Source organism: Lampetra fluviatilis, chromosome 61, assembly GCF_964198595.1.
Source record: "Lampetra fluviatilis chromosome 61, kcLamFluv1.1, whole genome shotgun sequence".
In the NCBI taxonomy this organism is placed as follows: Eukaryota; Metazoa; Chordata; class Hyperoartia; order Petromyzontiformes; family Petromyzontidae; genus Lampetra; species Lampetra fluviatilis.
The window spans coordinates 1926579-2070757 of record NC_136335.1 but is presented as its reverse complement, the minus strand read 5'-3'; the positions used below and the strand labels follow the sequence as shown (position 1 = coordinate 2070757).

Below are 144179 nucleotides of genomic sequence, written 5' to 3'. Positions count from 1 at the left end.
TGTGAGTCCATGGGTCTCTGTGTGAGTCTATGGGTCTCTATGTGAGTCTATGGGTCTCTGCATGAGTCTGTGTGTCTCTGCGTGAGTCTCTATGTGAGTCTATGGGTCTCTATGTGAGGCTATGGGTCTCTATGTGAATCTATGCTTCTCAATGTGAGTCCATGGGTCTCTGCGGTCTAATCGCCGTGCTTGGGGCTTAAACCCGGAGTTGAATTCAGGAATCTCAGCGGCGCTGGCTCACCAGAGACTCGTGACCTCTGAGCCAAAGCAGCTACCTAATTTGTTTTTTAGTAATTATTATTACTATTGCTCTGGGGATATAATAGCTATATATTTTTTTTATTTACCCGTTCATTAAATCTTGTGTGGGCGCTGGTAATGAGTTTTCTTTTTCACCGCCCGCGAGTGGATTAGGTCGGTGATGTGTGCAGGGGGTCACGTTCATAATCACCCCCACCACCACCCCCCCCCCCCCCCCCATAACCACCCCCCCCACGACCACCCACCACCACCACCCACCACTACCCCCCCCCCCACCACCACCCCCACCCCCCCATAACCACCCACTACCACCCCCCCACCTCCACCACCCCCCCCCATTACCACCCACCACCACCTCCACCACCATCCACCACCCCCCACCACACACCACCACCACCCCCCCCCCACCACCACCCACCACCACCCACCACCACCCACCAGCACCCACCACCACCACCCCCCCCCACTACCACCCCACCACCCACCACCACCTCCCCCACCACCACCACCACCACGACTACCCACCCACCACCACCACCCACCACCACCCACCACCACCACCCCCCCCCCCCCACTACCACCCACTACCACCCACCACCACCACCCACCACCACCCACCATCACCCCCCCCCCCACCACCACCCCCCACCACACACCACCACAACCCACCAGCACCCACCACCACCACCCCCCCCACTACCACCCACCACCACCCCACCACCACCACCACCCACGACTACCCGCCACCACCACCCCACCAGCACCCACCACCACCACCCCCCCCACTACCACCCACCACCACCTCCCCCACCACTACCACCAACCCACGACTACCCACCACCACCCACCACCACCCACCATCACCCGCCCCCCCCCACCACCACCCCCCACCACACACCACCTCCCCCCCCACCACCACCACCCCCCACCACCACCCACCATCACCCCCCCCCCCACCACCACCCCCCCCACCACACACCATCTCCCCCCCCCCCCACCACCACCCCCCCCCCACTACCACCCACTACCACCCCACCACCACCACCCACCACCACCCACCATCACCACCCACCACCCACCATCACCCCTCCCCCACCACCACCCCCCACCACACACCACCACACAACCCCCCCACCTCCCACTTCGCACGCGCCCAGAAAAACAGAATTTGTAACTCCACACAAAAATCTTAAATATTTTTAATTAAACGACCTCCCATTCTCCGGGGGGGGGGGGGAGGGGGGTGCGAGGGGCAGGGTAACAAATCACTAATTAATTTATTAAAATATATCGCGTTAGTGACCAATGCAATTTTATAACAAATATTACGCTGATGGATGGATATGGAATTATTTTATTTTTAGGTCAGAGGAGCCATTCGGAGTCGCGATTTCTACCTCCGCCCACTCTGATCGATCCCGGGACTTACATAGAGACCCATAGACTCACACGGAGACCCATAGACTCACACAGAGCCCTATAGACTCACAAGAGACCCATACACACACAGAGACCCATAGACTCAACACAGAGACCCATAGACTCACAAAGAGACCCATAGACTCACGCAGAGACCCATAGACTCACACAGAGACCCATAGACTCACGCAGAGACCCATAGACTCGCGCAGATACCCATAGACTCACGCAGAGACCCATAGACTCACACAGAGACCCATAGACACACACAGAGACCCATAGACTCACACAGAGACCCATAGACTCACACAGAGACCCATAGACACACACAGAGACCCATAGACTCACACTGAGACCCATAGACTCACACAGAGACCCATAGACTCACACATGGACCCATAGACTCACACAGAGACCCATAGACTCACACAGAGACCCATAGACTCACACAGAGACCCATAGACTCACGCAGAGACCCATAGACTCACACAGAGACCCATAGACTTACACATGGACCCATAGACTCACACAGAGACCCATAGACTCACACAGAGACCCATAGACTCACACAGAGACCCATAGACTCACGCAGAGACCCATAGACTCACACAGAGACCCATAGACTCACACATGGACCCATAGACTCACACATAAACCCATAGACTCACACAAAGACCCATAGACTCACACAGAGACCCATAGACTCACGCAGAGACCCATAGACTCACACAGAGAACCTTAGACTCACACAGAGACCCATAGACTCACATCAGAGATCCATAGACTCACACAGAGACCAATAGACTCATACAGAGACCCATAGACACACAAAGAGACCCATAGACCCACACAGAGTACCCATAGACTCACACAGATACCCATAGACTCACACGGAGACACATAGACTCATACAGAGACCCATAGACTCACACGGAAACCCATAGACTCACACATAGACCCATAGACTCACACAGAGACCCATAAACTCACACGGAGACCAATAGACTCATACAGAGACCCATAGACTCACACGGAGACCCATAGACTCACACGGAGACCCACAGACTCGCATAGAGACCCATCGACTCACATAGAAGTCAATAAACTCACAATTGGTGAGGTCGTGTTGAGGACTACCGGTCCATCTCATCCACCACTGTGGTAAACCACCACTCACCCACACACCCATCCACTCACCACACTGCAGGTCACAACAACAATCTCACCCACTCGCCCACTGACTCACTTACTCACTCACCCATCCACCCACCCATCCATCAACAACACTGATCAACAACAAGACTCAACAACAAAACACTCAAGAACAACATTCTTAATCAACAACACCATAAACAACATTCAACAACAACACTCAACAACAGAGAACGACACACAGAGACAGAGACACAGAGATAGAGACACAGACACATAGACGTAGAGAGACAGAGACACAGAGTTAAAGAGAGACACACACACATACAGAGACACAGATTGAGAGAGAGCCAGACACACATAGAGAGACACAGAGACGTAGACTTTTGACTTTTAAACAACTTTTATTGCCGCCAGCAGCAAAAGCACTGGAGGAAATTAGGATATGAAATACACAAAGTCACCAGCAAACAAATGAAAATAATCGCTACAAATCCACGTGCTGTGGCAATAAATGCGCCGCGCACAACACGAAATAAAAGCCACGTGGTGGTGGTGGTTGTGGTGGTGGTGGTGATTGTGGTGGTGGTTGTGGTGGTGCTAGTGGTGCTAGTGGTGGTTGTGGTGGTGGTGGTTGTGGTGGTGGTTGTGGTGGTGCTAGTGGTGCTAGTGGTGGTTGTGGTGGTGGTGGTGGTGATCATCGCGCACGCCACGGTGACGAGCGAGCGCTTCAGAAGGTGAACACCACGAGGGTGCCGTCCACGCTGCTACAGAGAGGGGCTTGTCCGGCTCCCCAGCGTTGGAGGAAGACGTGCACATCACCGACACGTGTGTGGTACATGGCGTGCTCCAGCCGGAGCCGCGCCTTGAGCAGGCCCCTGAACCAGAGGTCGCAATCGGGTACCCGTACCCTACCCGATACCCGGCTACCCATACCCGGCCGGGTACGGGTACCCGTTTGCGAGCCTGGTGTGGCCGGGTACGGGTAGACCGTGAGTCACTGGTGAGTCACCGTTTGTCACTCATTTCCCAACGTCTTGTCTCTTCTCACAATTCAAGTTCCTAGAATCAACCCACCCGCGCCTGCAACATGGCTTCATCCCAGAGGTCGCAATCGGGTACCCGCACCTGTACCCTACCCGTACCCAGCCGGGTACGGGTAGCCGGGTATCGGGTAGGGTACGGGTACCCGTTTGCGACCCTGGTGCGGCCGGGTACGGGTACGGGTAAGGAATCAAAACCCGTTTGCGACCTCTGCCCTGAACACTGGAAGCTCCATAGAGCAGCCGTCAGTGTCACCTTGCAGCATCTTCTTCCTTGTTCTGTACACCACCATCTTCGCCTGAACACAGGCGAAGTTGGCGAGGTCATGGCGCTTGTTAGCCAGGTAAGGCGCCACCCCATATACGAGATTGTGGGGGGGGCGGGGGGATTGGGGGGGGGGGGGGAATTGGGGGGGAGATTGGGGGGGAGATTGGGGGGGGGAATTGGGGGGAGGGAGATTGGGGGGGAGATTGGGGAGATTGGGGGGGGGGCCAGGGAGATATTTAATTCATTTTTTCGCTCCTGCAGGACTCAGGGAGGCGATCGGCTGCACACGGTAACAAATGGGCCCCCCCCCCCCTGGGCCCCCCCCCCCTGGGCCCCCCCCCCCTCCCCTGGGTCGTGTGAGAGGCGGTGCCTGCGAGAGGGGAGAGGGGGGTGACGAGTGGGAGGGAGAGATAAGGAGGAGAGAGGGGCAGAGGGATGGAGAGAGGGGGAGATGGAGAGAGAGGCATAACTCAGAGGGGTTACACGCCTCACATCCCAGCGGTGTCTCTCCTGCTGTGTCTCTCTGTCTCTCTCTCTGTCTCTCTCTCTGCTGTGTCTCTGTGTCTCTCTCTCTGCTGTGTCTCTGTGTCTCTCTCTGTGTCTCTCTCTCCTGTATCTCTTTGTCTCTCTCTGTCTGTGTGTCTTTGTGTCTCTCTCTCTGTGTCTCTCTGTGTCTCTCTCTCCTGTGTCTCTGTGTCTCTTTGTCTCTCTTTGTCTCTCTCTCTGTCTCTGTGTCTCTCTCTGTCTCTGTGTCCGGCTTGCGAGCACGCCTTCTGAGCCTTTGGCTTCGAAGAATCCAGCATGGCCAAGTCAAAGAACCACACCAACCACAACCAGTCGCGCAAGTGGCACCGTAATGGCATCAAGAAACCAAAGACAAACCGTTTCGAGTCATTCAAGGGGGTGGACCCCAAATTCATGCGCAACCTGCGCTCCGCAAAGAAACACAACATCAAGGGCAGGAAAAAGATGCTGATCAACAACCAGAAGCACGCAGCAGCAAGGGTGGCGGCGGCTGCCCCAGTTCCCGCACCCGCCAATAAGTGAACGGGGGACGCGCACATTGTGGGACGGGCAGGCGGTGCGGCGTGGATGCTGCGTTGCTCTTGCCTGCGTTCTTGCAATTAAACATGGACTCGATTGCACCGCGCTGTCGTGGATTCCAACGCAAGGGACGGGTTTGTGTCTTGGATGGTGTGCGTCAATAAACATCTGTCTCTGTGTCTCTCTGCCTCTCTCTGTCTCTGTGTGTCTCTGTGTCTCTCTCTCTCTGTGTCTCTCTCTGTGTCTCTCTCTCTGTGTGTCTCTGTGTGTCTCTCTCTGCTGTGTCTCTGTGTCTCTCTCTGTCTCTCTGTCTCTGTGTCTCTCTCTGTCTCTGTGTCTCTCTCTCTGTCTCTGTGTCTCTCTCTCTGTCTCTGTGTCTCTCTCTGTCTCTGTGTCTCTCTCTGTGTCTCTCTCTGTCTCTGTGTCTCTCTCTGTCTATCTCTGTCTCTCGCTCCGTGTCTCTCTGTGTGTGTGTCTCTCTCTCTCTCTCTGTCTCTCTCTGCAGAGGCGTAGCTAGAGGGGGGCAGGGGGGTACACGTGTCCCCGGGCGCCAAGGTAAAGGGGCGCCAAAATGAGGCTTGCAACGTCACATTATAACTAACTTATTGCGGCGGGCGCGGCAGCCTGAAACTACTGCACAAATCTACACCTCAACCTAAAAGTTTATATATGCCGCTACACACAGCCTACATTTCATGTAATTACATTTTGGTACGCGCGCCTATTAAGAACTTACATGGAAGAACGTCCCAAACAACAGACAGGCGCAGTCTTTCAGCCTTAGTCACTGGCCTGTTTTTTGGTGGCAGAAACTACGACGGCCTATTTTTAGTTCTTATTAGTGACACCACCACGCTCCAGGCGGCTGCAGCAGCCGGAGCAGCCCACGCACGTTCAATTACATCAGCATGGTTTAAACGCCGACTAGCGAACGGAGAGGAAGTGAATCGTTCGTGGCTATTATATTCACCAATCAATAAAGCTGCTTACTGTTTTTGTTGTCTATTATTTACATAATCGAGTTCAAACTCAGGAGCTTCGTTTGAGTTAACAAACGGTTTCAACAAGTGGAGAAAGCCAGAAAAACTAAATTCTCATGAAAACAATCCTAGCCACCGCACAGCTTTTACTGCATGGAAGAAAGCCGAACGAAGGATAATTGATGGTACTGGAATTGACGCAGTGGTTCAAGCTCAGATTCATTTGGAAAAACAACGTTGGCGAGATATATTGCAAAGAATACTCATCCGTATTAAGTTTCTGGTTTCACAAAATTAGGCACTACGTGGCCATGAGGAACATTTGAATGCGGATGAGGATAAAAATGTTGGAAAAATTATCGCGCTGATCAAACTCGTTGCGCAGTATGACCCATTGTTAGCAAAACACGTACAGCACGCAGGAGATAATCCGGGATCAGTTTCTTATTTGTCACCGGAAATCCAGAATGAATGTATCCACATGCTTGCGTCGACTGTAAAGAACCAATTGTTGAGTGATATCAGGAAAAACAAGTACTACGGTATCTTACTTGACTCAACTCCTCATCTAGGACATCGGGAACAGCTTTCTCAGGTCATAAGATTTGTGGATGTGGATTTTCAAACTAAAAAAGTAACTATCAAATAATTTTTTTTAGGTTATATCGAGATACATGCAAAAGATGCAGCAAGCCTAGATAGAGTCATCGTCGAAAGACTGACATCTGACAACATACCTCTAGCCGACTGTCGGGCACGATGTAATGACAATGCTGCTGTGATGACTGGGCATATATCCGGCCTTCAACAACGAGCATGTGACAAAAATCACAGAGCATTGTTTGTCAACTGTGACAACCACAGCTTAAACTTAGCAGGAGTACACTCAGCTAAACACGATCCACATTTCGTCACATTTTTTGGAACAGTTGAAAGTATATATTTGTTTTTCTCTCGTTCAGCAATTCGTTGGGAAGAGTTAAAAAAAGCTGTGCCCATCACAGTAAAGCGGGAGTCTGAAACATGCTGGAGTGCACGATCAGAAGCTGTTAAAGCTATCTATGAAGGACTGGATGAACTAGTAGGGCTGCTGGACAAATTATCGGAGGACGTAACTAGACGCCTGAAACCAGAAGCGATGCAAAACAGTTACAGGCATGCGTATTAAATTTTAACTTCATAGTTTAATTACATTTCTAGAATGTCATTCTTGGAAAAATGTATCGTGTTCAGAAGCGCTTACAGGAATTTTTGGAAAACGGGGCATAGATACAACAGGATCCTACTATGAACTTCAAGGAAGCAGCAACTGATCTTGAATCTTTGGAGCATGAATTTGTCAAGCTTCGTGATGATTTGAGCCAAGTTGCTGTAGAAAACGCCAAAACAAGATGCACAGCCTGGGGGATAGATGTGGACAGAAGAAGATGCCATGAAAACTGGCAAGAGATGCAGGACTTTCAGCAGAAGAAGAAATTGTGCGCGTTATGAAGAGCGTACTTTATCGACTTCAACAGGAGATGTCAACACGGTTTTTACGACTAAAAGACCTGAACACAAAATATGGATTTCTGCTGGACGTCAAAACTCTTCTATCCGACACAGATGTCGATGCAATTCGCCGAAATTGCAGATTTTGGAAATTTCTATGACACCGACATCAATGGCCACGAACTTTTCACAGAAATTGGAGATTGCAAAATGCTGCTCAGTAACCGGAATGAAGTTCTACCAGAAACTTCTTTGTATCTTCTTAGTTTTATTGTGTTTTATGGAGACGACATTTCCAAATTTGCGAATTTCACTGCAAATTTTATTAACAATAGCAGTTTCAATTGCAAGCTGTGAGCGGTCGTTCAGCAAATTGAAACTTATTTTGTCGTATTTGCGGCTTCAATGGGACAAGATCGTCTCAGCGATCTTACTCTTCTTAGCGTTGAAAGAGAAACATTGGAAAAAACAGATTTTGATTACGTGATTGACCAGTTTGCGACAATGAAATCAAGAAAAAATAATCTTTTGTAGACCATGTCAACCAGTCTACGACAGTGACTGAGTGAGCCATGTCATATAATTTCTATAAATTTGCTTCTTTAAATACAATGTTTCATAAAAATTTAAATTGTTATTCCTTATTCGATGTAATAGGAAAATGTGATTAAACGGGGGGGGGGGGCGCCAATTTTATAGTTCGTCCCCGGGCGCAAAATATCCTAGCTACGCCTCTGTCTCTCTGTGTCTCTCTCTGTGTCTCTCTCTGTGCCATCGGCCGTGTGGCTCAGCCGAATCTCGCCAGGGGTAACAGACTTGTGCATTTCCTGCGGTGCCAGGGAGGATCTGCCCCACCGGTACTTATGCTGCCAGCGGCTCAAACCCAATGTTCCGCCTTATGGGGGACATCTTCAGGAAACTGGGGGTGCCCTTCTACAACAGCAGCTTCGTATATGGGGTGGTGCCTTACCTGGCTAACAAGCGCCATGACCTCGCCAACTTCGCCTGTGCTCAGGCGAAGATGGCGGTGTACAGAACGAGGAAGAAGATGCTGCAAGGTGACACTGACGGCTGCTCTGTGATAATTGGTTTTTTACCCTTCTATCTGGCAACAAAACTGACACCTTTTTTTACAAGGAGTCATGTTTGCATAGACCACAATACCTGCAGTCATAACGCAAACAAAAAACACACAACTCTGATAATGTGCACTGTCCTTGAAGTTGATTGGTCCACAACCGAGACAGCTTTCCTTAGAGCCTAGTCTCACGTGGTGTTGGACCAGATGACGCCAAAAGGTCCAACACCACGTGAGACTAGGCTCTAAGGAAAGCTGTCTCGGGTGCATACATTATCAGAGTTGTGTTTTTTTGTTTGCACTACGACTGCAGGTATTGTGGTCAATGCAAACATGACTCCTTGTAAAAAAAAAGGTGTCAGTTTTGTTGCCAGATAGAAGGGTAAAAAAACAATTATCATATTTTTTACTGGCAAATGAGGTTCCAATGGCTGCTCTGAGCTTCCAGTGTTCAGGGGCCTGCTCAAGTCGCGGCTACGGCTGGAGCACGCCATGTACCACACACGTGTCGGTGATGTGCAGCGCGTCTTCTTCGAACGCTGGGGAGCCGGACAAGCCCCTCTCTGTAGCAGCGTGGACGGCACCCTCGTGGTGTTCACCTTCTGAAGCGCTCGCTCGTCACCGTGGCGTGCGCGATGACCACCACCACCACCACAACCACCACCACCACCACCACGTGGCTTTTATTTCGTGTTGTGCGCGGCGCATTTATTGCCACAGCACGTGGATGTTCAGCGTTTGTTTATTTGTGTTGCTGGTGACTTTGTGTGTTTCATTTTGAAATCGCCTCCAGTGCTTTTGCTGCTGGCGGCAATAAAAGTTGTTTAAAAGTCAAGTCTCTGTCTGTCTCTGTGTGTCTCTCCCCCCGCTGTCTCTGCCGAAGCCATCTCGTCGTCGTGGCGAGCAGCTTTGCACCTGCAGCAGGAGCAGCACCTGCAGCAGTCGCAGCAGCAGCAACAGCAGCAGCAGCAGCAACAGCAGTAGCAGCAGTAGCAGCAACAGCAGCAGCAACAGCAGTAGCAGCAGTAGCAGCAACAGCAGCAGCAGCAGCAACAGCAGCAACAGCAGTAGCAGCAGCAGTAGTAGCAGCAGTAGCAGCAACAGCAGCAGCAGCAACAGCAGCAGCAACAGCAGTAGCAGCAGCAGTAATAGCAGCAGCAGTAGTAGCAGCAGCAACAGCAGTAGCAGCAGTAGCAGCAACAGCAGCAGCAACAGCAGTAGCAGCAACAGCAGTAGCAACAGCAGTAGCAGCAGCAGTAGCAGCAGCAGTAGTAGCAGTAGCAGCAGCAGCAACAGCAGTAGCAGCAGCAGTAGTGGCAGCAGCAGCAACAGCAGTAGCAGCAGCAGCAGTAGTTCCTGTCGTGTTCGTCACCGTTCTCAGCGCATTACTCTCGGCACCCCCCCCCCCCCCCCGATATGAATTCGATATTTCAACTCTCACATCGCCTCCCTCTCTCCTCCCCTTCCTCCTTCCATCAAACCTCCTCCTCCCCCTGCTCCCTCCCCTCCCCTCCTCCCCCTCCCCTCCTCCCCCTCCCCCTCCCCTCCCCTCCTCCCCTCCCTCCCCTCTCCTCCCCTACCCTGCTCCCTCCTCCCCTCCCCCTGCTCCCTCCCCTCTCCTCCTACTCCTCCTTCCCCCCTCCCCTCCCCCCCTCCCCTCCCCTCCCCCTCCTCCCTCCCCTCCCCCTCCCCTCCCTCCCCACCCTCCCCTCCCTCCCCTCCCCCTCCCCTCCCTCCCCACCCTCCCCTCCCCTCCTCCCCCTCCTCCCCTCCCCCTGCTCCCTCCTCCCCTCCCCTCCTCCCCTGCTCCCTCCCCTCCCCCTCCCCTCCCCTCCCTCCCCTCCCCCTCCTCCCCTCCGCCTCCCCCTCCCCCCCCTCCCCCTCCCCTCCCCTCCCCCCCTCCCCTCCCTCCCCTCCCTCCCCTCCCCTCCCTCCCCTCCGCCTCCCCCTCCCCCCCTCCCCCTCCCTCACCTCCCCTCCCTCCCCTCCGCCTCCCCCTCCCCCCCCTCCCCCTCCCCTCCCCTCCCCCCCTCCCTCCCTCCCCTCCGCCTAAACAAACGCTGCACGCTGCCCCCCCCCAGCAGACGCGGCGCGTGTTTTATGGACCAATAACGGAATATCATTCAGGCGCGCGAACGTGCGTTGGTGTAGTGCGTGTGTCTGTGTGTGTGTCTGTGTGTATGTGTGTGTGTGCGTGTCTGTGTGGATGTGTGTCTGTGTGTGTGTGTGTCTGTGTGTATGGGTGTGTGTCTGCGTGTGTGTGCGTATGTGTGTGTGTGCGTGTCTGTGTGTGTCGGTGTGTGTGTGTCTGTGTGTGCGTATGTGTATGTGTGTGCGTATGTGTATGTGTGTGTGCGTGTCTGTGTGTATATGTGTGTGTGTGTGTCTGTGTGTGTGTGTGTCTGTGTGTGTCTGTGTGTGTCTGTGTCTGTGTGTATGTGTGTGTCTGTGTGTGTGTGTGTGCCTGTGTATATATGTGTGTGTGTCTGTGTGTCTGTGCGTGTCTGTGTGTGTGTGTATGTGCTGTGTGTCTGTGTGTGTCTGTGTGTTTGTGTGTGTGTATGTGTGTGTGTGCGTGTCTGTGTGTGTGTGTCTGTGTGTCTGTGCGTGTCTGTGTGTGTCTGTGTGTGTGTCTGTGTGCGTGTCTGTGTGCGTGTGTGTGTGTGTGCGTGTGTCTGTGTGTGTGTCTGTGTGTGCGCGTGTGTCTGTCTGTGTGTGTGTCTGTGTGTGTGTCTGTGTGCGTATGTGTGTGTGTGTGTGTCTGTGTGTGTGTGTGTGTGCGTGTGTGTGTGTGTGCGTGTGTCTGTGTGTGTGTCTGTGTGTGCGCGTGTGTCTGTCTGTGTATGTGTCTGTGTGTGTGTCTGTGTGCGTATGTGTGTGTGCGTGTCTGTGTGTGTGCGTGTCTGTGTGTCTGTGCGTGTCTGTGTGTGTCTGTGTGTGTGTCTGTGTGTGTGTCTGTGCGTGTGTCTGTGTGTGTGTGTATGTGTCTGTGTGTGTGTCGGTGTGTGTCTGTGTGTATGTGTGTGTCTGTGTGTGTGTGTATGTGTCTGTGTGTGTGTCGGTGTGTGTGTGTGTCTGTGCATGTGTCTGTGTATCTGTGTATGTGTGTATGTGTCTGTGTGTGTGTCGGTGTGTGTGTGTCTGTGTGTATGTGTGGTGTGTGTGTGTCTGTGTGTGTGTCTGTGTGTGTGCGTGTGTCTGTGCGTGTGTCTGTGTGCGTGTGTCTGTGTGTGCGTGTGTCTGTGTGTGCGTATGTCTGTGTGTGCGTGTGCCTGTATGTGTCCGTGTCTCTGTGTGTGCGCTGTATGGGGAGCGGTGGTGCAGCAGTTAGCGCTACGCTGCGCTACTTAACCCGGTCGACCCGAGTTCGATTCCCGCTCACCGCCAACACCAGCGGTGACGATCACCTGAACCGGTCCTGGGCCTCCCCTAGGTCGACTCAGCCTCAGCATGAGTTCCTGGTGCAGTGGTGTGTAGTAAAAATCGCCACTGGGGATACAAAGGCGGTCGGGCGTGGTGTTGGCTACCCACTCCCTCGTGTGCCACAGTGCCGGCCTTCATAGCTGCTGCTTACTCGTGAACAGCACTTGCCCCAACAGCCTGTTAATGCTACACGGGGGATCTTTGTCTTTGTGTTGCCTTAAATCAAGGAATTGCAATTGGTAAACTGGACTTCCATGGTGAACTGGACTTCCATGGTAAACTGGACTCCCATGCCAATCTGGACTTCCATGGTGAACTGGACTTCCATGCTAAACTGGACTTCCATGGGGAACTGGATGTCCATGCTAAACTGGACTTCCATGGTGAACTGGATTTCCATGGTAAACTGGACTCCCATGCTAATCTGGACTTCCATGGTGAACTGGACTTCCATGGTGAACTGGACTTCCATGGTGAACTGGACTTCCATGGTGAACTGGTCTTCCATGGTGAACTGGATTTCCATGGTGAACTGGACTTCCATGGTGAACTGGATTTCCATACTAAACTGGACTTCCATGGTGAACTGGACTCCCATGGTGAACTGGACTCCCATGGTGAACTGGACGTCTTAATAATAAATAAAGCTATTCTTGTATTCACCATACAGTGCATGGAGCGGCTCTTGAAATGTTACTGAAATGGTTTTTGTTTCACCCAATTCAAAATCAAATTCGATCTTCTTGTTGTTGACGACCCCCTGCCTTAAACGGGAAACAACACATTGTCCTGCGGAGGGAGCTGGTAGGAACGTTGGGTTGCTCGGTCAATGGCCTGCAGGGTCAACGGCGGCGTGGTGTATTCCGCACATATGCCCGACTGTGAGGGCGGGCACAAGCCGGCGTGAGTAGGTTAAACGTTGAGTTTTATAAGGGCACCACGGGGATCCAACCTCGGCTTTCGTAGCAGCGCTGCAGCAGAAGCAGCAGCAGGGCTGACCACCACCATCACCACCACCACCACCACGTCCGCTCAATTACGGATCTCATTAGCGCAGCTGTAAATGATGGAAATTAACACTTGGCAATTAATCCGATTCATTATGCTAACGAGGCCGGCTAATGGGTAAGTGGGCCAACTTTAAACGCGCTCTGATTTACGTGGCGTTCTGTGAGCCCTGAGCCGACCACAACTCCCCCCCCCCCCACCACTGCCCCCCCCCCCCACCACTGCCCCCCCCCCCCCACTGCCCCCCACTCCACCCCCCCCACTCCCCCCCCCCCACTCCCCCCCACTCTCCCCAACCCCGTCTCGAGCGCGTGGATAAACACGCAGAGCCCTGGGGCTGATGCAGCACAATCACCATCATCACCATCATCACCCCTGCCATCATCACTATCACTACCATCACCATCATCACCATCACCACCAGCATCATCATCACCACTACCATCATCACCACTACCACCATCACCACTACCACAATCACCACTACCATCACCACCAGCACCATCATCACCATCATCATCACCACCACCACCATCATCACTACCATCATCACCACCACCATCATCATCACCACCACCACCATCATCACTACCATCATCACCATCACCACCAGCAGCATCATCACCCCTGTCATCATCACCATCACCACCAGCACCATCACCACCACTACCATCATCACCATCACTACCATCACCACCACTACCATCACCACTACCATCACCAACATCACCCCTGCCATCATCACCATCACCACCAGCACCATCATCACTACCATCACTACCATCATCACCACTACCATCATCACCACTACCATCACCACTACCATCACCACCACAACCATCAACACTACCATCACCACCACCATCACCACTACCATCACCACTACCACCATCATCACCATCACCACCATCATCATCACCACTACCACCATCACTACCATCACCACCACTACAATCACCACCACCACTACAATCGCCACCACCACCACCACTATCACCACTACCATCATCACCACTATCATCACAACCACTACCATCACCACCATCACCACTACCATCACCACCACCATCAACACCACTACCATCACCACCACCATCACCACTATCATCACCACCACGATCACCACTATCATCACCACTACCATCACCAATACCATCACCACTATCATCACCATTACCACTACCACCACCATCACCACCACCAGCACCACTACCACCACCACCACTACCGTCACCATCACTACTACCATCACCACCAGCACCACTACCATCACAACCACCATCACCACCACCACTACCATCACCATTACCATTACCATCACCACCACTACCACCACCACTATCACGACTACCATTACCACTATCATCACCACTACCACCACCATCACCACCATCACCACTACCATCACCACTACCATCACCATTACCACTACCACCAGCATCACCACTACCATCACCACTACCATCACCACCACTATCATTATCACCACCACCATCATCACCACCACTATCACCACCACTACCACCACCATCACCACCACTACCATCACCACCATCAACACCACCACTATCATCACCATCACCACCTCTTAGTGCCACGCTCCAGGTTCACCAATAGGGAGCCATCCCTCGACCGCACCCGGGCATCAATCAGCCTCCCCTTGTTTCTGTACCAGATGGAAATTCCTCCGGTACAGCCATGGGAAACTTCACGAACTACGTGGTCAAAGATGATGTTAAATAATGTGGGAACCAGAGGACATCCCTATCGCCCCTCAAGGTGAACAGGCAATGGCTCCGATTCCCGGCCACGCAGATTTACCCGGGCCTGCTCATCATGAAGGTCCTTAATGATCGTGAGCAGAGCGTCAGGGACTCCAAAAGCACGAAGAACAACCCAGAGCCTAGGCCTACTGATGGTATCATAGGCCTTGACCAGGTCAATGAAGCAGAGATGTAGATCTTGTTGGAATTCCCTACACCTCTGCTGTAGCAGACGGACAAAGAATATGGCATCCGTGCAGGACCGCCCTGATCTGAAACCACTATGGGGCTCCGCAAGCCTCTCCTCAGCGTGCCTGGCAAGGTGATGTTGGATAATCCTTGCCGCGACCTTTCCCGGCACACTGAGCAGAGACATGCCCCTATAGGGTGTTACAATCTGACCACCAGGGCATCCTTCAAATCCTGCGGAAGCCGTCCTATGGTCCAGACAGTTGTGACGTTGTCCTGTAGGGAAGTCTGCACACAAGATGCCACCCTCCCTTCAGCATTTCGCTTGGTAAATCGTCTCTGCCCACACTTCTTCCACAGATGGCACCTCAAGCCGACCATTCACAAGGGGGGTGGCTACTTCTGCCCAATATTTGAGGCACGGCAAACTTGCCCCATGATGCTGTCTGGGTTGATGGAATTCCTCTTCCCCCCATGGCCTCAGAAAAATGCTCTGCAAACCTGCAGATCTGTTCCTGGGGGTCGGAGATCGGATTATGGGTTCTTGCCCTTAAGGATGGTGATAGGTGAGGCGCTGCAAGTTTTGATGGAATTAAATAATGATTTGTGATTGCGGGCTATTGAGGCAGAATCCATCTCCTCAGCAACACCATCATCACCACCACCACCACCATCATCACTACCACCACCATCACCACCATCCCCACAATCATCACCACCACCATCATCACCACCATCATCTCCACCATCATCTCCACTATCATCACCACCATCATTACCATCACCATCATCACCACCATTACCACCATCATCACCACTACCACCATCATCACCACCATCACCACCACCACCACCATCATTTATCATGCACTCACTCAATCGTTCACTCACACTTTCACCCTCTCATTCATTCACTCACTCATTCACTCATTCCCTCACCCGCTCATTTACACACTCGTCCACTCACTCAATCACTCATTCACTCGATCATTCACTCACACTTTCACCCTCTCATTCATTCACTCACTCGTTCACTCGTTCACTCACCTGCTCATTTACACACTCGTCCACTCATTCAATTACTCATTCACTCATTCAATCGTTCCTTCACCCGTTCATTTACACGCTCGTCCACTCATTCCATTGCCCTTCCAACACAAAACTCCAAAAAATATTTCTAGCGGTTAAGAAGCAAATTCCCACCACGTGCGTCGCCACTTCGGCTATACATATTATTTTTTATTATTTTTAAAACCCAGAGGTCGTTTTTTTCTAATTAAACATACAGTATATATATGTGTGTGTGGAAGGGGGAGGTGTGGATGTGACGGGATGGGAATTTCATTTTTATTTCTTTTTTTTTTGTTCTATCTCGTGTAGGATAAAAAATATATCAGTCGAGGATTGTAATGAGAGCGGGGGGGTAAGGTCGTGTCAATGCTGCCGTGGCCGTACGCTCCACTGCTCCCTTGCTGGGAGATGCGAATGTCGCCTGGTTTATGAGGCCTGAAGATTAAAGGAGAGAGCGAATTTGGGGGGTTGCGGTGGGTGTGTGGGTGAGTGGGTGGGTGGGTTTGTGGGTGGGTGTGTGGGTGGGTGGGTGTGTGGGTGGGTGTGTGGGTGGGTGTGTGGGTGTATGGGTGAGTGGGTGTGTGGGTGAGTGGGTGGGTGGGTGTGTGGGTGGGTGTGTGAGTGGCTGGATGGGTGAGTGGGTGTGTGGGTGAGTGGGTGTGTGGGTGGCTGTGTGGGTGGGTGTGTGGGTGGGTGGGTGTGTGGGTGGGTGTGTGGGTGAGTGGGTGGGTGGGTGTGTGGGTGGGTGTGTGGGTGGGTGAGTGGGTGGGTGGGTGTGTGAGTGGGTGGGTGGGTGTGTGGGTGTGTGGGTGAGTGGGTGAGTGGGTGGGTGTGTGAATGGGTGTGTGGATGAGTGGGTGGGTGGGTGTGTGAGTGGGTGTGTGGGTGAGTGGATGAGTGGGTGGGTGGGTGGATGGGTGGATGGGTGAGTGGGTGGGTGAATGGGTGGGTGAGTGGGTGGGTGTGTGGGTGGGTGTGTGGGTGAGTGGGTGAGTGGCTGGATGGGTGAGTGGGTGTGTGGGTGAGTGGGTGAGTGAGTGTGTGGGTGGAAGGGTGGGTGGCTGTGTGGGTGGGTGTGTGGGTGAGTGGGTGGGTGAGTGGGTGGGTGGGTGTGTGAGTGGCTGGATGGGTGAGTGGGTGTGTGGGTGAGTGGGTTTGTAGGTGAGTGTGTGGGTGTGTGGATGGGTGGGTGGGTGTGTGGGTGTGTGGGTGAGTGGGTGGGTGGGTGTGTGGGTGGGTGGGTGTGTGGGTGAGTGGGTGGTTGGGTGTGTGGGTGGGTGTGTGGGTGAGTGGGTGTGTGGGTGAGTGGGTGGGTGAGTGGGTGGGTGTGTGGGTGGGTGTGTGGGTGGCTGTGTGGGTGGGTGTGTGGGTGAGTGGGTGAGTGGGTGTGTGGGTGTGTGGGTGGGTGTGTGGGTCGGTGTGTGGGTGGGTGTGTGGGTGGGTGTGTGGGTGGGTGGGTGAGTGGGTGGATGTGTAGGTGAGTGGGTGGGTGGGTGGGTGTGTGAGTGGCTGGATGGGTGAGTGGGTGTGTGGGTGAGTGGGTGTGTGGATGAGTGGGTGTGTGGGTGTGTGGGTGAGTGGGTGGGTGGGTGGGTGTGTGAGTGGGTGGGTGTGTGGGTGAGTGGGTGGGTGTGTAGGTGAGTGGGTGGGTGGGTGTGTGAGTGGCTGGATGGGTGAGTGGGTGTGTGGGTGAGTGGGTGTGTGGGTGAGTGGGTGGGTGAGTGGGTGGGTGTGTGGGTGAGTGGGTGGGTGTGTAGGTGAGTGGGTGGGTGGGTGAGTGGCTGGATGGGTGAGTGGTTGTGTGGGTTAGTGGGTGTGTGGATGAGTGGGTGGGTGTGTGAGTGGCTGGATGGGTGAGTGGGTGGGTGAATGGGTGGCTGTGTGGATGCGTGGTTGGGTGTGTGGGGGAGTGGGTGTGTCAATGAGTGGCTGGATGGGTGAGTGTGTGGGTGTGTGCGTGAGTTGGTGGGTGGATGAGTGGATGGGTGTGTGAGTGGCTGGATGGGTAAGTGGGTGTGTGGGTAGGTGAATGGGTGGCTGGATGGGTGAGTGTGTGGGTGTGTGGGTGAGTGGGTGGGTGGGTGTGTGGGTGTGTGGGTGGGTGTGTGGTTAGGTCGATGTGTCTGTGGGTAGATGCGTGGTTGGGTAGGCGAGTGAGTGAGTGTGTGGGTGGATGGCTTTATGGGTAAGTGGGTGTGTGGGTGGATGGCTGTGTGGGTAGGTGCCTGGTTGGGTGGGTGGAGGAGTGGATGCGTGAGTGGTTGGCTGTGTGGGTGAGTGGGTGGGTGGGTGAGTGTGTGAGTGAGTGCTTTATGGGTGAGTGGGTGTGTGGGTGGGTGAGTGGGTGGCTGTGTGGCTATATGCGTGGTTGGGTGGGTGGGGGAGTGGATGTGTGAGTAGTTGGCTTTGTGGGTGAGTGATTAGCTGTGCGGGTGAGTGGGTGGGTGGGTGAGTGAGTGTTTGAGTGAGTGGCTAGATGGGTGATGGGTGAGTGGGTGGTGAGTGGGTGGCTGTGTGGGTAGGTGCGTGGTTGGGTGGGCCGGGGAGTGGGTGTGAGTGGCTGGATTAGTGGCTGGGTGAGTTGGTGCCCTGGTGAGTGGCTGGGTTAGTGGGTAGCTGGCTGGGTGGCTGGGTGGCTGGGTGGGTGGGTGAGTGGCTGTGTGAGTGGCTGGGTGAGTGGCTGAGTGAGTGGCTGGGTGAGTGGCTGGGTGGGTGGGTGAGTGGCTGGGTGGCTGGGTGAGTGGCTGGGTGAGTTGCTGGGTGAGTGGCTGGGTGGGTGGCTGGGTGGGTGGGTGACTGGGTGAGTGGCTGGGTGAGTGGCTGGGTGAGTTGCTGGGTGAGTGGGTGGGTGGGTGGCTGGGTGAGTGGCTGGGTGAGTGGCTGTGTGAGTGGCTGTGTGAGTGGCTGGGTGAGTGGCTGGTTGAGTGGCTGGGTGGGTGGGTGAGTGGCTGTGTGAGTGGGTGAGTGGCTGTGTGAGTGGCTGGGTGAGTGGCTGGGTGAGTTGCTGGGTGAGTGGGGTCTCTTGTGCTCGGGTTTCGACCACGGTGTGTGGGTAGGTGAGATGCACACTACCAAAATTTCGCAACTATTCGCTCAGTCGTGAGACACCCCCCCCCCCACGACCCACGGGTTGCACGCAACCGCGAGTTGCACGCGACTCGTCGACTGACGCGGGCTTCAGGCAAGGAGCCCCCCACGATCGGCGCGATTTGTCACGTTCTGGAGGCATCGGGGGGTCCCAGGTAAGGGGGGGGGGGGTGGGGGGCAGAACGCAGAACGCAGCGGTCAGAGACGCCGATGGCTTTCCGGCAGAAATCTTGTCCCAGAATTGTCACGGAGGACGGGGAGGAGATGGCCTTCTCACGCACGCACGACAAAGACAAAGATCCCCCGTGTAGCCTGCAACAGGCCGTTAGGGCAAGTGGCTGTTAGCGAGTAGCAGCGCCGATGAAAGCTTCCGCGCGCTGTGGCGCACGAGGGGGTGGGTGGCCAGCGCAAACCACGCCCGGCCGCCTTTGTCTCCCCCATGGTGGCGATCTTTACCGCACATCGCACCGGGTACTCGTTTGGAGGCTGAGTCGACCTAGATGAGGCCCAGACGATCGTCGCCGGCGTTGGTGGCCGTGAGCGGGAATCGAACTCGGGTTGCCGGTTTTGAGTCTATGGGCAGTGTTGAGTCTATGGGCAGTGTTGAGTCTATGGGCAGTGTTGAGTCTATGGGCAGTGTTGAGTCTATGGGCAGTGTTGAGTCTATGGGCAGTGTTGAGTCTGTGGGCAGTGTTGAGTCTATGGGCAGTGTTGAGTCTATGGGCAGTGTTGAGTCTATGGGCAGTGATGAGTCTATGGGCAGTGTTGAGTCTATGGGCAGTGTTGAGTCTATGGGCAGTGATGAGTCTATGGGCAGTGATGAGTCTGTGGGCAGTGTTGAGTCTATGGGCAGTGATGAGTCTGTGGGCAGTGTTGAGTCTATGGGCAGCGTTGATTAGTAATCAGTTAATTAGTATGTTTCCCCTGTAAGGAATTGTAATTGTAGGATGTATTATTTAATACGCTTCCAGGCTGCACTAAGCCTCGAGCTGTCAGAGCGATTAAAGTTTTTGGTATTTCTCTCAATTTCAATGGATTCTCCAATTAGTCTTGGTCTGTAATAACTCGTTTTGCACAACACTTCAACTTTATGAAAATAAATCGGGTGTCCTTGTTGGCGAGCGATGTTCCACCACTGCCCACAGTTGTGTTTGAGAGTATTTAATATTTCTCTGGTGTTCTTTTAGTCTCACGCTAATGATACATCCCGTCTGTCCAATATAGCATCTGCCACATAAGCAATTAATCCGATACACACCTTCTGTTGGCAACTTAGGCAATTTATCTTGAGTACAAGATGCTCGTTTTTGAATTATGTGCACCGTGCCCAATGTTGCTTTGATGTTTTGCTTTTGCAAAACTTGCGGGGCCGTCCATAAATGACGTCACGCACCTAGAGGGTGACGGGGGGTCAGACATTTGTGAAGATGTGTGACGAGGGGGGGGGGTTTGAGAAATGTGACGTCACATCAAAATGCGCAACTTTAAATAAATATAGAATTGTTATAACAACACTAATTATTAGAACAACACTCCTACAACATCAGAGTGCATCGCCACATTAAATACGCACTACAATGACAATAGTTGAAAGCGATTTGAAGCATGTTTTATTTTCAAAATAGAAATATGGTTTATGGTTTTGGGTGGGGGGGGGTAGCAGGAGACTCAACACTGCCCATAGACTCAACACTGCCCATAGACTCAACACTGCCCATAGACTCAACACTGCCCATAGACTCAACACTGCCCATAGACTCAACACTGCCCATAGACTCAACATTGCCCATAGACTCAACACTGCCCATAGACTCAACACTGCCCATAGACTCAACACTACCCATAGACTCAACACTGCCCATAGACTCAACACTACCCATAGACTCAACACTACCCATAGACTCAACACTACCCATAGACTCAACACTACCCATAGACTCAACACTACCCATAGACTCAACACTGCCCATAGACTCAATACTACCCATAGACTCAACACTTCCCATAGACTCAACACTACCCATAGACTCAACACTACCCATAGACTCAACACTACCCATAGACTCAACACTTCTCATAGACTCAACACTACCCATAGACTCAACATTGCCCATAGACTCAACACTGCCCATAGACTCAACACTACCCATAGACTCAACACTGCCCATAGACTCAACACTGCCCATAGACTCAACACTGCCCATAGACTCAACACTGCCCATAGACTCAACACTGCCCATAGACTCAACACTTCCCATAGACTCAACACTACCCATAGACTCAACACTACCCATAGACTCAACACTGCCCATAGACTCAACACTGCCCATAGACTCAACACAGCCCATAGACTCAACACTACCCATAGACTCAACACTACCCATAGACTCAACACTACCCATAGACTCAACACTGCCCATAGACTCAACACTGCCCATAGACTCAACACTACCCATAGACTCAACACTACCCATAGACTCAACACTACCCATAGACTCAACAATGCCCATAGACTCAACACTACCCATAGACTCAACACTGCCCATAGACTCAACACTGGCCATAGACTCAACACTGCCCATAGACTCAACACTACCCATAGACTCAACAATGCCCATAGACTCAACACTACCCATAGACTCAACACTGCCCATAGACTCAACACTGCCCATAGACTCAACACTACCCATAGACTCAACACTGCCCATAGACTCAACACTGCCCATAGACTCAACACTGCACATAAACTCAACACTGCCCATAGACTCAACACTGCCCATAGACTCAATACTACCCATAGACTCAACACTGCCCATAGCCTCAACACTACCCATAGACTCAACACTACCCATAGACTCAACACTACCCATAGACTCAACACTGCCCATAGACTCAACACTGCCCATAGACTCAACACTACCCATAGACTCAACACTGCCCATAGACTCAACACTGCCCATAGACTCAACACTGCACATAGACTCAACACTGCCCATAGACTCAACACTGCCCATAGACTCAATACTACCCATAGACTCAACACTGCCCATAGCCTCAACACTACCCATAGACTCAACACTACCCATAGACTCAACACTACCCATAGACTCAACACTGCCCATAGACTCAACACTACCCATAGACTCAACACTACCCATAGACTCAACACTACCCATAGACTCAACACTGCCCATAGACTCAACACTACCCATAGACTCAACACTACCCATAGACTCAACACTACCCATAGACTCAACACTACCCACACACTCAACGCCGCACCTCCGATTGTCACGCTTGGCTACGTACGGTGCGAAAGAAGTGCAACAACAACCACCACCATCATACGCAACAGACACGTGAACGTCCGTCAACATCCCCCACGCCCCGCCCCCCTTCCCAGGCGCGTGGCAACTTCCACCGCGGGGCGCAGCGATGCTGCCCTCTAGCGGCGGCCCTCACGCCGAGTGCGAAATCCGTGACCGCGAGACTGAGCGTGGCACCGCCCCTTTGGCGGACACCAAGTCGTGAAATCACGGGGGGAGGGGTGGGGGGTGGGAGAGAGGGGTGGGGTGGTGGGAGGGAGGGGTGGGGGGTGGGGGGGTGGGAGGGGTGGGAGGGGTGGGGGAAAGGGAGGGGTGGGGGGTGTGGGGGGGTGGGAGGGGTGGGGGGGTGGGAGGGGTGGGGGGGGGAGGGGTGGGGGGTGGGAGGGGTGGGGGGGTGTTGGGGGTGGAAGGGGTGGGGGGGTGGGAGGGGTGGGGGGGTGTTGGGGGTGGGAGGGGTGTTGGGGGTGGAAGGGGTGGGGGAAAGGGAGGGGTGCGGGGGTGGGAGGGGTGGGGGGGTGGGAGGGGTGGGGGGTGGTTCTGCACAACGGAACAACGACGTTGGGTGCTTGTCGCGAGACAAAAACCCGCCACGATCATCTCCTGAAATGCCACGAATCATTATCTGCTGAAATGTCAAGAATCATCTCCTGAGATTCCACGATCCTCTCCTGAACTGCCATGGATCATCTCCTGAGATGGAACGGATCGTCTCCTGAAATGCCACGATAATCTCCTGAGATGACACGAATCATCTCCTGAGATGCCCTGCAGCTCCACAAACTTGCACCGCTCCTCAATGTTATAGCCATGCCAACGCCGGAATGTTGGGAAGAGGCCATATGGGTTTGGGTAGGAGACACGAATAAGAAGAAGAAAAAGCATCCAAGACTTGGAAAATTCAAAACACTTTAACACTTAGACTTAGTGTCGCTTGGAAGCGAATCGTTAAAACAATATTACATTATAGATTTGAAGCTTTCGTGACTGCAAGGATTCATATTCTTAGGTTTTTTTCAGTAAAGTCACGTAGGCAGCGATTTCAGCCGCATCATCTCTACACAACAAAAAGGCTCATTCCCTTTTACACGCACCTTTACATCATCCGCACCCAGTTTACACAACAAAGGCTCATTCCTAGCAGCGTGCTTCAGCCGCATCGAACCTCACAAAAATAATATTCAGGGCCTACCTTGGCTCCTCCCACCCTCAACCAGTATATATGCAAATACTGTGTTCTTGGAATTTCTCTCACTTGATACAGCTATCGTGCTGTGACGGTTCCACCTGAAGACGGAAGCTTGTGTTGCCTCCGAAACGTCGTGATTTTTATTTTATTTTTTATTTTACTTTTATTAATTTTACCTACGTGACTTTACCGAAAAAACCTAAGAATAACAATAATACATTGTTTAAATGCATGCCTATACAGGTCACCATGCTTCAATAGGCATTACAGTCGGTACGGCTATTATTGTTGAACACTTAGGAGGCTTTCACGAGCAATATCACCTATGACACAGGTTTTTTGGTGGAGGTTAGATCGCGTAAATATATAAATGTGTCATTAAACCCGCCACCACCCGACACAGCCAACTCGTAAGGTCGTGTCACGTCAACAGAACGTCTCCTGACCACCGTGATGATGATGATGAGAGAGAGACACGCAAACTCCAAATATACAGCAGCAAACGTCAAAGTCGAGATCAAACCCACGACCTCCTGTGTACCAGGCGAGGTAGTTAACATCTCCTAGCCACCGTGATGATGATGATGAGAGAGAAACACGCAAACTCAAAATATACAGCAGCAGGCGTCAAAGTCGAGATCGAACCCACGACCTCCTCCATACCGGGCGAGGTAGTTAACATCTCCTAGCCACCGTGATGATGATGATGAGAGAGAGAGACACGCAAACTCCAAATATACAGCAGCAGGCGTCAGTGTCGGGATCGAACCCACGACCTCCTGTACACCAGGCGAGGTATTTCACATCTCCTAGCCACCGTGATGATGATGGGAGAGAGAGACACGCAAACTCCAAATATACAGCAGCAGGCGTCAAAGTCGAGATCGAACCCACGCCCTCCTGTACACCAGGCGATGGAGAAAACATCTCCTAGCCACCACGGCGCCTTCAAGGTTGCCAACCCTTGCCTGGGACTCAACCTCACAACCTTTCCACTTGCCGAAGCCCTGCCGCTCACCCACCAAATCAGTACACGCTTTAGCCACCACCGAGAAGATGATGATTGTGCGCGTGGACACTCACACGCGCGTTAAAAGCGTCGTAGTGACGTCACCGCCACTTAGTGGCGAATGGCGGTTGTTCCATTAGAACCTCATTTGCCAGTAAAAATATGATAATTGGTTTTTTACCCTTCTATCTGGCAACAAAACTGACACCTTTTTTACAAGGAGTCATGTTTGCATAGACCACAATACATGCAGTCATAATGCAAACATAAAACATAACTCTGATAATGTATGCACTGTCCTTGAAGTTGATTGGTCCACACCCGAGACAGCTTTCCTTAGAGCCTAGTCTCACATGGTGTTGGACCAGATGACGCCAAAAGGCGCACAACTCAAAGACAATGCACCATCAGAGTATGAGAGCTCGGGGTAAGCATTTACACCATTGGAACCTCATTTGAGGTTCCAATTTTGTTTGCATTACGACTGCAGGTATTGTGGTCTATGTAAACATGACTCCTTGTAAAAAAAGGTGTCAGTTTTGTTGCCAAGTAGAAGGGTAAAATACCAATTATCAATGGCGGATGTTGTTTAATCCGATAGTGTAGCGGTTAGCGCACTGCGCTATGAACCCGACGACCCGAGTTCGATTACCGCTCACGGCCAACAGCGGTGACGATTATCTGAACCGGTCCTGGGCCTCCCCCCGGTCGACTCAGCCTCAAATGAGTACCTGGTGCGGTGTGTAAACATCGCCACCGGGGAGACAAAGGCGGTCGGGCGTGGTGCTGGCCACCCACCCCCTTGTGTATCGTTCCGGCCCTCATAGGTGCTCGCTCGCAGCACTTGCCCCTACAGTTTTTTTCACAGGCTATACGGGAAGTCTTTGTTATCTTTACTCTTAGTTTTTTCGGTAAAGTCACGTAGGTAAAAAAATGAAATTAAAATTAATAAAAATAAAATAATAAAATAATAAACATCACGACGTTTCGGAGGCAACACAAGTCTCCGTCATCAGGTGGGACCGTCACAGCCAGATTTGCTGTATCACTTGATACAGCAAATCTGGCTGTGACGGAAACGTCGTAATTTTTAAATCCTTTATATTAAGTTCACTTGCTTGCTTGCTTGCGTGCTTACGACCGTGCAAATCTTTCGGTCGTGTTTTAACCCACTTCCCGTGATCCAATCGAGCTGACATTTTGGCACACAGACTCGTTGTGCGTGACAATTTATTTTCGTGAAATTTTTTTTTCCAAAATTTTACACTTTTTAGGAAAAAAATATATATATTAATTACCAATTGCTTAATGGTGGCAGGCAATCATCTGACCCATAGGTGGCAGCCATCTCAAGCCAGAGGACGAGAGGACTCTAGCCGCCACGCATATAAAGGATTTATAGTGAAAAACTTTGTTTTTACGGGTTAATTTTTATTATTTTATTTTTATAAATTTTTATTTAATTTTTTACCTACGTGACTTTACCGAAAGAACTAAGTGTATGAATCATTGCAGTCACGAAAGCTTCAAATCTAGAACCTATTAGTATATTTTGGTACTGGCAAAGGAGGTCCCCTGATGACCCTGTATATTGTAGTGTATATTGTAATGCATACCTGTCAGCCCATACAATTTATCCGCATTCTTGTACAGGGACATTGAATTTTCAGCTCCATACGGAGTTTCAATGCTTTCCCACCTGATGATGGACGCTTGTGTTGTGCCCGAAACGTCGTGATTTATTTTATTTTATACCTACGTGACTTTACCGAAAAATCCTAAGAATATGAATCCTTGCAGTCACGAAAGCTTCAAATCTAGAAGTATGGAGTACAGCCGTTTCAATACGGGCAAATAAAGTTTTTATTTACGTGTTTCTCTCCCTTGTGATGGACACTTTGTAGGATAAACGTTGAGATTTACAAAGGGCACGGGGTGACCAATACGGTCTTAATTGTTCTGTGATAAAGTAGGGCACTGATAAGGGGTTGACAGGCATGTTAATATTCTTGGTTCTTTCGGTAAAGTCACGTAGAAGGGAAACAATAAAATAATAAAAATAAAACAATAAAATTTTCACGACGTTTCGATTGCAACACAAGCAATCATCATCATGTGTGAAAACCACAGAAAGAAAATTTGGTAAACCGCCACTTTTTAAAATTTTATTTTAATGATTGTTATTAAACATTTTGATTCTAATGATTCTACCAGGGCTTTTCATTCTGTGGAATTAATATATAGTTGTTGTAATTGTACTCTCCATTTTGCTTCGCTCTACTACAAAGTTTCAAGTATTTTTTTTATAGTTATGATGACTTTTAATATTTTATAATTATTATATAATTGCAATAGAATATTCTGAACAGCTGCAGTTTTAGTTAGACGTTTGAATATTTTCAAGTGAATTTGATGCTAAATTTCAGCTTTCCAATGCCTCCTTTTTAATAAATGTTTTCTCCTACAACATCAGAGTGCAGCGCCACATTAAATAGGCACTACTATGACAATAGTTGAAAGCGATTTGAAGCATGTTTTATTTTCAAAATGTAATATGGTTTGGGGGGGGGCAGAGCTTTGTGACGTCATATTTTAGGGGGGTCTGACTGTTTGTGACGAGGGGGGGAGGGGGGGGTCAAAAATCGGCCAAAATTGCGTGACGTCATTTATGGACGGCCCTTTTACCGAAAGAGCCAACAATATGAATATTACTGGTAGGAACCTCCTGGTTACACCAGCCCACAGGGGATTATTGTGTCCGTCCGTCGTGCAGAGAGGGGCTGGGTGGGGAGGGAGGGGCTGGGTGGGGAGGGGAGGGTGGGGAGGGGCTGGGTGGGGAGGGTGGGGGCTGGGTGGGGAGGGGAGGGTGGGGCTGGGTGGGGAGAATGGGGAGGGGCTGGGTGGGGGAGGGTGGGGAGGGGCTGGGTGGAGAGGGTGGGGAGGGGCTGGGGTGGGAGGGGTGGGGCTGGGTGGGGAGGGGTGGGGAGGGGCTGGGGTGGGGGGTGGGAGGGGTGGGGCTGGGTGGGGAGGGGCTGGTCACCCCGTGGTGCCCTTATAAAACTCAACGTTTAACCTACTCACGCCGGCTTGTGCCCGCCCTCACAGTCGGGCATATTTGCGGAATACACCACGCCGCCGTTGACCCTGCAGGCCATTGACCGAGCAACCCAACGTTCCTACCAGCTCCCTCCGCAGGACAATGTGTTCATAGCGCAGAGAGAGAGGGCGGGGCGGGGAGGGGGTTGGATTAAAAAAGTACAAAGTAAGTAAATAAATAATATGCTAATCGCCTCGTGAATTGTGGGGGGAGGGGGTGGAGCCCTTTAAACTCACAGCTGCTACTGCTGAGTCTCGCCCGGCACATAACCACACAACTCTTGCACGATTTTTACCCCGCTAAAGCGGCGGTTGTTAGTGGTATCGATAACCATTAGTTTGTTATCGTCGTCGTTGTGTTTGTTTGGTGGCGGTTGTTTTAATTTGTTTTAGTTTGCACGATACTGATTAGACTTAGCGGACACAATCGTCGTAAACGAAACGGATTAAGCGCGTTATCTGAGATCTCCACGCGGGGATTTTGTTTAAAAATATATATTTTTTTATCAATTCGCCCACGATATCGCCTCAGAAAAAGTCACGAGGAGGAAGCTGATTAAGGTAACGCGACGTTTTTATAAATATCTTTTAAACAATTAAATGTTTTTTTTTGTTGCTGTGTTGTTAGTCGCGCCGAAACGCTCCAACATTACACACACCAGTTCGACACCCGAACCTCGGCTGTTTAAAGTTAAATCTAAGCCGGGTTTGCGATGATAAAACATCGTCGGTTGTACGCGGTAACATTGTTAAACTGAATCAAAAGAAACATTGTCGTAGAGTTTCTCTTCAAAGATCGACCCCGCCTCGAACTAACGGTTTGGCCACGAACTCCCGCAGCGGCCTAGTCAATCCACGGTGTTGCCTAGAAAGCCCTGCCGAAGATGAAGCGCTTCGCCCGGCCGGTATTTTCCTTGTGCTCCCTGTAAGTGTGGTATTTATTGTTATATTTATTGTAATTTTTTAAAATGTTACATTTATTGCCGTGGTCATGTGTACTTTCATGCCTTTCGTACGTTGCGTACTGTTGTTTTAACGTGCGGATTTAGTGTTTTAAATCGCTTTTGGCAACGTGTTACTTAACAATAGTGACACGATTTAAAGCTTTCGTGACTGCAGGGATTCATCTTCTTGGTTCTTTCGGTAAAGTCACGTAGAATGGAAATAATAAAGTAATAAAAATAAAACATTATTTTCTTATGTTTTATTTTTATTATTTTATTATTTCCATTCTACAATTATGTTTTATTTTTATAATTTTATTATTTCCATTGTACATTCTTTTATTATGTTTTATTTTTATTATTTTATAATTTACATTCCACGTGACTTTACCGAAAGAACCAAGAAGATGAATAGTGACACAGTCGTGGTGAAGTATGGTCAAACGAAGCAATTAACTCATCCAGCAGTGGATTTACAAAGGGACCGTAGGTTACACTAATTAAAGTACTGTACTCGAGCGCGGCAAAGTGTTAAGAGGATCAAAATCCATTGTTGGACTGTACGTGCTATGTTCCCCACGTCTATGCGCCCAGCCTTTAACAAATCCGCACTGAGGAAGCTCTCATCCAGCAGTGGATTGACAAAATGTCTCTCGCCCTCTCTTTCTCTCTTCACGCGTACTGCAATGCATCGTATTTTTGTTTAAAAACTGTTATTTTTGCCTTATTACATTAGCCTGACTCCGGCCATAGGACTGTGGAATTTCCACTCCCAATCGCCCCATGCTTTTTAGCTGATTGTGGCCGATAAAATAGGTACACATTTGATAATAGTTTTTTTACCCATTTATCTGGCAACAAAACTGACACCTTTTCTACAAGGAGTCATGTTTGCATTGACCATAATACCTAACTGTGCACTAACTGTGCTTATATAACCAGATTGCTATCGGTAAGACCGGCGAGGTAGTTAACATCTCCTAGCCACCATGGCACCCTCTTGATTGTTTCACAGATTGCCCACTGGACCAGTATGGACTGTGTCCAAACGCACGTGACGTGTCGATATGTCCTCTGTAAATAGGAATTTAACGACTCGCTCGACTGCAAATGCAGTGAGGTGGTCTGATGCAACACACGTGGTCTGTATGTATGTGCGTTCAACTTCTGGCGCACCGTACAGAGCCAACCTTGCTCATCGAAGGTGCGGAAAAGACAACAAAATAAACACAAAATGCAGTTTTAGTAGTAGGGTTTTACCCTTTAAACTGGTACAAAAACTGACACCTTTATACAAGGCATCATGTTTGCAATAACCACAACACAAGCAGTCAAATGCAAACAAAAAGAAACAACTCTGATAATGATAAAATGCAGTTGTAAAGAAATGAGTTTGTCAATGTAAGTGATGATTTACAAGTGCATAGCTCCATTGTCTTCCTAATATGAACAGGAAGAGCGTTCCAGACGGCCGCAGAAGTGCATCTAAAATCGCGCCATGCGGTGACCACCGTTGTCTTTGTTCGATGGTTATCCAAGCGCCGCCCGCTGCTGCCATGACGATGACCGGAGTTTGCGTGATGATGCTTTATGCTCCTTGACGAAATCAGCGAGGTCATTGTGTGGTTCATTTGTGACGAGCGCTTTGTGTGAAATGAGTGCGACCTTTATCACGTATTCGTTTGGCAGTCGGAATCTAATGCAGCTCAGCGAGCCCTGGACGGGACAAGGCCGGATCTTGCAGTGCCCCATCATGACACGTGCCAAGGAATTTTAATCCGGTGGAATAAGCGAAACGCCACTCGGCTACCACCCCCGATGCTGCCATGGAATGGCTTTTACAAAGTAAAAAAATTTACCCGTAAAAGCAAAGTTTTTCACTATAAATCCTTTATATGCGTGGCGGCTAGAGTCCTCTCGTCCTCTGGCTTGAGATGGGTGCCACCTATAGGTCAGATGATTGCCTGTCACCAATAAGCAATTGGTAATTAAATATAATTTATTTTTTCCTAAAAAGTGTAACATTTTGGAAAAAGTTTTTCACGAAAATAAATTGTCACGCACAACGAGTCTGTGTGCAAAATGTCAGCTCGATTGGATCACGGGAAGTGGGTTAAAAAACGACCGAAAGATTTGCACGGTCGTAAGCAAGCAAGCGAACTTAATATAAAGGATTTTAAAAAATCCATTTGTAGTCTGCCGGTGCTGCTTATTCCAAACGCCTTACGAAAGAAGCAGAGTAAAACATAAATATGGAAAGGGGGGGGGTAGAGAAAGCACGTGTTAAGAAAATGTGGCAGCGAAATTGAAATTCGATTAAGTCTCACAATATAGATGAGTTGAATCGCACACAATGAGGTATGCACTCAGCAAGGCTATTGGCGGAAACGTCATGAGATATTTTCCAAAACATGATATCGGGCAAAGAGTCGCCAACAAATGGAGGAAACACTAACAGTCTCAGATTTGTGGACAACGTTTGGAATAACAACTGATGTATGCACATACATGTTGAGCATGTGGGTAGTTTTGAGTCCGTGGGCAGTGTTGAGTCCGTGGGCAGTGTTGAGTCCGTGGGCAGTGTTGAGTCTGTGGGCAGTGTTGAGTCTTTGGGTAGTGTTGAGTCTGTGGGCAGTTTTGAGTCTATGGGCAGTATGTATATTGAACCTCTTTCGCCACCGTACACAGCCAAGCGTGCTAATCGGAGGTGATTGAAATGGTGGACTGTGCAGTACTGTACAGGGAACGATTGAAGCTCTGAACGCAGGAAGTCTGCTAAGTGGGGCTCCAAATAGAATTGGGCAGAAGCAACGTCATGGACGACAAGGTCACCAAGGGGATCTGCTTTTTTTGGGATGTTGATCCTTTGGGGGGCGGAGGGTGGAGTTCCTTTGTAATTTGTCAACGTACAATCAAAACTATTTTTAAATCCTTTATATTAAGTTCGCTTGCTTGCTTGCTTGCGCGCTTACGACCGTGCAAATCTTTCGGTCGTTTTTTAACCCACTTCCCGTGATCCAATCGAGCTGACATTTTGCACACAGACTCGTTGTGTGTGACAATTTATTTTCGTGAATTTTTTTTTCCAAAATTTTACACTTTAGGACAAAAATATTATATTTAATTACCAATTGCTTAATGGTGGCAGGCAATCATCTGACCCATAGGTGGCAGCCATCTCAAGCCAGAGGACGAGAGGATTCTAACCGCCACGCATATAAAGGATTTATAGTGAAAAACTTTTTTTTACGGCTTAATTTTTATCACCGCAGTTATCGACTCATCACAGAGTTCGTTTGTGCGTTCGTTTCTCAGTCCGCTTGTCCTGGTGAGGGTCGTGGCGGCAGCGTGTTGAGTGGTGGCGTCCAGACCTCACTTTCCCTGGCGACAGACTCCAGCACTACTACACTACTTTACACTACACTATACACTACTACACTATACACTACTACACTATACACCACTATACACTACACTATACACTACTATACACTACTATACACTACTATACACTACTATACACTACTACACTAGACACTACTATACACTATACACTACACTATACACTACACTATACACTACACTATACACTACACTATACACTAATACACTACTACACTATACACTACACACTACACTATACACTGCTATACACTGCTATACATTATACACTACTACACTATACACTACTACTATACATTACTATACACTGCTACACTATACACTACTACACTATACACTGCTACACTATACACTGCTACACTATACACTACTACACTATACACCTACACACCACTATACTCAGACTCTCGTTCTTCCGAGGGAATTCCCAGGCCAGCCGGGCGACAGTCTCGCCAGCATGTCCTGGGCTGGCCCCAGAGTCTTGGCCGAGTGTATTAATAGATTGTATTCAAACATATTCCTCCAGCGGAGGGAGCTGGTAGGAACGTTGGGTTGCTCGGTCAATGGCCAGGGTCAACGGCGGCGTGGTGTATTCCGCAAATATGCCCGACTGTGAGGGCGGGCACAAGCCAGCGTGAGTAGGTTAAACGTTGAGTTTTATAAGGGCACCACGGGGTGACCAGCCCCTCCCCACCCAGCCCCACCCTCCCCACCCAGCCCCTCCCCACCCTCCCCTCCCCACCCAGCCCCTCCCCACCCTCCCCTCTCCACCCAGCCCTACCCCTCCCATTTTTGGATACATGACGGACGGACGGACACAATAATCCCCTGTGGGCTGGTGGAACCAGGTGGTTCCTACCAGTTTAATTGACGGTCTTACCGATAGCAATCTGGTTATATAGCGGAGGCGCAGTGATTATTATTATATTTTTGAAGCACAGTTAGTTGAATTGAGCAAAGGTCTAAGCGCTTGGGAAAAGAGATGATGGGAGGGAATTCCAAAGTTAGCAGCACATTGCGTTATGAACAGACTCGGTGACTTTCATTCGATTTTAAGGGACGCTGCGGTGGCTAGGAGATGTTAACTCCCTCGCCCGATATGCAGGAGGTCGTGGGTTCAATCACGACCCTGACGTCTACTGTGTATTTGGAGTCTGCGTGTGTTTCTCTCCGTGGTCGCGAGGATTTTTCTCCGGGTCCTCCGGTTTCTCCCAAATGCTCTGAACATAAATATGCGTTTTAAAACTAAACTATGTTTTATTTTTTCAGGCAAGGCCGACTGAGCTATGTAGCTCTTTTTCAGAAGCTACCTGGACACAGATGATCGCTCAACAAAGTGGCTTATGATCATGTGGAAATGTATAGCAAGCGAATTCGAAGGGCCGAATGGAACTTGTGAAATAAACACATGGATTCTAAATGTGGAGGGAAAACCGGAGGAACCGGGGAAAAATCCACCCAAACAAACTCCAAATATACAGCAGGTGTGTCAGGGTCGGGTTGGAACCGACGACCTCCTGTATACCAGGCGAGGTAGTTAACATTTCCTAGCCACCGTGATGATGATGAGAGAGAGACACACACGCAAACTCCAAATATACAGCAGCAGGCGTCAGGGTTGAGATCGAACCCATGACCTCCTGTACACCAGGCGAGGTAGTCAACATCTCCTTGCCACCGTGATGATGATGAGAGAGAGACACACACAAACTCCAAATATACAGCAGCAGCGTCAGGGTTGAGATCGAACCCACGACCTCCTGTACACCAGGCGAGGTAGTTAACATATCCTAGCCACCGTGATGATGATGAGAGAGAGAGAGACTCAAACTCGAAACATACAGCAGACGTCAGGGTCGTGATCGAACCCACGACCTCCTGTACACCAGGCGAGGTCGTTAACATCTCCTAGCCACCGTGATGATGATGAGAGAGAGATACGCAAACTCCAAATATACAGCAGCAAGCGTCAGGGTTGAGATCGAACCCACGACCTCCTGTACACCAGGCGAGGTCGTTAACATCTCCTAGCCACCGTGATGATGATGAGAGAGAGAGAGAGACTCAAACTCGAAACATACAGCAGACGTCAGGGTCGTGATCGAACCCACGACCTCCTGCATACCAGGCGAGGTAGTTAACATCTCCTAGCCACTGTGATGATGATGAGACAGAGAGACACGCACCCTCTTAGAAGGGGCTGTCTCGGGCTCACTCTGGTGTACGCCTATCTGGCAGCAGTGACGCTACGAAACAATTGCAGGGTTGCACCTTGCACCTGTAAGCGGCAGCGTTGATGATTCACGAGGTGGGTGGTGTTTTATTTATAGAATTCATACCCACAAGGAGCGAAACGGCAGTCTCCCCCCCACCTCCTCCCCTTTCAAAGAAATTAAAGTTTACACCATTGGAACCTCATTTGCCAGTAACAAAATATGATAATTGTTTTTTTACCCTTTTATCTGGCAAAAAAACTGACACCTTTTTTTTGATGATTGGTCCAAGACCATCTGAGACTAGGCTCTAAAGAAAGCTGTCTCGGGTGTGGACCAATCAACTTCAAGGACAGTGCATACATTATCAGAGTTGTGTTTTTTGTTTGCATTCCGACTGCAGGTATTGTGGTCAATGCAAACATGACTCCTTGTAAAAAAGGTGTCAGTTTTGTTGCCAGATAGAAGGGTAAAAAAACAATTATCGAAATAAAAGTTGTTGGCTAATTTTGTTTACGTTATGCTTCGTTAGCTTATCTCCAAAAGCACGAATGTTTAGTCAAGATTTTCATCGCTTTATTTCCCTTCCGCTCCGTAACTCTGAGTAACACTTTCCGCAATATAAAAAAAATTATCCTCGCGCGAGATAAGAAGGCCCGTGACGAACGTGTCCCCTTTGCCAAGTGCAGAATTGAACTTGTGAAAAAAACTATTTTGAAATACTCTTGCTTCTTTCGGTAAAGTCACGTAGAAGGGAAACAATAAAATAATAAAAATATAAAACAATAAAATTCTCACGACGTTTCGACTGCAACACAAGCAATCATCATCAGATGAAATTATAAAAATAATAAAAATATAAAACAATTAAATTCTCACGACATTTCGACTGCAACTCAAGCAATCATCATTAGATGAAATAATAAAAATATAAAACAATTAAATTCTCACGACGTTTCGACTGCAACACAAGCAATCATCAGATGAAATAATAAAAATAATAAAAAATATAAAAAATTTAATTCTCACGACGTTTCGACTGCAACACAAGCAATCGTCATCAGGTGTGAAAAACACCTTTTTTCAAATTTTCTTGCCACGACTCACATCAGTGGTGACTGATACCTGCACCGATCCTAAGGCCAATCCACACTGACCAGTGTGGTGATGCACGTTTCAAATAATATAACCCGTAAAAACAAAGTTTTTCACTATAAATCCTTTATATGCGTGGCGGCTAGAGTCCTCTCGTCCTCTGGCTTGAGATGGCTGCCACCTATGGGTCAGATGATTGCATTGCACCATTAAGTAATTGTTAATTAAATATAATATTTTTGTCCTAAAAAGTGTAAAATTTTGGAAATTTGTTTTCACGAACATTAATTGTCACGCACAACGAGTCTGTGTGCAAAATGTCAGCTCGATTGGATCACGGGAAGTGGGTTAAAAAACGACCGAAAGATTTGCACGGTCGTAAGCAAGCAAGCGAACTTAATATAAAGGATTTAAAAATCCCCCGCGGTTGACAAGTCATGGACAGGCCCATCATCCAGCAGTGGATTGACAAAGGGCATGTGAATGACCATATTTCAATAGGTTTCAAAAGTGCACGTGTTCTTACATAAGTTAAACGTTAAGCGCAGTTGCTGCAATAATTGACCATTGTGGAGATAATTATATTAATCCACGTTCATTCATCCGTGCAGAAAATTCTTGAGCCTCTGACAAGGAGGAGCTTTTTGTGTTCAGGTTGTCTCCCCCCCACCCCGCACCTGATTAGCACGATTGGCTACTGTACAGTGCGAAAGAAGTTCAACCTACATACAGAATTGTGATTCTGGTAGGAACCTCCTGGTTACACCAGCCCACAGGGGATTATTGTGTCCGTCCATCGTGCAGGGAGGGGCTGGGTGGGAAGGGTGGGGCTGGGTGGGGAGAGGCTGGGTTGGGAGGGTGGGGCTGGGTGGGGAGGGAGGGGCTGGGTGGGGAGGGTGAGGAGGGGCTGGGTGGGGAGGGGCTGGTCACCCCGTGGTGCCCTTATAAAACTCAACGTTTAACCTACTCACGCCGGCTTGTGCCCGCCCTCACAGTCGGGCATATTTGCGGAATACACCACGCCGCCGTTGACCCTGGCCATTGACCGAGCAACCCAACGTTCCTACCAGCTCCCTCCGCAGGACAATGTGTAAAATTTGGCTGGCGATTAATTTCCACATGATGATAGGCCTCTTTGTTGAGCTGTCATTTGTGGCCCACGTCACTTCTGAAAGAGAGCAAAAAGGCTCGGTGGGCTTTCGGGGCCGTCCATAAATGACGTCACGCAATTTTGGACGATTTTTGACCCCCACCCCCTAGTCACACGACGTCACAAAAAGTCAGATCCCCCCCCTCAAATATTTTGAACTTGCTTCAAATCGCTTTAAACTATTGTCATTGTAGTGCGTATTTAATGTGGCGCTGCACTCTGATGTTGTAGGAGAAAACATTAAAAAGTCTATTTAATTAAGTAGAACGTGTTGTCTATATTTATTTAAAGTTGCGCATTTTGATATGACGTCACATTTCTCAAACACCCCGCCCCCCTCGTCACACATCGTCACAAATGTCTGACCCCCCCCCCCCCCCAGGTGCGTGACGTCATTTATGGACGGCCCCTTACCTGGTATACTGGAAATAGTTAATGGTAAAAATAGTATCTCAATGTAAGTCTATGAGTCTCTGAGTATACGACTCTCTACTTAAATCTCTGTCTGTATGTCTGTCGTTTAAGCTTAAACTATTTTAATTTTACACCATTGGAACCTCATTTGCCAGTAAAAAAATATGATAATTGTTTTTTTACCCTTTTATCTGGCAACAAAACTGACACCTTTTTTACAAGGAGTCATGTTTGCATAGACCACAATACCTGCAGTCATAATGCAAACAAAAAACATAACTCTGATAATGTGCACTGTCCTTGAAGTTGATTGGTCCACACCCGAGACAGCTTTCTTTAGAGCCTAGTCTCACATGGTGTACACCATGTTTTTGTTTGCATTCCGACTGCAGGTATTGTGGTCAATGCAAACATGACTCCTTGTAAAAAAGGTGTCAGTTTTGTTGCCAGATAAAAGGGTAAAAAAACAATTATCATATTTTGATTTTAGCAGGTGTAAGGCCCACTGAGCAATGTAGCTCTTTTTCAGAAGCGACCTGGTCACAAATGATAACTCAACGAAGTTGCTTTTCATCATCGTCGCGTGGAAATGCATCGCAGCAGCCAAATAATCTCCAACGCATGTTTCTAAAATCCACGCGACCACGGTTAGAGAGAGGGATACGCAAACTCCAAATATACAGCAGCAGGCATCAGGGTCGGGATCGAATCCACGACCTCCTGCACACCAGGCTAGGTAGTTAACATCTCCTAGCCACCGTGATGACGATGAGAGAGAGAGAGAGAGACGCAAACTCCAAATATACAGCAGCAGGCGTCAGGGTCGGGATCGAACCCACGACCTCCTGCACACCAGGCGAGGTAGTTAACATCTCCTAGCCACCGTGAACATGGGCCCTTAGTGCAGTTGCATCGCCGACACACTCCGATAGCCACGCCACCGCTCATAATGCGTGCCGCTTGTTGCTATGTCGGCTGTGCGAGAATGATTTCTCTTGTGTTGCCGTGTAGAGCCGGCGGCGTGTACAATGAGTGCATTGTTAATGCAAGGGCTTCCTGGTGCATCTCTAAGTCTATTGATTCAGGACGGATCGAAATGCATTACGTCAGCGATCGTGAAGTTTCCAGTGAGAGTAACATTTTAGTTAATGGGAAAAAATGTGCAAGGGATGGCACGATTTGTATCATGATTATCAGACTGGACTTTCAAATCCAGAGGTTAATGGTTGAAATCCACGTTTCAATGCTCATTAACCCCTCTCCCGTTCCGGGACGTCTGCAAGCTGTGGGTGACCCCTTCACCGCCGAACCACGTGAACACGGCAATCGGTTCGGTGTTAATTTTATTTCGAGAGAGGCGTAGTAGCAGCAGAGGCACCGTTGTTCTTTTAAAGACGTCGTTACTCACCACGGAGAACTGTAGCGACACGACCCCGGGTGCCAAAACTGTGCCTTGTGGGCGCCTTGGTACCACGTCTTCCGAACCTGAAGACGTACCGACAAAGTTACTTAATCTTCTTGGTTCTTCTTCTTGGTTCTTTCGGTAAAGTCACGTAGAAGGGAAATAATAAAATAAAGCATAATAAAATAATTCTCACGACGTTTCGGCCACAACGCAAGCAGCCGTCATCAGGTGACGCTGTCTCCCCGACAGACCTGTTCTTCACCTGAGGACGACTGCTTGCGTTGTGGCCGAAACGTCTTGAGAATTATTTGAATTATGTTTTATTTTTATTATTTTATTATTTTCCTTCTACGTGACTTTACCGAAAGAACCAAGAAGATAAACATTATTTTATTTTTTATCTCACAGAGGGTTGCAATCGAAACAACCTTGCAAGTCTCTTGACTCCCCAACTAACTGCCCCTTTTCCAGCCAGCCAGCCTGCAACTAACTAACGGGTTCAACCACAGTTAGTCGATTGGCAGGCCCATGGACGTGGTAGGGTAAAGTGTGGGTAACTTCCATCTCTTCCAAGACGTACGGGGGAGCGTGGAAAAGTAGGCCAAGAACACACCTCTGGAGCAGTGGCTTTCATTCTCTTGGCCACTGTACCCCCCCCCTCCCTGTTGGATGTTGTGTTCTAGAGAGTACTAAACCCCCGTGCATGACCCAACATGGTTCTGAGAAATAAATGTATGGATAAAAAACTTCTGAATTCTAATCAAATGTCCATTTTGTGAGGTATCCTAGCTAGCGAGTAACTGCGTAAAGAAAATTAAACATATCACAAGGAAGCCACGCACTTTCATTGAGCCCATCAAATTTGATGAATTCTAAGGTCAAAATAATGTATTTTATACTTTTGGGTGCAAATGAAAGTGTGCGCATTAAAAAATATAGTTTTTTTATTACCTAACTAGCTGTACTACTCCGGCTTCGCCCGGGACTTGTCACCACGCCCGGCCGCCTTTGTCTCCCCAGTGGCGATGTTCACACACCGCATCAGTTACTCGTTTGAGGCTGAGTCAACCTAGGGGAGGCCCAGGAGCGGTTAAAATAATCGTCACCGGTGGTGGCCGTGAACGGGAATCGAACTCGGGTCGCCGGGTTCGTAGCGCAGCGCGCTACCCACTACACTACACGTGACAGATGTGACGTCTCTCTGCACGTGCCTGGAGCTTTTTCAGGCTTCATAACTCGGCTCCACCGTGGCGCATAAAACGTCGGACATCGTGCCGAACAATACGTAGCGGAACGAGGCGCCACACGGCAAAGAGAGAGTGAGCAAAATGACCGTTTGTATAACCCGTGATAATTTCAACTCCACTGGGTTTCCACGCTGGATTACGATGGGACGTTGCGTAGGCATTGGCTTTAATGTTGCCACAGGGCTTAAGGCAAGGCCCAGCTTGAATGACAGATGCAGCAGGAATGTTGCGAGCATATTTTGGGCCGTTAAGTCCCTTGTACTCGCATATTTGCCGGTTTGCCAGAGACACACTGCTCTCTCCGTCATCAGAAGTAGATATGTGACTGTCGGATGTGCGACGTTGTCCTGTGCTCCGCAAAATCCGTTGTCTTTCCCATCGCGATGCGAAGAGATCGGGTTGATTGGTGATCCAGCGCTCGCTGATTAACTCCATGGCACTCGTTTACTGATTCACTCGAAGTCACTCGCTCACTGCCACCCACTCACCGCACTGCAGGTCACAACAACACACTCACCCACTCACCGCACTGCAGGTCACAACAACACACTCACCCACTCACCGCACTGCAGGTCACTACAACAACTCACTCACTCACCACACTGCAGGTCACAACACACTCACCCACTCACCACACTGCAGGTCACAACACACTCACCCACTCACCACACTGCAGGTCACAACAACACACTCACCCACTCACCACACTGCAGGTCACAACAACACACTCACCCACTCACCGCACTGCAGGTCACAACAACAACTCACCCACTCACCGCACTGCAGGTCACATTAACACACTCACTCACCGCACTGCAGATCACAACAACACACTCACACACTCACCCACTCACCACACTGCAGGTTACAACAACACTCACTCACCGCACTGCAGGTCACATCAACACTCACCCACTCACCACACTGCAGGTCACAACAACACTCACTCACCGCACTGCAGGTCACAACAACACCCACTCACCACACTGCAGGTCACAACAACAAACTCACCCACTCACCACACTGCAGGTCACATCAACACTCACCCACTCACCACACTGCAGGTCACATCAACACTCACTCACCGCACTGCAGGTCACAACAACAAACTCACCCACTCACCACACTGCAGGTCACATCAACACTCACCCACTCACCACACTGCAGGTCACAACAACACTCACTCACCGCACTGCAGGTCACATCAACACTCACTCACCGCACTGCAGGTCACAACAACAAACTCACCCACTCACCACACTGCAGGTCACATCAACAACTCACTCACTCACCACACTGCAGGTCACAACAACAACTCACCCACTCACCGCACTGCAGGTCACATTAACACACTCACTCACCGCACTGCAGATCACAACAACACACTCACACACTCACCCACTCACCACACTGCAGGTTACAACAACACTCACTCACCGCACTGCAGGTCACATCAACACTCACCCACTCACCACACTGCAGGTCACAACAACACTCACTCACCGCACTGCAGGTCACAACAACACCCACTCACCACACTGCAGGTCACAACAACAAACTCACCCACTCACCACACTGCAGGTCACATCAACACTCACCCACTCACCACACTGCAGGTCACATCAACACTCACTCACCGCACTGCAGGTCACAACAACAAACTCACCCACTCACCACACTGCAGGTCACATCAACACTCACCCACTCACCACACTGCAGGTCACAACAACACTCACTCACCGCACTGCAGGTCACATCAACACTCACTCACCGCACTGCAGGTCACAACAACAAACTCACCCACTCACCACACTGCAGGTCACATCAACACTCACCCACTCACCACACTGCAGGTCACATCAACACTCACTCACCGCACTGCAGGTCACAACAACACACTCACCCACTCACCACACTGCAGGTCACAACAACAAACTCACCCACTCACCACACTGCAGGTCACTGTGGTTTTTAAAAGAAAACCACTTGCCACTGATGTGCGTACCTGTCGACCCGTGATCAGTGCCCGACCTTATTACAGACCAATTCCGACCTTATTGGTCACCCCGTGCACCTTATAAATCTCAACGTTCATCCTACAACGTCCCATCACAAGGGAGGAACACAAATAGCCAAGCAAATAATTAATTTCTCCGTATTGAAACGGCTGTACGCCGTATGGACCGTATGGGTTGACGAGTATTTGATAGCCGTGACTAAGTTGTTGACAATACTGTGCTCAAGTCAGGTCGCTTCACGATTACCCTAAACATTATTCACAGCTTCAAAATACTGCCCCATCGGAGAGCACTACTTTTCAGTGTTTATCTTAAAGATAGACTCAACTGGCTCGGGGCAATGAACAGGAGGTGAACCCACCGCCTCAATGCCCCTTTGTGCAGGAAATCCCTTTCAGGTGAGCACTCGAGATGCCGGGATAAGTCTCGCGGGGGAAAAAAGTGTGGTCAACAATGAAGCAAATAGATATGGGCGGAAAATCAATAAAATAAAAAATCAGAGACGGACAGATATACATCGGAGCGGTGACAACCAGATCGACGTCGGAGCAGAGACAACCAGATAAAGATCAGATCAGAGACAGACAGATAGAGACCAGAGACATCCAGATAGACAGATAGAGATCAGAGCAGAGACATCCAGATAGAGATCAGAGCAGAGACAGACAGACAGAGATCAGAGACAGACAGACAGAGATCTGAGTAGACACAGACAGATAGAGATCAGAGACAGAGACAGACAGATAGAGATCAGAGCAGAGACAGACAGATAGAAATCAGAGACAGAGACAACCAGATAGAGATCAGAGCAGAGACATCCAGATAGAGATCAGACACAGAGACACAGACAGATAGAGATCAGAGCAGATACAGACAGATAGAGATCAGAGACAGACAGATAGAGATCAGAGACAGAGACAGACAGACAGAGATCAGAGCAGGGACAGACAGATAGACATCATACCAGATACACCCAGATAGAGATCAGAGCGGAGACAGACAGACAGAGATCAGAGCGGAGACGACCACATTACAGAAGAAACCGATAACAGCGCGCGAATATGAACAATTATTCAATGAGATGTCTTTCCTGTAACGAGTGTCCTCAGCCGCCGTGCATCCCGCAAACCTATCACGTGGAAGGGCCCAATCGGAACACGGCTTGGAGCGAGGGGGGGGGAGAGGGGGGAAGTTGATAAACCAAATTCTTGGCTTTCTCTCATCGGTCGAGGTCTCAGAAAATGTTTGGGGCCCCCCCCCCCGTTTCTCGCAGCAGCCTGTGTCGAGTAAGAGGAACAATCATTTCCATTGTACGGTTGTTGAGAATGGAGTCCCGTGGGGAGCCCCCGCCCTCCGCCTCTCTGGTTTTGCCGTAGAGCCGTCCCTGAGGGTACGGCGAAGCGGGTAGACTGCCCCGTTCCCCGCGCTGTGGGGGTGGGTGGGGGGGCCACATTGCGTACGGAATAATCACACGGAGCGTCGTCACGCGCGACAATCGACACAGCATTGTCATTCTAGATTTGAAGCTTTCGTGACTGCAAGGATTTATATTCTTAGGTTTTTTTTCGGTAAAGTCACGTAGGTAAAAAAAAAAAAATTAGGTAAAAAATTTAAATTCATAAAAGTTAAATAAAAATAAAATAAAAATCACGTCGTTTCAGAAGCTTGTGTTGCCTCCGAAACGTCGTGATTTTTATTTTACTTTTATTAATTTAAATGTTTTAACCTACGTGACTTTACCGTAAAAACCTAAGAATACAGCATTGCCAGCCACGTCGGCCGTCCTGGTTAACACTGCTTTGTGTACGAACCGCAAGTGCTACGTGCCGTCTGCTTAGCTCACAGTGGACAGTAAAGATCCTGCGACTATGACATCAGATTCAGTAATGTATTTATACTCCTGAAGTAATCCGATTAACTATGAAGCTCTTTTCACAGATGTCCAGTAGGGGCTGGTTAGAAACTTACAACGACAAACAGTACAAAAACATGATGGTTAATCTAGGATTAAAGCTTTCGTAAAGCCACATACGTGATCTTCTTGGTTCTTTCGGTAAAGTCACGTAGAATGGAAATAATAAAATAATAAAGCTGGTAGGAACGTTGGGTTGCTCGGTCAATGGCCAGGGTCAATGGCGGCGTGGTGTATTCTGCAAATATGCCCGACTGTGAGGGCGGGCACAAGCCGGCGTGAGTAGGTTAAACGTTCAGTTTTATAAGGGCACCACGGGGTGACCAGCCCCTCCCCTCCCCACCCAGCCCCACCCCTCCCACCCCCCACCCAGCCCCTTCCTCCCCACCCTCCCCACCCAGCCCCTCCCTGCACAACGGACGGACACAATAATCCCCTGTGGGCTGGTGTAACCAGGAGGTTCCTACCAGTATAATATAATCTTTTTCACCCACTCACCCACCTACTCGCCAATTCCTCTTTGACAATGTCCTGATGGAAACAAGCACTGGCCACGGCTGGGGAAGTGTGTTTGGGTGTGTGTGTGTGCTTGTGTGCGTGTGTGTGCGCGTGTGTGTGTGCGCGTGTGTGTGTGTGTGCGTGTGTGTGCGCTTGCGTGCTTGTGTGCGTGTGTGTGTGTGCGCGTGCGTGTGTGTGTGTGCGTGTGTGTGCGCGTGTGTGTGTGCTTGTGTGTGTGTGTGTGCGCGTGTGTGTGTGTGCGCGTGTGTGTGTGTGCGCGTGTGGAGCGGTAGTGTCGCGGTTAGCGCGCTGCGCTACGAACCTGGGGGACACCCGCGTTCGATTCCCGCTCACGGCCAACACCGGTGACGATTATCTAAACCGGTCTTGGGCCTCCCCTAAGTCGACTCGGCCTCAAATGAGTAGCTGGTGTGGTCAACATCGCCACTGGGGAGACAAAGGCGGTCGGGCGTGGTGCTAGCCACCCACCCCCTCGTGCTCACGAACAGCACATGCCCCAACAGTCTGTTAAGGCTATACGGGGGATCTTTGTCTTTGTGCGTATGTGGAGCGGAGAGTGCCCGATGCACTTTCGAATTCGATTCCCGCTCACGGCCACCAACGGCAGTGGCGATTATTATTTGGAACCGTGCCTGGGCCTCCTCCTCCTCCTCCCCTAGGTTGACTCGGCCTCAAATGGGAACCTGGTGTGCAGTGTGTGAAACATCAGCACTGGGGAGACAAAGGCGGCCGGGCGTGGTGCTGGCCACCCACCCCCTCGTGTTCACGAACAGCACTTGCCCCTTCAGTCTGTTAAGGCAATGCGGGGGATCTTTGTCTTTGTGCTGACGTAGGCAGTACGTACTGTGACAAGCTGCTCAGCACTGGGGAGACAAAGGCGGCCGGGCGTGGTGCTGACCACCCTCGGTGTGCCGTGTTGGCTTTTGTAGTTTCTTACACTTGCCCCACGCACACGGAGTGGGGGGGTCTTTGTTGTATTGTGCGAGTGTGATTTTTTTTATATTGCAGTTGCTAAGCGAAGAATCCCTCCCGCCCCTCTGTCTCCGTCCCTTGAGTCGTGGTGTTGGCCGGCTAAGGAATCGGAGTGGAGAAAGGATAGGAAGTGACGAGGGATGTTGCTTTGACGACGATGATGATGATAACAACGGTGATGATTACTTTTGTTGAAGTGACGGTGGTAAGGATGATGATGATGGTGGTGGTGGTGGCAGTGATGATGTTTGATAGTTATAATGATGCTCGTTTGTTTTTCGGTAAAGTCACGTAGGTAAAAATTATAAAATAAAATAAATGAAAACAACTAAATTAACTCACGTCGTTTCGGGCGCAACACAAGCGTCCTTCTTCGGGTGGGCACAACTTAGCGAAAGCACAGCGCTAAAGTGTGTCGTGATTTAATTTAGTTGTTTTCATTTATTTGAATGTGTCCTTGCAGTCACGAAAGCTTCAAATCCAGAGTTATAATGATTATCGTGATGACAGGAGGGATGATTATGATCGTGGTGATTTTGATGGTGATTATGACAGTCATGATGAGGGTATGATGATTGATGATGATCTAGGCAATGGGTGAGAATGAAAACGATAATCGTGATGGTGGGTTACTATGATTTTCATGATTACTATGATGATTACCATGATGAATTTGATGGTTACTGTGATGGTTTTGATGGTTACGATGATGATGATGATAGTGACGGTGATCATGTTTGATAGTTATGATGATAACCGTGATGACGGAGCGATGATTATATTAGGGATGATTTTGACAATGATTATGAAAGTGATGATGATGATGGCGAGTATGATGACTGATGATATCTGCAATGGGTGAGCATAAAAATGCTAATCATGGTGATAGTTCCCTATGATTTTGATCATTATCACTGTGATGATTGTGATAAAGATGACTGAAACTAAACCATAAACAATTTTTAATTTAGCAGGTAAGGCCCACTGAGTGTATACACATATTTTTCAGGCCACAAATGATAGCGAATCTAAGTGGCTTACCATCGTGTGGAAATGTATAGCAACCAAATACTCTAAACGCGTGATGTTGATTATAAATCTGGAGGGAAAACCCGGAGGACCCGTAGAAAAATCCACGCCACCACGGAGAGAGACACGCAAACTCCAAATATACAGCAGCAGGCGTCAGGGTTGGGATCGAACCCACGACCTCCTGTACACCAGGCGAGGTAGTTAACATCTCCTAGCCACCGTGATGATGATGATGATGAGAGAGAGACACACACAAACTCCAAATATACAGCAGCAGGTGTCAGGGTTGGGATCGAACCCACGACCTCCTGTACACCAGGCGAGGTAGTTAACATCTCCTAGCCACCGTGATGATGATGATGAGAGAGAGAGAGACACGCACACTCCAAATATACAGCAGCAGGCGTCAGGGTTGGGATCGAACCCACGACCTCCTGTACACCAGGCGAGGTAGTTAACAGTTAACATCTCCTAGCCACCGTGATGATGATGATGAGAGAGAGAGAGACACGCACACTCCAAATATACAGCAGCAGGCATCAGGGTCGGGATCGAACTCACGACCTCCTGTACACCAGGCGAGGTAGTTAACATCTCCTAGCCATCGTGTCGCCTCTCTAGCGAGGTAGGAACCACTTGCACCTTACCCCACCCACACGTCCTAAGAGGAGGGATTCAAGAATTTCAGCATTGCAATCCCACCACACATTGAATTGTTGTTGTGTTTTCTCAAGCCAGGGAATTTAAAATGACTGGGCCCAGTGTACAGCAGCTATGGATAGGAAAAAAACCAGCAAGCGCTTTTTATAGGTTGCCTGCGCGCCTACTACTGTATGTCTTGTTGGAATGTTGCGCTGAGTTGGGGGGGCTAGGGGTTGTCGGAGGCACAGCCGAGGTCCCGTGTTCCAAGTCGGGTTTGAACCACACTCTGTGATTAAACCCGGGTTCTGCAGTGCAGTGCCAGCTCACACGGTGACTCGCTTAGAGACCCACGGACTCGCATAGACCCACAGACTCACAGAGACCCACAGACTTGCACAGAGACCCATAGACTTGCATAGAGACCCATAGACTCGCACAGAGACCCACAGACTCGCACAGAGACCCACAGACTCGCACAGACACCCACAGACTCACACAGAGACCTACAGACTGGCAGAGAGACCCACAGACTTGCACAGAGACCCACACTCACACAGACCCACAGACTCGCATAGAGGCCCACAGACTCGCATAGAGACCCACGGACTCGCACAGAGACCCACAGACTAACACAGAGACCCACAGACTGGCAGAGAGACCCACAGACTGGCAGAGAGACCCACAGACTGGCAGAGAGACCCACAGACTGGCAGAGAGACCCACAGACTGGCAGAGAGACCCACAGACTGGCAGAGAGACCCACAGACTTGCACAGAGACCCACACTCACACAGAGACCCACAGACTCGCATAGAGACCCACGGACTCAGAGACCCACAGACTCGCATAGACCGAGGCTGTGATGCTCAGGTGTGGTGAGTTGATGGTATCAGCCTGGTCACCAGTGACTCGCATAGAGATCTACTAGATGACATAGCGACCCACAGACTCACATAAGAGACCCACAGACTCGCACAGACCCACAGACTAACACAGAGACCCACAGACTGGCAGAGAGACCCACAGACTTGCACAGAGACTCACACAGAGACCCACAGACTCACACAGAGACCCACAGACTCGCACAGAGACCCACAGACCCACAGACTAACACAGAGACCCACAGACTCGCACAGAGACCCACAGACGCACGTAGACGAGACTCCGCCTATTTGTCGCGAATAATTGACAACGTCTCTCCCATCACTTCTCGGTAAAGGAACAACGGCAGGGAGTGGATGGGGGGGGGCGTGTTTACGTTTAGAACTTCGTCGTAAGCTCGGCAATCCCCTACGGTGACCTTCGTTGAAAAATGAGGGGGGGGAGACCCCATAACAAAAACTCCGGGGGTATTGGTTTGGTGTAGAGGTCGCAACCGGGTACCCGATACCCGTACCCTACCCGATACCCGGCCGGGTACGGGTACCCATTTGCGACCCTGGTGCGGCCGGGTACGGGTACGGGTAGGCCGTGAGTCACTGGTGAGTCACCGTTTGTCACTCATTTCCCAACGTCTTGTCTCTTCTCACAATTCAAGTTCCTAGAATCAACCCACCCGCGCCTGCAACATGGCTTCATCCCAGAGGTCGCAATCAGGTACCCGATACCCGTACCCTACCCGATACCCGTACGGGTAGGGTACGGGTAGGAGTTACGGCCGGGTACGAGTACCCGTTTGCGACCCTGGTGCGGCCGGGTACGGGTAAGGAATCAAAACCCGTTTGCGAACTCTGGTTTGGTGGGGGTGGGTGGGTGGGGGAAGTGGGGTGGGTGTGGGGGCGTATGACACGGTCAATGCGAAATGAGATATTGAGCACGAATGATTAAAAAAAATCCTGCAGTATTGATGGTATCGGTCATGAAAGCCGCCGTGTGAAACTGAGGAACGTGTACTGTACGTTGAACTTCGTTTGCACCGTACGTAGGCCAACTGTGCTAATCGGAGATGTGGGTGGGAGGGCGGGGGGGGATCTTGCGAAATAAGAATTGGCTGCTTTACCCCCCCCCCCCCCTTTCGGGAAATAATACAAGAGGTGTGTTAAGATTGATTTTCGATTTAAAGCTTTCGTGACTGCATGGATTCATATTCTTGGTTCTTTCAATAAAGTCACGTAGAAGGGAAATAATTAAAAATAAAACATAATAAAATACAATTCTCACGACGTTTCGGCCACAACGCAAGCAGCCGTCCTCGGGTGAAGAACAGGGCTGTCGGAAAGACAGCGTCCCATTATGTTTTATTTTTATTATTTTATTATTTCCCTTCTACGTGACTTTACCGAAAGAACCTAAGAGTATGGGTGTTAAGATACACACACACACAACTATCGTCAACAAGGGCATCGAGTTGGAATTATAACCGCACACCATTTGCTTGTGGCCAAACATGCGGACAAGCGTGCTTTGACAATAACGTGGGCGCCTTTGGGGCCGTCCATAAATGACGTCACGCGATTTTGGACGATTTTTGACCCCCCTCCCCCTTGTCACACGGCGTCACAAAAAGTCAGGACCCCCCCCCCCCTTCAAATATGACGTCACAAAACTCTGCCCCCCCCCCCCCCCCAATTTTTTTTAACATGTTTCAAATTGCTTTAAACCATTGTTGTGCGTATTTAATGTGGCGCTGCACTCGGATGTTGTAGGAGAAAACATTTATTACAAAGTCTATATAATTAAGTAGAACGTGTTGTCTATATTTATTTAAAGTTGCGCATTTTGATGATTGGTCCACACCAGTTTCAAAGACAATTGCGTTGTGGCCGAAACGTCGTGAGAATTATTTTATTATGTTTTATTTGTATTATTTTATTACTTCCCTTCTACGTGACTTTACCGAAAGAACCAAGAAGATGAATCCCTGCAGTCACGAAAGCTTTAAATCGAAATTTAATGCATAAACTATCAGAGTATTGTTTTTTGTTTGCATTTGACTGCAAGTATTGTGGTTAATGTAAGCATGAGACCTTGCAAAAGGTGTCAGTTTTGTTGCCAGAAAAAAGGGGAAAACCCCTATTAGTATATTTTGGTTCTGGCAAAGGAGGTCCCATGATGTAACAAAAACGTGGTTCCGATAGAAATGTAAAGACGCAGTCACAGCCGTGAAACGAAATAAAAATCCTGGATTCGTTAGACGACCAAGAAAAAAAAACGCGTTTTAATTACGGCGGAAATTGATCGCTGCGCACGAATGATGAATAATCGGTGATCGTTACAGGGAGGGGGGAGGGCCTTTCCACCCGTGTTAGTCATTAGCTTGAAAACTTGTTTCTTCCGCCCCCGCACCTCCCAATGATCACGGTTGGCTACGTACGGACTACCCATAGACTCAACACTACCCATAGACTCAACACTGCCCATAGACTAACACTGCCCATAGACTCAACACTGCCCATAGACTCAACACTGCCCATAGACTAACACTGCCCATAGACTCAACACTGCCCATAGACTCAACACTGCCCATAGACTCAACACTGCCCATAGACTCAACACTGCCCATAGACTAACACTGCCCATAGACTCAACACTGCCCATAGACTCAACACTGCCCATAGACTCAACACTGCCCATAGACTCAACACTGCCCATAGACTCAACACTGCCCATAGACTCAACACTGCCCATAGACTCAACACTGCCCATAGACTCAACACTGCCCATAGACTCAACACTGCCCATAGACTAACACTGCCCATAGATTCAACACTGCCCATAGACTCAACACTGTCCATAGACTCAACACTGCCCATAGACTGAACACTACCCATAGACTCAACACTGCCCATAGACTCAACACTGCCCATAGACTCAACACTGCCCATAGACTAACACTGCCCATAGACTCAACACTGCCCATAGACTCAACACTGTCCATAGACTCAACACTGCCCATAGACTGAACACTACCCATAGACTCAACACTGCCCATAGACTCAACACTGCCCATAGACTCAACACTGCCCATAGACTAACACTGCCCATAGACTCAACACTGCCCATAGACTCAACACTGTCCATAGACTCAACACTGCCCATAGACTGAACACTACCCATAGACTCAACACTGCCCATAGACTAAACACTGTCCATAGACTCAACACTGCCCATAGACTAACACCGCCCATAGACTCAACACTGCCCATAGACTAACACTGCCCATAGACTCAACACTGCCCATAGACTCAACACTACCCATCGACTCAACACTGCCCATAGACTAAACGCTGCCCATAGACTCAACACTGCCCATAGACCCAACACTGCACCTCCCGGTTATCGCGGTGCAAAATAAGTTCAACGTACATACGTACGACAACACGTTTCGACCCGCCCCTGAAAGGATTTCGGCGCTACGCTCTGAAGTTTGGTGAAGTCTACAAATTTCCGCTCTCTCCCCGTCATCCACCTCCAGCCAGCCACTCCATCTCTCCACCCCCTTGACCTCACCGTTTCACCGAGCCCTCTAACTTCTGCGTAAAACAAAACAAAAACTCGCCCTCCCAGTTCTACCTGAGCCGCCAGCCACACTTGGCACGACGTAACAGTCACAGCTCAGCGTCTCCTCCTCCTCCTTCACCTACTCTGCCACCTCCCTGTCTGTCACCGCCTTGCGACCTCCCATACCACCACCCCCACCACTCCTCGCTTCGGATCGCTCTTTTAAGCCGAGTGGGCGACCGACGGGCGACTTGGACGCATTTGGAAGTCGTTGCACGGTCGTCGCCGCCGTTACCGCTCACGCCGATAACGTCGGCAGGAGAATCTCTTCCCCCTCTCTTCCGCACACCCCCCCCCCCCCCGACAAGTCCGGCTTCCGCGAGAGAGACCCCCGAGAGAGGAGAGATCGTTTTTGGAGAGTTTGAAGTTGTTTCAACAGCCGGGGCGGCGAGACTGCCGGCCGTACGGATTCACTCGGAAGGAGTTGCCTCCCCCCCTACCCCGCACTGTGAGTGTTGCGCACGTGTTCACGTGTTTGTGTGTTCCCGTGTTTGTGTGTTCCCGTGTGTTCCCGTGTGTTCCCGTGTGTTCCCGTGTGTTCTCGCGTGTTCCCGTGTTCGTGTGTCCGTGTGTTCCCGTGTTCGCGTGTTCCCGTGTTCGCGTGTCTGCGTGTTCGTGTGTCTGTGTTCGCGTGTGTTCGCGTGTGTTCCCGTGTTCCCGTGTTCCCGTGTTCGTGCCGAGCGATTCCGTACGGTCGTAAGCCGCTAAGTTTGACTGTGTGTTGAACTTCTTTTGCACCATACGCAGCCAACTGTGCTAATCGGAGGTGCGACGTTTCTGTGTGTCGGGGGGCGGGGTGGCGTGATGGCGGATCGGCGCGTTGAGCTGCGGCGCGTGTGAGTTTGAGTTCACACTGCCTAATTGCGTATTTAGTTTCAAGCGTACAGGCCCCTGTTTCAAAACGGGACGGCTACAAACGAGAATGGGAGTCAAGCGAGACGGACACCGGCATGCGGAGTTTGCGGCGGTGTTTCGTTTTTGTTCCGTGTTTTGAATTTCGCGACCGCGTGTTTCCGATCTGCGGAAACAGAGGCTTCGCAGACCACTTTCGCAACAGCCGCGACCCAAAGCCGCGACCGAAACCCGCGGAAAAGGAGCAGAAAGCCAATGGTGGCACTCCACAACCCTCCGTGAGGTTGTGTTTTTTTGCGCGGCTTTGCGTCAAACTGTGAGCCGAATCGTCTAAAACAGAGGAGGGTCCTTGCCTGCAAACATCTGGCGTTTCACCAGAATTGTTTCAAGCGAACCTGACCTTGTTGATGAATCAATGAACATCAAAACCAGTCCTTGCCTACAAACATCGGGCATTTCATCAGCATTGGTTTCAAGCGAACCTGGCTCTGCTGATGAGTCAATGAACATCAAAACCAGTCCTTGCCTACAAAAATCGGGGAGTTCACCAGAATTGTTTCAAGCGAACCTGACCCTGGTGATGAGTCAATGAACATCAAAACCAGTCCTTGCCTACAAACATCGGGCATTTCATCAGCATTGGTTTCAAGCGAACCTGGCTCTGCTGATGAGTCAATGAGCATCAAAACAAGTCCTTGCCTGTAAACATCGGGCGTTTCACCAGAATTGTTTCAAGCGAACCTGACCTTGTTGATGAGTCAATGAAACACGAAACCAGTCCTTGCCTACAAACATCGGGCGTTTCGCCAGCATTGTTTCAAGCGAACCTGGCTCTGCTGATGAGGTCAATGAAACATGAAACCAGTCCTTGGCTATAAAAATCGGGGAGTTCACCAGAATTGTTTCAAGCGAACCTGACCCTGTTGATGAGTCAATGAAACACGAAACCAGTCCTTGCCTACAAACATCGGGCGTTTCACCAGAATCTGTTTCAAGCGAACCTGACTCTGCTGATGAGGTCAATGAATATCAAAACCAGTCCTTGCCTACAAAGATCTGGCAGTTCACCAGAATTGTTTGAAGCGAACCTGACCCTGGTGATGAGTCAATGAATATCAAAACCAGTCCTTGCCTACAAACATCTGGTAGTTCACCAGAATTGTTTCAAGCGAACCTGACCTTGTTGATGAGTCAATGAAACACGAAACAAGTCCTTGCCTACAAACATCTGGTAGTTTACCAGAATTGTTTCAAGCGAACCTGACCCTGGTAATGAGTCAATGAATATCAAAACAAGTTCTTGCCTGTAATCATCTGGCAGTTCACCAGAATTGTTTCAAGCGAACCTGACTCTGCTGATGAGGTCAATGAAACACGAAACAAGTCCTTGCCTGTAAACATCGGGCAGTTCACCAGAATTGTTTCAAGCGAACCTGACCTTGCTGATGAAGTCAATGAACATCAAAACAAGTTCTTGCCTTTCGCTTTAAAGCTTTCGTGACTGCAGGGATTCATCTTCTTGGTTCTTTCGGTAAAGTCACGTAGAAGGAAAATAATAAAATAATAATTAAAAAACATAATTAAATAATATTTTTATTTTTATTATTTTATTATTTTCCTTCTACGTGACTTTACCGAAAGAACCAAGAAGATGAAGTTCTTGCCTACAAAGATCTGGCAGTTCACCGGCATTGTTTCAAGCGAACCTGACCTTGCTGATGAGGTCAATTAATGTTGAAACCAGTTCAAAGTTTTGTTGAACCAATGCTGCTTAGAGGGGCACCGCGGCTGATGAGATGTGTGAAACTTAAATACTTTAGCTTTTTGCGTGGAGAGACGGATGTAGTTACTGTGCAGTATTTGATTAAAACATTCGCGCACGATTTGAATTAAATTTGCATACACAAACCTGTTTATCATGCCAGGCTCTCAAGGCTAACGCCGCTGAAGTGTAAAGCCTTATAATTCCTACTCTTAGTTCTTTCGGTAAAGTCACGTAGGTATAAAAGAAATTAAAATTAATAAAAATTAAATAATAAAATCGTGCACGACGTTTCGGAGGCAACACAAGTCTCCGTCATCAGGTGGGACCGTCACAGCCAGATTTGCTGTATCAAGTGAGGCAGAGTTTCCAACATGCAAGTTCTTAAATACCCTGCCTCACTTGATACAGCAAATCTGGCTGTGACGTCCCACCTGATGACGGAGACTTGTGTTGCCTCCGAAACGTCGTAATTTTATTATTTTATTTTTATTAATTTTAATTCCATTTTTTACCTACGTGACTTTACCGAAAGAACTAAGAGTATGAATCCTTGCAGTCACGAAAGCTTCAAATCTAGAAGCTTATAATTCTGCCAAAGTGGAAAGCGCGCGCTACGTACAACGTAGCAATGTGTGCTTAAATCGACGTTAAGTTTGCATCGGTGATATTCACCCGCTGTGACGTACGGATCAGAGACAACCATCGGGAATCGGTGAGGCAAAGTGTAAACGCAGCTGAAAGGGTGTTGCAATGAAGCGTGGAGAGAGAGGCGCGTGTGTCGATGTGTCAGTGGGTTTTTTTTTCTTAAATTTTACAAATTAAGGTCCCGCTAAACTGCATTGTAGCTTTTTTTCAGAAATTACCTGGCTTTCGATTTAAAGCTTCTTTCGTGACTGCAGGGATTCATCTTCTTGGTTCTTTCGGTAAAGTCACGTAGAAGGGAAATAATAAAATAATTTCGATTTAAAGCTTCTTTCGTGACTGCAGGGATTCATCTTCTTGGTTCTTTCGGTAAAGTCACGTAGAAGGGAAATAATACAATAATTTCGATTTAAAGCTTCTTTCGTGACTGCAGGGATTCATATTCTTGGTTCTTTCGGTAAAGTCACGTAGAAGGGAAATAATAAAATAATTTCGATTTTAAGCTTTCGTGACTGCAGGGAGACATCTTCTTGGTTCTTTCGGTAAAGTCACGTAGAAGGGAAATAATAAAATAATATTTATATTTCGATTTAAAGCTTTCGTGATTGCAGGGATTCATCTTCTTGGTTCTTTCGGTAAAGTCACGTAGAAGGGAAGTAATAAAATAATTTTGATTTAAAGCTTTCGTGACTGCAGGGATTCATCTTCTTGGTTCTTTCGGAAAAGTCACGTAGAAGGGAAGTAATAAAATAATTAAAATAAAACATCATAACATTTCGATTTTAAGCTTTCGTGACTGCAGGGATTCATCTTCTTGGTTCTTTCGGTAAAGTCACGTAGAAGGGAAGTAATACAATAATAAAAATAAAACATAATACAATTTCGATTTAAAGCTTATTTCGTGACTGCAGGGATTCATCTTCTTGGTTCTTTCGGAAAAGTCACGTAGAAGGGAAATAATAAAATAATTAAAATAAAACATCATAACATTTCGATTTAAAGCTTTCGTGACTGCAGGGATTCATCTTCTTGGTTCTTTCGGAAAAGTCACGTAGAAGGGAAATAATAAAATAATAAAAATAAAACATTAAAAAATTATTCTCACGACGTTTCGGCCACAACGCAAGCAGCCGTCCTCAGGTGGAGAACAGGTCTGTCAGACGCTGTCTCCCCGACAGACCTGGTCTTCACCTGAGGACGGCTGCTTGCGTTGTGGCCGAAACGTCGTGAGAATTACTTTATTATGTTTTATTTTTATTATTTTATTATTTCCCTTCTACGTGACTTTACCGAAAGAACCAAGAAGAATTACCTGGCTGTTGACGAATGACAGCCCAGCGAATTGTCACGTGGCAATTTACAGCGGCAGTGAATCACTCTAAACGCGTGACCGTTGATTCTAAATGTGGAGGGAAAAACCGGGAGGACCCGGAGAAAAATCCACGTGACCACGGGGAGAACACGCAAACTCCAAATACGCAGCATCAGGCGTTAGCGTCGGGATCGAACCCTGGACCTCCTGTACACCAGGCGAGGTAGTTAACATCTCCTAGCCACCGTGGCACCCCCAAAGTAAAGCACGTATGTACATGTATGTTGAACTTCTTTTGCACCGTACGTAGCCAACCTTTCTAATCAGAGGTGCGGCGATGGGAAGGACAATAAACCAAACACCAAAAAGCAATTATAAAGAAATTAGTTTTCAATCGAGATAATTTAAAAGTGCCAATGCTCCAGGTGGCGCTTAGCTTCAGCATCCCACATACCCGCGCGCCTTACGAGATGTTAACTACCTCGCCTGGTGTGCAGGAGGTCGTGGGTTCGATCCCGGTCATGACGCCTGCTGCTCTATATGTGGAGTGTGCGTGTCTCTCTCTCTCATCATCATCACGGTGGCTAGGAGATGTTGACTACCTTGCCTGGTGTACAGGAGGTCGTGGGTTCGATCCCAATCCTGACGCCTGCTATATTTTTGGAGTTTGCGTGTCTCTCTCTCTCTCTCATCATCACGGTGGCTAGGAGATGTTGACTACCTTGCCTGGTATACAGGAGGTCGTGGGTTCGATCCAGACCTTGACGTCTGCTGCTGTATATTTGGAGTCTGCGTGTCTCTCTCTCTCATCATCACGGTGGCTAGGAGATGTTAACTACCTCGCCTAAAATGCAGGAGGTCGTGGGTCTCATCCTGACCCTGACGCCTGCTGCTGTATATTTGGAGTTTGCAGGGCTCCCCCTCTCCGTGGTCACGTGGGATTTTTCTCCAGGTCCTCTTGTTTTTTTTTTATCCCCTCCGCATTTCGAATCGACATCACGCGCTCAGTATATTTGTCCGCCATAAATTTCCACGATATAAAGGAAGGAGTTTTAAATTTAGATGATTTAAAAGTGCCATAGCTTCGGGTGTCGCTTGGGCCCCCCAGCATCCCCGCACATAACCTGCGGGCCTTACGCAAATAACCGGGTGACGGTCATCGCAAAGCACGGGACGGGAAGCTGTGTGGCTCACGGACCAGGTACCACCTGCCACTTCATTTGACCTGCTCCCCCACCACATTTTGGAAACGCGTATTTAGATGCAATCATATACCTGCATTTCCCATAAATATGCTAAATTCCTCTTGATATGCAAATCATTTTGTCAAGGCGCCCTTCCCCCCCTTCCAACCCAGCTTAAATATACGCTCCAAGCCTGGTGGTGTTTCATTCAGACGCTGTCTCCCCGACAGACCTGGTCTTCACCTGAGGAGGGCTGCTTGCGTTGTGGCCGAAACGTCGTGAGAATTATTTTATTTCGATTTAAAGCTTTCGTGACTGCAGGGATTCATCTTCTTGGTTCTTTCGGTAAAGTCACGTAGAAGGGAAATAATAAAATAATAAAAAATATTTAAATAATAACATTATAATTCTTTTTTTTATTTCCATTCTACGTGACTTTACCGAAAGAACCAAGAAGAATTATTTTATTATGTTTTATTTTTATTATTTTATTATTTCCCTTCTACGTGACTTTACCGAAAGAACCAAGAAGATGAATCCCTGCAGTCACGAAAGCTTTAAGTCGAAATGTATTTAGATAATTTAGATCACTTCGCTGCTGTAAATTTCCACGTCATTATTAAGCCATTTTTGTTGAGCCCATGCTTTGTAGCCAAATCGCTTCTGAGTGACTCGGCTTTTGGTGACACGTAACATGTGCTTGAGTAAGCACTGTGCAAATTATATTATTGCGAAACACCCGGCTAACATTACCTCGCTTGTCTTGTCGATCTCGTGCGTGGAAACAGGAAACGCGTACAGCGGTATTTACCAACACACCATGCGAGCGCACGTGACGCAACGTAAACAACAAAGTTATTTGGGTAGCCGAGGGTTGTGCACAATGGGCTCAAGTCGGAGACGCCGACTCGGCTACTTCCCAGTCCCTGAGTTGACCCCCCCCCCCAATCCCCCCCCTCCCCACGGTGGTGCCGAGTGTCCGTCTGCGTCTGACTCAAAACGTCATCGGCAGCCACGATCGGTCCACTGCTGCGGATAAAGCCCTCAGCGAGCCCCAGAGGTCGCAAACGGGTTTTGATTCCTTACCCGTACCCATACCCGGCCGCACCAGGGTCGCAAATGGGTACCCGTACCTGTACCCGGTCGGGTACGGGTAGCCGTTCCCTACCCGTACCCTACCCGAAATGAGTGACAAACGGTTACTCACCAGTGACTCACGGCCTACCCGTACCCGTACCCGGCCGCACCAGGGTCGCAAACGGATACTCATACCCGGCCGGGTACGGGTAGCCGGGTATCGGGTAGGGTACGGGTATCGGGTACCCGGTTGCGACCTCTGCCGAGCCCCCGCACTCTCCGATGCTGTGGCAGCGTGTCACGTGACCCGGGGTTTAATCACGTGACCCGGCGTTTAATCACGTGACCAGGGTTTTAGTCGCGTGGTAATGGGGTTTAAAGTGTACAGGAGGTCGTGGTAACGGTAGAGGCACAGCCCTGCAATTGCCTGCTTGTCCCACTGCTAGCGGAAGGACCTCCGCTCGAGGGAGCTTCGGGGAGCCTCGAGACAGAGAGAGAGAGAGTATTTTAGACCAAATCTTCCATGCCGGCCAGCACATGACGGGAGACATGGCCATACCAACACTTTATCTCACCACTGTCGACAATTGAGAAAATGTACTACGTCAAACTAGTTTTATATTTCGAGTTTGCGTGCGTGTCTCTCTCCCCGTGTTTGCGTGGCTTTTTCTCCGGGTCCTCCGGTTTTTCCCTCCACAATTTTAGAATCGGCGTCGCGCATTCAGAGTATTTGCCTGCTGCTGTAAATTTCCACGCGATGATGATGATGATGATACGCTGCCAGTTTGTTGAGCTTTCATTTGTGAAAAAGAGCTGTATCGCAGCTCTGTGTGGGACTTCACCTGGTGAAATAAAAAAAAACAAATCAAATATTTTTTTCTTTTCGATTTAAAGCTTTCGTGACTGCAGGGAATTCATCTTCTTGGTTCTTTCGGTAAAGTCACGTAGAATGGAAATAATAAAATAATAAAAACATCATGTTTTATTTTTATTATTTTTTTATTTCCATTCTACGTGACTTTACCGAAAGAAAAAACATGTTTTATTTTTATTATTTTATTATTTCCATTCTACGTGACTTTACCGAAAGAACCAAGAAAAATGTTTTCGTTTACAGAAACTCTCGCCGCCGTTTCACCCGCCGCGTCCGCGAAATCGCACTTGACCAGCGTGTTCCGTTCCGTTCTCGCTCACCGTTACGACCGCCTTGGCGTCGACCTTGCGTCGAAATCGCGTCACCGCGGTTTAATCACCGTCGATATTGCGCGCGTGCCACGCAGGAGCATGCCCGAGGTACGGGACATCATGGACGCCCTCCCCGGGGAAAGCGAGGAGCCCATCGCAGCGCTTGGCGTCATCTCCTGCCCTTCGAGCGTGCCGCTCGGCTACAGCGTGGTGAGTGGCGGGCGCGACGGGGTGAGCACAAGGGCAGGTCCCCTCCGATGCGTTGGGGTGTCAGCACGGGTGGCTAGGAGATCCCACCTGATGACGGAGACTTGTGTTGCCTCCGAAACGTCGTGATTTAAAATTTTATTTCTATTATTATTTCTATTATTTTTTATTTTTTACCCCACGTGACTTTGCCGAAAAACCTACGAGTATGAATCCTTGCAGTCACAAAAGCTTCAAATCTAGAATTAACTATCTCGCCTGGTGTACAGGAGGTCGTGGGTTCGATCCCGACCCTGACGCCTGCTGCTGTATATTTGGAGTTTGCGTGTCTCTCTCTCTCTCATCATCATCATCATGGTGGCTAGGAGATGTTAACTACCTCGCCTGGTGTACAGGAGGTCGTGGGTTCGATCCCGACCCTGACGCCTGCTGCTGTATATTTGGAGTTTGCGTGTCTCTCTCTCTCATCATCATTACGGTGGCTAGGAGATGTTAACTACCTCGCCTGGTGTGCATGAGGTCGTGGGTTCGATCCCAACCCTGACGCCTGCTGCTGTATATTTGGAGTTTGCGTGTCTTTCCGTGGTCGCGTGGATTTTTTCCGGGTTTTGCTTTGTGTTATTGCGTTGTCCTCATCACTTGATCTCTCGTCACTTTGTCTCTCATCACTTTATCTCATCACGACCTACGTGACTTTACCGAAGGAACCAAAGAGTATGGATTCTTGCAGTCACGAAAACTTCAAATCAAGATTTGTCTCATCACTTTATCTCTCGTCACTTTATCTCTCATCGCTTTATCTCTCATCACTTTGTCTATCTCTCTCTCTACAGTCGTGTACAGTTCCCAAATGAATAACGAGGTAATCCTGTGTTTAAAACTAAACATCCATTAGCGCCATTCTCATCATTCTGCACTCAGACCGTGCGTCTTGTTGACTCCCCCAGCCCCGCTCGCTGTTTCATTCAAGTCCAGACGTGACTTCGACCTTGACGTCGATCATTGCGACTAGCACGAATCTCCCGTGTTGCATTCTTACCATGCACTGTGTGCGCCAGAGGTCGCAACCGGGTACCCGATACCCGTACCCTACCCGATACCCGTACCCGGCCGGGTACGGGTACCTGTTTGCGACCCTGGTGCGGCCGGGTACGGGTAGGCCGTGAGTCACTGGTGAGTCACCGTTTGTCACTCATTTCCCAACGTCTTGTCTCTTCTCACAATTCAAGTTCCTAGAATCAACCCACCCGCGCCTGCAACATGGCTTCATCCCAGAGGTCGCAATCAGGTACGGGTACGGCCGGGTACGGGTACCCGTTTGCGACCCTGGTGCGGCCGGGTACGGGTAAGGAATCAAAACCCGTTTGCGAACTCTGGTGTGCGCTATCATCAAAGGCAAATTCCGGACGTCCCTACGCTCTGTTTCATAATGCTGCGACTGGTTAAACGGCACGACCACCACCACCGTCAACGTCAACGCCACCTGCTCTGGCCGGCCGCCGCTGTGTGTTGGTTTCTCATTGTCGGCTCGGTTTTGTTTACCCTCCGTGGTGACCACCTCCAGTGTCTTGGCAGTGCTAAGCCCCTCACCTTCACCGACACCCAAAGACAAAGGTCCCCCAGACGACTGTTGGGGCAAGTGCTGTTAGCGAGCGGCAGCAGCAGCAGCACCTTTGTCTCCCCCCCAGTAGCGATGTTTCTTACACATCGTACCAGGTACTCGATTGAGGCTGAGTTTTGACCCTAGGCGGAGGCTCAGGGCTGTTTCGGATAATCGCCACTGGTGATGTTGTTGGCCGTGAGCGGGAAATCGAACTCTGGTCGCCGGGTTCGTAGCCCAGCGTGGCGCTAACCGCTGCGCCACCGCTCCTCGCCGACCCCTTCACCCCCCCCCCTATCCCCCACCTCCCACCCTTCCTCCCTTCCTCGACGTAAAACAAAGAGTTGAAAGAAAGAAGGAAAAAAACAAAGAGAATTTCCTTTTTGGCTCCGAATCGGAAACCGGCTTGGAGCTGCGTTAATGTGCAGTGACATCATCATCATGGGCGTCTGGGGGGCTGAGCGATGTGTGTGGTGTGTGTGGGGTGGGGGTGTGTGTGTGTGGAGTGGGGTGTGTGTGGTGTGTGGTGTATGTGTGGTGTGTGGGGGGATTGTGTGGGGTGTGTGGCGTGTGGGGTGTGTGGTGGGGTGGGTGTCTGTGTGTGGGGTGTGTGGTGGGGTGGGTGTGTGTGTGGTGGGGTGTGTGTGTGTGTGTGGGGTGGGTGTGTGTGTGTGTGTGGTCGGTGTGTGTGTGTGTGGGGTGGGTGTGTGTGTGTGTGGGGTGTGTGTGTGTGTGTGTGGTGGGGTGTGTGTGTGGTGTGGGTGTGTGTGTGGGGTGTGTGTGTGTGTGTGGTGGGGTGTGTGTGTGTGGTGTGGGTGTGTGTGTGGGGTGTGTGTGGTGTATGTGTGGGTTGTGTGTGTGTGTGGGGGGTGTGTGTGTGTTGTGTGTGTGGGGAGCGGGAGTGCAGCGGTTAGCGTGCTGCACTACGAACCTGGCGACCCGAGTTCAATTCCCGCTCACGGCTAAAACCAGTGACGATTATCTGAACCGGTCCTGGGCCTCCCCTAGGTCGACTCGGCCTTAAATGAGTACCTGGTGCGGTGTTTAAAAACATCGCCACAGGGCAGACAAAGGCAACTGGGTGTGGTCCTGCCCACCCACCCACCTCGTATGCCGTGCCGGTTTTCATAGGCGCTCGCTAACAGCACTTGCCCCTGCAGTCTTTTAAGGCTACACGGGGGATCTTTGTCCTGGGTGTGTGGCTCAGCGGTTAGCGCGTCACGCTACGAACCCGGCGACCCGAGTTCGCCGCCAACACCGGTGACGGTTATCTGAACCGGTCCTGAGCCTCCCCTAGGTCGACTCGGCCTCAAATAAGTACCCGGTGCGGTGTGTAAAAGAAAGAAAAAAAAACATCGCCACTGGGGAGACAAAGGCGGCCGGGCATGGTGCTGACCACCAGCCCCCCTCGTGTTTCGCTCCGACCTTCATACGCCCTGCTCCTTAACAACACTTGCGTTGTTGTGTCGTGTTGGTTGTGTCGTATTGCGTGCGACGAAACGCTGTGGGTTTCTTCCTCTGCAAGCTGCGGGAATCCACGTCACCTCCGCCACCACAAGTGGGCCTTCGTCCGGCGGTGGATGGAGACCAGGGGCTGCACACGTGATACGACGTGGTGCCCATGAACCTTCGATTGGAATTAAATTATCATTTAATTGGGGGAAATTTACAACGGCAAAATAATAAGCGGCGAAGACGATGTAGAGCCTTGGTTGTTTTCGAGCATTGCGTAACGCTTTTCAAGACGCGTCACGCTTCAAGCATCACAAGGAGGTGATGTCGCAAGTGATGACGTAATCGTCTTGGCCTGCAAGGTGAATCGGAATTAGAATATTTTATTTATGCTGCAGGGGGAATCCGATGAAATATAAAGCTCTTTTCGATTTAAAGCTTTCGTCACTGCAAGGATTCATCTTCTTGGTTCTTTCGGTAAAGTCACGTAGAAGGGAAGTAATAAAATAATAAATTCAGACGCTGTCTCCCCGACAGACCTGGTCTTCACCTGAGGACGGCTGCTTGCGTTGTGGCCGAAACGTCGTGAGAATTATTTTATTATGTTTTATTTTTATTATTTTATTACTTCCCTTCTACGTGACTTTACCGAAAGAACCAAGAAGATGAAGCTCTTTGTTTCCAGTAGGGGCACGGGGTCAGAACGTTATAACAGCAAACAGTACACAAACAAACACGATTGGAGTGCAGAAAGTACAAGAAATGTAAGCAAATCGATTTTAATATATATGCAAATAAAACTAAACTCTTTCATTTTATCAGGTGAAGCCGACCGAGCTATTAGCTTATTGTTTCAGAAGCGACGCGTCCATCACAAACGATAGCTCAACGGTTTATCACCATCGCAGTAGCCAAATGCTCTAAATACTCTAAATGCACGTTGACTGAAACCAGAGGACCCTTGACAAAAATTAACACAATCATGGGAAGAACATCCAAATATACAGCAGCAGGCGTCAGGGTCGGGATCGAACCCACGACCTCCTGCATAACAGGCGAGGTAGTTAACATCTCCTAGCCACCGTGATGAAGATGATGATGAGAGAGAGAGACACGCAAACTCCAAATATACAGCAGCAGGCATTGTCAGGATCGGGATCGAACCCACGACCTCCTGCGCACCAGGCGAGGTAGTTAACAGCTCTCCACGGGCCGATCGTTGAGCAGCGTAGTGAACGGAGGAGCCAGTGCGTAGACTCTAGACGATTGTGCCGATGCCACCACCACCGCCACCACCGCCACCACCACCACCGCCTGCGGGTTTTGTACCGCACTAAAGAACAAGCCTGTGCCTGTTCCAGTCACATTAGCCGAGAGCGTGTTCACCACACCCAGTCGGGGGAGTTTGTTCAATAAACACGTCTGCACAAAGATCCCCCGTGTAGCCTTGATCGGCGTTTGGGGCAAGTGCCGTTAGCGAGCACCTATGAAGGCCGGCACGGCACGCGAGAGGGGGGGTGGGTGGCCAGCACCACGCCCGGCCGCCTTTGTCTCCCTCGTGGTGATGTTCACACATCGCACCGGGTACTCGTTTGAGGCTGAGTCGACTTAGGGGAGGCCCAGGACCGGTTCAGATAATCGTCACTGGCATTGGCCGTGAGTGGGAATTGAACCCCAGGGTCGCGCTAACCACTACACTACCGCTCCCCATACTACCGCTCCCCACACACACACACACGTACACACATTCTTACACAACACACACACACGCTTGAAAACTGATATACATATACTGTATATGTGCAGCTACACATAAATAGAATTACTCACCCACACACACACTCATATTTACCAAGACAACAAATACAATGATCCCCCTTGTAACCTCAATAGACTTGGGGCAAGTGCTGTTAGCAAGCACCTATGATGGCCTGGCATGGTACACGAGGGGGTGGGTGGCCAGCACCACGCCCGGCCGCCTTTGTCTCCCCAGTGCCAATGTTTAAATACTGCACCGGGTACTCATTTGAGGCCGAATCGGCGCTTGTGCCAGGTTAGGTGCGCTTTTAGGCCATGTGAAGTATCAAAGGCATGAATAGCCCAGGTTGAACAGTTATAACTGTGATAATTGATTTTTTTACCCTTTTATCTGGCAACAAAACTGACACCTTTTTTTACAAGGAGTCATGTTTGCATTGACCACAATAACTGCAGTCTGAATGCAAAAAAACACAACTCTGATAATGAATGCACTGTCCTTGAAATTGATTGGTCCACACCCGAGACAGCTTTCCTTAGAGCCTAGTCTCACATGGTGTTGGACCAGATGACGCCAAAAGGCGCACAACTCAAAGACAATGCACCATCAGAGTATGAGAGCTCGGGGTAAGCATTTACACCATTGGAACCTCCTTTGCCAGTAGAAAAATATGCTAATTGTTTTTTTACACAGTTATAACTGTGTATCTCTATTGTTCTCGTATGTATCTCTGTGTACGCATTTATGTGTATATTGAACTTCTTTTGCACGGTACGTAATAGATTTCGATTTAAAGCTTTCGTGACTGCAGGGATTCATCTTGGTTCTTTCGGTAAAGTCGCGTAGAAGGGAAATAATAAAATAATAAAAAATAAAACACAATAAAATAATTCTCACGACGTTTCGGCTACAACGCAAGCAGCCGTCTTCACCTGAAGACGTCTTCACCTGAAGACGGCTGCTTGCGTTGTGGCCGAAACGTCGTGAGAATTATTTTATTGTGTTTTATTTTTTATTATTTTATTACTTCCCTTCTACGTGACTTTACCGAAAGAACCAAGAAGAGGGTACGTAATAGCTCAACCTGAGCTCTTGATTGTTTGATATTTTGCTTTGCCTTGATGCTTTTCGCCCTTTGGCGTTCTCTTACCTAACACTGGTGAGACAATCACACGAATGGGGCTCTGGGCTCTGGTTTAGGCCAATCATTTTCAGGGACAATGATAACACTGGTCAACAAAAAAAACATTTTTTTTTCTGGCCGGGACTTTTGCAGCTGTTTTAGACATTTCAGGGTGCTGATTCCAAATCTGATCTCAGATTTGCTTTATCACATCTAATTTTTATGCCATCGGCATACCCCATTTTCATTGATTTTACCCGAAATTAACTCTGTCACTTATGATTGCAAGTTGTTGCGAGTCAGTGACTGCTTTAGTGTTAGAATATGGCGCTGTATTTTTAGAATAGTGTGTTTATAATATCATTTTATGTAGATATCCACATGTATTAAATATTTTTCTTCTGCAGTTTTTATTGAAAATGCAATATTTGATATCTCAAAAACCTGATGTGCTAGACAAAAACTGATGCCAGATTTGAAATCGGCACCCCAAAATTACATTAAAACCATTGGAATACCTCATGCCAGAAAAAGTGTGACCAGTGTTATCAAAGCGCACGCTTGTTTTGCATCCTTTACAACAGGCATGATGTGCGGTTAGCGCAGACTCCGATGCCTTGCTATGTACGTATGTATGTTGAACCTCTTTCACAGCGTGCTAATCGGAGGTGCCAACCATGCAGTGGGTGTTTATTTGGAGTTTGAACATGTTAACACCTTCCGTATTCCTTGCCGGAAAGGGTAATGAAGCCTAATTTTCAGTTTTTGTTTTCTTTCATCATCTTGATACCGGCAGAAAGGGTCCCGCAGATATAAACGGGCACCGGTGTGGGGGTTGCCGCTGAAGCAGCGATTCATTTTGCACGTTCAATTGACGTGACACCTTTATTAATTGGGCTTTATCGGGGTGGCAGGGAGGGAGGGGTTCACAACAGGCGTTTGTTTACGCGGCATAAACTCACCGAAAAGAAACGCAAATTACGGACCGTGATATATCGGGTCGCGTGCGAAAGCGCAAAAAAAAGATGAACTTGTTCGAATTATCGTTCGTTGTTGCGGTCGGCCCATCAGAACGGAAGAAAGGCGTCCGTGGGTTGGCTCCTGCTGATTCCATTAAACACTCAACGGAACGAGGTGAAAATGAGACCAGCGTCGTTGTACGTTCAGAACCAAAAGCCCTCTCCCTGGCGATTGTTTATTTTTTAAATCCTTTATATTAAGTTCACTTGCTTGCTTGCTTGCGCGCTTACGACCGTGCAAATCTTTCGGTCGTTTTTTAACCCACTTCCCGTGATCCAATCGAGCTGACATTTTCCACACAGACTCGTTGTGCATGACAATTTATTTTCGTGAAAAATTTTTTCCAAAATTTTCCACTTTTTAGGAAAATTTTTTTTTCATATTTCATTTAAAATACCAATGTGATAAAAATGAAACTCTTACTCAAGAAAAACAGAAATGAATAATAAAATAAAACCGATGCCACGCATATAAAGGATTTATAGTGAAAAACTTTGTTAATTTTTTAAAGACTGGGCCACGCGTGGGTTGTTAGGTTCCGAACGCCGGGGCGTGCGGGTGGGCAGACTGGCTGATTTCATGTCGCGCGTTGTACAAATTTGAAAGAACAAAAATTATCTCGGCAGTCGAAAACGATCCCAGTACGAGCTGGTCGACACTTTTGAAGGTAATTAATTTTGATCACTTTTTTGTTTGTCGAAGTGATTTGTCCCGTCACTCGACACGCGCGAGACAAATGTAACCTAGTGTGGTGGTGCCCATTCGGACGCTGTCTTCCCGACAGACCTGTTCTTCACCTGAGGACGGCTGCTTGCGTTGTGGCCGAAACGTCGTGAGAATTGTATTTTATTCTGTTTTATTCTTATAATTTTATTATTTCCCTTCTACGTGACTTTACCGAAAGAACCAAGAAGAAAAAAACGCATGGAACGTGCTAGATATTTCCTCTACGGATAGAAATTTGAGGGCTTCGCCAGACTGCAAATGCAGTGAGGTGGACTGATGCGACGCGCGTATTCTGTACGTGTGCACGTTGAACTGCTGACTCGCCGTACGTAGCGCCAGCCGCGCTAATCGGAGGTGCGAGGGGGGGGTGAAGGACAACAACCTCTTGCCCCACCGTGTTGCCCTTTCGAGCATTTCTTACACAACCCAACCAGATGATGGCACGGCCTTGTGGGGATGTACACAATTCCCGCGGCATTGATTCAGGACGAGTAATCTATGGACCCGTTTTGGTTGACACATCGTCCGTTGGGCATGTGAGGAGCAGTGCAGCGGTTAGCGCAACGCACTACGAACCAGAGGTCGCAACCGGGTACCCGATACCCGTACCCTACCCGGCTACCCGTACCCAGCCGGGTACGGGTACGGGTACCCGTTTGCGACCCTGGTGCGGCCGGGTACGGGTAGGCCGTGAGTCACTGGTGAGTAACCGTTTGTCACTCATTTCCCAACGTCTTGTCTCTTCTCACAATTCAAGTTCCTAGAATCAACCCACCCGCACCTGCAACATGGCTTCATCCCAGAGGTCGCAATCGGGTACCCGAACCCTACCCGATACCCGGCTACCCGTACCCGGTACGGGTACCCGTTTGCGACCCTGGTGCGGCCGGGTAAGGAATCAAAACCTGTTTGCGACCTCTGCTACGAACCCGCCGACCCGCGTTCGATCGCCGTACCATATCCGAACCGATCCTGGGCTCTCCCCGAGGTAGACTCCACATTAATAAATTCATCCCTTGGCGCGATGTGGTGTCAATGTCGACACGGGGAGGGAGACAAAGGCGTGTGGTGCTGGCCACATCACCCCCCCCCCCCCTCGTATGCTGTCTGCCCCAGATGTTTGTGCAGGTAGATTCAAGAACGCGCAGATGAGCGTAGCATGTAAAAAAAAAAGCCATCGTCCTTATCTCTGTGCGTTGTTAAATCATTTTTCGTTGTCCAGCCTGCACTCATTTTTCTATTGCGATGAGCTTGGTCGTCATTTGCAGATTTGAATTGAGCCCTGTGTATGCCGTGCATCGAGGACGATGTATTTGTCACACACACACACACACGTGTTAACGTGTCTGTCCATTGCGTTGTGTGTGCGTGTGATTTGTACCCTCCCGCCTTGTGCTTAGATCGCTCGCACGATGGAAGGCTCTGATGCGGATCTGTGGAAGGACGGACTGTTCCGGGCAAAGACGAGCCGTTACCTGTGCTACACGCGCCTCCGCCCTCACAATAACGTGAGCACTCGCACGCAAAGACAACAGCCCCCGCCATAGCCTGTAACAGACTGTTGGGGCAAGTGCTGTTAGCGAGCACCTGTTAAGGCCGGCAACGACACACGAGGGGGTGGGTGACCAGCGCCACGCCCGGCCGACTGTCTCCCCAGCGGTGAGGTTTACACACCACACCATGTACTCATTTGAGGCCGAGTCGACCTAGGGGAGGCCCAGAACCGGTTCAGGTAATTGTCATCGGTGGTATTCGCCATGAACGGGAATCGAACTCGGGCCGCCGGGTTCGTAGCGCAGCGCGCTAACCGCTGCACCACCACTCCCCCCCCCCCCCCCCCGTGTGTGTTCACACACGCGCACGCGCACACCACACACATACGGATGGTGCTCTTTAATCACACCGTGTGTCGGACAACCGCGTGGTGTGCGTGGTGTGCGTGGCGTGTGAGTGAGTGAGTGAAGGGCGTCACGGCAGAAACAATTGGCCGTTTCAAAAGCGTGGACTTGGTGTCTCTGAACAGGATAATGTTTCGGGCGCTTTCAATAAATAATCTCTCGGGAGACGAGACCAGAAATCGGAGACGCGTCACAGCCGCGACCGCCTTCATCGGTCGTGAAGGAAAAATAATAAGAAAATAAAAATATAAGAATTTTAAAAAAATTATAAAAAAAATAAAAGGCGAAGGCACAGCCCCTGCAATTGCTCACTCGCACCACCGCTGGCGGAAGAGGCCTCCGCCAGTCGAGGGGGAGCTCAAGGTGAGAGCTCCCCTCTGGAGGGCATTTGGCCTACTCTTCCATGCCACATCACGGAAGAAGTGGTGGGAGGAAACCCACACTACCTCGCCTGGTACACAGGAGGTCGTGGGTTTGATTCCAACACTGGCATCTGTTTATTTGGAGTTTGCGTGTGTCTCTCTCGCTCTCTCTACCTGTGGTCGTGTGGATTTTTCTCCGGGTCCTCTGGTTTTTCCCTCCGCATTTAGAGGATCAACATCACTCGTCCAGAGTATTGGGCCGCTACAAATTTCCACGTGACGATGATCACCCACTTCGTCGAGCTATCATTCGTGATAGCGGGCCTGCGACCTGGTCATATAAAAAAAAAATTGTTTAAATAGTTTAGTTTTTCACCTGACACCTTCATTAATTGGCCCTGCCGGAGGGATTTACAGCAACGCATTTACTCACACGCCGAACTAACCGGAAAGAAACGCAAATTACAAATCGTAATTTTGGGCCGTGAAAAGGGCCTGCGTGTGAAAGTACAAAAAATGATCGACTTGTCGTTACCCCGAGGCGTTCATCTTGGCTGTGCACCTCGTGTTCGGTCATCCTCGCGCGTGCGTGACGTCACGGTGAGAATCTGAGACCTCTGGTGTCGGCGTCGGGATGAGGCTTGCCTCCCCCCCCTCTCCTGACCCTGAGAACAACGGCTTCTCTTCAATCGCCAGAGCCTCGTAATGGCGTACAAGAGGCCCAACCACGAGGTGGCCGGGCGTATCGGAGGTCTGGAGTCGCTGAGCCCGTGGCCGCTGAAATCCTGGGTTCTAAATGACGAACTAAAGTTTTTTAATCCGGCTGTGACGGTCCCACCTGATGACGGAGACTTGTGTTGCCTCCGAAACGTCGTGATTTTTATTTTATTTTATTTTTATTAATTTTGATGTTTTACCTACGTGACTTTACCGAAAAAACCTAAGAATATGAATCCTTGCAGTCACGAAAGCTTCAAATCTAGAATTAAAGTTTTTTAACTTTCTTTTTTATTTTATTGGATAGGGCCCCCGCTAACCGACCGCGGCTATATCGCGAATGATGGCTCAACGAAGTGGGGGGGCTTATCATCCGCATCGTGGAAATGTAGAGCAGCAGCCAAATATTCCGATGAACTCGCGACGTTTATTCTAAATGTGGAGGAGAAAAACCGGAGGACCCGGAGAAAAATCCACGGGACCACGGGGAGAACATTCAAACTCCAAATACACAGCAGCAGGCGTCAGGGTCGAGATCGAACCCACGACCTCCTGTACACCAGGCGAGGTAGTTAACATCTCCTAGCCACCGTGGTTCGAATCCAGGAGTCAGCCAGTCACCAATAACTTACTCACACAGAGACCCATAGAGACCCGCAGACTCGCACAGAGACCCGTAGATTCGCACAGAGACCCGTAGACTCGCACAGAGACCCGTAGACTCGCACAGAGACCCGTAGACTCGCACAGAGACCCGTAGACTCGCACAGAGACCCGTAGATTCGCACAGAGACCCGTAGACTCGCACAGAGACCCGTAGACTCGCACAGAGACCCGTAGACTCGCACAGAGACCCGTAGACTCGCACAGAGACCCGTAGACTCTCACAGAGACCCGTAGACTCGCACAGAGACCCGTAGACTCGCACAGAGACCCGTAGACTCGCACAGAGACCCGTAGACTCGCACAGAGACCCGTAGACTCTCACAGAGACCCGTAGACTCTCACAGAGACCCGTAGACTCGCACAGAGACCCGTAGACTCGCACAGAGACCCGTAGACTCGCACAGAGACCCGTAGACTCGCACAGAGACCCGTAGACTCGCACAGAGACCCGTAGACTCGCACAGAGACCCGTAGACTCGCACAGAGACCCGTAGACTCGCACAGAGACCCGTAGACTCGCACAGAGACCCGTAGACTCGCACAGAGACCCGTAGACTCGCACAGAGACCCGTAGACTCGCACAGAGACCCGTAGACTCGCACAGAGACCCGTAGACTCGCACAGAGACCCGTAGACTCGCACAGAGACCCGTAGACTCGCACAGAGACCCGTAGACTCGCACAGAGACCCGTAGACTCGCACAGAGACCCGTAGACTCGCACAGAGACCCGTAGACTCGCACAGAGACCCGTAGACTCGCACAGAGACCCGTAGACTCGCACAGAGACCCGTAGACTCGCACAGAGACCCGTAGACTCGCACAGAGACCCGTAGACTCGCACAGAGACCCGTAGACTCGCACAGAGACCCGTAGACTCGCACAGAGACCCGTAGACTCGCACAGAGACCCGTAGACTCGCACAGAGACCCGTAGACTCGCACAGAGACCCGTAGACTCGCACAGAGACCCGTAGACTCGCACAGAGACCCGTAGACTCGCACAGAGACCCGTAGACTCGCACAGAGACCCGTAGACTCGCACAGAGACCCGTAGACTCGCACAGAGACCCGTAGACTCGCACAGAGACCCGGTCACCACTGATGACGGCACACGCACCACAAAAAAGACAATGGCACAAAATGTGGCTGTGGACGTGGATTAGCGAAATTACCGTGCAACATCATTATTTTATGAACATAATTGTGCGTTCCATAGTCCATGCATGCCCGATTAGTGTGGTTTGCTTAGGTACGGTGCGAAAGAAGCTCAACATACATACCTACCTCTCTCTCCGAGTCAACCTCTCTCTCTTGAGAGTGAATACATTGATAATTGTTTTTTTTACCCTTTGATCTGGCGACAAAACTGACACCTTTTTTTACAAGGAGTCATGTTTGCATTGACCACAATACATGCGGTCGGAATGCAAACAAAAAACACAACTCTGATAATGTATGCACTGTCCTTCAAATTGATTGGTCCACACCCGAGATAGCTTTTCTTGGAGCCTAGTCTCACATGCATTCCGACCGCAGGTATTGTGGTCAATGCAAACATGACTCCTCGTAAAAAAAGGTGTCAGTTTTGTCTGTGTGTGTGTCTGTGTGCGTGTGTGTGTGCACCTTATGGGGAGCGGTAGTGTAGCGGTTAGCGCGCTGCGCTATGAACCCGGCGACCCGGGTTCGATTCCCGCTCACGGCCAACACCAGTGACGATTATTTGAACGGTCCTGGGCCTCCCCTAGGTCGACTCAGCCTTAAATGAGTACCTGGTGCGGTGTGTAGTAAACATCGCCACTGGGGAGACAAAGGCGGTCGGGCGTGGTGCTGGCCACCCACCCCCTCGTGTGCCGTGCCGGCCTTCACAGGTGCTCGCTAACAGCACTTGCCCCAACAGTCTGTTAAGGCTATACGGGGGATCTTTATCTTTGTGTGCACCTTTAATTTCGTCGTCGTCGTCGTCAGGGTTACCCAAGTAACGTGCTGGCCGATCTGAAGCTCCTCGGAGAGAAGGAGACGCTACCCCAAGGATTCTTTGCCCTGTCCGAGACGCTGGATACAAGTGAGTGAGCTAAGACGTCGTGTGCACGAGACATCGGTTCCACCCACGTCATTTGGCAGATCGCTAAACGGTGATCTTCTTCCGATTTAAAGCTTTCGTGACTGCAGGGATTCATCTTCTTGGTTCTTTCGGTAAAGTCACGTAGAAGGGAAGTAATAAAATAATAAAAATAAAACATAAAATAATTCTCACGACGTTTCGGCCACAACGCAAGCAGCCGTCCTCAGGTGAAACCAGGTATTTCGGGGAGACAGCGTCTTCGAAAAATCCGCGATGCACTGAGGCCGCGAAACTTGAACCGCGAAGTGGCGAGGGATTACTGTATCTCTTTCAGATCGTGAATGAGATGTTTTGATAGCAAGCTCGCAACGGCAGCTGTTTAATGGGAGGAAAAAAAGACGCCTAGTTGAAGAAGGGCATGTTGCTAGTACGTTTGATAACAGAATGTTGTTTAGCAAACAAACCGAATGTGATCCGAAACATCCACGGAACAGGATGATATGTACACAGGCCGCGTGTTTATGGAACGCACGGTGAGGTTTATAACCATCGTGTGTGGATCATGGGACCCCCCTTGCCATTATCAAGATATAACAAGTATAACCCGTAAAAACAAAGTTTTTCACTATAAATCTTTTATATGCGTGGCGGCTAGAGTCCTCTCGTCCTCTGGCTTGAGATGGCTGCCACCTATGGGTCAGATGATTGCATTGCAGCATTAAGCAATTGGTAATTAAATATAATTTTTTTGTCCTAAAAAGTGTAACATTTTGGAATTTTCCACTAACATTAATTGTCACGCACAGCGAGTCTGTGTGGAAAATGTCAGCTCGATTGGATCACGGGAAGTGGGTTAAAAAAACGACCGAAAGATTTGCACGGTCCTAAGCAAGCAAGCGAACTTAATATAAAGGATTTAAAAATAGGTTTTACCACAATAACACAGGTGTTAAGATGTTAAAACAACTCAAACCTTTTGCAAGGAATCGTGTCTGCAGTTTCAAAGACAATGCATATAATAATATCGGAGCATGTTTTTTTTTTGCATGTTCACCACAAGTTTTTGTGGTTAATGTAAAGATCCTCCTTATAGCCTTAACAGACTGTTGGGGCAAGTGCTGTTAGCGAGCGCCTCAATGAAGGGCGGCACGGCACACGAGGGGGTGGGTGGCCTGCACCACGCCCGACCGCCTTTGATCGGTACCGGTCTGCGACCCGGGGGTTGGGGCCTCCTGGTGTAGTGTGTGGTGTGTGGTGTAGTGTAGTGTGTGGTGTAGTGTAGTGTGTGGTGTAGTGTGTAGTGTGTGGTGTAGTGTGTAGTGTGTGGTATAGTGTAGTGTGTGGTGTGGTGTCGTGTGTGGTGTGGTGTGGTATAGTGTGTAGTGTGGTGTGGTATAGTGTGTAGTGTGGTGTAGTGTGTGGTGTCGTGTGTGGTGTGGTATAGTGTGCCATGTGTGGTGTGGTATAGTGTGTGGTGTAGTGTATAGTGTAGTGTATGGTGTAGTATAGTGGTGTAGTGTGTGGTAGTGAGACAAAGGCGGCCTGGCGTGGTGCCGGCCTCCCACCCCCTCGTCCGCCGTGCCGGCCTTCATAGGCGCTCGCTACTCGCTAGCAGCACTTGCTCCTGGGGTCTGTTAAAGGCTACACGGCCGGGGGGACCTTTGTCTTTGTGCGACAGATGAGCCGGCGCTGAAGAAGAAGCGACTGTGCGTCCAGCTAATCCCTCGCGAGTCCACGGAGGCGGCCATCACGGACATCATCGTTAGCGGCAAGCCCAAGCAGATCCCGTCACAGTACACCTTCATCGGGTGAGTGGCGCCATCATCGTTGCCATCATCCAAACCGTCGTCATCCAAACCGTCGTCATCCAAACCGTCGTCATCCAAACCGTCATCATCCAAACCGTCATCATCCAAACCGTCATCATCCAAACCGTCGTCATCCAAGCCGTCATCCAAGCCGTCATCCAAACCGTCATCCAAGCCATCATCCAAGCCGTCATCCAAACCGTCATCCAAGCCGTCATCCAAGCCGTCATCCAAGCCGTCATCCAAGCCGTCATCCAAGCCGTCATCCAAACCGTCATCCAAGCCGTCATCCAAACTGTCATCCAAACCGTCATCCAAGCCGTCATCCAAGCCGTCATCCAAGCCGTCATCCAAGCCGTCATCCAAGCCGTCATCCAAGCCGTCATCCAAACCGTCATCCAAACCGTCATCCAAGCCGTCATCCAAGCCGTCATCCAAACCGTCATCCAAACCGTCATCCAAACCGTCGTCATCCAAGCCGTCATCCAAGCCGTCATCCAAGCCGTCATCCAAACCATCATCCAAGCCGTCATCCAAACCATCATCCAAACCGTCATCCAAACCGTCATCCAAGCCGTCATCCAAGCCGTCATCCAAGCCGTCATCCAAACCGTCATCCAAACCGTCATCCAAGCCGTCATCCAAGCCGTCATCCAAACCGTCATCCAAGCCGTCATCCAAGCCGTCATCCAAACCGTCATCCAAGCCGTCATCCAAACCGTCATCCAAACCGTCATCCAAGCCGTCATCCAAGCCGTCATCCAAGCCGTCATCCAAGCCGTCATCCAAGCCGTCATCCAAGCCGTCATCCAAGCCGTCATCCAAGCCGTCATCCAAGCCGTCATCCAAGCCGTCATCCAAGCCGTCATCCAAACCGTCATCCAAACCGTCATCATTGTCGCCATCATCAGACGTGACAAGTCACTTCGTTGAGCTATCATTTGTGATTTCCAGGTCGCTTCTGCAAAAGAGCGACACAGCTCAATGGAGCCTTACCTGCTAAAATAAACAATAGTTTAATTTAATGTACATGATGATGATGGCGGTCATGATAATCATGACGATGACAACGATTTGAACGTTGACGCCGACGACGATGACCCCGTGTCCTCCGTTGCCCAGGGAGACCAACGGAATGCGGATCTGGTACCGCATGGGCCGGGTTCCCAAGGTCGTCCCGGCTCCCGCGAGGAAGGAGGCGGCCATGGGGACGACGAGCGACGGCGCAGCGGCGACGGCATCGGCTGCACTCCAACAGCAGTCGCCACCTCACCCCAACCTGCCACAGTACGTACTGAGCAGCTTGTCACAGGACGTACTGCCTGAGCACACACACAACGCTGACTGCCACAGTACGTACTGCCTGCCTGAGCACACACACACAGCGCTGACTGACACAGTACTTACTGACCCAGCTTGTCACAGTACGTACTGCCTATGTCAGCACACACATAGCACTGACAGCCACAGTATGTACTGACCCAGCTTGTCACAGTACGTACTGTCTGAGCACACACACACACACAGCGCTGACTGACAGCCACAGTACTTACTGACCCAGCTTGTCACAGTACGTACTGCCTGCATCAGCACAAAGACAAAGATCCCCCGCATTGCCTTAACAGACTGTAGGGGCAAGTGCTGTTACCGAGTAGCACCTACGAAGGCCGGCACGGCGCACGAGGGGGTGGGTGGCCAACACCACGCCGCCTTTGTCTTCCTAGCGGCAATGGTCACACACCGCACCTGGTACTCATTTCAGGCCGAGTCGACCTAGGAGAGGGCCCAGGACCGGTTCAGATCATCGTCACGGGTGTTGGCCGTGAGCGGGAATCGAACTTGGGGCGCAGTAATACATGCACAGTCAGAATCGGAATCTTTATTTCAATTTGCTGAAAGAATCCGATGAGCACTGAAGCTCTTTATCACACGCCCAGTATGCGTACGGAGGTCGGTGTGCTGTAATTAATCGCTTAAACGCGGAAACCTTTGACAGGAACGCGGATACTGCCACGTGAAATGGGGAATTGCACGACCCAAGCATCGCTCGCTCACCCGCAGGTTGTTGTCAATCATTCTAGATTTGAAGCTTTCGTGACTGCAAGGATTCATATTCTTAGGTTTTTTCGGTAAAGTCATGTAGGTAAAACATTAAAATGAATGAAAGTTAAGTAAAATAAAAATAAATATTTGTATTTATATTTTTTATTTTATTTTTTACTTTCATTAATTTTAATGTTTTACCTACGTGACTTTACCGAAAAAACCTAAGAATATGTTGTCAATCACCTCCTTGGCAATTCTTAGTCTGCTTTCGTACCACTGCTGACGTAGATGCAAAGCCAACAGTTTCACATTCGTGTGGGTCAAGCCAGACAACCACGTCAGGGAGCCAGCGGAGTAGTCGTATCATCATCATCATCGTCGTCATCATCGCCGCCGTGGTGTCTCCTTCGTATTTGCGGGCATTGCATCGTCGCTCGTTGTGTTGTACTCCGCTCTCTGTTCTGGATGACCACGGTCGCACCACCGCTACTGCTGCTGGAGAGTTTTAAATGTTCCGTTTGCGCATCAGGCATCGCCCGCATCTACTGCTGCCGCCATGGTTTGCGCAGTGGGTGCATTTTAGAGTGAACCGTGGGCAGCCTCGTTGAGGGTCTTTTGTAAGAGATACCATTCACGAGTTTTACGGATCGTAAGCCCGGGCCGTGATGCGATTTCATTAATTCGTTCATTCCGTGCTCCCCCCACCTCCCCCCGCCCCGCTCCGTTGATTGCTTGCAGTCAGAAGTCTCTGACCCTGCCGTCGAGTTTCAAGAAGGGTCTCCCCCTGTCCATGGGGCACACTCAGCGCAACGGTGCGGACAACATCTACGGCATAACCGGTGAGCAGTGCGCAGAGGTCGCAAACGGGTTTTGATTCCTTACCCGTACCCGGCCGCACCAGGGTCGCAATCGGGTACCCTACCCGATACCCGGCTACCCGTACCCGGCCGGGTAGGGTACGGGTATCGGGTACCCGATTGCGACCTCTGGGATGAAGCCATGTTGCAGGCGCGGGTGGGTTGATTCTAGGAACTTGAATTGTGAGAAGAGACAAGACGTTGGGAAATGAGTGACAAACGGTGACTCACCAGTGACTCACGGCCTACCCGTACCCAGCCGCACCAGGGTCGCAAACTCCTTTTTCAAGGCTCTCTCCTGCTGCGACCCAGCTTAAAATACGCTGCCAAGCTTAGCAGTGTTCATTAGGATTCGGCGGTGAATGGGACACCCCACGCCTCCAGTCCTAATGATTAGGACGCTGTCTTTCCGACAGCCCTGTTTCTCCACCTGAGGACGGCTGCTTGCGTTGTGGCCGAAACGTCGTGAGAATTTAATTACGTTTTATTTTTATTATTTCCCTTCTACGTGACTTTACCGAAAGAACCAAGAACATATATATAACATGTGTTTTATATGTAAAATTATTTCTCCGTTTTCAACCCAAAAACCGCACTCGCTTCTACCCGAGCCATGCACGTGACCAGTCGACGCTTGGCCTTGATCGCAGCACGCTCAACGCGGTAGGGGTCTCGGGGAAAAATAAAAAAAAATGACAAAAATTTTATATATAAAAAAAAATCTGAATAAAAGCCCCCACGTCGAAACGCGACAACGTGAACGTTCGAAAGCTAATTAAATCTCGGAACAAAGCGATGAAAGGGAGTGGGCTTGAAAGTACAGATTGGCACTGTTTTTTTTTCCACCCCTCTCTCCCCCCACACCCATCACGACCTCTGGAGAAGGGCCGGTGAGAGAGAGAGGGGGGGGGGTGGTGGGGTGTGTGTGTGTGTGTGAGGGATATGCAAACGCATTATTCCACACTATCATTTTGCGAATTAATGTGGATTAAATAATGAGCCGCCGTGAACCCTGGTCCGGGCCTCCGCGCGATAAGAAACCATCCCGTGCGTAATTGCCACGGTCCTGCCACGTATTTTTTCTTCGCCGAGAGAGCGAGACAGACCTACATGGAAATTGCAGAGAACACGTTTAATGTGTTCTCTTGCACGAGTGGTACGTTGTCCTTCCCCCCGCACCTCCGATGAGGGCGGTTGGCTACGTACGGTGCGAAAGAAGTTCAACCTACACCCCAGTATACAAATGCATACGATAATGCACCAACGCTTTCGGTCTCGCTTGTAAAACGTAACAAATGCGTGGAACGAATAGTAACACATTCCTGCTGCGGAGGGAGCTGGTAGGAACGTTGGGTTGCTCGGTCAATGGCCTGCAGGGTCAACGGCGGCGTGGTGTATTCCGCAAATATGCCCGACTGTGAGGGCGGGCACAAGCCGGCGTGAGTAGGTTAAACGTTGAGTTTTATAAGGGCACCACGGGGTGACCAGCCCCTCCCCACCCAGCCCCTCCCCACCCTCCTCACCCAGCCTCTCCCCACCCTCCCCACCCAGCCCCTCCCCACCCAGCCCCTCCCCACTCAGCCCCTCCCTGCACGACGGACACAATAATCCCCTGTGGGCTGGTGTAACTAGGAGGTGTTCCTACCAGTAAAATAAAATGTAAAAGCATGTCGGACGGAACGTTTACGTGCTCGAGATTTTTTCTTTTCGCGCTTTACCCTTCCCCGTTTCGATGACGTAGTGTACGTCAAGAACAACAAAAATAAAAAAAAACCTCTTGTGTATAAAATAAAATTAACTTTACCGGTACCGAGGGGCGTCTGCTACAGTTTGGTTTCGCAGCATTGCGGTTCCCTCCCGCGAATACGACGTCTTTTAAAAAAAAAAACACAACGGCGCTACTCCGCCTCCTCTAAATTAAAACTAACGGGCGAACCGCTCACGGCACTTCCGAGATTCGGCAGTGAACGGGGGGGTGTGGGGGGGAGAGATCCCCACACCCTGCAACTTGCAGACATTTCGATAACTAGAGGGGGGGGGGGTTGAGCGGGGAAAGGGGTTAATGGTTTAAATAAAACGGCGCAAATTAACGGCGTCGCCCGTCCCCATCGGTGGCGTGGGGCCCACCGGGGTGAGACGTGATCCCTCCTCGACGTGTCCTTTGACTGCAAGACGCTCACGGCACGCACGCACGGCACGCACGACACGCACGGCACACACGCACGGCACGCACGCACGACACACACGGCACGCACGGCACGCACGACACGCACGGCACACACGCACGGCACACACGCACGACACGCACGCTCAACACACGCGCACGGCACACACGCACGGCACACACGACACGCACGCACGACACACACGGCACGCACGGCACACACGCACGGCACGCACGACACGCACGCTCAACACACACACGCACGGCACACACGCACGGCACGCACGGCACACACACACGGCACACACACACGCACGGCACACACACACGCACGGCACACACGCACGACACGCACGGCACACACGCACGGCACACACACACGCACGGCACGCACGACACGCACGGCACACACGCACGGCACGCACGGCACACGCACGGCACACACACACGCACGACACGCACGGCACACACACACGCACGACACACGCACGGCACGCACGGCACACGCACGACACGCACGACACGCACGGCACGCACGACACGCACGGCACACACGGCACACGCACGACACGCACGGCACACGCACGGCACGCACGACACGCACGGCACACGCACGGCACGCACACACGCACGGCACACACGCACGGCACGCACACACGCACGGCACGCACGACACGCACGGCACACACACGGCACACACGCACGGCACGCACACACGCACGGCACGCACGACACGCACGGCACACACACACACGGCACACACGCACGGCACGCACACACGCACGGCACGCACGACACGCACGGCACACACACACACACACACGGCACGCACACACGCATGGCACGCACGCACGCACACACGCACGGCACGCACGCACGACACGCACACACGGACGGCACACACGCATGACACACGACACACGGCACTGCTTCCCGCTTGCCCCCAACGGACGGCGGCGCAATTAAGGGTGGCGCGGCGTTTCCCTTAATTAGGCAGCCTCCGCTTCCCACAATCCCTTTGGGAGTGTACAAAATATACCCAGAGTGCTTTGCAAGTTAAACAAGGCACGCGCGGTATAATTTTATCTCCCGCGTCGCATTTTTTTTTTTTTTATTTTGCCGCACGCACGAACCAGATCGTTTCCTCGCCGCGCTAATTGGAATTATTGATGAAAAGGTTTTGCGACGGTATTGTTCATTATTCTATTCATTAATGTGCTGCGGATTTAATTCCTTGCCTTCTCGCTCCGCCGTTTAAATTTATCTGCGTTACTATTGTTGCTGCCGCATCGCCGCCGCCGCCGCTGATGTTGTTGTTGTTGTTGTTGTTGCTGGGGACGTTAATGAAACGCCGTGCCGTGATTTGAGTTTGGGAGGCGGAGGTGGGGGGAGGTGGTGGGGGGTGGTGGGAGGGAATTCCACCGCGGTAATTTACGTCCCCGTCGCCACAGAACGCTGTTTGCGCCGAATTTTATCGGCCAATTCTGCCTCTCCTTTTTCACGCAAAAGTCTCCTCCCCCCGCCGTGTCGATCCCCGGTCGCGCGCCGCCGGTGTGGCGGCGAGGGTGTTGGTGGATCGCGCGAAGGTTTGCCAGACTCACCCTCCCGTGCGCATCGAAGAGGCGCCGTTATACTCGCCTCGACAGTTGTAATTCTCGGCGCTGGATTTCGGCCCCAAATGAACCCTTGCACATTCGGATGACGCACGCGTACGTACGCGTAGGCCAGTGGTTCTTAACCTTTTTGGAGGTACCGAACCCCACCAGTTTCATATGCGCATTCACCGAACCCTTATTAATTGGAAAAATAAAATATGATTTTTGTCAAAGTCAAAACATACGTATGTGTTTTACTGGTGCACAATCATGTGAGTCGGGTGTGTGTCTTGGCCTCCGCCGAACCCCTGAGGCTGACTCGCCGAACCCCTGGGGTTCGATCGAACCCAGGTTAAGAACCACTGGCGTAGGCCGTCAGTTTTTCTTCTGCTTCCGTACGTGCGTCATGGGGATGGAATCGGAAGAAGAAGACCACGCGGCAGGGGAGTGGGGGGGGCACCGTTTTGGTGTCGTTTTGGCGCCGGCTGTCGTAGAGAGGGTGGCGGCCGCCGTGTCGTTACGGTTCTCTGCGGCGAGTAACGACGTCGTTTAAAGACCAGCGGCGCTGCCGCCACTACGCCGCTCTAAGTAGAGTTAATGGCCGGCTGCCCGCACGCTCACGAGATTCGGCGGTGAACGGGACGCCCCACGCCTCCAGTCCTAATGATGAGGACGCTGTCTTTCCGACAGCCCTGTTCTTCACCTGAGGACGGCTGCTTGCGTTGTGGCCGAAACGTCGTGAGAATTGTATTTTATTATACAATTCTCAGGTCTGTCAGAAAGACAGCGTCTGACAGACCTGTTCTTCACCTGAGGACGGCTGCTTGCATTGTGGTCGAAACGTCGTGAGAATTTTATTATGTTTTATTTGTATTATTTTATTATTTCCCTTCTACGTAACTTTACCGAAATAACCAAAGAGTTAGTCTAGGTAACTCTTGTAGGGTTGATCCGATGTGAGTGAGACTTCAGGATAAATTCGTGCGGCTATTAGCAACACACACCGGTTGTGCGTTGGAGAGCCAAGCCACAACATTTACAATCTGAGTGCGTGACGTTTCGCCGGTCATTACAACCGGCATCATCAGGCGACAGCCAGATTTGTTGGAAAATCCTCCTGTTTCGTTCCTTAAATAAGATGGGTAGAGATGTGATGATGTCACTTGTGAATCCCTTCTTGAGCAAAGTGGGGGCGGGGGGGGGATTCATGAATACATATACATGAGAATGGGTATCCATTGCTGGTTGGGTTATTTATATGGTAATCAACGTACATTATGCATGCACTTGCACGGAATATGATGCGTTTCATTTTTTTGGGGGGCAATTTTTGCTGACCAGTCTCAGACCACGAACCACGGGGCGTCTATGTGAAGCCATGTGCCTCTACGCGAGTTGATGGGGTCTCTACGTCAGTCCGGCCACCGTTGATTGACGTAGAGACCCGTAGACTCTCATCGAGACCCAATAAGCTGACACAAAGACACATGAACTCGCTGCACTTGGGAACCCAGTTTAATCACAACCCAATCTATGTGAGACTCTATAGTTCCGAGTATATGTATATGTTTGTGAGTCTGTGTGCCTCTATTTGAGTGGATCTCTGTGTGAGTCTTATGGGTTTCTATTTGGGTCTATGTGCGTGGGTCTTTGCGTGAGTCTACGGGTCTCTGTGTGTGTCTGTGGATCTCTGTGTGAATCTACGGGTCTCGATGTGAGTGGGTCTCTGTGTGAGTCTGTGGGTCTCTGTGTGAGTCTACGGGTCTCGATGTGAGTGGGGCTGTGTGTGAGTCTACGTGTCTCTGTGTGAGTCTACGGGTCTCGATGTGAGTCTACGGGTCTCGATGTGAGTGGGGCTCTGTGTGAGTCTGTGGGTCTCTGTGTGAGTCTGTGGGTCTCTGTGTGAGTCTACGGGTCTCGATGTGAGTGGGGCTCTGTGTGAGTCTGTGGGTCTCTGTGTGAGTCTGTGGGTCTCTGTGTGAGTCTATGGGTCTCGATGTGAGTCTATGGGTCTCGATGTGAGTGGGGCTCTGTGTGAGTCTGTGGGTCTCTGTGTGAGTCTGTGGGTCTCTGTGTGAGTCTACGGGTCTCGATGTGAGTCTACGGGTCTCGATGTGAGTGGGGCTCTGTGTGAGTCTGTGGGTCTCTGTGTGAGTCTGTGGGTCTCGATGTGAGTCTACGGGTCTCGATGTGAGTCTACGGGTCTCGATGTGAGTGGGGCTCTGTGTGAGTCTGTGGGTCTCTGTGTGAGTCTGTGGGTCTCTGTGTGAGTCTATGGGTCTCGATGTGAGTCTATGGGTCTCGATGTGAGTGGGGCTCTGTGTGAGTCTGTGGGTCTCTGTGTGAGTCTGTGGGTCTCTGTGTGAGTCTACGGGTCTCGATGTGAGTCTACGGGTCTCGATGTGAGTGGGGCTCTGTGTGAGTCTGTGGGTCTCTGTGTGAGTCTACGGGTCTCGATGTGAGTGGGTCTCTGTGTGAGTCTGTGGGTCTCTGTGTGAGTCTACGGGTCTCGATGTGAGTGGGGCTCTGTGTGAGTCTGTGGGTCTCTGTGTGAGTCTGTGGGTCTCTGTGTGAGTCTACGGGTCTCGATGTGAGTGGGTCTCTGTGTGAGTCTGTGGGTCTCTGTGTGAGTCTACGGGTCTCGATGTGAGTGGGTCTCTGTGTGAGTCTGTGGGTCTCTGTGTGAGTCTACGGGTCTCGATGTGAGTGGGTCTCTGTGTGAGTCTGTGGGTCTCTGTGTGAGTCTACGGGTCTCGATGTGAGTGGGTCTCTGTGTGAGTCTACGAGTCTCTGTGTGAGTCTACGGGTCTCGATGTGAGTCTACGGGTCTCGATGTGAGTGGGGCTGTGCGTGAGTCTACGGGCTGCACGTGAGAACCCGGTGTAACCGTGGGTGGGTGTGCGGCTGGAACCGGTGTTGTAACCCAGCGACCCCCTGACCTCTGAGCCAAGCGAACTGCCTGTCTTGAAACTGCAGTCCCTAACGCGTGCGTCCGTGCCTGTCTCCCCGCAGCGATAGACGGGGTCCCCTTTGTCCTCAGCGAGAAGTACGACACGTCTTCCAGAAACGTGAGCGGTTGTCGATGCACGAGCACCCCCCTCGCTTGAATCCCACCCCCTCGCTCGCTCTGTCTAACACTCAGTCTCATGCTCGGCCTAACACTCAGTCTAACACTCAGTCTAACACTCAGCCTAACACTCAGTCTCATGCTCAGTCTAACACTCAGCCTAACACTCAGCCTAACACTCAGCCTAACACTCAGCCTAACACTCAGCCTAACACTCAGTCTAACACTCAGTCTAACACTCAGTCTAACACTCAGCCTAACGCTCGCTCAGCCTACCATACGATGAATACCACCACCAGGACCACCAGGACCACCAGCGCCGTTGCGACCGTCGCGGCTGACTTGACCACGGAGGAGAGACTCTCATACAGCAGTGGATCCACGTAGCGGTTGTGGACGAAACTAGATCCCTCGTGGCTGTGTGTGTGCGTGTGCGTGTGTGTGTGCGTGTGTGTGTGCGTGTGTGTATGCGCGTGTGTGTACGCGTGTGTGTGTGTGTGTGCGTGCGTGTGTGTGCGTGCGTGTGTGTGTGTGCGTGTGTGTGTGTGCGTGTGTGTACGCGCGTGTGTGTACGCGCGTGTGTGTGTGCGTGTGTGTGTGCGTGTGTGTGTGTGCGTGTGTGTGTGTGTGCGTGTGTGTGTGTGCGTGTATGTGTGAGTGTGCGTGTGTGCGCGTGTGTGTGCGTGTGTGCGCGTGTGTGTGCGTGTGTGCGCGTGTGTGTACGCGTGTGTGCGTGTGTACGCGTGTGCGCGCGTGTGTGTGTGTGTGAGTGTGAGTGTGGGTGTGCGTGTGTGTGTGAGTGCGTGTGTGTGTGTGTGCGTGAGTGTGTGTATGTGGGTGTGTGTGTGTGTGTGTGTACGCGTGTGTGTGTACGTGCGTGAGTGTGTGTGTGTGGGTGTGTGTGCGTGTGTGCATGTGTACGTGTGTGTATGCGTGTGTGTGTGCGTGTGTGTGTGTGCGTGTGTGTGTGCGTGTGTGTGTGCGTGTATGTGTGTGCGTGTATGTGTGTGCGTGTATGTGTGTGCGTGTATGTGTGTGCGTGTATGTGTGTGCGTGTATGTGTGTGCGTGTATGTGTGTATATGCGTGTGTGTGTGTGCGTGTGCGTGTGTGTGTGCGTGTGTGTGTGTGGGGAGCGGTAGTGTAGCAGTTAGCGCGCTGCACCACGAACCCGGGGACTCTGGTTCGATTCCCGCTCACGGCAAACACCAGTAACGATTATCTGAACCGGTCCTGGGCCTCCCCTAGGTAGACTCGGCTTCAAAGTTAGTATCTGGTGCGGGGTGTAAACATCGCCACTGGGGAGACAAAGGCGGCCGGGCGTGGTGCTGGCCAACAACCCCCTCGTGTGCCGTGCCGGCCTTCATAGGTGCTTGCTAACAGCACTTGCCCCTACAGTCTGTTAGGGTTACACGGAGGATCTGTGTCTTTGTGTGCGTGTGTGTCGCAGGCTCACGGGATGGACATATCGTCCATCATCATCAAGTCCATCATCGACATCGAGAATGAAGTACGTTTACTCCCCACCCAGCCCCTCTGCATGATGGACGGACACAATAATCCCCTGTGGGCTGGTGTAACCAGGAGGTTCCTACCAGTATAACTATTTTTTAGACCTGGCTACCACAAACAATGGCTCAACAAAATGGGGCACCATCATTTGAACATTCATCGCAGCAAAACAATCTCAAATAATCTTGATTTGAATCTTTCGTGACTGCAGGAATCCGTACTCTTCTTTCGGTAAAGTCGCGTTGGGTAGAAAAATAAAATAAATCGCAACGTTTCGGGCGCAACACGAGGTGAGAAAGCATGACTTTACCGAAAGAACCAAAGAGTATAATCTAAATAATCTAAATAATCTAAATAATCTAAATAATCTAAATAATCTAAAGAATCTAAATAATCTCAGAGCAAGACGTAGAAAAAAATTCGTAATTTTTAATATTTTCTTTAAATATATTCTGTGGTGTGAACATCAACGGTTTTTTTTACTACGCAACCCAACAACCGCACAGCCTTCTGGGAGCAGGTAATATCAGCAGCGTCGATTCGAATGCGAGCACGGCTTCGCCACCGGTTTCGACAACACAGCGTCTCATCAGCACCTCCGATTTAGCACGGTTAGCCGTGTATGGTGCGAAAAAAGTTCGACATTCAAAAGACAAAGATCCCCCATATAGGCTGATCAGGCTGTTGGGGAAAGTGCTGTTGGCGAGCACCTATGCAGAGTGGAACGAAACACGAGGGGTGGGTGGCCAGCACCACGCCCTAGCGGTGATGATCTTGCACACCGCACCAGGTACTCATTTAAGGTTGAGTCGACCTAGGGGAAGGCCCAGGACCGGTTCAGATAATCGTCACCGCTGTGGCCTCTGGTACGGGAATCGAACTCGGGTCACCAGGTTCGTAGCGCTAACCGCTACACCACCGCTCCCCACAATACTCCGTACAAAGACGAAGTATCCCCCGTGTAGCCTTAACAGACTGTTGGGGCAAGTGCTGTTAGCGAGCGCCTACCACCACTTTCATGCAATTTTTTTACACACCGAAATCAAAACAAACTTACCCCTGAGAATGATGCGGCCACGCACGCCTCGCCTGGCCCAGCACGTGCGTGATGTAGCGATGCCACCTGCTGTTGAAAAGCAAAAAACGCCGCCCTGTTGTTGGCTTTCGTGCCAGCGCGGTTTGGCGATGCTCACGAATTGCAGCAAGAAAGGATCTGGAATGAACCCACGACCTCCTGTATACCAGGGGGAGGTGGTAAACGGCTCCCCACTGTGGCACCCACATCTCCCCTATACAATCTCACCTCTTCCCCCGCATCTCACCGCTCCCTCTCTCTGCGTTGTCCCTCGCTCCCTCTCTCGCTCGCTCCCTCCCTCCCTCTCTCGCTCGCTCTCTCTCTCGCTCTCTTGCTCGCTCTCCCGTTCTAGTACGAGTACAGCTTCGTGACGGAACGGAACGCGGTCTCCCAGTCGCCTGCAGCCTGCAGCTGAGGGTCACCCACGACACCCGCCGACGGCACGCGGCCTCCGACCAAACCCGCCGGCGAAACCTCGTCGCAGCAGAAGCAAGTCGCCCGCCTCGTCATCCCAGGCGCAGCGACGTTTCCACTTCCCCGTCGTTCCTTTCGCCCGATTGTTGGCGTGGAGAGGGTGGGCGCCACGGCCGGTCGGCTGCTTTCAAGCGGCAAGAGAATTCTTCCGGGACGAGATGTCGGACGAGAAGATCGGGGAAGTTGCCTTCCTTGAAATTGTTTGCGTCTCTCGCTCGCAACGGACGCGCGCACGGACGAACGAAAGCACGAGCGCACGTACGCGCAAACGTACACAGCGCATGCGTGCGTACGAACGTACGTGCGTGGACATACACAGCGCGTGCGTGCGTACGAACGCGCGTGCGTGGACATACACGGCGCACGTACGTACGCATGGGACGTGCGTACGAACGCTCGCACGTGCGGAACGATTCTGCGGCCAGCCTGCCGAATCCGTGTCGCCCGTTTTCGTTTTTTATTTTCGTCTTTTTTTTATCCGATTTTAATCGCAAGCCTTGACGCGAACAGCGTAAAGTAAAAAAAAAACTACTAGAAAATGTAATGATAAAAAACCGAGGCGCCGTGATTGCGATAGCGTCGCCACGGGGGTGGCAAATTTACGCGGTTGCATCATTTTATTTTATTTTTTGCCAAATTGGCGGTGAGTTTGCGGATATCTCTGGACCCACACCGCTCGCACGGTTGCCGGAAAGTTTCCCGCCTCCGATCTTACCGTGTGCCGTTCACCTTGCCTTGTCCGACGTTTCACCGCACGTCCTGGGAGCATCTTCAGGAAATCGGTTAATGATAATAATGCTTTCATTTTATGTAGCGTCAGTCATGTTAGTAGCGTCCCATAATGCTGTGCAAAGACCGAACCCATATACAGCCGCTGGCAGTTCACGCTCACTCGTTCGCTCACTACAGTGACTGACACACCCGCTCGCCACGTCTAACACTCCCCTGCACACTCGCACACACTCCCTCTCAACACCCACTCACTCAAAACACTCGCTCGCTCTCTCAATCCACCCACTCTTTTTCTCGCACGCACTCACTCGCTCACCATTCACACACACACTTGCACACTCACTTACACACACACAAACACGCGCGCGCACTCACTCGCTCACCATTCACACACTCACTTGCACACTCACTCACACTTTCACACACACACAAACACGCGCGCGCACTCACTCGCTCACCATTCACACACTCACTTGCACACTCACTCACACTTTCACACACACACAAACACGCTCACTCATTCGCTCACCATTCACACACTCGCTTCCACACTCACTCACACTTTCACACACATAAACACGTGCTCTCTTTCTCATTCACCATTTCACCCAGTCACTCAACTCACTCAACTCACTCGCACTGACACACTGATTCACACACTGATTCTCACACAACACACGCAACAGTTGATTTCCTGAAGAAACTCCCACAGCGTGCGCACGTTTGTAAATGTTCTTGGTTTTACTTTTATCGCGATGATGATGATGATGATGTTTTATGCAAAAATACTGTACGTGGTTTTTGATGGAAGGAGGGATGGGGGGGGGAGGTTGTGAGTTGCGTGAGCTTTGCTCGGTAATTTTACTGTTAAACTAAAACTGAACTGCTTTTATTTTTACAGGTAAGGCCCACTGAGATTGTGGGTTTGATCCCAGACCCCTTGACACCTGCTGCTGTATATTTGGAGTTTGCGTGTCTCTCTCTCTCTCTCATCATCATCACGGTGGCTATGAGATGTTAACTCCCTCGCCTGGTGTACAGGAGGGTCGTGGGTTCCATCCCGACCCTGACGCCTGCTGCTGTATATTTGGAGTTTGCGTGTCTCTCTCTCTCTCTCTCCCCGTGGTCGCGTGGATTTTTCTCCGGGTCCTCCGGCTTTTTTTTCCCTCCCGACATTTTCGAATGGACGTTGACGCTTAACATTTCCACGCGACGGCGATGATGAAAAGCCACAACTTCATCTTCTTGGTTCTTTCGGTAAAGTCATCACGTAGAATGGAAATAATAAAATAATAAAAATAAAACATTATACAATAATTCTCACGACGTTTCGGCCACAACGCAAGCAGCCGTCCTCAGGTGAAGAACAGGTCTGTTGGAAAGACAGTGTCTGAATGACAGTGTCAAGAACAGTTCTGTTGGAAAGGTAGTGTCTGAATGACAATGTCAAGAACAGGTCTGTTGGAAAGACAGTGTCTGAATGACAATGTCAAGAACAGGTCTGTTGGAAAGGCAGTGTCTGAATGACAATGTCAAGAACAGGTCTGTTGGAAAGACAGTGTCTGAATGACAATGTCAAGAACAGGTCTGTTGGAAAGGCAGTGTCTGAATGACAATGTCAAGAGCAGGTCTGTTGGAAAGACAGTGTCTGACAATGTCAAGAACAGGTCTGTTGGAAAGACCGTGTCTGACAATGTCAAGAACAGGTCTGTTGGAAAGACAGTGTCTGAATGACAATGTCAAGAACAGGTCTGTTGGAAAGGCAGTGTCTGAATGACAGTGTCAAGAACAGGTCTGTTGGAAAGGCAGTGTCTGAATGACAATGTCAAGAACAGGTCTGTTGGAAAGACCGTGTCTGAATGACAATGTCAAGAACAGGGCTGTTGGAAAGGCAGTGTCTGAATGACAATGTCAAGAACAGGTCTGTTGGAAAGACAGTGTCTGAATGACAATGTCAAGAACAGGTCTGTTGGAAAGACAGTGTCTGAATGACAATGTCAAGAACAGGTCTGTTGGAAAGACATTGTCTGACAATGTCAAGAACAGGTCTGTTGGAAAGACAGTGTCTGAATGACAATGTCAAGAACAGGTCTGTTGGAAAGACAGTGTCTGAATGACAATGTCAAGAACAGGTCTGTCGGAAAGACCTGTTCTTCACCTGAGGACGGCTGCTTGCGTTGTGGCCGAAACGTCGTGAGAATTGTATTTTATTATGTTTTATTACTTTATTATTTCCCTTCTACGTGACTTTACCGAAAGAACCAAGAAGATGAATCCCTGCAGTCACGAAAGCTTTACATCTAAAAGCCACTACTTCGTTGAGCTAACGATTGTGATAGCAAAGGGTTGCTTCTGATAACGAGATATGTGGCCCAGTGAGGCCTTACCTGGTAAAAAAATTTAAATAAATGTCTCGTTTAGTTTTAGAGACTGGATAGTGCTTTGGATGGGTGACCACCCAGCATCACAGGTGCTATAGGCTTTGGGGTTACAGTAGCGGACGCTAGAGGGCAGTGCCGCAAAATGTATTGTACTGTACTATGCTCCCCCCGTCTGCTCCCCCCACACCTTAACTGGGCCGCACTGACCAGTGTGGTGAAGTATGGTCAAACATCCGTTCCACGAGTGTTGTGGCACGATTTATTTATTTCTCTTCCAGACGATGGCAATAATAATAATAATGTTGTTCTTGTTGTAACGCTGTGCTCGGAACGTTTTTGCTCGTCGTCTGAAATTGCGTAGGTTCGATTCAGAGTCGGGGGTTTGACTCGGTGGGGGGGGGGCACTACCACTACTACCATCACTACCACCACCACTACTACCACCACCACTTACCACCACTACTACCACCACCACTACTACCACTACTACCACCACTAGCTCCACTACCACCACCACCACCACTACTACCACCACTACTACTACCACCACTACCATCACTACCACTACTACCACCACTACTACTACCACCACTACCACCACTACTACTACTACCACCACTACCACCACCACTACCACCACTACCACCACCACTACTACCACTACCACCACTACTACCTCTACTACCACTATCACCACCACTGCTACCACCACCACCACTATCACCACCACTACTACCACTACCACCACCACCACTACCACCACCACTACCACCACCACTACCACCACTACCACGATTACTACCACCACTACCACCACCACCACCACAATCGTTGCCCACCCCAATCCTCCTGCATCCCTCGCCCACCGCTCCCACCGCACCGCTCTCTCTCTCCGCACGTTGTCAGCGCCCGTTGAGTTTCTTCCTTTCGCGTCGCCAAACGCGCCAAATCGGGACGGGGACGAGGGGTAGAGGTTGAGGTTCGACGTCGGTCAAATCCGCCGCCGTCCAAACGTCTCGTGCCTTTTTTTTTTATTCGGGAAGACGCAGTTCCACGCGTCCCGCTGGAAACTTTAGTCGGGCGCACGCACGCACGCAGTTCGGGCTTTTTTTGTTGTTTGTTTGTTGATCTACTTGCACAACTTTCGTGCTTCCCAGATTGTGTTCGGACCCGTTGACAAACCCTCCTCCCCTCCGGGGTGAAGTATGGTCAAACGACCCCCACAAACCGCCTTCGCCCCCCGGTGTAAACATCCCCTGACTCTGAATAGCCACGAGGATCGCCTTAAACGTCGTGCGTTCAGCCCTTTGCCGTTGCGACGACGGTCGAAAACGCAACCCGTGACAGAAACGCAAAATGAAATGACTTTATCGGCCAGAGGTCGCAACCGGGTACTCAATACCCGTACCCTACCCGATACCCGGCTACCCGTTTGCGACCCTGGTGCGGCCGGGTACGGGTACGGGTAGGCCGTGAGTCACTGGTGAGTCACCGTTTGTCACTCATTTCCCAACGTCTTGTCTCTTCTCACAATTCAAGTTTCTAGAATCAACCGAACCCGCGCCTGCAACATGGCTTCATCCCAGAGGTCGCAATCAGGTACCCGATACCCGTACCCTACCTGATACCCGGCTACCCGTACCCAGCCAGGTACGGGTACGGGGTACCCATTTGCGACCCTGGTGCGGCCGGGTACGGGTAGGCCGTGAGTCACTGGTGAGTCACCGTTTGTCACTCATTTCGAGTTGGGTACGGGTAGGGAATGGGTACCCGTAACGGCCGGTGACGATTATTCGAACCGGTCCTGGGCCCTCCCCTAGGTCGACTCGGCCTCAACGAGGTCCCGGTGCGGTGTGTAGTAAACATCGCCACTGGGAGAGAGACAAAGGCGGTCGGGCGTGGTGCTAGCCCACCCACCCCCTTCGCGTGCCGTTCCGGCCTTCATAGGTGCTACTACTCGGTGACACCACTTGCCCCCCTACAGTCTGTTACAGGCTACACGGGGGAATCGTTGAATCGTAACGCAGCCGATCGTGCTAATCCGAGCTGCGCGATCACGACATTCGAGAGCGATTTTGTATTTATTTATTGACTTTCAGCCGCGGTCGGTGGCACGGGGGGTGGGTGGGGACCGCTTGGATCCCACATCCCGGCGCGGTAAAGGTGGGGGTACCCCACCTACCCCCCCCCCCCCACCACCTTTTCCAAGCCACGTCTGGCCGGTCGTGGAAGAGTAGGCCAAGCACCACCTTCGAGTGGGGGAGGGGAGGTCCTTCCGCAAAAGTGATTTTCCCCTTTTTAACTTATTGCGACAACATTTTTTTCCGCGCCTCATTTCCACACCACTCCCTCCCCTCCCCCCCTTTTAATTTATTTTCGCGAGCCTTGGGGGGGGGGGCAGTGTGTGAGTGAGAGAGCACGTGGGGGGGGGGGCAGTGTGTGAGTGAGAGAGCACGTGGGGGGGGGGCAGTGTGTGAGTGAGAGAGCACGTGGGGGGGGGCAGTGTGTGACAGAGCACGTGGGGGGGGGGCAGTGTGTGAGTGAGAGAGCACGTGGGGGGGGGGGCAGTGTGTGAGTGAGAGAGCACGTGGGGGGGGGGGCAGTGTGTGACAGAGAGCACGCGGGGGGGGGGGCAGTGTGTGACAGAGAGCACGCGGGGGGGGGGGGCAGTGTGTGACAGAGAGCACGCGGGGGGGGGGGCAGTGTGTGACAGAGAGCACGCGGGGGGGGGGGGGCAGTGTGTGACAGAGAGCACGCGGGGGGGGGGGCAGTGTGTGACTGAGAGCACGTGGGGGGGGGCAGTGTGTGACAGAGAGCACGTGGGGGGGGGGGGGGCTCGTTGGCCGGAGGGCTTCAATGCTGTCGTGCGCGTGGCACGTGGCCAGCCGCCCACTTTGCGCGGCTCCACTTTGTCGTCGCGTTCTCTCGCGTTTGTGTGTTTGTGTGAGTTTGTGTGTGTTTGTGTGTGTGGTTGTGAGTTTGTGTGTGTTTGTTTGTGCGTGCGTTTGTGTGTGTGTGAGCGTGTTTGTGCGTTTGTTTGTGAGTTTGTGCGTGTGTGTGTTTGTGCGTTTGTGCGTGTGAGCGTGTTTGTGAGTTTGTTTGTTCGTTTGTGTGTTTGTTTGTGTTTGTGTGTGTTTGAGTTTGTTTGTTTAAGTTTGTGTGTGTTTGTTTGTGAGTGTAAGTTTGTGTTGTGTATTTGTGAGTTTATGTGTCTTTGCGTCTTTGCGATGTGTTGAGCCAACGCGGCCGTGACGTCCCACGCAGAGTGGTTGCATTTCCATCCCCTGTTTTGGTCCGACGCTGCCTCGGTGTTGGTCATTCGGCGTCGCCTGCCCGCGGCGGTGTCCGTCGTTTTGTGCCGCGACCGCCTTCAGGAACACGAAGCGGTGGTCTCAGCAGCGTTCTGTGATTTTGAAGCGGGGGAGGTGAAATTGCCGGCACGAAAAGCTTTTTTCCTGCATGGCATCGATCCTCTTAATTTTGTGTGTTCGTCGGAACGTCGTCAATTGGACAACGGCATCTATGAGACTGGAATTTGAACGGTGTGATTATTGCTTTTTTAAAATGAATAATGCTCAAGAGAAATCGGTTGAATTGCGGCGCTTTGCTCGTTTCAACATTACGAGAAATACCAAGTCGCTTCTGAGTGGTGGGGGGGGGGGTGAGGGGTGAGGGGTGTGGTAGTGGATCTGCGTTCACATCTGAACAGTTTGGCTGAGGGGGGGGGGAGGTTTGAAAGGGGGAAACGGCTTTAGGATTCCACATTCACTTCCTGAAGAAGCTCCCAGCGCGTGTCGCGAAACGTCGGACCACCACGACCGCGTTCACCACCACAAACCCCGCTCCACCGTAAATGCGTTCACCACAACCCTGTCCACCACAACCTCGTTCACCACGACCCTGTCCACCACAACCCTGTCCACCACAACCCTGTCCACCACCACCCTGTACACCACGACCCTGTCCACCAGGACCCTGTCCACCACGACCCTGTCCACCACGACCCTGTCCACCACCACCCTGTCCACCACGACCCTGTCCACCACCACCCTGTCCACCACGACCCTGTCCACCACGACCCTGTCCACCACCACCCTGTCCACCACGACCCTGTCCACCACCACCCTGTACACCACGACCCTGTCCACCACGACCCTGTCCACCATAAATAAGTTCACCACAACCACGTTCACAACCGCTTTCACCGCAACCGCGCTCGCCCACGCAGTGGCGGTCGCGTTGTTCGTCGTTCTTGTTGTTCTTGTTCTTGTTGTTCTTCGTTGTTGTTGTTGTTGTTCTTCGTTGTTGTTGTTCTTCGTTGTTCTTGTTGTTGTTCTTGTTGTTGTTGTTCTTGTTGTTGTTGTTCTTCGTTGTTGTTCTTGTTGTTGTTGTTCTTGTTGTTGTTGTTGCTCTTCTTGTTGACGCCGTGAGTTTGTTTATTCTCCGCAGCCGACCGCCACCGGCGTGGGGGGGTCCCCCCCGCGTGCTAGATTTGAAGCTTTCGTGACTGCAAGGATTCATATTCTTAGGTTTTTTTGGGTAAAGTCACGTAGGTAAAACATTTTTAGTAATAAAAGTTAAATAAAATAAAAATATTTTTTTTCTTTTATATTGTTTTTATTTAATTTTACAATATAAAATAAAAAAAGCATTATTTTATTTTTATTTTATTTTACTTTGATTAATTTTAATAAAAAAATTTTACCTACGTGACTTTACCGAAAAAACCTAAGAATATGGCCCCGCGTGCGGCCGTACGGAGTCGCTCGCGGCCAGCGGCAACCCCACGAACCCCCGCGCCCCATCGGAGATTTGCGTAACAAACACGGCGCACTGCCACCGTGAGCTGGCAATTGCAGGGGCTGCTCCTTTACCTTCACCCCTGGCTTATTGTTCGAATGCCGCCCGGGAATTGTTTTGTTTGAAGTTTTTAAGGAATCGTTTGAGGTCTGATGTTGTTGCCGGTCAATAGACTAAAAATGTAATAACATTTTCGCTACGAAGCTGATGTTGTTGCTGGTTTTTTTAATATATACTACGTTTTAATCTTCGATTTAAAGCTTTCGTGACTGCAGGGATTCATTTTCTTGGTTCTTTCGGTAAAGTCACGTAGAAGAGAAATAATAAAATAATTTAAAAATTGCTATTGTTTTATTGTTTTATTTTTATTAATAAATAAAAATCTTAATAAAAAATATGAATAAACAAAATTTCATACATTTTTTTATTAATCAAAATAAAACATAATTTTTTTGTTTTCTTTTTATTATCTTAAAATAATAAAAATTAAACAATTTTGTTTTCTTTTTATCAATAAATAAAAATGGGGGAAATGTTTATGAATAAACAAAAAAATCATACATTTTTTTATTAATTAAAATAAAACATAATTGTATTGTTTTCTTTTTATTATTTTATTAGTTCCCTTCTACGTGACTTTACCGAAAGAACCAAGAAGACGTTTTAATCGCTCACGTTTTTTTGGAGTCGAGACCGCACAGACCGATTTAGAAGTCCTTTTTAGTTGTTGCACTTTACGTTTTTTTTTGCCTTTGTGAAGTGGCCAGGAGCAGCGTGGCACCCTCTCTGGCTGCGTCCATTGCAGGGGCTGCGCCTTTGACCCCTCGGCGGCGGCGTCGTGGATTGACAGCAAACCCCAAAGGGAGAAAAGAAAGTGTTACGGCCGATTTAAAAAAGGGAAATTTTAAACTTTTTTGTTTGTTGCAAAAAACCATTTTTTTTTACAAATGTTTCAATTTCTTTTTTTTACATTTGTTTTATTAGACTTTTTTGACGAATGTTTTTTTTTATTTTTTTTAGAAAAATGTTTACGTATTATTTAACTTTCTTTTAACTTTATTTCTTTCATTGACTTTGACATTTTTTGTGACAATTTTCGACATTTTATACATTGCTTGAAATGTTTGACATTTTCTTTATTTTGTTGACATTCTTTCGTGACAAATGTTTCAATTTCTTTTTTTTACATTTGTTTTATTAGACTTTTTTGACGAATGTTTTTTTTATTAAAAAAAAATGTTTACGTATTATTTAACTTTCTTTTCACTTTATTTCTTTCATTGACTTTGACATTTTTTGTGACAATTTTCGACATTTTATACCTTGCTTGAAATTTTTGACATTTTCTTTTGTTGACATTCTTTCGTGACAAGTCTACAAATTCTTTTTGTAAAAAAAAATTAACTTTGACATTTTTAAAACATTTTTTTTAAAGGTATTTTGATTAGTTAATTGTTTTTGTGAGTCGCTTTGTTTGTATTAACAAAAAATTGAATGTTTTAATTGTATTTTCTTCCTTGTTGGTTCAACGTTTTCGCCAAACTCTTTACTTAGTTTCGTGGCTCTCCCCTGTCACTCGCAAAAAAACGCAGCGACTTTTTCACGCCCCCTGCCCCTCTACGCGCGTTCCATTGTTCCTTCATTTTTCGTTCGTCGTTCCAACGACTCCTTCCCCACACCCCCTCCCCTCCCCGCTCCGTTTTTAAAAAGCGTTTTGTTACAAAATCACACGCGGGTTTTTTTGTTTCTTACGCGCTACTAATAAATTCGTGTTCTAAACAGAACGATTCCTGATTTTTTTTATCGTTACGCATACGAGTGATTATTTATTGTTACGCATACGAGAATGATTAATTATTAATTGATATGCAAACAAGTCATTCATTAATACGCATACGAGAGTCATTATTAATTGGTACGCATACGAGAGCGTGATTACACTAACAAAAAAATGTCTCTGGGTAGTGTTATTTTCCAATTGCTTATACCTCAAAAGTACAGAAAATTTATTTGAAGTTTTTTTATTTGAAGTTTTTTTATTTGAAGTTTTCGTAACTGCAAGGATCAATACTCTTTGGTTCTTTCGGTAAAGTCCCGTAGGTGTGAAAAACACATTGTCCTGCGGAGGGAGCTGGTAGGAACGTTGGGTTGCTCGGTCAATGGCCTGCAGGGTCAACGGCGGCGTGGTGTATTCCGCAAATATGCCCGACTGTGAGGGCGGGCACAAGCCGGCGTGAGTAGGTTAAACGTTGAGTTTTATAAGGGCACCACGGGGTGACCAGCCCCTCCCCACCCAGCCCCTCCCCACCCTCCCCACCCAGCCCCACCCCTCCCACCCCCCACCCAGCCCCTCCCCACCCAGCCCCTCCCCACCCTCCCCACCCAGCCCCACCCCTCCCACCCCAGCCCTACCCTCCCCACTCAGCCAGCCCCTCCCTCCCCACCCAGCCGCTCCCTCCCCCCCCACCCAGCCCCTCCCCACATGACGGACGGACACAATCCCCCGTGGGCTGGTGTAACCAGGAGGTTCCTACCAGTATTATTTGTAAAGCGCCTTGGTTGAGGGGCCAGGTATAACATCCCATTTTAGATAACAGCAATCGGGGGCATCCAGCAATCGACGCTGTTGGGAAGAATTTTATTTCACAAACACAAAACATCCGCAAAATAAAAACGAATTAACCCTCTTGGAATACGTCGTGCGTCCGCAACAGCAATCTTCAGCGTGTCACATTTGCTTTTTTTGTATTTAAATGTTAACTTAAACTTTCTATAGACGTACTTATTCTCTAATTGTTTTGTGCCTGATAAGTGAAGAGCCAATGTCATTGTTTTTTCTAAGTATTAATTTTATCTTAAATTAGTGTGTGTGGTGGGGTGGTGTAGCGGTTAGTGCGCTCTGCTATGAACCTGGGAGACCCGAGTTCAATTCCCGCTCACGGCCAACACCGACAATTATCTGGGCCTCCCCTAGGTCGACTCAGCCTCAAATGAATACCTGGTGCAGATTTAAACATCGCCACTGGGGAGACAAACGCGGTCAGACGTGGTATTGACCACCAACCCCCCTCACCTACCATGCCGGCCTTCATAGGTGCTCGCTAACAGCACTTGCACCAACAGTCTGTAAAGGCTACACGGGGGGTCTTTATCTTTGTTGTTTTTGTGGTGCGGGTTGATGGCTTTAGAGGTAAGAGATGACGAGTCCCACACCCGTTGGGAGCCTGGGTTCAGATCCGGGGCCCCAGCCCCCCGCATTTTAATTCGCCTACATTCACAAGCCTCCGGCTCCCGAAATTAAATGCGCGGGCGGGATAGCTGCCCCCTCCCCCCTCCAAGACCAGCGGCGTGTCACGCAGGGAGAGACCTCGCAAGCGGCTCCGCATTATCCGCTTCTGCGGGCCGGTAACTCAACACGAAGGGTGGGTGGGTGGGTGGCTAACGACGGACAAGGAAACACATTTACCGATTTCAAAGGATCAAATTCACGCCAGAGAAACGCCAAGGTCCCCCACCACCACCACCACCATCCCCGGTAACCACCCCCCCCCCCCCCCCTTGAGTGTTTACGCGAAAGGCACCCGGGACGATTCGTACCCACGACTACCGTCGGGGTGGAAATGGACGCGTTCGCCCGCGAGAGACGCACGTAATGAAAACACCGAAGCGTTCGCTGGGAGTGTGGATTATCATCATCATCATCATTATTATTTTTTTTCTCTTCTCTTGTGCAATCGGTCGCCAAACTCAAACTGTGTTCATCTGCGTGGGGGGAGGGGGGGGGGTCACCAAAGGGCAAGACTCAAAACACTGCCCATCGACGTTTCTGGCAGAGCTCCTTAACATTCACGATTTAATGTTAACGAACTAATGTGGACTTTGGGAGTCACAGCTGTCTGTATGTGTATGCGTGGTGGGTGGCGATTGTGCACGTGCATACGCGTGTATGCATACGTGCGCGCGCGTGTGCACGTTTCCCTCCATACGCACGTTTGTGCGTGCACACATCAGAGTTGCATACACACACGCGCGTACCCATACATGCATCCCTGCGTCTGTGTGTGCAGTCGTGTATATCTATACTCGTGTGTGTAGGTGTTTATCAACGTATGCATGAATGTATACACGCACGCACGCATAAGCGCGTGTGTCCACGCACACACGTAGCCATGTGTGCGTGGATACAGGTGTGGTGGTGTACGTGTCCGTGCGTGTACGTGCGTGTCCGTGCGTGTACGTGCGTGTCCGTGCGTGTACGTGCGTGTACGTGCGTGTACGTGCGTGTGTGTACACGGTCGAGTCTTCTCCGCGCCAGCGATTTTAGCGCAGCGCCTTCACTGGGCTTTTGAAGTTGGCGGCGGCCTGCAGCTGCAGCTGGTAGGCCATGGGGTGGATCTTGAATCCGTAGAGGCTGCAAGCGAAAGAACGCACCGGTTAAGCGTTCACGTCAAACCGCCCCTCTCCGCACAAAAGACATCCACACCAGTGGTGGTCAACTGATCTCTCCCCAGCCGCACGCGGATCTTTAATACGCCACATGCGGATATTTAAATGCACCATACACGGATCTTTACTCCACCACGTGCAGTACTTTAAATCAGCGAAAGAGCATGGACATAGATGGTAGAACGACCTATCAATAGTATCTATGAATAATAAACGTCTCCCGATGAGAGGATGATACTGGTAGGAACCTCCTGGTTACACACCAGCCCACAGGGGATTATTGTGTCCGTCCGTCAGGGAGGGGCTGGGTGGGGAGGGAAGGGCTGGGTGGGGATGGGCTGGGTGGAGAGGGTGGTCAGGGGCTGGGTGGGGTGGGTGGGGCTGGCTGGGGAGGGGAGGGGCTGGTCACCCCGTGGTGCCCTTATGAAACTCAACGTTTCACCTACTCACGCCGGCTTGTGCCCACCCTCACAGTCGGGCATATTTGCGGAATACACCACGCCGCCGTTGACCCTGGCCATTGACCGAGCAACCCAACGTTCCTACCAGCTCCCTCCGCAGCAGTAATGTGTTAAAGAGAGGGAGAGAGAAGGAGCGACGGCAGGAAAAGGGAATGGGAATCATTCGGTTCCCGGTAACACCAAAGAATCCCTCCCTCCCCGCCACCCCCCCATTGGTCAAGCCACGGTGGCTAGGAGATGTTAACTACCTCGCCTGGTGTACAGGAGGTCGTGGGTTCGATCCCGACCCTGACGCCTGCTGCTGTATATTTGGAATTTTCAGTGTGTCTCTCTCTTTCTCTCATCATCACCACGGTGGCTAGGAGATGTTAACTACCTCGCCTGGTGTGCAGGAGGTCGTGGGTTCGATCCCAACCCTGACGCCTGCTGCTGTATATTTGGAGTTTGCGTCTCTCTCTCTCTCCCCGTGGTCGCGTGGATTTTTCTCCCACCGGTTTCCCCCCCCGCATTCATAATCAACGTCATGCATTTAGCTTATTTGGCTGATATAAATGACCTATCAATTGTGATGGGCAGGCCACTTCTGAAAAGGGGCTTCTACATAGCTCAGTGGGCCTTACCTGGTAAAATAGATAGAGTAGTCAAATAGTTTTAGAGTAAGTCAAATTTAGCATTCTCAGGAAGAATGTAATCAACCAGGTAGGGTGTTGACTGTTATGTTATCCGACTCTCTGTTGTATTACATTCCATTTCTGAGTACAGTAATCCCTCGCCACTTCACGGTTCAAGTTTCGCGGCCTCAGTGCATCGCGGATTTTTCCTAAGCTCATCAGTGATGACGGCTACCTCCCTGAGCAAGTTTTTAACATGGACGAGACAGGCCTCTTTTGGAAGAGGATGCCTTCTCGTACATTCCTCTTCAAGGATGAAGTGAAGAGGCCAGGCTTCAAGGCCCACAAGGACCGTGTCACTCTCATCATGTGTGGCAATGCTGCAGGCTGTCATTGGTGAGTGTAAAACACCATAATACGTATCGTATGAGAGAGAGAGTGAATGTATAATATTACAGTTTTATAATTAAATAGATTTAAGTAAAATATATATATAAAGTATAAATATACATATTTTAAACATTCTGGTACCCACACACACATATACGGAAATTCCTAGGGGGCCAATCCTACTTCGCGGATTTTCACGTATCGCGAGGAGTTCCGGTCCCCATTAACCGCGATAAACGAGGGATCACTGTATACTAGATTTGTGTTTCCATTTCATTTATACCTGATGACTATTGCTTGTGTTGCAATCATTAACGTCGTATGCTAGTATTTAATTTATTATTTTATCTTTATACGTGACTTCACCGAAATAAGCAAAGAGTAATTCCTGCAGTCACGAAAGCTCCAAATTAAGATAGTATTTAGAGTATTTATCTGCTATTAATTTCCACACAACGATGATGATAATGATGATAATAAGCCACTTCATTGATGGTCAGGTCGTTGCTGAAAAATAATCCCTATAGCTCAATGTTGTTTGGGGGAGCCTTACCTGGCAAAATAAAAAATAGCCTAGCGAGGGCAGCCACTCACCGCGGCACGAACTGGTTCGCTGGGCGCTTGGGCCGATACTCGGGGTGCACCATGAAAAGCATGTGCGGGAATCCGGTGCCAAAGTAGGCTCCGTCCGTGTGGTGGTGACGTGAAGACTTGGGTGTGTACACGTCCATGCACTTGGGGCAGTAGAGCTTCACCATCGCCTCGCCAGGCACATCCGACAGGCCTGGTTCGCGGTTGGGCGAGGCACGATAACACTGGTCAACACACTTTTTAAATCCTTTATATTAAGTTCGCTCGCTTGCTTGCTTAGGACCGTGCAAATCTTTCGGTCGTTTTTTAACCCACTTCCCGTGATCCAATCGAGCTGACATTTTGCACACAGACTAGTTGTGCGTGACAATGCATTTTCGTGAAAAAAAAATTCCAAAATTTTACACTGTTTAGGGGAAAATAAATAAATTTTTAATTGCCACTTGTTTAATGCTGCCAGACAATCATCTGACCCATAGGTGGCAGCCATCTCAAGCCAGAGGACGAGAGGACTCTAGCCGCCCCGATGCCACGCATATAAAGGATTTATAGTGAAAAACTTTGTTTTTACGGGTTTACTTTTCTGGCATATTTCTGGCTCGTGTACATTTCCAAACGATAAGCCGCTTCTCTATGAGCGATCATTTGTGGCCAAGTCACTTCTGAAAGAGCTGCGAAGATCGGTGGGCCTTGCCTGGTAAAAAAAAAAGTTTAGTTTTTAGTTTTAACCGCGCTAACACTGGTCAACACACTTTTTCTGGCATAAGGTATTCCAACGGTTATTTTGGGGTGCTGATTCCAAATCTGGATTTTGTCTATCACATCAGGTTTTTGAGATATCAAAAATTGCATTTTCAATAAAAACTGCGGAAGAAAAATATTAAATAAATGTGGATATCTACATAAAATGATATTATAAACACACTATCCTAAACATACAGCGCCATATTTTAACACTAAAGCAGTCACTGACTCGGAACAACTTGCAATCATAAGTGACAGAGTTAATTTCGGGTAAAATCAATGAAAATGGGGTATGCCGATAGCATAAAAATGAGATGTGATAGAGCAAATCTGAGATCAGATTTGGAATCAGCACCCTGAAATTAGTCTAGAACAGCTGCAAAAGTCCAGGCCAGAATTTTGTTTTGTTGTTGACCAGTGTTATTCAACGGTTTTTACTGAACTTGATTCCTCTGCTTGTCGTGGTCGAAACTTGTAATTAAAACTTCCTCCACTTCCCGTGGTCCAATCAATTCCACACGTTGCACACACGTGCTCAAGATCCGGTGACAATGCGTGCCTCTATCAAAATCGGCATCAATTAATCAATAAATTCGCTACTTGAAAGCACCATTGGAACCTCCTTTGGCGTCATCTGGTCCAACACCATGTGTATCAGAGTTGTGTTTTGTTTGCATTCCGACCGCAGGTATTGTGGTCAATGCAAACATGACTCCTTGTAAAAAAAGTGTCAGTTTTGTTGCCAGATAGAAGGGTAAAAAACCAATTATCATATTTTTTACTGGCAAATGAGGTTCCAATGGTGTAAATGCTTACCCCGAGCTCTCATACACTGATGGTGCATTATCTTTGAGTTGTGCGCCTTTTGGCGTCATCTGGTCCAACCCATGTGAGACTAGGCTCTAAGGAAAGCTGTCTCGGGTGTGGACCAATCAACTTCAAGGACCATGTGAGACTAGGCTCTAAGGAAAGCTGTCTCGGGTGTGGACCAATCAACTTCAAGGACCATGTGAGACTAGGCTCTAAGAAAAGCTGTCTCGGGTGTGGACCAATCAACTTCAAGGACCATGTGAGACTACGCTCTAAGGAAAGCTGTCTCGGGTGTGGACCAATCAACTTCAAGGACCATGTGAGACTAGGCTCTAAGAAAAGCTGTCTCGGGTGTGGACCAATAAACTTCAAGGACCATGTGAGACTAGGCTCTAAGAAAAGCTGTCTCGGGTGTGGACCAATCAACTTCAAGGACCATGTGAGACTAGGCTCTAAGAAAAGCTGTCTCGGGTGTGGACCAATCAACTTCAAGGACCATGTGAGACTAGGCTCTAAGGAAAACTGTCTCGGGTGTGGACCAATCAACTTCAAGGACCATGTGAGACTAGGCTCTAAGGAAAGCTGTCTCGGGTGTGGACCAATCAACTTCAAGGACAGTGCATACATTATCAGAGTTGTGTTTTTTGTTTGCATTCCGACCGCAGGTATTGTGGTCAATGCAAACATAACTCCTTGTAAAAAAAGGTGTCAGTTTTGTTTGCCAGATAAAAGGGTAAAAAAACAATGATCATACTTTAAAACAATTTACATTTTGTATGGACACCTTATTATTTATATATTAAACTGTGGAATCGGCTCGCACAAGAAGCAAGTGCCATTGACGTACTCCTCGACCATGAGTGAAACGAAGTCGTTAATTTAGTTTAACACGTAGCAGGCTTTCGCGACCAATATTATCCACAATAAAGTTTTTGGGTTTAGATCGCGTTATTTATAAATGTGTAGTAACCCTCCACCACCCAACACGGCCAATCAGTAAAAAAGCGTCACGTTGACAAAATACAAAATAGTTCACCGCTTTAGCCCACCAGTGTGTTGAAGAGTGAATCCACAACATTTACAATGTATTATGTGGCCGTCTGGAACGCTCTTCCTTCCGTTATTAGGTAGCCACAGTCACCCTCCAGCAACAACGTAGGGGAAAGGAGCGAACTACCGGGCGGCTAAAACACAGCGATTTGGCAGAGTGTGGAGCAGAGCTGGTGGTGCATTGGGCAGTCGTCTCAGTCATCTCGTGGCACCTGGGTTCTGTCCCGTGACCTCCTGTCAGCGAGCCCATAGACTCATCACGTGGCCTGAAAGTGCACCTAGCCTGGCACGAGCGCCATGGTGACGTCACCGCCATTTAGTGGCGAACAGTGGCTGCTGCTGCTGTTGCGAGTGCGCGTGCGTGCGCGTGTGCAGGCGTGCGCAGGCGTGCGTGCACGTGTGTGTGCACGTGCGTGTGTGCACGTGTGTGTGTGCACGTGCGTGCGTGCACGTGTGTGTGCACGTGTGCGTGCACGTGTGTGTGTGCACGTGCGTGCGTGCACGTGTGTGCACGTGTGTGCACGTGTGTGTGTGTGCACGTGTGTGTGTGCACGTGTGTGTGCATGCGGCCGTCTCACCAATGGGCAGCATCGGCTGGTTCTCGCAGTAAACGCGGGGGCAGTGGCCAAAGTCGCCCTGCTGGTATTTCTCGAGCTACGCAGACGCACAAAACAACAGAGGCGCAACAAGGGGTCAGTATGTTTGTGTGTACGTTGAAACTCTTTCGTACCGTACGTAGCCAACCGTGCGAATCGGAGGTGCAGTGTTCAGTCAATGGGCAGTGTTGAGTCTATGGGTAGTGTTGAGTCTATGGGTAGTGTTGAGTCTGTGGACAGTGTTGAGTCTATGTGTAGTGTTGAGTCTATGGGCAGTGTTGAGTCTATGTGTAGTGTTGAGTCTATGGGCAGTGTTGAGTCTGTGGACAGTGTTGAGTCTATGGGCAGTGTTGAGTTTATGTGTAGTGTTGAGTCTATGGGCAGTCTGTATGTATGCTGAACTTCTTTCACACCATACGTAACAAACCGCACCAATCGGAGGTGCGGGGGGAAGGACAACAAACTAAAGACAGAAAGACGAGAGGGGGCAGGACAACACAGAGTGGTTGTGTACAGCGAGAAAACGCGGCCAAATCTCAAGAGGCCGTGTACAACAGAGGTCGCAACCGGGTACCCGATACCCGTACCCTACCCGATACCCGGCTACCCGATACCCGGCTACCCATACCCGGCCGGGTATCGGGTAGGGTACCCGTTTGCGACCCTGGTGCGGCCGGGTACGGGTAAGGAATCAAAACCCGTTTGCGACCTCTGGTATACAGTGGACGTGTTTACTTAAAAGAGAGCTGCCACTGGCAGCCACCTGGTGGCCTTTAGTGCAGACCCTGACGTGCGGCCCCTCATGACGATACACAAAGTGTGAGAACACCCCCCCACATCATCATCATCATCATCGTCATCGTGCTGCTGTCAAACCCTCAATGGTTTCAAATGGTGTGACGGCCCGCCTCACACTGATGAGGTCTTATCGGTGAAAGTTGCCACCCCCTCTGAAAATAAGTGAAGGACACTGCTATAGAGAGAAGGAGTTATAGGTCTCTATGTGAGAATGCGGGTCTCTTTGTGAGTCGATAAATCTCAATCGGAGTCCATGGGGTTGTGCGAGTCTGTGGATCTCTGTACGAGTCTATGCGAGTCTACGGGTATGTGTCTGTGGGTATCTATGCGAGTCTGCAGATGTCTGTGCGAGTCCATATAACGCGATGTGGATTTATGTAGCATCAAAATGTGATTAAAGGGTGTGAGATGAGAGGGGAGTGGTAGGAGAGTGCGTGGAGGGGAGTGGAGTGAGATGAGAAGGGAGAGGCAGGAGAGTGCGTGGAGGGGAGTGGAGTGAGATGAGAGGGGAGAGGTAGGAGAGTGCGTGGAGGGGAGTAGAGTGAGATGAGAGGGGAGAGGTAGGAGAGTGAGTGGAGGGGAGTAGAGTGAGATGAGAGGGGAGAGGCAGGAGAGTGCGTGGAGGGGAGTGGAGTGAGATGAGAGGGGAGAGGTAGGAGAGTGAGTGGAGGGGAGTAGAGTGAGATGAGAGGGGAGAGGTAGGAAAGTGCGTGGAGGGGAGTAGAGTGAGATGAGAGGGGAGAGGTAGGAAAGTGCGTGGAGGGGAGTGGAGTGAGATGAGAGGGGAGAGGTAGGAAAGTGCGTAGAGGGGAGTGGAGTGAGATGAGAGGGGAGAGGCAGGAGAGTGTGTGGAGGGGAGTAAAGTGAGATGAGAGGGGAGAGGCAGGAGAGTGTGTGGAGGGGAGTGGAGTGAGATGAGATGGGAGAGGTAGGAGAGTGTGTGGAGGGGAGTAAAGTGAGATGAGAGGGGAGAGGCAGGAGAGTGTGTGGAGGGGAGTGGAGTGAGATGAGATGGGAGAGGCAGGAGAGTGCGTGGAGGGGAGTAAAGTGAGATGAGAGGGGAGAGGCAGGAGAGTGTGTGGAGGGGAGTGGAGTGAGATGAGATGGGAGAGGCAGGAGAGTGTGTGGAGGGGAGTGGAGTGAAATGAGAGGGGAGAGGTAGCAGAGTGCGTGGAGGGGAGTGGAGTGAGATGAGAGGGGAGAGGAGAGGCAGGAGAGAGCGTGGAGGGGAGTGGAGTGAGATGAGAGGGGAGAGGTAGGAGAGTGCGTGGAGGGGAGTAAAGTGAGATGAGAGGGGAGAGGCAGGAGAGTGTGTGGAGGGGAGTAGAGTGAGATGAGAGGGGAGAGGCAGGAGAGTGCGTGGAGGGGAGTAGAGTGAGATGAGAGGGGAGAGGTAGGAGAGTGTGTGGAGGGGAGTAGAGTGAGATGAGAGGGGAGAGGCAGGAGAGTGCGTGGAGGGGAGTACAGTGAAATGAGAGGAGGCTGAACACCCGTCAACCCCTCTTGAGCAGGATCTCCCACACGGTGAGTGTGTGCGTGGTGAGCGGTTACCATCTGTGCGATGCCGCGGTTGGTGAGGATGTAGCGGGCGTGGATGAGGCCGTACAACATCTCCGCAGCCTGCTCGATGAGGTCACTCTGATTGGGGTTGTCCTCCAGCTCATCGTCTGTGACACACACGCACAAAGATCCCCCGTATAGCTTCAACAGACTGTTGGGGGCAAGTGCTGTTAGCGAGTAGCGCCTATGAAGGCCGATGTTTACACACCGCGCCAGGTACTCATTTGAGGCCCAATCGGCCTCGTGGCGCAAGACTAGTTCAGATCGTTGTCACGGGGTGTTGGCCATGAGCGGGAATCGAACTCAGGTCACCGGGTTCATAGCGCAAGGCGCTGACCGCTGCACTACCGTTCCCCACACACGCGCACAACACATCAACACGCACGCGTAATCATTCACACGCGCGTACACAAACGTGCACAACAACTCACGCAGACAGCCACATGCATGCCCACAATTCCGCCACAATACGTTCATGCGTGCACACACACAAACACATATACGCGCGTGCACACACGTAGACACGCCGCGAAAAAACACGCACACGCACATCGATGCGAAAAACACTCTCAATCACTTTCAACCTCAGTTGAAATGCGTGAGAAGACGGACATATAACAATAGGGGTTTTCCCCTTTTTTCTGGCAACAAAACTGAAACCTTTTTACAAGGATTCATGTCTGCATTAACCACAATACTTGCAGTCACTTTAATGCAGACATGAATCCTTGTAAAAAAAGGTTTCAGATTTGTTGCCAGAAAAAAGGGGAAAAACCATATTATTTTTCGATTTAAAGCTTTCGTGACTGCAGGGATTCATCTTCTTGGTTCTTTCGGTAAAGTCACTTAGAAGACGTCGTATCTTCTACGTGACTTCACCGAAAGAACCAAGAAGATGAACCATATTATTATATTTTGATACTGGCAAAGAAGGTCTAATGATGAAACGGACATCGCTAGCGCGCTGTAAGAAAATCACGACGGGCATTCTAAAACGCCTCGTGCGACGCTCCTCGTTTACAGAGCGACGGACAGAGCTGATGAACGAGCACGCCCGGACTCGCGTGGGAAAGCGGCGAGCACGGCAATCCTGCCGTGCGCGGTCGAAACGCATCACGGCGGCCGTAAGCCTCACCTGGCTCCAGGTCAAGGATCATGTCGAGCGCTTGGCGGTAGTGAGGAACCTGCTCGTTCAGACCCGTCAGGTTGAACTTGTCCTGGATGTAGTCTTCGTCTACCTGTGGGCGGAGAGAGGGAGGGGGGGGGAACTCGTCAGAATATCAGATTAAAGTCGTACCTCGGTATACGAGCGCTTTGGAATACGTCGAATTTGGTAGATGTCGTGTTTTGAAGAGAAAAATGTCTTGGGATACGACGTCTTGCTTGGGATACAACGTCTTGCTTGGGATACGAGGCCTTGCTTGGGATACGATGTCTTGCTTGGGATACGAGGCCTTGCTTGGGATACGACGCCTTGCTTGGGATACGACGTCTTGCTTGGGATACGAGGCCTTGCTTGGGATACGACGTCTTGCTTGGGATACGAGGCCTTGCTTGGGATACGACGTCTCGCTTGGGATACGAGGCCTTGCTTGGGATACGAGGCCTTGCTTGGGATACGAAGCCTTGCTTGGGATACGACGTCTTGCTTGGGATACGACGCCTTGCTTGGGATATGACGCCTTGCTTGGGATACGACGCCTTGCTTGGGATACGAGGCCTTGCTTGGGATACGAGGCCTTGCTTGGGATACGACGTCTTGCTTGGGATACGACGCCTTGCTTGGGATACGACGTCTTGCTTGGGATACGACGCCTTGCTTCTTGCTTGGGATACGACGTCTTGCTTGGGATACGAGGCCTTGCTTGGGATACGACGCCTTGCTTGGGATACGACGTCTTGCTTGGGATACGATGTCTTGCTTGGGATACGACGTCTTGCTTGGGATACGACGTCTCGTTTGGGATACGACGTCTTGCTTGGGATACGACGTCTTGCTTGGGATACGACGTCTTGCTTGGGATACGACGCGCTTGCTAGAACTTGTATGGGTCGGGATGAGTCACCGTGTACCCGCGTATACCCCATTCACGACCGAAACAAAACGCCGCTCCTCAGTCTGCCTGTGCAGTAGTTTTAATGGAAGGGGACTCTCCTTCCAAAAAATAGCATCTCCTCCTCCCCTTCCTCACCACCATCCTCGTAGGCCATCAACTCCTCTCAGCAAGGTAAAGTGACGTTAAATCTAATTTTCATTTCAATTTATTTTAATTTATTTATGCATTTATTTTAATTTATGTATGCATTTTAGTAATAAGCAGCGTCTAAATTATTTTATACAACCCCATTAACGTATAATATGCCATATAAAATATCATTTCTTATACTCTGGAACGGATTATTTCCTTTCCCTTTATTTCTTATGGGAAAAATTTGTTTGGTGTCCGTCATTTTCGGTATAAGTCCTACCCCATCTGGAACGAATTAACGACCTATACCGAGGTTCCACTGTAATTGTTTCTACTGCAGGAGGACTATGATGAGCTGAAGCTCTTTTTTCACAGATGCCCAGTAAGGTGTGCAGGGGTCAGAATGGATGTGCAGGGGTCAGAAGATTCAATAGCCGAATGGCTCACAGGGCTATACCAAATAAATGAAACTGAAAGAATGTAACAACAACGAACAATATAAAACCACGACAGCAGTGCAAAGTATGGGAAATGTAAAGAAATCACTTTAAAAAAATATCCAAAATAAAATTTTACTATTTTTATCTCAACGAAAACTAAACTATGTTTTATCTTACCAATAAGGCCCACAGAGCTAAAACTCTTTTTCAGAATGTACGTACGTTTGTTGAACTTCTCCGCACACACTCGGCCCCAGCAACGAACGCTTTACATCAAAAACCCCGTTCAATCGTACTGCACATCTACGCTCCCGCGCGTCCGTCCCACGCCTTCAGCAAACCCGCGCCGAGCAGGGCGAAGTGCAGTCAAATAACCCACGTGTGACCCTCACGTGACGTCGGTATTACCTCGCAGAAAAACTCATTTCCTCGCAGCCCACAGAACCAGGAGATCCACGACACTTCTTCAGAGCTACTCATTTTGCCTGCATAACCGCACGCACACACACAGATATACAAATTAGTTGTATTTTAGTAGTAGGTTTTTACCCTTTAAACTGGTACAAAACGGACACCTTTATACAAGGCATCATGTTTGCAATAACCGCAACACAAGCAGTCAAAATGCAAACAAAAAGAAACAACTCTTGATAAAGGTAATGATATGCACTGTCCTTGAAGTTGATTGGTCCACACCCGAGACAGCTTTCCTTAGAGCCTAGTCTCCATTGGTGTTGGACCAGATGACGCCAAAAGGCATACAACTCAAAAACAGTGCAAAAACTGTTGTATTTTACCAGGTAATGCCCCCACTTGAGCTGCCGTGCTGCTATTTTTTCAGAAGCGACCCTGGCTATATCACAAATGATAGCTCAACGAAGTGGGTTTGTCGTCGTAAAAGCGTGGAAATGTACAGCAGTCAAGAATCGGAGGACGCGGAGAAAAATCCACGCGACCACGGGGAGAACATGCAAACTCGAAGCCACGACCCCCTGTATACCAGGTGAGGCATTTAACATCTCGCCACCGTAGCGCCCGTAAACAATTAGAGACACACTTTTTATAGATATACACAAATACATACACACAGTATACAATTGTACAAAACACAGGTAAACACAAATACGGTACACAAGTGCACGTTAGCACAGGTGTCACAAATACGACACCCAGGTGTAATAACATACGCTCAGAGCTAAACTAATGTATTCTTAAGGTTCTTATTCTTTGGTTCTTTCGGTAAAGTCACGTATAAAGATAAAATAATAAATTAAATAATAGCATACTACGACGTTTCGATTGCAACACAAGCAATCATCATCAGGTATAAAAGAAATAGCAACAAAAATCTAACCAGACAACTATAGACAGACATATAAGCAGACAGACATCATAAAGACACACACAGAGAGAACACGTATCGGCACAAAGAGAGAGGTTCTTATAGTTTTTGTGCGTGTTAGCAATTGGGTGAACGAGCGAGCAAGCTGATGGGTAGGTGATAATGTGAACAAGCAAATGTCTCGTGTGTGTGTCTTGCACAACGTAATGTACATTACAACCGTAATTCAGTGTAGTGTGTGCATAGTCACACATTCACATGGTACAGTATTATGTAGGTGAGGGGGGAGTGATTAGCGCACTACGCTACAAAGCCATTGGAACTACGTTCGATTCCCAACCAAGGCTGGTGGCATCTGAACCTGTCCCTAACTCTCCCCCCACCTCCACTGACCAAAGTGGTGAAGTATGGCCATTTAACCCCCCTAACCGATACGGCGCTTGGAAGGTTTTCATTCGGCACTGGATCGACAAGAAGGACCCGTAAGTTACTAAATCAAAAGCTAAAATAATCGTATTCATTTACACGATTCCAGTATTGTGTTATCAACTATGTAACTCGTGTAAATTCCACGTTACTATGGTGGGGGGGCAGTCCATCCAGAGTGTAACCATTCTCTACAGTCCGCAAACCGGTACTTAATTTTATCCCACCCCGGCTTTAAACGTTGTTGTTAATCGTCAGCCGTGATCTAATCCACTGCTGGATTAAGGCCTCCTCCACCACCATATCTCACGAGCCTGCGACGTCAAGCGTTATTGATCGGGAGGCAGTGACGCTTGTCCGCCGTTGTACACTCGAATATCGTCATTTGGCGAGCGAGAGAAAGAAAGAGAAATAAAGGGAGAGAGAATTGTTTGAAAGAAAATCTTTAAAAATATTTTTTTTTATTATAGCGCCTGAGGCCTATCGCAGGCTTTTCCTAGCGGCTGCGTCGAAGGGGACGAGGGGTGAAATGATTTACGTTCGGAAACGCGACCGCGAGTTCGTCTCGACGCACACGAAACGCGACGATGAGACGGCGAAAGTAATTTTAGTTTAATATTTTGCGTAAATATTAAAATAAAACCCTAAACGCGAAAGCCGAACGCACCAACTCACCTCCCTATAGTAACCGGGTGGGGGGGGGTTCGTTAGGGCTCCAGTGCGCATGCGCACGTGGGTTTGGCTTCCGGAAGATTCTACCGAAACATTCTCTCGTTTTTGTTGTTGTTCGTGGTCTACCGGAAGAGGTAGACAGGTCGATTGCAATATTGGCATCTACATTTGAAGGTTTCGTAACTGCAACGATTCATACTCTTAGTTTTTTTCGGTAAAGTCACGTAGGTAAAAAATAAATAATAGAAATAATAGTAATTAAATAATGAGCGTATGTTATTATGTCGTGATTTTATTATTTTATTTTTCTTCTTGGTTCTTTCGGTAAAGTCACGTAGAAGGAAATAATAAAATAAAATAAACGGAATAAAATAATTATATTATAGCACTTTATTATGTTTTATTTTTATTATTTTATTATTTTCCTTCTACGTGACTTTACCGAAAGAACCAAGAAGACGATTTCCTGCAGTCACGAAAGCTTTAAATCGATATTTTATTTTTATTAATTTTAATATCATTTTTTTACCTACGTAACTTTACCGAAAGAACTAAGAGTATTTTATTTATAGTATAATTTAAAATGTTTTTAATATTTACATATTTTATTTATATCATTTTCACTATTTTTTTTATTATTAACTTAGTTTATTTCTACAATTATTTCATATTTTTTTATTTATTTTATTCCTATTATTATTTTTATTACTTATATTTTTACCTACGTGACTTTACCGAAAAAACCGAAGAGTGTTGACATCTACCCCTTCCGGAAGTTGCGACGTATCATCCCGTCATTGGTAGCAATCTTCCGGAAGAGGTAGATATCTTCCAAAATATTATTTTAATCTCCCCGGAGTAATTAGTAATCTTCCGGAAGATGTAGGCTTTCCAGAAGATGATACAAATTATACCGAGCCAGTACTAATCTTCCGGAAGAGGTAGATTTTTGCGGAAAATGATACAAATTATTCCGAAGTAGCAATCTTCCAGAAGCCGTAGATATCTTCCGGAAGATGGTAGAAGTTACGTTGACATCTACCGCTTCTGGAAGAACTAGAACCAATCCCACGTGTCTTTACTTTAACCAATCAGGCGATGCGCTCGCATGCCAATGCGATGTATGAATTCTATTTGTTGTTAGTTTCCAGATTGTAAATCGTAGTGCACATACGTCGATCGCTTGCTCAACAATAGAAACGAACCATTAACTTTTTTTTTATATTTGTTGACCAATTCTTGGTGACCTAATCTCTATTAAAAACATCGAACAAAGCCTCGCAAAACGCAAAACATTATTATTTAACGAAATCTATAGCTTTTGTAAACCGGATGTAGAGGGGGAGGGGTCAGGGGTCACCCACGTGTGGTTTTCCCGCGCTTTGTGTGACGTGAATCGACGCGGCGTTAATTTTTGTTTTTGCTTAAATCCATTTAACTTTTTTACCCTCCACCCCACTAACCTCTTAACGATTCCCACGACTGAAACGAACGTCGCTGTCGCCCTTCGCGGTGAGAACACTTCAGCACAGATACATAACTCTGCGATGGGTTTGATTGAAACTCTGACGCCTGCTGCTGTGTATTTGGAGTTTGCGTGTCTCTCTCATCATCATCACGGTGGCTAGGAGATGTTAACTACCTCGCCTGGTGTGCAGGAGGTCGTGGGTTTGATTGAAACTCTGACGCCTGCTGCTGTGTATTTGGAGTTTGCGTGTCTCTCTCATCATCATCATCACGGTGGCTAGGAGATGTTAACCACCTCGCCTGTTGTACAGGAGGTCGTGGGTTCGATCCCGACCCTGACGCCTGCTGCTGTATATTTGTAGTTTGCGTGTCTCTCTCATCATCATCACGGTGGCTAGGAGATGTTAACCACCTCGCCTGGTATACAGGAGGTCGTGGGTTCGATCCCGACCCTGACGCCTGCTGCTGTATATTTGTAGTTTGCGTGTCTCTCTCATCATCATCATGGTGGCTAGGAGATGTTAACTACCTCGCCTGGTGTACAGGAGGTCGTGGGTTCGATCCCGACCCTGACGCCTGCTGCTGTATATTTTGAGTTTGTGTGTCTCTCTACCTCCGTGGTGAGATGTTAACTACCTCTTTGTGTGTGGGGGAGCGGTGGAGCAGCGGTTAGGGCGCTGCGCTTCGAACCCGGCAGAGATCCCAAGTTCGATTCCCGCTCACGGCCAACACCAAGTGACGATTATCTGAATAGTCGTTCCTGGGCCTCTTTCCCCGAGGTCTACTCGGCCTAAAATGAGTACCCGGTACGGTGTGTAGTACACATCGCCACTGGGGAGACAAAGGCGGCCGGGCGTGGTGTTGGCCACCCACTCCCTAGTGTACCGTGCCGGCCTTCATAGGTCCTCGCTAACAGCACTTGCCCCTACATCTTGTCAAGGCTATACGGGGGATCTTTGTGTGTGTACTTGTGTGTGTGTGTACCTGTGTGTGTGTAGCTGAGGTGCCAGCTGTTGAGGAAGTACTGAGGGCGATCCGGAGTCTGAGACCAGGGAAGGCACCGGGCAGAGATGATCTTCCAAGCGAAATGCTGAGGGAGGGTGGCGTTTGTGCACAGACTGCCCTATATGACATCATAACAACAGTCTGGACCACTGGACGGGTTCCGCAGGACTGGAAGGATGCCCTGGTGGTCCCCCTCTTTAAGAAGGGGGACCGTACCGACTGTAACAACTACAGGGGCATCTCACTCCTCAGTGTGCCGGGTAAGGTCCTGGCAAGGATTATTCAACATCGCCTTGCTAGGCACGCTGAGGAGAGGCTTGCGGAGCCCCAATGCGGTTTCAGGAAAGGGCGGTCCTGCACAGATGCCATATTTTCTGTCCGTCTGCTACAGCAGAGGTGTAGGGAATTCCAAAAAGACCTACATCTCTGCTTTATTGACCTGGTCAAGGCCTATGATACCATCAGTAGGACTGGGCTCTGGGTTGTTCTTCGTGCTTTCGGAGTCCCTGACCCTCTGCTCACGATCATTAAGGACCTTCATGATGGTGAGCGGGCCCGGGTAAAACTACGTGGTCGGGAGTCGGAGCCTTTCCCTGTACACCTTGGGGTGCGACAGGGATGTCCTCTGGCTCCCACATTATTTAACATCTATTTCGACTGCGTAGTTCGAGAAGCCTTCAATAGCTGTACCGGGGGAATTTCCATTTGGTACAGATATAATGGGAGGCTGATCGACGCCCGGGTGCGATCAAGGGATGGCTCCCTATTGGTCAACCACGTTATGTATGCCGATGATTTGGTAATAGCTGCTCATTCAGAAGAGGAGTTGGAGACGCTGCTGCTGAGACTGGAGCATGCCACTAAGAGGTGGGGCCTTACCATCAGCCCCACCAAAACTAAGCACCTGCCTGGGTATTTTGTACCATCGGACACTCCACCCCCACAACTCCCAATTGGTGATGGGGCAGTTGTGGAGAGAGTGGAGAGTTTCCCATACCTGGGCAGTGTGCTTATGACCGGCTCCAGTTTATCAGCAGAGGTCTCACTCCGAATCAGTCAAGCGGCAATATCTTTTCATCAGTTGCGTAACGCTGTGTGGAAGCTACCTGGTCTGTCGCTCCGCACGAAGCTTCAGGTCTTCTCGGCCACGGTCATTCCCTCCCTTCTCTACGCTTGCGAAACGTGGACCCCCCTAGTGGAGCATCTTCGCCGGTTGGAAACATTTAGGCTGGCCTGCCTACGGTCCATCCTGGGTTTAACCAGGCTGGATTGTGTGAGGAGCTCACAAGTCCTTGAAAGATCTGGGCAAAGTCCCATCAGTGAGCTCCTCCGGCAGGCAAGGCTGCGTTGGCTGGGTCATGTAGCCCGCATGCCCAGCCACCGCATGCCTAAACAGCTTTTGTTCGGCCGGATCGAGGGGGCTAAACGGGCGCGGCACGGGCTAGAGAAGAGATGGAGTGATGTGGTACAGGAGGACGTGGAGCTGAGTGGACTTGCCGATGACTGGTACCAGCGGTGTCAAGATCGGCCTCAGTGGAGGAGGCTCGTGAAGGACGCTACTGGGCAGTTGGAGGCAGTCGCCCTCCAACAACAACGGAGGGCGGAGGAGCGACGCTCACAACAACGAGCGGAGCGCCGGGTGGCTAAAGCACAGCAAGTTGGCACAGTAGGGGGCACAGGTGGTGCATCAGCCAGTCATCTCGGTCATCTCGGTCAGTCGACCCGTGGCACCTGGGTCTGCCCCGTGACCTCCTGCCAGCGGGCGTTCGACACTTCACGTGGCCTGTGTGTGTGTACCTGTGTGTGTGTGTGTACCTGTGTGTGTATATACCTGTCTGTGTGTGTACCTGTGTCGACTCAGCCTAAAATGAGTACCTGGTGCGGTGTGTAGTACACGTCGCCACTGGGGAGACAAAGGCAGCCGGGCGTGGCGTCGGTCAACCACCCCCTCGTGTGCCGTGCTGACCTTCGCAGGTGCCGCTCGCCAACAACGCTTGCCACATACTCTTAGTTCTTTCGGTAAAGTCACGTAGGTCAAAAATGAAATTAAAATTAATAAAAAATAAAACAATAAAATCACGACGTTTCGGAGGCAACGCAAGTCTCCGTCATCAGGTGGGACCGTCACAGCCAGATTTGCTGCATCAAGTGAGGCAGGCATTCCAAGATGCAAGCCCTTAAATTGCCCCAGCAGCCTGTTAACGCTACACGGGGGGGGTTATTTTGTCGCTGTGTGTACGCTCGCAGAATCCCAGCATGGCAGAACGACCTGAAGACCTGAACTTGCCAAATGCGGTCATCACACGGATCATCAAGGACGCGGTGAGAAACACGCCGTCCACTTGGGCCTGTTTTATTGGCGGCGTTTGAACCCTGGGTCGCGATGTCACCGTCGCATCGCGCGGCGCTTTCAGGCGCGCCAGAGGTCGCAACCGGGTACCCGATACCCGTACCCTACCCGATACCCGGCTACCCGTACCCGGCCGGGTACGGGTACCCATTTGCGGCCCTGGTGCGGCCGGGTACGGGTAAGAAATCAAAACCCGTTTGCGACCTCTGAGGTGCGCTCCTGCGGCCGTCTGGAACGCTCTGCAACCCGATATTTGGAAGGCACTGGGAGCTACGGTGCACTTTTACATCAGCTACGTAACTCTATGGATAATTGGTTTTTTTACCCTTCTATCTGGCAACAAAACTGACACCTTTTTTACAAGGAGTCACGTTTACATAGACCACAATACCTGCAGTCATAATGCAAACAAAAAACATAACTCTGATAATGTGCACTGTCCTTGAAGTTGATTGGTCCACACCCGAGACAGCTGGTCCAACCCATGTGAGACTAGACTCTAATGAAAGCTGTCTCTGGTGTGGACCAATCAACTTTAAGGACTGTGCATACATTATCAGAGTTATGTTTTTTGTTTGCATTATGACTGCAGGTATTGTGGTCTATGCAAACATGACTTCTTGTAAAAAAAAGGTGTCAGTTTTGTTGCCAGATAGAAGGGTAAAAAAACCAATTATCATATTTTTACTGGCAAATGAGGTTCCAGTGGTGTAAACTCTATGGATGTCGAACTCTTTGTAACTGCAATGTCCTGTCGCTGATCTCGTTACGAACTCCGGTCATCCTCGCAGCAACAGCGGCTTTTGGCTCAACCATCGAACAAACTCGGTGGTCACCGCATCGCGCGGCGCTTTCAGATGAGCTCCAGCGGCCGTCTGGAACGCTCTTCCGATATTAGGAAGCCGCTGGAGCTATGCAGTTTTAAATCGTCATCTAGATTGACAAACTCGTTTCTTGAGAAGTGCATTTTGTCTTCAGTTTGTTGTCCTTCCCCCCCCGAACCACTCATTAGCGCGGTTGGCTACGTACGATGCGAAAGAAGTTCAAGTACAGAGACTACCACTACTTACGAACGAGTTAGGTTTCAGAGGTCTGCTTGTAAGTCGATTCCAAACGTGTTGTACAACATGTACACTAAGCACGGGGGGGAGGGGGGATGGCTTTAAAAGTTGTATAATCTCCTGTAGATGTAACTAGTTCTTCACGTTCTGCAGATGCCACTGGTTCTTCATGTTCCACAGATGTAGATGCTACTGGTTCTTCATGTTCCACAGATGTAGATGCCGCTGGTTCTTCACGTTCTGCAGATGTAGATGCCACTGGTTCTTCACGTTCTGCAGATGTAGATGCCACTGGTTCTTCATGTTCTGTAGATATAGATGCCACTGGTTCTTCACGTTCTGCAGATGTAGATGCCACTGGTTCTTCACGTTCTGCAGATGTAGATGCCACTGGTTCTTCACGTCCTGCAGATGTAGATGCCACCACCGCCATCCATTGCACGGCGATTTAACTTACGACTCTGGGTCAGAACGAGCTACTGGACATACGGACAGCTTTGTTTGTGTCTGTGAAAGTTCGTAAGTCGAGTGTCCATAAGTCGAGAAGTCCTTGTATATAATTACTTGGTGACGTCACCACCACGTAGTGACGAGTGCCAGCTACTGCTGCTGTTGTTGTTTTTGGGCCCTGGGTGTGCACAGCTGCCCGAGGGTGTGAACGTGTCCAAGGAGGCGCGCAGCGCCATCTCCCGCGCCGCCAGTGTCTTCGTGCTCTACGCCACGTCCTGGTGCACCGCCGCTCAGCACTCACTCGCTCGCCCCTCGCTCACAAACCGCTCGCTCGCAAACCGCTCGCTCACAAACCGCTCGCTCGCAAACCGCTCGCTCACAAACCGCTCGCTCGCAAACCGCTCGCTCGCAAACCGCTCGCTTGCAACTCACAAACCGCTCGCTCGACACTCACTCACAAACCGCTCGCTCACAAACCGCTCGCTCACAAACCGCTCGCTCGCCACTCGCTCACAACTCACAAACCGCTCGCTCGACACTCGCTCACAAACCGCTCGCTCACAAACCGCTCACAACTCACAAGCCGCTCGCTCACAAACCGCTCGCTCACTAACCGCTCGCTCACAAACCGCTCGCTCGCCACTCGCTCACAACTCACAAACCGCTCGCTCGACACTCGCTCACAAACCGCTCGCTCATAAACTGCTCGCTCGCCACTCGCTCACAACTCACAAACCGCTCGCTCACAAACCGCTCGCTCACCACTTGCTCTCAAATCGTTCGCCACTCGCTCACCATTCATTCTCGAACCGCTCGCTCACCACTCGCTCACAAACCACTCACTCACCACTCACAAACCGCTCGCTCACCACTTGCTCGCCACTCACAAACAAACCGCTCGCTCACCACTTGCTCTCAAATCGTTTGCCACTCGCTCGCCATTCATTCTCGAACCGCTCGCTCACCACTCACAAACCACTCACTCAGCACTCGCTCACAAATCACTCACTCAGCACTCGCTCACCACTTGCTCACCACTCGCAAACAAACCGCTCGCTCACCACTTGCTCGCCATTTGCTCTCAAACCGCTCACTCGCCACTCGCTCACAAACCCCTCACTCCCCACTTGCTCCCCACTCGCTCTCAAACCGCTCGCTCACCACTCACAAACCGCTCGCTCACCACCTTGCACGCCACTCGCTCTCAAACCGCTCGCTCGCCATTTGCTCTCAAACCGCTCGCTCACTTGTGTTGCGATCGAATCGTCGTGATTTGTTTTATTTTATTCCTACCTAACGTGACTTTACCGAAAGAACCAAGGAGTATGGATTCCCGCAGTCACGAAAGCTTCGAATCAAGATTAATATTCATCTTCTTGGTTCTTTCGGTAAAGTCACGTAGAAGGGAAATAATAAAATAATAAAAAGTAAAAAAAAACAAATTTCTTTTATAAAATTATTTTTATTATTTTTAAAAATTGATTTTTTTATTATTTCCCTTCTACGTGACTTTACCGAAAGAACCAAGAAGATGGATATTAATCTTGATTTGAAGCTTTCGTGACTGCAGGAATAAAGGAATAAATTATCAAAATCATTTTGTTTTTATTATTTTATTATTTCCCTTCTACGCGACTTTACCGAAAGAACCAAGAAGATGAATCCCTGCAGTCACGAAAGCTTTAAATCGAAATTCAAGATTAATATCGTATCTCCCCTCCGACCTCTCACTCTCTCTCTGTCTCTCGGCAACAGTGCCAACAACTTTGCTGTGAAGAGCAAGCGGAAAACACTGAGCGGGAACGATGTTCTCTCCGCCGTGGAGGAGATGGAGTTTCAACAGCTCCTCGGGCCGCTCCGTGAGAGCCTGGACGGTGAGGATCGGAGCGATGGCACGCAACGCGATTTCACACGATTGGTTTTACAACGCAATTGATTTTTAACAGCGATCGGTTTTTAAATCCTTTATATTAAGTTCGCTTGCTTGCTTAGGACCGTGCAAAATTTTCGCTCGTTTTTTAACCCACTTCCCGTGATCCAATCGAGCTGACATTTTGCACACAGACTCGTTGTGCGTGACAATTAATGTTCGTGAAAATGTTTTTTCCAAAATTTTACACTTTTTAGGACAAAAATATTATATTTAATTACCAATTGCTTAATGGTTCAATGCAATCATCTGACCCATAGGTGGCAGCTATCTCAAGCCAGAGGACGAGAGGACTCTAGCCACCACGCATATAAAGGATTTATAGTGAAAAACTTTGTTTTTACGGGTTATACTTGTTTAAATCTGTAATTGTGGAATGCTTTTGAAGTCTTGTGAAGTGTAACCTGTTTACGTGCGCGTGTCTCTGTGTGTCGAACTTTCGCGCCGTACGTAGCCAACCGCAGTGGTGAGATGTTAACAGGAGGTCGTGGGTTCGATCGCGACCCTGACGCCTGCTGCTGTATATTTGGAGTTTGCGTCTCTCATCATCCTCACGGTGGCTAGGAGATGTTAACTACCTCGCCTGGTGTGCAGGAGGTCGTGGGTTCGATCCCGACCCTGACGCCTGCTGCTGTATATTTGGAGTTTGCGTGTCTCTCTCTCTCATCATCATCACGGTGGCTAGGAGATGTTAACTACCTTGCCTGGTCTACAGGAGGCCGTGGGTTCCATCCCGACCCTGACGCCTGCTGCTGTATATTTGGAGTTTGCGTCTCTCATCACCATCACGGTAGCTAGGAGATGTTAACTACCTCACCTGGTCTACAGGAGGTCGTGGGTTCCATCCCGACCCTGACGCCTGCTGCTGTATATTTGGAGTTTGCGTCTCTCATCATCATCATCACGATGGCTATGAGATGTTAACTACCTCGCCTGGTCTACAGGAGGTCGTGGGTTCGATCGCGACCCTGACGCCTGCTGCTGTATATTTGGAGTTTGCGTCTCTCATCATCATCATCATCACGGTGGCTAGGAGATGTTAACTACCTCACCTGGTATGCAGGTCGTGGCTTCAATCCTGACCCTGAAGCCTCGTATATTTGGAGTTTGCCTCTCTCCCCACATAGTCGTGTAGATTTTTCTCCAGGTCCCCCTCCCCGTTTTCCCCTCCACATTTAGAATCGACACGCGCTCAAAGAGTTTTTGTTTGGCTCGTGTACATTTCCAAACGATAAGCCGCTTCTTTGAGCGATCATTTGTGGCCAAGTCACTTCTGAAAGAGCTGCGAAGATCGGTGGGCCTTGCCTGGTAAAAAAAAAAGTTTAGTTTTTAGTTTTAACCGCGCTAATCGGAGCGTGCTGGGGGAAGAACGACAAACTGAACGCAAAAAGCGGGGACCCCGTGGGCTTAGCAGTAGGCCACGCTTTCCCACCTGATGACGGATGCTTGTGTTGCACCCGAAACGTGATTTAAAGCTTTCGTGACTGCAGTCGGAAAGACAGCGTCTGAATTCAGAATTCAGACGCTGTCTTTCCGACAGACCTGTTCTTTCAGAATTCAGACGCTGTCTTTCCGACAGACCTGTTCTTTTAGAATTCAGACGCTGTCTTTCCGACAGACCTGTTCTTTCAGACGCTGTATTTCTGACAGACCTGTTCTTCACCTGAGGACGGCTGCTTGCGTTGTGGCCGAAACGTCGTGAGAATTGTATTTCTTTTATTTTTATTATTTTATTATTTCCCTTCTACGTGACTTTACCGAAAGAACCAAGAAGACGTCGCGATTTAATTTAGTTGTTTTATTTTTCACCTACGTGAACTTGCGTCCCCCGACTCTCGTTTGTTCTCGCCGCGGGCCTTCACCCCGGGCCTTCACCCCGTCCTTCCGCTCTGTCGCTCTCTCCGTCACAACGGGCAGCATACAGACGCGACCTCAAGGGGCGCAAGGAGGCCTCGGAGCAGCGCAGGAAGGACAAGGAGACGCCGCGGAGAGAAACCGGCGAAGAGGGGGACACGGGCCCCGCCGATGACTCGGTCGGGGACGAGGGAGCTGTGGACGAGGGAGCTGCTGATGAGGCTGCAGTGAATGAGGGAGACTGAGCAGACCCCCCCCCCGCCCCCGAATGTTGGAGGGAGGTGGGTGGGGTGAGAGGGAATCGTGTTCACCCACTCGTGGATTTAACTTAAAATGGAAGTCGTTTTGTTTTCGGTAATAAATGTGCTTTTTTTTAACAAGAGTTGAACCCTCTTCGTTTTGTTTTTATTGTTTTATTGTTTCCCTTCTACGTGACTTTACCGAAAGAACCAAGAAGATGAATCCCTGCAGTCACGAAAGCTTTGAATCGAAATTTAAGAGTTGAGCCCCCTTAATGCCCCCTCCTTACTTGGCAGTGCGTATGGAATGATTTCTTGTGGATGTCCCTCTTGGGTTCGAGATTTGAAGCTTTCCCGTGACTGCAAGGATTCATGCTCTTTGGTTTTATCGGTAAAGTCACGTGGGTAAAACATTAAATACATGAAAACTAAATTAAATCACGTTTCGGGTGCAACACAAGCAACTGCTGATGCACTGTTTTAATAACAGTCTGCATCAGCAGTAGGCCACGCTTTCCCACATGATGACGGATGCTTGTGTTGCAACCGAAACGTCGTGATTTAAGTTAGTTTTCAGTTATTTTATGTTTTACCCACGTGACTTTACCGACAAAAACAAAGTATGTCCCCTTAAGGGTCGGCCACTGCCCATCAGCCCCTCTGTTTTGATGACGGCATCATTGTGTGCACTTTTCGCTGCGATCTGCGTTCAGCAATCCATGTCCTGCATTCCCCCATTGAGAGGTGGTGGCAATGTGGGGATGCCAGAATACAGCAGTGGATGAACGATGGCTTGGACATGATACACAGATGGTTACACGAAGACCCATAGATTATACTGGTAGGAACCTCCTGGTTACACCAGCCCACAGGGGATTATTGTGTCCGTCCATCGTGCATCCAAAAATGGCAGGGGTGGGGCTGGGTGGAGAGGGGAGGGTGGGGCTGGGTGGGGAGGGGAGGGTGGGGAGGGGCTGGGTGGGGAGGGTGGGGAGGGGCTGGTCACCCCGTGGTGCCCATATAAAACTCAACGTTTAACCTACTCACGCCGGCTTGTGCCCGCCCTCACAGTCGGGCATATTTGCAGAATACACCACGCCCTGGCCGTTGACCCTGGCCATTGACCGAGCAACGCAACGTTCCTACCAGCTCCCTCCGCAGGACAATGTGTTTCAAATGCCGTTGCCTTTAGACGTACAAGTCATCGCACCCTTTCAGATGCGCGTCTGTCGCCAACTGGAACGCTCTTCTGATAATAGTAAGCCACTGGAAGCTGTGTACTTTTCAATTATCTAGATCGAAAACTAATTTCTTTAGAACTGCAGTGTTTAGTTTGTTACCCTTCCCCCACAGCGCCGATTAGAGCGGTTGGTTACGTACGGTGCAAAACAAGTTTAAACATATGGTGGATTTATTGTTTAAATGTGACCGAATCTACTCGGCAGAGGGAAAAAAAAGTTGAGCCTGGACTTGATAGAACCCAAACTTGTGGAAGATCGATAAGACTTGCATCTACATCTTACAATGTAAATTTACATACTATCTAAATTGTGACCTTATATCAAGACTGTACAGAAAGTGGGTGCATATAGTGTATCGGAAAAGTCAAATAATTAGTTCCTGTGCCAGTCCGGGTCTTTTGTTGTTTATGGGTCCCTATGGGAGGATTTGTCCCCGTTTGAGTCTATGGGTCTGTTAGAGGCAGTCGATAAGAGGCAGTGAGTCAACAGCACAGATGGCTGTGGCAAGAAAATTTGCATCCTCCGATTAGCACCATTGGCTAATCGGAGGTACGTTACATACTGCCCATACTCAACACTACCCAGACTCAACACTACCCACATACTCAACGCTGCCCATAGACTCGACACTGCCCATAGACTCAACACTACCCACATACTCAACGCTGCCCATAGACTCGACACTGCCCATAGACTCAACACTACCCACATACTCAACGCTGCCCATAGACTCAACACTGCCCATAGACTCAACACTACCCACATACTCAACGCTGCCCATAGACTCGACACTGCCCATAGACTCAACACTACCCATAGACTCAACACTGCCCATAGACTCAACACTGCCCATAGACTCAACACTACCCATAGACTCAACACTGCCCATCGACTCAACACTGCCCATAGACTCAACACTGCCCATAGACTCAACACTGCCCATCGACTCAACACTGCCCACAGACTCAACACTGCCCATAGACTCAACACTGCCCATAGACTCAACACTGCCCATAGACTCAACACTGCCCATCGACTCAACACTGCCCATAGACTCAACACTGCCCATCGACTCAACACTGCCCATAGACTCAACACTGCCCATAGACTCAACACTACCCATAGACTCAACACTGCCCATCGACTCAACACTGCCCATAGACTCAACACTGCCCATAGACTCAACACTGCCCATAGACTCAACACTGCCCATAGACTCAACACTGCCCATCGACTCAACACTGCCCATAGACTCAACACTGCCCATAGACTCAACACTGCCCATCGACTCAACACTGCCCATAGACTCAACACTGCCCATAGACTCAACACTGCCCATCGACTCAACACTGCCCATCGACTCAACACTGCCCATAGACTCAACACTGCCCATCGACTCAACACTGCACCTCCGATTAGCACGGCTGGCTATGTACGGTGCAAAAAAATGTCAGCGTATAAACAATGGGGGCAACAGAGGCAGTGTTAGGTGGCGATGGTGGTGGGGTTTTCTTTGCATTTCCTCTTGAAACGTCGGTGTTTGGAAAGAAAAAAAAACCTCAATCATTTTAACGTTACTTTTTTTTTAAAAACCACATCGACAAAAAAAACCTCGGATTTTTTTTAGTTTTTATTTAAATTCGATGCTTCGTTTCCCACAATCACTTCGGAGCTGGTGTTCTTTTAATCCTGCAACACAACACGCACAACACTCGTGTTAACACAACCTCCACAACCTCCACACAGATTGACAATCGCCGTGGGGGAGCCCAGCAGCAGCAGCAGCAGCGCCGTCGTCAAAAGCTTCACGGTTCTAACCCAGCAGCCGCCCTGATTAACACTGCCGGCGTGCGACAGCCATAATCGCACACACGACGACGCCCTGTTTCACTCACGGCGGACGTTTAAAGATCGTGTATCTCTTTAGCCCTGTACCTCTCTGTGCGCCATGTGTCTGTGTCTCTCTTTAGCCCTGTACCTCTCCGTGCACCATGTGTCTGTGTATCTCTTTAGCCCTGTACCTCTCCGTGCACCATGTGTCTGTGTCTCTCTTTAGCCCTGTACCTCTCCGTGCACCATGTGTCTGTGTATCTCTTTAGCCCTGTACCTCTCTGTGCACCATGTGTCTGTGTTTCTCTTTAGCCCTGTACCTCTCCGTGCGCCATGTGTCTGTGTATCTCTTTAGCCCTGTACCTCTCTGTGCACCATGTGTCTGTGTATCTCTTTAGCCCTGTACCTCTCTGTGCGCCATGTGTCTGTGGATCTCTTGAGTCCTGTACCTCTCTGTGCACCATGTGTCTGTGTATCTCTTTAGCCCTGTACCTCTCTGTGCACCATGTGTCTGTGTATCTCTCTAGCCCTGTACCTCTCTGTGCACCATGTGTCTGTGTATCTCTTGTGTCCTGTACCTCTCTGTGCACCATGTGTCTGTGTATCTCTTTAGCCCTGTACCTCTCTGTGCGCCATGTGTCTGTGTCTCTCTTTAGCCCTGTACCTCTCCGTGCACCATGTGTCTGTGTATCTCTTTAGCCCTGTACCTCTCTGTGCACCATGTGTCTGTGTTTCTCTTTAGCCCTGTACCTCTCCGTGCGCCATGTGTCTGTGTATCTCTTTAGCCCTGTACCTCTCTGTGCACCATGTGTCTGTGTATCTCTTTAGCCCTGTACCTCTCTGTGCGCCATGTGTCTGTGGATCTCTTGAGTCCTGTACCTCTCTGTGCACCATGTGTCTGTGTATCTCTTTAGCCCTGTACCTCTCTGTGCACCATGTATCTGTGTATCTCTTTAGCCCTGTACCTCTCCGTGCACCATGTGTCTGTGTATCTCTTTAGCCCTGTACCTCTCCGTGCACCATGTGTCTGTGTATCTCTTTAGCCCTGTACCTCTCTGTGCACCATGTGTCTGTGTATCTCTTTAGCCCTGTACCTCTCTGTGCACCATGTGTCTGTGTATCTCTCTAGCCCTGTACCTCTCTGTGCACCATGTGTCTGTGTATCTCTTGTGTCCTGTACCTCTCTGTGCACCATGTGTCTGTGTATCTCTTTAGCCCTGTACCTCTCTGTGCACCATGTGTCTGTGTATCTCTTGTGTCCTGTACCTCTCCGTGCGCCATGTGTCTGCGGGGGCGACAAACTCACCGAGGGGATCTCAGTCTCCCCGTTGTTGACCTCGTCGATGACGTCGTGCGGGTGTTTCCCGTCCACGGTGCAGCCCACCGACTGGGCCGTGCCCAGGATCTCCTTCACCGTGCCTGACACAAACACAAAGAGCCCCCCGCGCCGCCAGCGTTAACTTCAGCAGACTGTTGGGGCAAGAGCTGTACGTAGTAAATTTCGATTTAAAGCTTTCGTGACTGCAGGGATTCATCTTCTTGGTTCTTTCGGTAAAGTCACGTAGAAGGGAAATAAAAAAAAGACAACATAATAAATGTTTCTTTTATTTTATTATTTCCATTCTACGTGACTTTACCGAAAGAACCAAAAAGATCTTTCCCCCTTTTCAAAAAAGCTCTCCACCAACGTTTGTTTTGTACTCATTATGGCTACTAGGGGTTAGCGGCTTGTGGACTCGCCAAAACTGTGACAAGTGCGGGGAAGAGGCGTGGACGGAAGTGGTCAATGAAATAATTGGCGGGCCACGCACGGACTCACCGCTCTCACCTCCTCCCCAGCTGGGCCCCGAAGTGAGGTCAGGAGGTATGCGGTCAACAATGCTTGACTCAGGGAGGAGGAAGACGCCCCCCTGCCATGCATAGTCCCATGGGATGTTGGCCATCAACAACAAGGCAACTCCTATGACTAATTGGGAATGGGACGCAAGCGTAGGATTGATCACCCTGTCGCTGGCCGCCTTTGGGGAGGGTGTATAGTGTGAAAGGCCGAAACACCCTGGGAACCAAAGGTTCACTACTGACGATGCGCTCCCCAAATTTCACCAGGCTCACTGTTCATGAACTCTTGGAAGTTGCTTGCACAAAGGATAGTAACATCTCATCCTGTGTTCTTGGAATCTGTACTCATTCTGGCTAGGGGTTAGAGCTTGTGGGCTTACCAACACTGTGACAAGTGCACAGTGCGGGGAAAAGGCGTGGACGGAAGTGGTAAATAATAAAATAATGGGGCGGGTTCCACGCGCGGACTCACCGCCAGAGGTCGCAAACGGGTTTTGATTCCTTACCCGTACCCGGCCGCACCAGGGTCGCAAACGGGTACCCGTACCCAGCCGGGTACGGGTAGCCAGGTATCGGGTAGGGTACGGGTATCGGGTACCCGGTTGCGACCTCTGCTCACCGCTCTCATCTCCTGCTGCCGTGCGGCCCGGTTCCTAACAGGCCACAGACCGGTACCGGCCTGGGGGTTGGGGACCACTACGCTACGAGGTCCCTCTCCCACGCACGCGCGTCACTCACCCTTGAGCTCACGAGCCAGGGACCTGGGTCTCATCTGGCGGGCGATGTTGATGATCTCATCCAGACCCAGGTTTCCCGTGTGCTTGACTGCGGGCGGCATAGGTAACGCACAGAGACAAGATGGGTTACATACGGAGACGAGACATGTTACACGGAGATCAGACATGTTACAGAGACAAGATGGGTTACAGAGATCAGACACATACTCTTAGTTCTTTCGGTAAAGTCACGTAGGTAAAAAATGAAATTAAAATTAATAAAAAATAAAAACAATAAAATCACGACGTTTCGGAGGCAACACAAGCTTCCGTCTTCAGGTGAAACTGTCACAGCAAAACAAAAACACTTGATACACTTGATACAGATTTTTTGGACATAACGTGGGGGGGGGGTAGGATGGGAGAGGCCAAGTGGACATAACGTGAGGGGGGGGGTAAGATGGGAGAGGCCAAGTGGACATAACGTGGGGGGGGGGTAAGATGGGAGAGGCCAAGTGGACATTACGTGGGGGGGGGGGGGGGTAGGATGGGAGAGGCGATGTGTGGCAGGTGAATGGGTCGCGTCTGTAATGATGGGTCGTTGTGTGCGAGTCTCACTGTTCTTCTGCTTCTTGCGATCGCGAGGAGGCTCCTTCAGGGCCTTGATGATCAGGGCGGACGCCGAGGGTACCACCTCAATCTGTCAAAGACAAAGATCCCCCCCACCCCGTATAGCCTTAACAGACTGTTGGGGCAAGTGCTGTTTCCGAGTAGCGGCCATCAAGGCCGGCACGGCACACGAGGGGGTTGGGGTGGCCGGTGAAAATAATGAAATATAAATAACGGAAGTAAAAGTTCCACATGTACTTAAATAAAAGCTTGAGGCAAGGCAGCAACAAAACAATCCCAGACCGCAACAAGACAACAAAGATTCCCTGAATTACATTCAAAGGAACTAACCATGATGCACAGGATAAAAGTTATAAATCACGATAGCTTCATAGGTTTAAGCCGGCGTTAAAACGCGCTCACAAACGGCACTTTCCCCATCAGTTTATGTAGACTGCTAAACATACCGTACATGTTAATTTTGGCAGCTTTCGTGACTGCAGGAATTATTCTTTGGTTCTTTCGGTAAAGTCACGTCTGAAGATAAAATAATAAATTAAATAACTATAGACAGACATATAAGCAGACAGACATCTGTCTTCTTGGTTCTTTCGGTAAAGTCACGTAGAAGGGAAGTAATAAAATAATAAAAATAAAACACAATAAAATAATATTATGTCTGTCTATAGTTGTCTGGTTAGATTTTTGTTGCTATTTCTTTTATACCTGATGATGATTGCTTGTGTTGCAATCGAAACGTCGTATTATGCTATTATTTAATTTCTTATTTTATCTTTATACGTGACTTTACCGAAAGAACCAAAGAATACTGTACATGTTGAACTTCTTCTGCACCGTACGTAGCCGACCGCTCTAATCGGAGGTGCGGGGAGGGGGGAAAAGGCCAACAAACTAAACACACAACAAGCAGTTCCAGGGAAATGAGTTTATCAACCTCGATGATGATTTGAGAAGTTGCATAGCTCCCAATGGCTTCGTAATATCGGTAGAAAAGAGCGTTCCAGACGGCCGCACGACAATGTCTTTGTTCGATGGCTGGGGGGCGATCCCTGTCCGGGTATGTGTGCGTACGTATTAGGCGTGGGTTAGTCGGCGAGCTTCCGTTAACTCACGGCGGCCTGACGGTTCTGGATGGTGAGGCGCACGGTGATGCGCAGACCCTTCCAGTCCCCGGTCGCCTTGGCGATGTCGTCGCCCACCTTCTTGGGCGACTGTCGGGGAGACAAAAAGTCGGGCACGCGCGTCGCCTCGTCAGCAGTAGAAGCAGCAGCAAAGGCTGCAGCAGCAGCAGCAACGGCTGCATTAGCAGCAAAGGCTGCAGCAGCAGCAGCAACGGCTGCATTAGCAGCAAAGGCTGCAGCAGCAGCAGCAACGGCTGCAGAAGCAGCAACGGCTGCATCAGTAGCAACGGCTGCATCAGTAGCAACGGCTGCATCAGCAGCGGCAACGGCTGCATCAGCAGCGGCAACGGCTGCATCAGCAGCGGCAACGGCTGCAGCAGCGGCAACGGCTGCAGCAGCGGCAACGGCTGCAGCAGCGGCAACGGCTGCAGCAGCGGCAACGGCTGCAGCAGCGGCAACGGCTGCAGCAGCGGCAACGGCTGCAGCAGCGGCAACGGCTGCAGCAGCGGCAACGGCTGCAGCAGCGGCAACGGCTGCAGCAGCAGCGGCAACAGCGTCAACTACTGCATCAGCAGCGGTAACGGCTGCATCAGCAGCGGCAACAGAATGTTGTTGGACCAAGTTTTACCAAGGTCCCACGACTAATTTTCCTGCCAAAGTTTTCCATTACTATTTTTTTTATTGTACCAGGTAAGGAGGGCCCACTGAGCTGTAAGCGAGAAGTGGGCCGTATCAACGCGTGGATATTTCTCGTGGCCAAATACCCGAAAAACGCGCGATGCCGATTGTAAATGTGTAGGGGAAAAACCGGAGGGGCCCCGGAGAAAAATCCACGCGACCACTGGGAGAGAGACACACACACACGCACGCAATGTCCAAATAAACAGCCGATGTAGTTAGCATCTCGCCACCGTGAATGTAATGGAAGGCACGGGGGGGGGGGGGGGGGAAATCACGTACCAGACCCAGGGGTCCGATCTTGGGAGCCAGCGCTGATGTGGCACCGACTTCCCCGCCTGTGCATCGCAAGCACACTGAGGGCGACACAGAGAATAGAACACGGGGATCAACCACGGTGGTTGTGCCACTCCACAACAGTTGTGCAACCCTCCACAATAGTTGTGCCACTCTCACAGTAGTTGTGCCACCCTCCACAACAGTTGTGCCACTCTCAAAGTAGTTGTGCCACTCCGAGAGTAGTTGTGCCAGCCCACAATAGTTGTGCCACTACACAACAGTTGTGCCACCCTCCACAAGTTGTGCCACTACACTCCACAACAGTTGTGCCACTCCCAGAGTAGTTGTGCAACCCTCACAGTAGTTGTGCCACTACAGTTTGTGCCACTCCACAGTAGTTGACACGTTCCGTGGGGAGCGGTTGCTGAACCCAAACAGAGATGGATCAATCGCTTGATAACGGACAAGTGCTACCTTTGTCGGCATGTTTTACTTTAGTCAATCGATGCCTTAGCCTGATCGATTAAAGCCCGTGGAGCATGTGGATTTCATTGTCACTATTCCCTCTCTACCAGTCTGAAACGCGGGGGAGCTCTTACACGCTTTTATTTAACTCACTCTGTTGTTGTCGTTGTATCCTCAAATCTTGTAACTAAATTTTAAAAACCACTTCCTAATGTGGTGCCGATTGCAAACTTGGTATACTTGTCATACTGATAACAATACTATATTATTTAAAAATATCTATTTTTTTAACATTCTTCTTTATATGTTTTGTTTCGCCTTGGGTCTAATTGTCCACATTCAACTGACGTTGGCTGTAATTGCCCACGGTCCCTTACGTTGTGGCAAGCTTCGGGGCCACTTCCTGGAGTCGTGGAGTTATTTTTTTTACTTTTTAGTACATTTCAATAAAGCGTGTTTAAAAAAAGTTTTTACAAATATTACTTATTACAGATTACTTTTGCGGCGTTTTAGCCGAGTGTGTGGGGTCGTGGTGTCAGCCATTAATTTCAGTGTAATCGACTAAACCCGTAAAGTTTTGTCACATGCATCGAAACAAAAACAATCATTCCCCATTAACACCGTGGCATTGACAAAACACAAAACAGACGTTTCGGGCAACGACACCCCCCTCCCCCCCCATCCTTTAAAACAGGGGTGGGGAACGTCCGGCCCGCGGGCGGTACAAGGCCAGCGAAATAATTTGGTGTGGCCCTACCAAGGCAACCGCAGGCGGGACTCGAAATTCAATAAATCGAGGAGCAAACCTGGCAAAGCAGTTGCGATTAGCAACATCATCAACACCAGCTACCATCACACGCCTCACCAAAGAGAAGCAGTTCCAGCCATCGCATTAGGGGTGAGTTAATTAAATGTTTGACCAAATATAACGGGCTAATTTTTAAGTTGATCATTTTGTATGGCCCGCGAATTTGAGGCCGAGTGGACCTAGGGGAGGCCCAGGCCGTGAGCGTGGTCGCCCATTTCGTAGCGCAGCGTAGCGCTTAACCGCTAAACTACCGCTCCCCCACTCATATCCTGACACATGCACACTAACACACACACGTGGACGCTAACACACACGCACACAAACACGTGCGCACCAACACACACGCACACCAACACACACGCAAACCAACACACAAACACACACGTGCACACCAACACACCAGTGCACACCAACACACCAGTGCACACCAACACACTAACACACACACGTGGACACCAACACACACGTGCACACCAACACAAAGATCCCCCGTATAGCCTTAACAGACTGTAGGGGCAAGTGCTGTTAGCGCACACCTATGAAGGCCGGCACGGCAGCCAGCACCACGCCCGAACGCCTTTGTCTCCCCAGTGGCGATGTTTACACACCGCACCAGGTACTAATTTCAAGCTGAGTCGACCTAGGGGAGGCCGGCCCAGGACCGGTTCAGATAATCGTCACTGGTGTTGGCCGTGAGCGGGAATCGAACCCGGGTCAACCAGGTTCATATCGCAGCGCGCTAACCACTAACACCACCGCTCCCCCCCCCACACCAACACACACACACGTGCACACCAACACAACCGCCATTCGCCACTAAGTTGCGGTGACGTCACCACGACGCTTGTGCCAGGCCATGTGCACATTGAGGCCACGTGTTACTACTACACACGCAGCTCCTAGAGAGCACCCCCCCCCCACCCTCTTCATCAGCGGATCCGGCGAACCGTCATCGAGTTTATTTTCTCACAATCGCTCGCCAGCCACCAGGCATTTCATCCTCAACTCGCTCCATCTCCGCGCGACGTTCGTCCGCTCCGCCGTACCAACACCGCCCCCCCGAAGAAGTTTATCGCTCCGCGAACTTTTTACAACCGCGGCGACATCCGCCGAGCAAACAACGTCAGAGAGAGAGAAAGAGAGAGAAAGCCTCAACTAGGCCGCATTTAGAGCAAAACACCTCCCACACCGCCCGCCCGCGCGCTCGATCCGCCATCGCCGCCTCCGAGCCCTCACCGATCTTAATTTCGTTCGGATCGAACTTGGGGGCCATGGCTGAAGGTGTTTGAGAGGAGCTGCGCGGCTAGAGGACGAGGGATGGCGTCGGATGAGCCTGGATTCAGGTCGACCGAGACGGATGCGCCCTCCCTGCTGTCTCTCTCGACTGCTGCTGTCTCGCTTCTCGTCGGAAAGGGAGAGACGTCACTTCCGCTGGGACGTTTATACTCGGCGGGTCCTTTACGTCGTCACTTCCGTCCGATGAAAACGCGATGACGTAATTTTCAGCGCCGGTGACGTCATTTCGCTGGAAAAAAGTCGTTTCAGTGGCGATTACGTCGATTTCAGTGGCGATATCTTCCATTGCTGATTACGTCATTTACAGTGGCGATGTCTTCCATGGGCGATGACGTCATTTTCAGTGCCGGTGACGTCATTTTGATGGGAAAATACGTCGTTTCAGTGGCGATGACGTAATTTTCAGTGGCGATATCTGATATTGGCGATGACGTCATTTCCAGTGGCGGTGACATCTTCGCTTTGTGATTACGTCATTTTCATTGGCGATATCTTTTGGCGATGACGTCATTTTCAGTATTGGTGACATCTTCCATTGGCGATAACGTCATTTTCAGTGGCAGTGACGTCGTTTCAGTTGGAAAAGACCTCGTTTCAGTGGCGATGACGTCAATTTTCAGTGTCGATATCTTATATTGGCGATGACATCTTCGATTGGTGATTACGTTATTTTCTTTATCATATTTTGCTACTGGCAAAGGAGGTTCCAATGGTGTAAATGCTTACCCCGAGCTCTCATACTCTGATGGTGCATTGTCTTTGAGTTGTGCGCCTTTTGGCGTCATCTGGTCCAACACCATGTGAGACTAGGCTCTAAGGAAAGCTGTCTCGGGTGTGGACCAATCAACTTCAAGGACAGTGCATTCATTATCAGAGTTGTGTTTTTTGTTTGCATTCCGACCGCAGGTATTGTGGTCAATGCAAACATGACTCCTTGTAAAAAAAAAAGTGTCAGTTTTGTTGCCAGATAAAAGGGTAAAAAAAACAATTATCATATTTTGCTACTGGCAAAGGAGGTTCTAATAGTGGAGATGACGTCCTTAACATCACTAGCCCCGACCACTTCTTTATAACCCTTGAGCGACACCCATTTCAAACCTTTTCAAACAGTCTGCCTGAGCAGCAGACCACGCTTTCCCACCTGATGACGCTCCGACTGATGCTCCTGCTGTTGTGGAGTGATTCATGCAGCCAGCTATGGCTGCAGGGTTTGGTAGTACATGTTGTTGACGACGTTTATTGTGAAAATTCGGTCACAGTTCCTATGACCACTGCTGTTTCATTGCTTTTATAGCTTTATTTTGGCGATTTTTGAAAAGTATATTCGTTTGGCCGTGTTTGTTTGTTGTAGTACAGAGTTAGACTGATGGCCTTAATCTAAGTTGTCTTGTGGTTGTTGTTGTTTGACTTGCATCCCACTGGGATTTTTGCACACAGCGTTGGTGTACGGTGCTTTTTCTGCAATTTTTTGCTGTCTTTTCTTGGATTTTCTGTTTGCTCATAGTCACTTTAAGATGTTTTCTTGTTTTTGTTTGTTGCGGTTGCACCCGATTCAAGAGCCGAATGGCTCACAGGGCTACACCTAATAAATGAAACTTGAAACTTGTGTTGCGCCCGACACGTTGCGACCTATTTGATTTTATACCCACGTGACTTTACCCAAAGAACCAAAGAGTACACACATAGCAGTTTACAGGAACCACTTCAGACCACGGTTTAACGTTGAACAATATAAATATTTATTTGCAGACGTTGCTTTGAAAATCCTCGTTTTTTTTGTTTAAAAAAGCTGTTGCCGGGCGTTAACAGCACGCAAAACCCGGGAGAATGAAGATGGAAAGTTTCTTCCAACGGCGTACGTTTACTTGGTGATGAATAACATCGCGATAAATAGTGTCGTGAAAAATAACGTCGCGATAAATAGCGTCGTGGTCAGTCGAAGAGTTGCTGGAGTTCAACACTAAACCGGTTGTTGTGCGTCGAGTTAAACCCACAACAACATTTACAATTCAATCCTGGCCATCGCCTGACGATGCTGATGGTAGTTGAGGCTTGGAGTCTCAATCAAGGCACTTGATCCTGAAACCCACAGTGTCTGATGATTCTCAACTCTCCATCCTGGTCTCACCTAGTCTCACCTAGTCTCAAGACGCCGCGTGTGAAATCCAAAGTCTTCCAGAAAAAGAAACTAAACTCTTGTTCTAGATTTGAAGCTTTCGTGACTGCAAGGATTCATATTCAGTTCAACCAGTCGACACAACAAAGACTCATTCCTGACAGCGGTTTCAGCCGCACCACCTCTACATAACAAAAGTCTCAGTCCCATTTACACCTTTACTTCAGCCGCACCTTAACAACTCTTGGAACCTCCCAGTTCAACCAGTCTACACAAACAAAGGCTCATTCCTAGCAGCGTGCCTCAGCCGCACCGAACCTCACAACAATAATATCCAGGGCCTACCTTGACTCCTCCCACCCTCAACCAGTATATATACAAGGACCGTTTTCTTGGAATTTCTCTTTACTTGATACAGCTGTCGGGCTGTGACGGTTCCACCTGAAGACGGAAGCTTGTGTTGCCTCCGAAACGTCGTGATTTTTATTTTATTTTTATTTTACTTTTATTAATTTTAATTTTTTACCTACGTGACTTTACCGAAAAAACCTAAGAATATGAACTCTTGTTTTTATTTGACCAGGTAAGACCCCACTGAGCTACACGTGACTCTTTATCAGACGCCACCTGGCCACAAACGACAGCTCAACGAAGTGGGCTCGTCGCCGTCGCGAGGGAATTTGTAGAAGCGGCCAAATACTCTAAGCGCGTGTTTCTAAATGTGGAGGGGAAAACCGGAAAAGCCGGAGAAAAATCCACGCGACCACAGGGAGAACACGCAAACTCCAAATATACAGCAGGCGTCAGGGTCGGAATCGAACCCACGACCTCCTGCGTTCCAGGCAAGGTAGTTAACATCTCATAGCCACCGTGATGATGATGAGAGCGAGAGAAACACGCAAACTCCAAATATACAGCAGCAGGCGTCAGGGTCGGGATCGAACCCACAACCTCTTGCATACCAGGCAAGGTAGTTAACATCTCCGAGCCACCGTGATGATAATGAGAGAAAGATATGCAAACTCCAAATATACAGCAGCAGGCGTCAGGGTCGCGATCGAACCCACGACCTCCTGTACACCAGGCAAGGTAGTTAACATCTCCTAGCCACCGTAATGATGATGAGAGAGAGACACGCAAACTCCAAATATACAGCAGCAGGCGTCAGGGTCGGGATCGAACCCACGACCTCCTGTACACCAGGCGAGGTAGTTAACATCTCGCCACTCCAACAGTGCATCCGAAACCCGGTGTCTAGAAATTCTATACAATCACTTTTGTCAGTCGGTCGTGCAAATAAATGCGTGCAAACCGCGAACTTAATTTATGACTGCGTCAACATCGTCTATTTACAACAACACATATTTTTTTTACTTCAGGTTGTTTGCCACCAAGCAAAGCCCCATCGTTATAGGTATTGCCATGTTGCGAAGACGGGACATTTCCCGTCGACACGGCACCTCTTGTATATTTGTTTTCGCTTTTAAGACCACAGTCCTATTGGCGAATGCGTTTGAGTTTTCACGTGCACAGTGTTGCTACAGAAAAGAGTATGTTCATAAGTTAATGGAAATTAAATTAGTCGGTTCAAGATACATTTCTCCAGGCAATGAGTCCATACAGAACCCTCGTCTCATCCCATACAGAACCCTCATCCCATACAGAACCCTCGTCTCATCCCATACAGAACGCTCATCCCATACATAACTCTCGTCTCATCGCTCAAAATAAATTAAGTAGTTATTAATCGCACCTTTCCTTACCTGTTAATTTATATATATTTTTTTTAAATAAGTGCAAGTTGCGTAAAATATTTTTGTTGTTGTAAAAATCCATTCGAAGGTTTTACTGTGGCTAGGAACGACCATAGTTCAACACAGAGGTGTGGACTCGAGTCATGTGACTTGGACTCGAGTCAGACTCGAGTCATGAATTTGATGACTTGCGACTCGACTTGGACTTGCATAACAATGACTTTGTCCCACCTATGAGATGTGGACTCGAGTCATGTGACTTGGACTCGAGTCAGACTCGAGTCATGAATTTGATGACTTGCGACTCGACTTGGACTTGCATAACAATGACTTTGTCCCACCTCTGGTTCAACATGACGGGAGGCACTGCAGCATTGCCAGCCCCACGTGATATTGTCGTTGATGTCACCTGGCAATGGGAGCAAACGTCTGGAATCCAGCTCTGTAGGTTTGTATGTTGCACGTATGTATGATGAACCTCTTTTTGCACCGTACGTAGCCGACAGTGCTAATACGAGATGTAGTGTTGAGTCTATGGGTAGTGTTGAGTCTATGGGCAGTGTTGAGTCTAAGGGCAGTGTTGAGTCTATGGGCAGTGTTAGTCTATGGGCAGTGTTGAGTCTAAGGGCAGTGTTGAGTCTATGGGCAGTGTTGAGTCTAAGGGCAGTGCTGAGTCTATGGGCAGTGTTGAGTCTATGGGCAGTGTTAGTCTATGGGCAGTGTTGAGTCTATGGGCAGTGTTAGTCTATGGGCAGTGTTGAGTCTAAGGGCAGTGTTGAGTCTATGGGCAGTGTTGAGTCTAAGGGCAGTGCTGAGTCTATGGGCAGTGTTGAGTCTATGGGCAGTGTTAGTCTATGGGCAGTGTTGAGTCTATGGACAGTGTTAGTCTATGGGCAGTGTTGAGTCTAAGGGCAGTGTTGAGTCTATGGGCAGTGTTAGTCTATGGGCAGTGTTGAGTCTATGGACAGTGTTAGTCTATGGGCAGTGTTAGTCTATGGGCAGTGTTGAGTCTATGGGCAGTGTTAGTCTATGGGCAGTGTTAGTCAATGGGCAGTGTTGAGTCTATGGGCAGTGTTAATCTATGGGCAGTGTTGAGTCTATGGGCAGTGTTAGTCTATGGGCAGTGTTAATCTATGGGCAGTGTTAGTCTATGGGCAGTGTTGAGTCTATGGGCAGTGTTAGTCTATGGGCAGTGTTAGTCAATGGGCAGTGTTGAGTCTATGGGCAGTGTTAGTCTATGGGCAGTGTTAGTCTATGGGCAGTGTTGAGTCTATGGGCAGTGTTCGTCTATGGGCAGTGTTGAGTCTATGGGCAGTGTTAGTCTATGGGCAGTGTTGAGTCTATGGGCAGTGTTAGTCTATGGGCAGTGTTAGTCTATGGGCAGTGTTGAGTCTATGGGCAGTGTTAGTCTATGGGCAGTGTTGAGTCTATGGGCAGTGTTAGTCTATGGGCAGTGTTAGTCTATGGGCAGTGTTGAGTCTATGGGCAGTGTTAGTCTATGGGCAGTGTTAGTCTATGGGCAGTGTTGAGTCTATGGGCAGTGTTAGTCTATGGGCAGTGTTGAGTCTATGGGCAGTGTTGAGCCTATGGGTAGTGTTGAGTCTATGGGCAGTGTTGAGTCTATGGGCAGTGTTGAGTCTATGGGCAATGTGTATGTATGTTGAACTTCTTTCACACCGTACGTAGCCAACCGCGCTAATCATAGGTTAGCACGATTGAATTTTGAAGCCACAGTGTTATTGACGGGACGTGCCAATTCTCCTGTTTGTGCACAAGCACCGGCGCTAACGCAGTAGCGGCACATCCAAACAATTAGTTTACGTCGAAAAATAAATTGCAACAATTATTATTATTATTATAACAGACGAGTTAAAAAAAACAATCAGTCGACGTTACGAGCACGACCCGCACTCGCCGGAGACAACGCCGGGCGGCCATCTTGCCGCCCCCCCTCGTCCACAGCGCCCCTCCCCTCCCCTCCCGCCCCCCCGCGGGAACAGCCGTCCCGGCAGCGGCACAGACGCGGCCACGGCACGGCCACTGCCGCCACGCGGCCAGAACCGGAGGAGCCGGAGGAGCCGGCGCCGCAGCGGAACGGAATCCGGCGCTCGGCGGTGGCGGTGGCGGTGGAGCGGGGTTGCGGCTCACAGCCCGCGGGGCAGCGTGGGACGCGGAGAGGTCGGAGGCTCACGCAGCCGCCCTCAACCACGGCGGCACGCAGCGCCGGGAGCGACGGGCGCACCAGGCAGCCGCTGCCGTCACCGTCGCGGCGGTTGTGTTGCTGGCGCTGGCGGCGGCGGTGGTGGTGGTGGTGCCGATGGCGGTGGCTGCGGTGGTGGTCCTGGTTGAGGGCGGGGGGTAGGTGCCGGGGTAGGAGAGCGTTATCCATGATACGGTGTTTTTTGGGGGTTTGATCGCGTAAATTTCAACGTTGTGTCGTTCAATCCGCCGCCGCCACCACCCGACACGGCTAATTAGTAAAGTCGTGTCACGCAAACAGAAACGTGGCCAATTCGTTACCGGCACAGCAACTAAACGGGTTGTGTGTGTTTGAGAGTTAAAACTCACGAGACAACATTTACAATTCGCGAGTAGCGTGACATTCCGAGAGTCATTGCAACAACAACAACAACCAGCAGCAGCAGCAGCATCATATTATTGGTCGTGAAAGCCATACCACTACTACTACTGCCACGTGTCAAACTTAGCCGATTCATTTGCACGCAACCAAATGAACCAAGTTGCAAGCATCGCATCGCTCAGGCTCCTCCGATTCCCACGTGTTTGGCTTTGTAGGCTGCAAAAGAAGTTCAACATACATGCGGCTCAGGTACCTTGGTGACGCCGCGATCGCCACGGTGACGTCGGATTTGGCGTGGAGACGATCCGCACGGCCTCACAACACAGGCTCTCGTGCGGCGGACCGACCGGCACCCGATCCCGACCCGCCCGGTGAGGCGCGTGGAACGACCCCGGCCGCACGACGCGGAGCAGGGAGACCAGCCGGGCGACGGCTCGCTCCGGCACGCGCCAATCGGCTCGGCCGCCGCCGGCGGGGCAGCAGGAGGGAGGAGGCGGGAGGCATCGGAGCCACGGAAAGCTGCGGGAGGAGTGAGACGGCGCGGGGGCAACCCGGGGGTTGGTTCGATCCGCTGCGGGGGACGCGATCCGCACCGTCGCGTCCGTGACGCGGAGCCACGATCGGTCTCGTGGGGTTGAGCCGATAGGGACGAAACGCTTGTGCCGAATTGTGTTGCGAACGGTGACTCGCGCGGGAGCGCGACTGGCACGGTTGGCTATGCACGGTGCGAAAGAAGTTCAACATACATGCACACTGCCCATAGACTCAACACTGCCCATAGACTCAACACTGCCCATAGACTCAACACTGCCCATAGACTCAACACTACCCATAGACTCAACACTGCCCATAGACTCAACACTACGCATAGACTCAACACTGCCCGTAGACTCAACACTGCCCATAGACTCAACACTACCCATAGACTCAACACTGCCCATAGACTCAACACTGCCCATAGACTCAACACTGCCCATAGACTCAACACTGCCCATAGACTCAACACTGCCCATAGACTCAACACTGCCCGTAGACTCAACACTGCCCGTAGGCTCAACACTGCCCATAGACTCAACACTACCCATAGACTCAACACTACCCATAGACTCAACACTGCCCATAGACTCAACACAACCCATAGACTCAACACTGCCCATAGACTCAACACTGCCCATAGACTCAACACTGCCCGTAGACTCAACACTGCCCATAGACTCAACACTGCCCACAGACTCAACACTACCCATAGACTCAACACTGCCCATAGACTCAACACAACCCATAGACTCAACACTGCCCATAGACTCAACACTGCCCATAGACTCAACACTACCCATAGACTCAACACTACCCATAGACTCAACACTACCCATAGACTCAACACTGCCCGTAGACTCAACACTGCCCATAGACTCAACACTACCCATAGACTCAACACTACCCATAGACTCAACACTACCCATAGACTCAACACTGCCCATAGACTCAACACTGCCCATAGACTCAACACTACCCATAGACTCAACACTACCCATAGACTCAACACTACCCGTAGACTCAACACTGCCCATAGACTCAGAACTGTCCATAGACTCAACACTACCCATAGACTCAACACTACCCATAGACTCAACACTACCCGTAGACTCAACACTGCCTATAGACTCAGAACTGTCCATAGACTCAACACTACTCATAGACTCAACACTGCCCATAGACTCAACACTGCCCATCGACTCAACACTGCACCTCCGATTAGTACGATAGGCTACGTAGAGTGCGAAAGAAAGTAAAAAAGCACGCACCTGCCAATGTTTTCACTCCTTTGAAGCCCTCCTTTAGGATATCCCCTGCTGCATCTGCCACCACCTCATCACTGCCTCCTACTCCTCCTCCTCCGCCACTCTCCAGGCCGTGTGCAGACGACGGTCCACAGTCCCACTCGAGGCAGCAGGCGTTAGTGCCTAGCGAGGGGGACGGAGAGGCACGCGAAGATCACCGACCACTCTCGTCATCGTCGTCATCGTCGTCGTCATCGTCATCGTGTTTGTCGTCGTCATCGTCGTCGTCATTGTCGTCATCATCGTCATCGTCGTCGTCATCGTCATCGTGTTTGTCGTCGTCATCGTCGTCGTCGTCGTCGTCATCGTCGTCGTCGTCGTCGTCATCGTCGTCGTCATTGTCGTCATCGTCGTCGTCATTGTCGTCATCGTCGTCGTCGTCGTCGTCGTCGTCATTGTCGTCGTCGTCGTCGTCATCGTCGTCATCATTGTCGTCATCGTCGTCGTCATCGTCATCGTCGTCAACGTCATTGTTGTCATCGTCGTCGTCGTTGTCGTCGTCGTCGTTGTCGTCGTCGTCGTTGTCGTCGTCGTCATTGTCGTCATCGTCGTCGTCGTCATTGTCGTCATCGTCGTCATCGTCGTCGTCGTCGTCGTCATCGTCGTCGTCGTCGTCGTCATTGTCGTCATCGTCGTCGTCGTTGTCGTCGTCATCGTCGTCATCGTCGTCGTTGTCGTCATCGTCATCATCGTCGTCGTCATCGTCATCGTCATTGTCGTCATCGTCATCATCGTCGTCGTCATCGTCATTGTCGTCATTGTCGTCATCGTCGTCGTCGTCATTGTCGTCATCGTCGTCGTTGTTGTCGTCGTCGTCATTGTCGTCGTCGTCGTCGTCATTGTCGTCATCGTCGTCATCGTCGTCGTCATTGTCGTCATCGTCGTCATCGTCGTCATCGTCGTCGTCATTGTCGTCATCGTCGTCGTCGTCGTCGTCGTCATTGTCGTCGTCGTCGTCGTCGTCATCGTCGTCATCGTCGTCGTCGTCATTGTCGTCGTCGTCGTCATCGTCGTCGTCATCGTCGTCATCGTCGTCATCGTCGTCATTGTCGTCGTCGTCGTCGTCGTCGTCGTCATCGTCATTGTAGTCATCGTCATCATCATCGTCATCGTCGTCATCGTCATTATTTATTAATCACTATCATTTATTAATCACTATCATTACCCATTATTATTAATCACCATTAATAACTCTCATTATTAATCATAATTATTTATGAATCACTATTATTAATCATCATTATCATTAATCATTATTATTTATTAATCACTATTATTACTATTATTAATTAATTATTAATCATTATTATTAATCGTTATTATCAATCATCATCATTACTCATTATTATTAATCATCATTAATAACTCTCATTATTAATCACTATTATTAATCGATCACTATTATTACTCATTATTAATCACTATTATTAATCATCATTAACAACTCTCATTATTAATCGTTAATATTTAGTTATCATTATTATTATTTATCAATCACTATTATTACTCATTATTACTCATTATTATTAATCACCATTAATAACTCTCATTTTTAATAATTATTATTTATCAATCACTATCATTACCCATTATTATTAATCGTTATTATCAATCGTCATTATTACTCATTATTATTAATCATCATTAATAACTCTTATTATTAATCACTATTATTAATCAATCACTATTATTACTCATTATTAATCACTATTATTAATCATCGTTAATAACTCTCATTATTAATCATTATTATTATTTATTAATCACTATTATTACTCATTATTAATCATTATTACTAATCATTATTATTATTTATTAATCACTATTATTACTCATTAGTCTTAATCATTATCATTAATCATTATTTATTAATCACTATTATTCATCATTATTATTACTCATCATTAATAACTCTCATTATTACTCATTATTATTTCTTAATAACTCTTATTATTAATAATTATTATTTATCAATCACTATCATTACCCATTATTATTCATCATCATTATCATCAATCGTCATCG

At 49.7% G+C, this 144179-nt stretch overlaps 4 protein-coding genes across 6 annotated transcripts; 2 read left to right on the top strand and 2 right to left on the bottom strand.

Annotated features, from left to right (window-relative positions):
• Positions 1 to 28125: 28125 nt before the first annotated feature.
• LOC144951298 (multivesicular body subunit 12B-like) lies at positions 28126 to 90165 on the top strand. Of its 2 annotated transcripts, none has more exons than XM_078881499.1 (10): positions 28126 to 28455; positions 59471 to 59585; positions 68663 to 68770; positions 72871 to 72967; positions 74646 to 74775; positions 75898 to 76062; positions 77560 to 77660; positions 84450 to 84505; positions 85954 to 86013; positions 87443 to 90164. In XM_078881499.1, exons 2-10 carry the CDS (start codon positions 59475 to 59477, stop codon positions 87503 to 87505), a joined length of 891 nt encoding a protein of 296 aa, XP_078737625.1. In that variant the 5' UTR covers positions 28126 to 28455; positions 59471 to 59474; the 3' UTR covers positions 87506 to 90164. The 2 variants fall into 2 exon arrangements, with proteins under 2 accessions (XP_078737625.1, XP_078737626.1); XM_078881500.1 differs by lacking the exon at positions 28126 to 28455 and adding an exon at positions 51774 to 51806 and having other exon boundaries at positions 87443 to 90165.
• A 7931-nt stretch (positions 90166 to 98096) lies between these two features.
• Positions 98097 to 112674, bottom strand: CSNK2B (casein kinase 2 beta). Its single transcript, XM_078881505.1, has 7 exons — positions 112607 to 112674; positions 110572 to 110648; positions 108670 to 108772; positions 107526 to 107641; positions 105159 to 105234; positions 101980 to 102169; positions 98097 to 99888 (listed from the first exon to the last, which is right to left on the bottom strand). The coding sequence occupies exons 2-7, from the start codon at positions 110641 to 110643 to the stop codon at positions 99798 to 99800; spliced, it is 648 nt and encodes a 215-aa protein (XP_078737631.1). The 5' UTR covers positions 110644 to 110648; positions 112607 to 112674; the 3' UTR covers positions 98097 to 99797.
• Positions 112675 to 113988: 1314 nt separating this feature from the next.
• POLE3 (DNA polymerase epsilon 3, accessory subunit) lies at positions 113989 to 123095 on the top strand. 2 transcript variants are annotated; one of them, XM_078881509.1, is made up of 6 exons: positions 113989 to 114115; positions 116967 to 117049; positions 117323 to 117397; positions 119129 to 119214; positions 120692 to 120810; positions 122784 to 123095. In XM_078881509.1, exons 3-6 carry the CDS (start codon positions 117332 to 117334, stop codon positions 122963 to 122965), a joined length of 453 nt encoding a protein of 150 aa, XP_078737635.1. In that variant the 5' UTR covers positions 113989 to 114115; positions 116967 to 117049; positions 117323 to 117331; the 3' UTR covers positions 122966 to 123095. The 2 variants fall into 2 exon arrangements, with proteins under 2 accessions (XP_078737635.1, XP_078737634.1); XM_078881508.1 differs by lacking the exon at positions 116967 to 117049.
• A 2639-nt stretch (positions 123096 to 125734) lies between these two features.
• Positions 125735 to 133998, bottom strand: RPL12 (ribosomal protein L12). The gene is made up of 7 exons (XM_078881293.1): positions 133803 to 133998; positions 131297 to 131370; positions 130328 to 130426; positions 129204 to 129285; positions 128608 to 128694; positions 127337 to 127449; positions 125735 to 125889 (listed from the first exon to the last, which is right to left on the bottom strand). The coding sequence occupies exons 1-7, from the start codon at positions 133837 to 133839 to the stop codon at positions 125884 to 125886; spliced, it is 498 nt and encodes a 165-aa protein (XP_078737419.1). The 5' UTR covers positions 133840 to 133998; the 3' UTR covers positions 125735 to 125883.
• Positions 133999 to 144179: the final 10181 nt, after the last annotated feature.

Bases quoted from the DNA above. Each gene is read 5' to 3' on its own strand.
- LOC144951298 (XM_078881500.1), top strand. From the start codon at position 59,475: ATGCCCGAGGTACGGGACATCATGGACGCCCTCCCCGGGGAAAGCGAG. The intron at 59,586-68,662 runs GTGAGTGGCGGG...CCTTGTGCTTAG, and splicing joins TGCCGCTCGGCTACAGCGTG to ATCGCTCGCACGATGGAAGG. The intron at 68,771-72,870 runs GTGAGCACTCGC...CGTCGTCGTCAG, and splicing joins GCCTCCGCCCTCACAATAAC to GGTTACCCAAGTAACGTGCT.
- CSNK2B (XM_078881505.1), bottom strand. From the start codon at position 110,643: ATGAGTAGCTCTGAAGAAGTGTCGTGGATCTCCTGGTTCTGTGGGCTG. The intron at 107,642-108,669 runs GTGAGGCTTACG...TGTGTGTCACAG, and splicing joins GATCCTTGACCTGGAGCCAG to ACGATGAGCTGGAGGACAAC. The intron at 99,889-101,979 runs GTGAGTGGCTGC...TTTCGCTTGCAG, and splicing joins GCGAACCAGTTCGTGCCGCG to CCTCTACGGATTCAAGATCC.
- POLE3 (XM_078881508.1), top strand. From the start codon at position 117,332: ATGGCAGAACGACCTGAAGACCTGAACTTGCCAAATGCGGTCATCACA. The intron at 119,215-120,691 runs GTGCACCGCCGC...TCTCGGCAACAG, and splicing joins GTGCTCTACGCCACGTCCTG to TGCCAACAACTTTGCTGTGA. The intron at 120,811-122,783 runs GTGAGGATCGGA...CACAACGGGCAG, and splicing joins GCTCCGTGAGAGCCTGGACG to CATACAGACGCGACCTCAAG.
- RPL12 (XM_078881293.1), bottom strand. From the start codon at position 133,839: ATGGCCCCCAAGTTCGATCCGAACGAAATTAAGATCG. The intron at 131,371-133,802 runs GTGAGGGCTCGG...TGTCGCCCTCAG, and splicing joins TCCGAACGAAATTAAGATCG to TGTGCTTGCGATGCACAGGC. The intron at 129,286-130,327 runs GTGAGTTAACGG...TGTCTTTGACAG, and splicing joins TCCAGAACCGTCAGGCCGCC to ATTGAGGTGGTACCCTCGGC.